The sequence below is a fragment of the Solenopsis invicta genome, chromosome 12 (genome assembly GCF_016802725.1).
Source record: "Solenopsis invicta isolate M01_SB chromosome 12, UNIL_Sinv_3.0, whole genome shotgun sequence".
NCBI lineage: Eukaryota > Metazoa > Arthropoda > Insecta > Hymenoptera > Formicidae > Solenopsis > Solenopsis invicta.
This window is the reverse complement of record NC_052675.1, coordinates 6,939,183-7,083,361: the sequence shown is the minus strand read 5'-3', so window position 1 is coordinate 7,083,361 and position 144,179 is coordinate 6,939,183. Positions and strand designations below refer to the sequence as shown.

The 144,179-nt window shown below is 38.9% G+C and overlaps 6 protein-coding genes and 1 long non-coding RNA gene across 8 annotated transcripts; 5 read left to right on the top strand and 2 right to left on the bottom strand.

Annotated features, from left to right (window-relative positions):
- Positions 1-11,435: 11,435 nt before the first annotated feature.
- LOC105203882 lies at positions 11,436-12,263 on the top strand. Its single transcript, XM_011172805.1, has one exon. The coding sequence runs from the start codon at positions 11,436-11,438 to the stop codon at positions 12,261-12,263; it is 828 nt and encodes a 275-aa protein (XP_011171107.1).
- A 39,412-nt stretch (positions 12,264-51,675) lies between these two features.
- Positions 51,676-53,114, top strand: LOC120359287. 2 transcript variants are annotated; one of them, XM_039456258.1, is made up of 2 exons: positions 51,676-52,299; positions 52,396-53,114. In XM_039456258.1, exon 2 carries the CDS (start codon positions 52,636-52,638, stop codon positions 53,062-53,064), a length of 429 nt encoding a protein of 142 aa, XP_039312192.1. In that variant the 5' UTR covers positions 51,676-52,299; positions 52,396-52,635; the 3' UTR covers positions 53,065-53,114. Both variants share the same exon structure in this region, with proteins under 2 accessions (XP_039312192.1, XP_039312193.1).
- A 1,725-nt stretch (positions 53,115-54,839) lies between these two features.
- Positions 54,840-63,328, bottom strand: LOC113003460. Its single transcript, XR_005576055.1, has 8 exons — positions 61,902-63,328; positions 60,768-60,942; positions 60,319-60,422; positions 60,120-60,244; positions 59,917-60,014; positions 56,636-59,504; positions 55,775-56,111; positions 54,840-55,679 (listed from the first exon to the last, which is right to left on the bottom strand). It is a non-coding gene; the product is annotated as an uncharacterized LOC113003460 (long non-coding RNA).
- A 10,855-nt stretch (positions 63,329-74,183) lies between these two features.
- On the top strand, positions 74,184-76,910 carry LOC120359095. The gene has a single exon (XM_039455406.1). The coding sequence runs from the start codon at positions 74,184-74,186 to the stop codon at positions 76,908-76,910; it is 2,727 nt and encodes a 908-aa protein (XP_039311340.1).
- A 4-nt stretch (positions 76,911-76,914) lies between these two features.
- LOC120359094 lies at positions 76,915-79,792 on the top strand. Its single transcript, XM_039455405.1, has 2 exons — positions 76,915-79,354; positions 79,470-79,792. The coding sequence occupies exons 1-2, from the start codon at positions 76,915-76,917 to the stop codon at positions 79,790-79,792; spliced, it is 2,763 nt and encodes a 920-aa protein (XP_039311339.1).
- An 11,774-nt stretch (positions 79,793-91,566) lies between these two features.
- LOC120359093 (uncharacterized protein K02A2.6-like) lies at positions 91,567-94,044 on the top strand. The gene is given in 4 exon segments (XM_039455404.1): positions 91,567-91,837; positions 91,840-92,606; positions 93,080-93,739; positions 93,787-94,044. Coding segments are annotated over 4 exon segments (1,809 nt in total). The 5' UTR covers positions 91,567-91,713.
- An 11,989-nt stretch (positions 94,045-106,033) lies between these two features.
- Positions 106,034-106,597, bottom strand: LOC120359092. The gene has a single exon (XM_039455403.1). The coding sequence runs from the start codon at positions 106,595-106,597 to the stop codon at positions 106,034-106,036; it is 564 nt and encodes a 187-aa protein (XP_039311337.1).
- Between the last annotated feature and the right edge of the window lie 37,582 nt (positions 106,598-144,179).

Genomic DNA, 144,179 nt, shown 5'->3' with positions numbered 1-144,179 from the left:
ACTCGGGCTGTTATGCACATTTACCCTACTTGGTTATAGAAAGCAGTAACATACCCACGAAATATTAGATTGTGACAAACACAATTACGAAAATTCTATTTTTGATCTCACTGTCAACAACGGGATATACAAATCAAGCAGTGAACTATTGTAAACAAGTCACATTGATTCAATTTACTAGCGCTTTGTTCAATTTATTTTGTAACTACAGACAAACAATAAATAGCTCATGTTGGATACAGTTATAGATTATACTGGATACAGTTATTTTATAATAGTTATTTAATAGTGTTGAAAAATTGTAATTCTCGAAAATATTGTTTATTTAAAAATGTCTTTTTTTTACCAGATAACCATTTTTTCTTTTAATTCATAAAAATTATAATAAAGTTTACGATCCGAGTTCGATTTTGACAGTTCGGGTGAACCAATTGCCAATTTTATGAGAGCGTCAGATGACCTTGCGGATGAAAGCGAATGACAAGCGAAATGAATTCTTCGCGTGCGGTAATGCGACCGAGCGCGTGCGCGTGCGTGCGAAAGAGAAAGAGAGAAACTTGCGTAAACTACAAGCCGATGAGTCCGGGATGCAGAAGATAAAGAATGAGAAATCGGTCAGTATTCATGGTTATGTACTTAATAAAGTTCACTGTCGTTTTAAGGATGAAACACAGTCTTAACTTTTATTTTAACAGTTTGTCAAATAGTGATTAAGAAGATCAAAGCGGGCGTTACAGTTCCAGATGATACTTTCTTCTCGCATTTCAGAGTCTCGCACTCACACAAATAGAAATGGTGAGTGAAGCGCGACACACGAGCTTCGCACGTGCAACCGGCTGAGCGCAAACAGCTGATTTCAGCGGGTTGTCGTGTGACGCGATGAATTATACTGCACTGCGCGACGATATTTAAAGTTCTTTGAATAGATAATCGCTTGATCAATTATAATTAGCGCGTCAGCAGTTAAGTGCACAATTTCTCGCATTCCTGAACCGGACTTATCTTTACGTTAAAATTAAATAAAACGACTGTTGCTTCTCATTCGGGAGTTCTCAGCGGAATCCAACGCGAAAGGAAATGAATCCGCAATCGTTCCCCGAATTTGCCGTTAAAGAGAGGGAAACCGTTAAGTTCGATATGTCTTTCGAGAATCATCTCAAAGCTTGCAAGCTTATGAGAAACAGAGTTGAAATTGTAATCAAAAACAGAAACCAACAACTTTGTCATGCTTTCAGGTGAAATTTAAAAAGAAAACGGTCTGAACGAGAAGTTTTTAGTGAAATTTAAATTTAAATGTATACGTAATAACGCGAACAATTTAGATTTCATGACCGCAAATATGTAAAACATATAAAATTACATAAATTGATAAAGTATCATGCCATTTGAAGCTACAATAAAATTCTGTAAATAGCAATTGAATTAATTTAATAAATGAAATAACTCCAATACAATTTTATATTTAATAAGTATGACTCAAATATAGAATATTCATGAACGTTTCTTGATAAATAAGAATATATTTATTTTTATAAAACTGTACAAAATTCTTTATATAAATAAACTATGTCCGTTTAATGTTAGATAATCTCATTTCAATGTTTAACATTTCAAAAATAAACAAGAGTGTTCCATTTTTCGAAATAACTGAATCTTTCAAATTCAGATTAAGTTTTAAAATCAACTAAATTTTTATGTGTTTTTCTTTTTTTTGTGCAGTCGAGCGTGGCCGTATAAACGTGGCCGTATTTAAAAATTGAAAAAGTGAGAAAAAGAAAAAATTTTCATAGTTGCCGAATTTAACATAAATATTTAATAAATATTTGATATTATTTTTACAAAAGAATTGTACAATGTATAATTAATAAAAGATAAATATTTAAAAGAAGTTTTAAATATATTATATTATCGCTCTGCTGATTGGACAGATGCATGATGAAATAATTAATTAAAGTTTAAAGATTATTATTTTCTCTTGCTTTATATTTGAATGTATGAAGAAATAAAGTATGGAGAAATAAATTTATGTAATTTATTTTAATTAATTTATGTAAAATTATTTATTTAAAGTATATGCATATAGGTAGAGATATACATTTTATTGTTGTAGAAGTTAGAAAATGAACGATTTTTGTCTGCAGTATGTCTTCAGATGCAACGCACATATAATAATGTGTTGTACAATTAACTTTAAATTATGTAATTAAATGAGAATAAGGTTGGTGAACAAACGCGATAGCAATCTCTCTCTTACAAATTTTATGTAATAAAGATAAATGAGGCGCTGAGATGTGACAATCATTGCAATCTGTATATTCGAAAGATAGACAGCGACGTGGCCGTTTGGAAAAAGGTCTTCGAAGGTAAAGGAAGGGACTATTTCCTATTTGGTGGCCATAATTCAATTTAAAGAGAGGCTTTTTTTGTGCACATGCTTTCAATTTCTTTCGCTCTGTCCATCTCTTCTAACTCGTTTTTTTCTTTATTGTATTATTGTAATATAAATAAATACGGCGGATACATTATTTCGATGCGCAATCCTGAGTGGATGCCTTGATCCGTCAGTTTTACTTGCTCATCTCGTGCGATTATCAATCCTAAATCCTGAAGTCAAATTGGATTGCGAGATTTAATCGTCTTCTTTTAAAGCTCGAAATTACAAATAATTATCCGTTTTTGATGTGCAAATATTTCTTTTTATAGGAGAAATATGGTTACTCTGAGTAATTGCTGAACAATACCAGTAAATGATTATTTAACAAAATATTAAAATAAATTTTAAAATAATAAATTGTAAATTAATTGACATTTGCAAAATCAGATTTTTAAACAGATTTGATCAAAATAAAATTTTTTACTCGAAAATGTAATTATATAATGATTTTCTATTTGTCCATCGACTGGTTAAATTTCTTATTTGTTAATTGATTGGTACAGCGACTCTAGATTAAATCAAGCGCCATTCGTAGCAATACGTGTTTTCTTGTTCAACAAACCTTTCAATTCACAATTAATTAAGTCAAGCCGAATTCCATTATGGCCTTAATTATTTTCTTCTTGTTTGTTTTGGGTGTTTTTTTTTATTAAAAAGATTTACTATAATTTTTTAAATTAGAGGTATTACTTTAATTGTACTAATCACTGTATTCGATTGTTTCCTCATACTCCATCGATTGTTGTTTTCTGCTGGATGAGGAAGTGACGGATTTAACTGAGGTCGACGACTCTACGACTGACTTTGTCTGGACGCTCTCCACAGATTTCGTTGTCGAGACGGATTTTGTTGCTGACGTTACGTTCATCGATTGCTCGACGAGGTTGCTGCTCGAGTCATTTACTAAAAGAACATCGTATTATACTTTTGTATATCAAATTGTGCAAAGATTTTGGAATGACTTGCATTGAAAGCCAATTAAGTATTGTTCTTGTACATTTATATATAGTAAATTGCAATTAACGCATTTAATTAATGATATTAATTAAAGTTAATAATTTATTTAATATTACATAAAATAAAGATAAAACATTACAAATTTTAATTAATATTAGAAATTCCCAGAAATAGACAAGTAAACATTAGTTGAATAATCATATCAGATAACTAATAAACTAATGGATAATTGTATTGCATTAGGTTCCAATAATTTAGGATCAATAAATTGAAAAATTTTTAATAGATATTATTAACATTATAAAATTTCTTAGCAAAAATAAAATAAATAATATTACCGTGCTGGAGATATTTATATGATAAAATTTATATGTCACATTAATCTCTCTTTATCTCTCATTTTATTTTAATTTAAAATTGCATACATGAAAAAAACATGATTAATAAGATTAACATTACGCTGATATTAAACATTAGCTAATAGCAGTATAATTGAGAATAAATTTAAATTACTGTTAAATAACAGTATTAATGCAATACGGCATACTTTTATTTTAATAAGACATTTGTTTTATTATGTCTTATTAAATTAATAAAAATTATTTTTGATTTTTGTTAGTTAATACTTTTAAGGGGGTTTCCTATATTACCGCGATAATTTTTTAGGTTTTTTTTTTGGAATTCTTTTAAAAAAGTGGATAAATGTTTTCTAAAATTACTTTTTATTGTTAATTATTATTTAAAGATTAATTTCCTATTTTTTAAAAAATACGAATAAAGATTTATTATAGATCTATTTGATCTCTGCACAGTTTAACGGTCATAATATTGATTATATCTTCCAGTTGATTGAAATTAAAAATTTAAATGTTATTTTATCATTTGTGGCTTTCGTCAAAATTAGAATTTCTTATTTCGTCCAATAAATAAACATTAGTTTTACAAAAGTACAATTTTTCATTCATTTTATGTTTTTAAACTCTGAAAAAATATAAATATTAAGTTATTAAGATAATTGTGATTCTGACGATAGTCGCAAGTGTTCGGATTAAAAATAAGTTTTTATTATATTAAGTTAATTGAGAAATCCAGAATTATAGTTTTATCGATAAACTGTACATCTATTGTTAGAAAATTGTTATATATACATATTTTTATTTAAAAAATCAAAAATTAAACGATAATAAATAAAAGACAAAAGTAATTTTGAAAAATTTTTACCCATATTCTTAAAAAAATTCTAAAGACTTAAATATTAACTAAATATTAACATTAAGCAATGTAGTAATCATACTTAAGCATTTTTCTCTATGTATTGTATCAGATGGACAAGGAATTCATCTGATTATTTAATAAAAAATTATTAATTTTAATTTATTGAAAGTTAAACTATTCACCATTTACCAAATATGAGGCGTAAGATATATTTTAAATTGATAATGAATAAAAATACAAAGTATATGAGAAGTAATTAAACGTAGCTCTGTAACAATTTCAATAGAATACTTCGAGTCTTAGCTAACACAAATGCAAACTCCAGTTCATCAAAATTACCTTTGGCAACTTCCATGACAGTGCTTTTGGTGCTTTCAAATTCACGAGATATAATGATACAACAATGATGCGCATCATTCGAGATCGAACTCGCGAATGGTAGGAATGTCGGAGCTTCGGGCTATTCTAAATTGGTAGCACGATGGAGGAGAGGGAAACTACGCTTACGTGGCAAAAGCTAACTCAGCGGGGAGAAATGTAAAAAGTTAGAATACGAAATATTCATGGAATCTTGGCTGGTGGTGGTACTGATGATGTGCAATGTAGGTGCAATGTAGATGTAATGTAGGAGCTGAGTTAATGCTCTTTATGACGACGTGCCGCGGATAGTCGCTTACACAACAATTCACTTTCATCCATTAAGTTTTGGAAAAAAAAATATTTGAAATGGAATTTTTCGTACAAAATGATAACATATGATAAGAATATGTAATTAAAGAAAAATAAAAGGACGCCTTACTTAACATGTTAAACTTTTTAATCGTATTTTGCATAATCATTATTTTGTATAATCAATTTCACATCTAAAAATATTTCTTTACGTTTGTTTATTGATCTTTCTTTAATATTAATTTGTGATTTGCTACATTCAAGCGTGAAAAATTTTAGTATTATTTAATATTTTTAAAGTCATTATTATAAACTAATAATTAATAAAACATAAATATTAAATTATTATTAAATAAATGTTAAATAAATATTTTCTCTAAAATATATCAAATGAATAATTAATAAATATTTTTATAAAAAACTACATAATTAATAAAAAATAAATACTTACAAATATTTAAAAATTTTGCTGATTGGGAATTGTTATACTTAACTCAACTAACACACTGGGTCTGGTACACCCGAGCTATTTACAAAAATGCTTGGCATTTATAAACCGTAAGGGTTGGGGAAACAGGAGTCGGGGAATATTTCTATCAATATCTCTACCACTAATTCCCCATGATAGTAGTTTCCGAGAACAGACTGCAAATTTTATACAGTCGTGTTTTCTCAAGTTACGGTTACACTACACCCAGTGTGTCAGAAACGTACGCATTGCAAAAAAAATTAAATTTATTTTTAACAAACAAAAATAAATTGATTAATAACATTTTTTATAAGTTGATTAACAACATTTTTCATAATTTTTGACTTTATTTTTATACTCTGACCAACAAAAAACTGATTTTTTTCTGCGTTTTAATAAAATATGTCACAATTTTACCATAGCTAGAAAAATGCTTAGATGGCCTATGCGATATTTTTATGGAATGTTAGACCAAGTTAGCATTAATTCATTTATAATTTATAATTTATTAAAAGATAATTCAGAAAAATGTCGTAAAGAAAATATACAAGAGCTAACTATAGCTCTCATTAAGCCATTTTTGACGCATCGTCTCGCTTTTTCAATGTTGCAAACTGTATTGCGTACACAAATTAAAAGTTTTATAGACTACACAGACATTCCTGAAGATCAAGATCCTCGCAATTTGTTGGCAGACAATAAAATAGTCAAGCCAAAAAGATGTTTATTATGTCCGTCTGCTCTTGATTGAAAAACAATGCAACGAAAATAAATGTTTAAAATATTATAAATCGATGTGAAAGCATCATACAGCAAAAATTTGTTGCGAATGTTTCATGTAATAAATAATAATAAAATATATTGTATATATTTTACGTTTTTTTAAGTTTTATAATAGAAAACGAATGATTCATTCTATTAACTTATCTTTTTTTAAGCTAAAAAATCACAATAATTTCACCTTGCAGATTAAATGATAATACTTTTTGAAAAAAATTGAAATAACAATAACAATAACAATAACACAAAATATATAAAATCACATAAACAATATAAGCACGAAGACCTAGCTGTGACCGTAGAAGGCATTCTGGTTCAATTTGTATTGATACAGCAACGGTCAAAATATCTCTCTCTACTTTGAAATAACAATATTTTTTTCTTAAAGTACGTTCTATTACCTTTCAAAATCTATTGGAAAAATCTCTCTAATGGTTTTCTTTTCGAAACTACGAATTTAAAAAGAAAAATCGTTTTTTTTTTGCGAGTACGTTTTTATCTCTCCTGAATATTTCAAATATATTCAATTTCTCGATTCTTGCACCTATTCATTCTTCTTTTTAATCTGGCGTATTTATAAAAAAAAAATGTTTAAATTCTATGCATTAGATACCGAGATATATGCAATTGAAAATGGTGCGATGAAGTACACCGATCTGTGGTAAAATATCGAATCCAATATAGTATATCAGCTGAGAGTTAAAACATATTTAGTACATCTTATAAATGATTCATTGATTAGAAAAATGACTGATAAAGGCTGGTACTTATAATCAATTCAAGATTGTCTTAAGTAATGTCTTAAGATGTCATGAACCAATCAGAGAGACAATAAGAGCATTTTAAGATATTACTTAATCCTATTGGCACTTTTTTTCTAGTTAATATAATTTAGTGAAACTTGTTATCCGGAAGTTTTTGGGATTGCTGAGTATAAATCCGGTGTAAAATATATAAAATTAAAAATAGCGGATCCAATATGGCAGACGACATTTTCAGAATTAATCGAATTCCCTTGAAACTTTAAAATTACATTTGAAATATTGATTCGCCGTATTACATCTAGCATTTCAAATTTTACATTTGACACATTGGATTTGTAAAGACTTCGAAAACACCTGAATAATAAGTTTCAAGCGAATTCGATTTTAATAATTTTGTCCGCTATATTAGAGCCACTATTTTGAATTTTTGACAATGGATTCGTAATTAGAGACTTCGAAAACTCTTAGATAGTAATTTTGAAGTATATATAAGTATTATAAGTTATTATGTAAAATTTTATGCAAACAAATTTAATCTTTAAAAACAATAATTTTTTAGTATATGTATGTGTGTGTGTGTGTGTGTGTGTGTGTGTGTGTGTGTGTGTGTGTGTGTGTGTGTGTGTGTGTGTGTGTGTATATATATATATATATATATGTATGTATAGCTAATACAAAAATTATTTTTTTTTGGATATATATATATATATATATATATATATATATATATATATATATATTGTGATGTGACATCCCGTTTGGCTGTCCGTCACAAGGATCGTAAGATCCGAACGAGGAGCGCACGCTGCGGCTTTACGTCCTCTCGGCTCGGAGACGGACGTGTCGGCGAGTGCGCTCATAATTCCGCGTCTTTGTTTTGCGTGCGTGTGTCCGTCCGTTGATTTTAGCGACGTTTTGCGGATCGGCGGCTAGCGAATATTCCTTTTTTTTTGTATCGACAAAATCTCACCCGGCGAGCAGACTGGAAGAAGGAGGAGGCTGCCGCCACTGGAGACCTTCCGGACCGTGCGCAGGATCGCAGTAGCGCACGACAGGTGATCTCTCTTCATTTAATTACGTTGTCTCTTACCGTCGCGCCTGTACGCAACAGTAAAGCCGCTGAAATTGCAGGACGCAAAGAGGGAAGGTCCGGCGTAGGAGATGTCGACATTCCACGCAGATCATCGCGTAGGAGACTCCGAACAAGGAGCTGCGAGGGAAAGTTCCGGACGTGGTCCCGAGCGCGGGGGCACCGGACGTCGAAGAGTCCGTAGGGATAGCCATCCGGCCTCGGGAAAACCACGGGAAGAGTCGCAAGCTGCCCGAAGACACCGACCTACCTCGAATTGCGCGCCGCGGCGCGACAGCCTGATTAGAGGGTCGCGAGGACCGCGTTATAAGGCGGAACCAATAGCGCGGCGCGACGAACCCCCGTGCGTGGGGGCGAGAGATCTTGCGTGCCGCCTGCCGAATTTCCTCGCGCTATCGATCACTTCGCTGTGGATCGTCACGGGTGCGATACCAAGAGCCGAGACGACGGGAGCCGCTTTCGAGGCCGAGTCACATCCCCGCACGAGGACGAGTTCGGGCCCAGCCTGCGTCGTGGTGAGACGAACGAACTAGTGTAAAGCCACCGATTTCGCCGGCCGGATGAGTCGCGCGTGCGAGAGTCGTCTTTAGAGTTAACGTTCGCCGTACAATCCTCCGCCGGAATGGGAACACGCTAGTGCTCGCGTGCCGTCCGCGTGCTCAACCGCCGTACGCCTCATCCGACCAAGTCGCGTCTTGATTCTTTCGGTTCCGTTTATTGAGAGCGTCGCCGACGCCACAGCCAAGTCGCGATAATTGTATCATACTTTCGTGTGTCGTCTGTAGTAGCGTATGTATGCGTTTCTGTTTGGTGATTCCCGTCTGTTCCGCGAATTTCCGAACGCTTGCTACCGAATTGCCATATAATTTCGCGTGAAATGAGAGTGTGTGTGCCGAGTTGCGAGTGTGCACGGCGTGGTTTGTCCGCCGCTAAGTAGAACGGAATTTTGTCTCTCTCCGTTCGGTGAGCTCGTACCGACGACCGCGGGAAATTTTCCGACCGCGCCCGAGTCGCGAGACATCGTCGCGAGGCCAGGCGAGTAGTGTTAGATCTCGGAAATACATTGTCCAATTCTCTATGAAATCGAAGTGTTTTCTTTAAGTTCCCTCGCTCTCCTCTACCTCCCCGCCCGCCGCGAACCACCCCCTCTGCCAATTCCGTGGCTGAGCTACCGGTTAAAAGAGCCCGTTATTGCCCGTGATGAAGTAGAGTATTTTCGCGTTTCCTTTTCCGGCATGAATCGAGAGATCGGTCACGTTCCGATCTAAGAGTGGCACGCTCGCTCGTGCCTGGCGCCCAATCGTACCGACTAACTTCGCGCTTTTGATGTGAGCGACTTCACGATTACCGTGGCTGCCTAACTAGCGTCACGAGCAATTAACGTAGTTGCACCACGCTCGTGAGTGCGGTCGCAATATATATATATATACACTAAAAAAAAAATAATTTTTGTATTAGCTAAATCCGCTAAATCTTAAAGAATTTTATTCTTCTATACGGCCTCAAGAAGAATTCTTTAGAATTAACAAGAAAATTGTCTAAGCACAATGTTTTTACAGTTAGAGTAATTTTATTTTGTTTTCACTATCAATTTCCTCTTGTATACAGATTATATTGTTATAATCTAATTCTATATTAGAATATATCCAACAGCAATAACAATATTGTTGAATATTGTTATTGCTATTGGATATATTCTAATATAGAATTCTGATAAGCAGGTTAACATGGAGATCCAAGCACATAATGTTTGCAAGAACAAAAATTTTTTTTTTATAGACTTTATTATTTTCATAGCTTTATATCTGTATTCACTGTTTCATATATAAAATTTCACTAATTATATTAGGTGCGCTAAGTTTCCGCTGTTTGTCAATAGATGACTCCAGCAGTAAGTGCTGTGTAGAGTCCCTAGAAGTAGAGAGTCTGGACATCTGCCCCTAAAATGTCGGTGATGAATATGTCAATGTATGTACGTGAGCTTTATGTGTGTGAATGTTTATTATTGTGTGCACTTGAACGTGTTGTATGCTGTTATCGCATTGGCTAAAGAAGATTAAATAAGGATCCGTATTGGTGCTGCCATTTTAGGTGCACAATCACGTGCATCCAATCACGTGGAACCCCGAGATGTCCAGACTCTCTACTTCTAGGGACTCTAGTGCTCTGTAGGCTATGCCAATAACGGCGCCGTATTACTTTACCAACCGACAAGACGGTCAGGCGAGTGAATTACGCCGAGCAACACACGTACACCCAAGGACTTTGATTCTGTCCATGGTGAAATTTTTCCAAACTAAGAAGTTGCTATCTTTCTACATACTTACAGTTTATGATTAACGTAACGACCAATAAGCCCTAGTCGTTTCATTAATCATGAACTGCGAGTATGTAGAAAGTGGTGACTTCTCAGTTTGAAAAATTTCCCCATGGACAGAATCAAAGTCCTTGGGTGTACAAGAGGCATGCATTAGAGACCCTTAGAAACGGCTCAACCATTGTAGAGTTCAGACACGAAATATAATAATCTTTAGTTATTATCTTCTCGATGCTCATTACATCCCCTCCGATTAGCTGATGTTGTGGGGCATCACAACGGAGCGGTCAAGTTATATCAACTTCCCACAACTGGTGACCCCGACTGTCGCAAAGCATCACCGAGAGAAGTCTGAAAACATTTAAGCCTTCGGTAAGAAGCGCAAGAGCTGGTGCGTTCTCGCACACATCTGAAGTAATATCCAAAAACTTCCGTTCCTGAAACGCACCAAGAGGGCAGCAATTCGACCTGAACCTCGCTCAGAAGAACGGCCATTGAAACGAACCCGCGAATCTTCGCAAGTTCGACGCCATTTTGGATCTCATCACCCTTCGATTGAGATCATTCCTAAACAACGGCTACCGTTCGCCCATTGGACGAGCTGATTTTCCCAGCAACGAAGAACAGCACCCAACAGACCGGACAGCCAGCCGGACACGTTCTACAAGGCATCAACACTCACCAGTGTGTAGCTAAGTCATTCGTAGTCAATTCATACTCAGTCTAAAGCGCCGTATATAATGTCGGTTCCCACCCAACCAGACGATGACACCCAGATTAGCTCATACCGCGTGCCTAAAATCCCACCGTTTTGGCGCGATGACCCGGAAACTTGGTTCCTACAAGTTGAAGCGACATTCCGAGTCGCAAATTGTAAAACAGACCGCACCAAAGTCGATTTTCTTATTAGCGCTCTAGAGAGCGAGGTTGTTAAGCATGTCAGAGACCTCGTTACAGCAGACCCCCCTCCCGAAGACTTTTATCAAACGCTAAAAAAGCGAATTTTGTCAACTTTTTCAACCTCATCAGAAGCGCGGTTACGTCAATTATTGAAAGGTCAACCCCTAGGCGATCAAAAACTTTCACATCTTTTAAGTCACATGCATCAATTGAATAACGGTCAGTGCACTACAGCTATTTTAAAATCCCTTTTCCTAGAACAGTTGCCAGAATCTCAACGAGCAATTCTAGTAGCAATAAATGAACCCGGCCTACAGAAAATGGCTGAAATCGCGGATAAAATCGCGGACATAAGCAGCCCCGACTTAGCGATAGCCCCCATACGGGCGCATCCAAATATAGCTAAATCACGTTCACATGAAAACACAAATGATTTATCTGACATAAAAAAACAAATTTCAGAACTCTCTAAACCCATGGATGCACTCGAAAACAAGGTTACCAAACCTAAACGAGATCGGCCTACACCGTGTTCACGCGACAATTCAAAACAACGCGACGAGCAAAAAACCGGCTTATGTTTTGCACACCAGAAATACGGTAAAGATGCGACTGCATGCCGAAAAGCGTGCAAGCATTGGCCCAATTCAGAATCAGCGGAAAACTAAATCCATCTTCTCGAATTGAGGCGGTCGAGAAAGGTGGACCTCAAAGTAACCGCCTTCATGTTCGCGATCGCACTTCTGGTCGTCGTTTTCTTGTAGATACCCTAGTAGCACAAAATATTGGTTCAATATTGGGAAATAATGTAAACCCAATATTCTATATTGGGTGTGAATTGATTTTCAGTATTGGTCCAATATTACAGAGTATGATATCGACTCTTATTTAACCAATCTTGAAGTTGCAATATTGGTCCAATATTGAAAAATCATGTCAACCCAATATTATCTATTGGATGTGAATTGATTTTCAATATTGGTCCAATATTGCAAAGTATGATATCGACCCTTATTTAACCAATATTAAAAAAAAAAAAAAATACAATATTATATATTGGTTGTGCATTGGGTTTTCAACATTGGTCCAATATTAGAAGGTTGACACTTTAACCAATATTAGTCCAATTTTTTTTTTAACCCAAGCGGTCACCCATCCAAGTCGCGACTCCGGTGAACGTTGTTTGACCTGTGTGATCGCTGCGAACATCCTTCGTGATGACCTGTGAAAGCTTTGTGCTGATACTTGTATATAACTGGTAGATCAGGTCAATATACGTTATCAAAAAAATGGAATATATATAATTAAAGCACATTATTTACATAAACAAATATAAAATTATAGTTTTTTTACTAATTTCACAAATGCGGAATAGTATCTGGAATAACTTTTCTGTTATTTGTTTGAGTAAGAATGCAATTAGAAAATATATGTCAATATAATACAAATTAAATATAAAAAATTTTTATAAAAAATTAAAAAAAAAATTTTTTTTAAACAATTGAAAAATATTGTTTGCTTATTAGAATGTAGATTGAGGTTTCTTCATTTATGGACCTATTTCGTTTATTGATAATATTTACAATACAATTATTGACTCGTAACTGTTACGTCCTGCGGAGTAACGATTCTTCTCCTTCGCAACCAGCGGATATTCCAATTAACGGGGGCCGAGCGACGGTGATCTCACCCTGATTCCAAGAATATGGTGACTCTCACGGCAATAATTAGATGTCGTGAATTAAGTAGAGATAAATTCACCAATCATGGAGATTTGAGATGACACTGTCGCTTGACGCCCAAGACATCAAAGGTAATGAAATCAAGGAGCTGGAAGACGCATGTGTGCACCCCTTTGAACTCTGAACGTCCGGCACCCACATAGCAATAAATCGAAAATTTTTGACATTTAATGCCTTCAGGAGTTCAATTGTCAAACTTGCCGCTTTCTCGGATAACAATTACCGAGAAATATAAAAAAGTCATAAAAACAAATATTGTACGTGGGCGCATTAATGAATAAAGTGGTGCACACGGCCCTCGATGGGACAAAGGGAATCATAGACGAAAATTTGTATAAATAGGCGCGTTTTCCAGCGGAGCGAGCAGTCTAGTCTTGATCATTCCGAGTCGCAGTTCCGTGGCATCTTGTATGCTCGAGTTCTCTGACTCTCGGATCGCGGCCTTTAAACTCGTGCGGAGCGTACGTCTCGGTCGAAAGAAAAAGTGCCATTCGAAACGTGCCTGGTTGGGGTCTGCAGACCATTGCCCATCGCACGCGGAATCCCTCCGACCGGACCATCTCCCGCTAGTTACGGCCCAGTTTGGAGGCCTGCGACTCCGAGAGTATTCCATTCACTATTATCAACACTCACACATTCAGCAAGTAGTAAGTCCAGAATTAATCACCTAGTTTAACTTCCGCTTTTGTTCTTTTTCTCGAACACCTTTTCTCTCTTTGCGAAGGATTTTTTTTTGTATAAACATAATATAGTCACTAAATTTATTACTCTCCCCTCCCATACTCTCTCTCTCTCCCTCTCTCTCTAATTTTCCTCTTTCTTAGGATTTACTCACAAGAGTCAATTCGGAGGAATCTTTTTATTATTAATTTTCCTCTTTCTTAGGATTTACTCACAAGAGTCAATCCGGAGGAATCTTTTTATTACTAATTTTCCATTCTTCTTGGGATTTACTCACAAGAGTCAATCCGGAAGAATCTCTTTATTATTAATTTTCCTCTTTCTTAGGATTTACTCACAAGAGTCAATCCGGAGGAATCTTTTTATTATTAATTTTCCTCTTTCTTAGGATTTACTCACAAGAGTCAATCCGGAGGAATCCTTTTATTATTAATTTTCCTCTTTCTTAGGATTTACTCACAAGAGTCAATCCGGAGGAATCTCTTTATTACTAATTTTCCATTCTTCTTGGGATTTACTCACAAGAGTCAATCCGGAAGAATCTCTTTATTATTAATTTTCCTCTTTCTTAGGATTTACTCACAAGAGTCAATCCGGAGGAATCCTTTTATTATTAATTTTCCTCTTTCTTAGGATTTACTCACAAGAGTCAATCCGGAGGAATCTTTTTATTACTAATTTTCCATTCTTCTTGGGATTTACTCACAAGAGTCAATCCGGAAGAATCTCTTTATTATTAATTTTCCTCTTTCTTAGGATTTACTCACAAGAGTCAATCCGGAGGAATCTCTTTATTACTAATTTTCCATTCTTCTTGGGATTTACTCACAAGAGTCAATCCGGAAGAATCTCTTTATTATTAATTTTCCTCTTTCTTAGGATTTACTCACAAGAGTCAATCCGGAGGAATCTCTTTATTATTAATTTTCCTCTTCCTTAGGATTTACTCACAAGAGTCAATCCGGAGGAATCTTTTATTTACTAATTTTCCATTCTTCTTGGGATTTACTCACAAGAGTCAATCCGGAAGAATCTCTTTATTTCTTCTCTTCAATCGTAAAAATTTCTTTCCTCCTCTTCCTCTCTTTAGATTTAGCCGAACCCTTTTTACCTTCAATCTCCTCTGGTTTCACTCGAACCCTGTTCGGGTTAACCCGAAGGAGTGTTTAAACTACAACCTTTCGATAAACATAGAGAGAAACGGAGTTTCGTTTTTTTTTTAGTGAATAATGATAATATTCCCCGAATCCACTAATATAAGTCCCGAGTAGCCGTGAAGCATATTTGATTTTAGCCTTCTCTTAGTTTAACATTATAATTATATCACAAGTCCAGTTGTATTCGACATTGTAATTGTTAACTTAAAAATTATAGAGCCTTTAGTTTAAACCGTTGTTTTTTTTTTATGAATATAAATTATTTTTCAAAATAAACAAATTTGTATTCTCATTTACTACTGATTAAAATAAACCAGGTACAATAATTAATTGGTGCTAATTTCATAACCACTACCACCATCCCTCGCTCTTACAAGATAAGCACTAGGTCCAATCCCGAGGTAAAGCAATTAAGTTTGTTGCCTCAAAATAGGACCAAGGGACGCGGAGCATCCCGGATATTTTGTCATTGGGGCCTCCCGCTGCGGGCCCTACTGACCTATATCCCGGGTTGTCGACGCGGTCTCCCGTGCCGCACGTGCACACTCTCGAATTGTCCCTCCCTTCTCCCTCTATATCTTGTCTACCCTTCTTTAACCCTGGACGTAACATAACATTGGCAGCACATTAATATTTCTTTTATAACCAATATTCGCTTTAGATTTGGAAATCTTGACCAATAATGCGCTTCCAATATAAGTGCAATATTGTACCATTGTTAACTTGTAACATTGGCAGCACATTACCGTTTCTTTAAAAAACAATATTCGCTTTTGATTAGCAAATATTGGCCAATGCACTTCTAATGTAAGTGCAATATTGTACAATTGCTGACTCGTAATATTGGCAGTACATTACCGTTTCTTCAATAAACAATATTCGCTTTACATTGGCAAATCTTGGCCAATGCACCTCCAATGTAAGTGCAATATTATACAATTGTTGACTCGTAATATTGGCAGTACATTACCGTTTCTTCAATAAACAATATTCTCTTTACATTGGCAAATCTTGGCCAATGCACCTCCAATGTAAGAGCAATATTATAAAATTGTTGACTTGTAATATTGGCAGTACATTACTATTTCTTTAATAAACAATATTCGCTTTACATTGGCAAATCTTGGCCAATGCACCTCCAATGTAAGAGCAATATTGTAAAATTGTTGACTCGTAATATTGGCAAAACATTGTCATTTCTTTAATAAACAATATTCGCTTTACGTTGGCAAATCTTGGCCAATGCATCTCCAATGTAAATGCAATATTGTTTATTAATTGGCGAGCAATATTACAAGTACATGTGCAAGTGATTCTATGACCAATATTGGCTCTTTATTGGGAAATATTGGCCAATGTACTTCCAATATAACCAATGTTTCACCAATGTTAACCAATGTAAAGCCAATGTACTGTGCTACTAGGGTATGGGCGCAGAAATATCGGTTCTAGCCGCTTCCCCGGAACAGAGAAAAGCTCCCTCAGAGCTCAAATTGTTTGCTGCAAATAATACTCGCATAGATACGTTCGGTGAACGTCGTCTTGCGCTTAACCTCGGCCTTCGCCGAGATATTACATGAAACTTCCGTTTAGCAGCCGTCCCATTTTCCATAATCGGCGCAGACCTTTTAAAACATTATGGTTTAGATGTTAGTCTGAGTAAGCGTTGTCTTACTGATAGCACAACCAAGTTGTTCACCACGGGCAGCATTAGTATGGTTCCGAATTTATGTTTATCAACAGTCGATCGTTCAAATCAGTTCTCTAATATCCTGGCTGAGTTTCCAAAAATTACAGGCGCACCCCAACAAAGTTCTCATAGATCCAATGATGTTGAACACCACATATTAACAAACGGCCCTTCGACCGCGGAACGGCCTCGACGTTTAACATCAGATAAATTAAAAGCGGCTAAGGCTGAATTTAAACGCCTCATGGAACTAGGAATCTGCCGCCCCTCGAGCAGTCCGTGGGCCAGCCCTATTCATTTAGTTAAAAAAAGTCTGGCGAATGGCGTGTATGCGGCGATTACCGTCGATTAAACGCCGTAACGATTTCGGACAAATACCTTGTACCACATTTACATAATTTTTCCGCAAACTTACAAGATAAAAAAATTTTCTCATCGCTCGATCTTTTCAGAGCATACCACCAGTTGCCAGTAGCAAAAGAAGATATACAAAAAACCGCGGTAATTACCCCGTTTGGTTTATTTGAATACGTCTCAATGACATTCGGTCTTCGCAACGCTGCTCAAACCTTTCAGCGGTATATTCACCGCGCACTCAGAGATTTCGACTTCGTGTTTGCATACATAGATGACATTCTTATCGCTTCCTCATCAATAGAAGAGCATAAGAAACATCTGCGCATAGTCTGCCACAGACTCGAAAAGTTCGGATTAATTGTAAACCCAGCCAAGTGTGTTTTAGGCGTCGAAGAAATAATTTTCCTAGGCCACCTCATTAACTCCCATGGTTTCAAACCTACCATGGAAAAGGTTACGGCCATCCAAAATTATCCCAAACCGCGCACGATTGTCGAATTACGACGTTTTCTAGGCGCGTTAAATTTTTACAGACGTAGTCTGCCACATGCCGCGAGCATACAAGCCCCCCTCCACGCGTTCTTAACGAATTCGCGTAAGAACGATAAACGCGAAATCACATGGACTCCGGAGGCCGAAACTGCATTCGTCAGGTCCAAACAGGACCTAGCAAATGCAGCATTATTAATTCACCCATCCGACACCGCCGAAACGCGCATTGTTACAGACGCATTAGACACCGCGATGGGAGCCGTCCTTGAGCAAAAGCTATCCAATTCATGGAAGCCTCTCGCGTTTTTCTCACGCAAGTTCACCTCAGCTCAACGGAAATACAGCGCTTATGACCGCGAACTAACTGCAGTCTACGAGGCGATCAAATTTTTCAGACACTTTCTGGAAGGCCGGTCATTCAAAATTTTAACAGACCATAAACCTTTAATTTATGTATTCAATCAACGAGCGGACAAGGCCTCGCCTAAACAAATTAGGCAACTATCCTTCATCGCTCAATTTACTACAAATATAGAATATCTACCCGGCGTTGACAACTCGGTAGCAGATAGTTTGTCACGCGTAGAAGTTTTACAACTTCCCGTTGACGTTGAACTAGTCGAGTTAGCCAAACAACAATCGCAAGATGACGAACTGAAACATTTGCTAAATTCTAAAAACTGTTCTCTTAAGTTTAAGAAGTTTGTTTGGGAACCACCTCACACGGAATTGTACTGCGAAATGTCGGGTGAAACCATCCGTCCGTACATCCCGATTTCGCTCAGAAAACGAGTTTTTGACATGTTTCACGACCCTGCACATCCAAATGTGAAAGTCACTGACCGCGTAATTCGCCAGCGTTATATTTGGCCCAATTTACATCGCGACGTTGCGGAGTGGGCTCGAGCGTGTATTCACTGCCAACAATGTAAAACTACACGGCATGTTAAACAAATCCCTGCGCATTTTACCATTCCTGACTCGCGTTTTGATCACGTGCACATGGATATTATAGGCCCTCTACCTATTTGTCAAAACTATAAATATTGTTTAACTATTATAGATCGTTTTTCGCGCTGGCCGGAAGCCATTCCCCTCCGCGAAATTTCCGCAAAAACAGTGGCACAAGCATTCTTTGATAACTGGATCGCGCGATTCGGTGCACCACGAATTCTCACGAAGGATCAGGACGCTCAATTCGAGTCGCAACTCTTTTCCGCACTATTATCTCTCGCAGGTTGTAAACGAATCCGTACCACGGCATACCACCCCGCCGCGAATGGCTTAATCGAAAGGTGGCACCGCACGTTAAAAGCAGCCATAATGTGCCACGACAATCCAAACTGGGTTAGCGTACTTTCGACAGTTTTACTCGGGTTACGCACCCATGTATGCCTAGACACCGGCGCGTCGCCAGCGGAATTCATTTACGGTACAACCTTGCGCGTGCCAGGCGAATTTTTCTTACACGACGATTTCACTCCTGACCCGCAAATCTTCGTCGAAGATTTCCGTCAATACATGCCTCAATTAAAACCCGTCCCGGCGACACACCACAATAAAAAACGCCCATTTCATTTTAAAGATTTATATTCATGTTCCCATGTGTTCTTGCGTTGCGAGGCAGTAAAAAAACCCCTCGAACAACCGTATACCGGTCCATTTAAAGTCCTCAAAAGAGACTCCGACCAAGTCTTTACACTCGAAATCCATGGCAAACCTCAAGCTGTTTCCGTCGAAAGATTCAAGCCTGCACACTTCTTACGTGATAGTATCAACGTACCTATTTTGGACGACACTTCGCAGCCTACCCTTTTGAGTGAAACGTCGCCGAAAACTTACTCGGGTCCACAGAAACAAGTAACTTTTAAATTAACATAAGCGTTATGCACCGCAAATTTTATTTTTGTTCTCAAATATTTTTAGTTCACGCGACTAAAGTATTGTAAGCACTCAGCCTCTTTAGCGCGTCTAATATAATCATATCAAATATTACAAGCGTACAATTATCGTAAGCGCGTCTAATGTAAGCTTAGTTATAAGTATATTGTAAACACTGCACCTCATCCACCTTGGTAAATAGAGTAAATCGCACACATTTTTTTTACGTTCATAGCGTTGTCACTCAGGGAGGAGTACTGTAGGCTATGCCGATAACGGCGCCATATTACCAACCGACAAAACGGTCAGGCGAGTGAATTACGCTGAGCAACACACGTACAAGAGGCGTGCATTAGAGACCGTTAGAAACGGCTTAACCATTGTAGAGTTCAGACACGAAATATAATAATCTTTAGTTATTATCCTCTCGGTGCTCATTACATCTCCTCCGATTAGCTGATGTTGTGGGGCATCACAACGGAGCGGTCAAGTTATATTAACTTCCCACAGCTGGTCGATTTAGACATATCCAAAACGTCATGAACCAAACTTAGACATATGGTAAACAAACCGCGTTGACACGTTAACGATTTTGTCTTGGCGTCATATACTTTTGATTGTGTGAAAATGTCTGATTTTGAGCAAAATAATCGTCATTTGCGGGAAGTGTTGGTTTTCTTATTTTATTCGAAGAAAACGGAGACTAAAGCGCATCGAGAGCTCCAAAAAGTTTACGGAGATGCTGCTCTAAGTGAAACTCTGCCGTGATTAGTTCCGTCGCTTCAAAGACAGTGATTTTGATGTTATAGACCGTCCGCGTGAAGAAAGGCTAAAAACATTCAAAGACGTTGAATTAGAGGCATTGCTTGATGAGGATTTCTGCCAAACGCAAGAACAGCTTGCTTCAGCATTAAGAGTTACCCGCCAACCCATTTCCAAGCAATTGCATGCGTTGGGAATGATTCAAAAGCAAGGAACTTGGGTTCCTTATAATTTGAAGCCAAGGGACGTTGAGCGTCGTTTTTTCACCTGTGAACAACTGCTCCAGCGGCAAAAAAAGAAGGGTTTTCTTTATCGCATCGTGACGGGTGATGAAAAATGGATTTATTACAGCAACCCAAAGAAAAGAAAGTCATGGGGACTACCCGGTCATGCTTCTACGTCGTTGGCTCGAATATCCACGCTGCAAAGGTTATGCTGTGTATTTGGTGGGACCAGGTCGGTGTTATTTATTACGAGCTGTTGAAACCGAACGAAACCATCACTGGGGAACGGTATCGACTTCAATTGATGCGACTGAGCCGAGCACTGTGCGAAAAAGCCACAATACGAACAGAGGCACGACAAAGTGATTCTACTGCATGACAACGCTCGGCCTCATGTTGCCAAACCTGTTAAAACCTACGTGGAAACGCTCAAATAGGAAGTCCTACCCCACCCGCCATATTCCCCAGATATTGCGCAGTCGCATTATTACTTGTTTTGTTCGATGGCACATGATCTGATCAGCAGTTCCGCTCATATGAAGACATCAAAAAATGGCTTGATTCGTGGATAGCCTCAAAAGACAAATACTTTTATCGTAACGGTATTCGAGCTCTGCCAGAAAGATGGGCAAAAGTTGTGGCTAGCAATGGGCAATACTTTGAATAATTCATTTGTAACCATTTTTTCACAATAAAGTTGCATTTTCATTAAAAAAAAAAAAAACCAGCGAGAACTTAGTTGCGCACCTAATAATTACGCATTTACAAATTTTTGAAAACGCATTGGCACCGACGGGATTCGAATCTAAGATCTTCGGAACAATAACCTAATATGCTAACACTGAACTAATTATATACTTGTAATATCGTTAATAAAAAGTTATATTTTAGAAATAAAGCTGATTTGAACGGGATAAAACTTGCGTACCGCGCGAACATTTTCACTAACCCTTTGATTATTTTTTCTTCACCCTTCTATGATCCTTTCACAAAGATTTTATAGGTTAATGCGTCTTCTTGCGCGGCAGTCACGGTAGTACCACGTAGCGATACACATTGTTTTTCGTATCGCATGCAAGATAATATCCATTTGGAATAAATATAGTCCTCTTAATACAAGAGAAAACCTTATAATATGTATTAGATAATATTAAAATATTATCTAATACATTTTTCATGGACAGTTCACATTTTTTGAAGAGGAATACTCTTCCTAGAGATTGTTGCTTAGAATATGGGATTACAGGAAATTTCACTTTATAAATAGAATACTTTTTTGGGTGCATATGTATACACAATATACGAGGTGTGTTCAAAAAGTATCGCGAATTTTGTGTTTTTTCAAAAATTATTTATTTATTCATGAATATCTATTTTGTCCCCTTCAAAGTAATCCCCATGAGATATTATACACTTGTGCCAACGGTTTTTCCAATCTTCGAAGCACTTCAAAAAATCATTTTTTTTTATCTTGTTCAGCTCCTCCTTCGATGCCGTCTTTATCTCGTCAAGCGTAGCGTAACGTCGTCCTTTCATGGGCCTCTTCAGTTTAGGGAACAAGAAAAAGTCACAGGGGGCCAGATCTGGGGAATACGGTGGCTGCGGCATCATTAGTGTGTTGTCTTTGGCCAAAAAGTCGCGCACAAGCAACGATGTGTGAGCAGGGGCGTTATCGTGGTGCAAAAGCCAATTTTTGTTCTTCCACAAATCCGGGCGTTTCTGGCGGATTGCTTCGCGCAAATTGCGCATAACTTGCAGGTAATATTCCTTATTGACCGTTCTACCCTGTGGCAAGAACTCATGATGCACCACGCCCCTGCAATCGAAGAAAACTGTCAGCAAAACTTTCACATTCGACCGAACTTGGCGCGCTTTTTTCGGTCTTGGTTCGTGCGGCAGCTTCCATTGAGATGATTGAGCTTTGGTTTCCACGTCATAACCATAAACCCACGATTCGTCACCAGTTATGACCCTCTGGAGCAAATTTGGGTCGTCGCGGACAGAGTCCAACATCTCATTAGCAATGTTCATGCGATGCTGTTTTTGGTCGCAATTGAGCAATTTTGGTACGAATTTCGCGGCGACCCGTCTCATGCCCAAATCATTGATAAAAATCGAATGGCACGAGCCAATCGATATGTTTAGGTCCTCAGCAAATTCTCTAACGGTGATTCGACGATTGGCCAATACCATTTTCTCCACTTCATTAATTTTTTCGTCTGTTGTTGAAGTGCTCGGGCGTCCGGCACGCTCTTCGTCGTTCACATCTTCTCGGCCTTCTGAGAACATTTTGTACCACCGATAAACGTTGCTTCGGTCCAAGGTAGCTTCTCCGTATGCCACAGTCAACATTCGGAATGCATCCGCGCACTTAATTTCGTTTTTCACACAAAATTTGATACAGGTTCTTTGATCCATTTTTTTGAATAGATAAAAATCGAAGACGATCCAAAACACGTGCAAGCAAAGCAGCTGTCAACAATTAAGTGAACATTCAAAATGGCCGAGCTTGTCGGCATAAGTGAGAGACATGAGTACCAACATAACGCCACAAAAAGATCGAAATTCGAATATACGTAACCCGCAAAAATTCAAAATTCGCGATACTTTTTGAACACACCTCGTATACGTATGCATATATATATATATATATATATATATATATATATATACAGGGTGTAACAAAACAAAGGAACCTGGAGTATACCATGAGTTAGAGGACACGAATCCAAGTCGAAAAGTCCTAAGTCATTTTTTGATCTGAGCCTTTTGTTCCATGCTATATGATGTTAAAGTTAGCGAATGAGCACCCGTCTATAGAAAGAAAGCTGTAACAGACAATAGACGGGCGGAGCGGAGGTGACAAACTACGCGGCGGGAGAACAACGATGAGCAGCGAAACGGCTGTAATCAAAAACACACACACACACACACACACACACACACACACGCTATTTTATTATTTGAGCTCTTTGTCATTTTCTTATTAGTCGGGTCATCTTTAGAATGTAATGAACATAGGAGTAGGGAACAATGGAGGGAGTGGGGTACAATGGGGATATTTTTTTTCTAGGTGCCTTAAAAAATAAAAAATAAACAAAAAGAAATAAAAAAATAATTTTTATTTTAATATAAAATGTAATCATTAATCTTCTATAAAAAAACTGAAATAAAGAAACTAAATGTATGTACATATGATAACAAAATAAAAACTCCTTTTTTCACAAAAAACAAAAAATTTTAATGCTGATTGAGACGATTAATCTCGTACTGACGAACTCTCGTATAGCAACAGTAATAAACACTGTTTTGTTTACTAGGACTGCTCACATTCGTCAAGGCTTACGCAATGTCGTTTGACTTGTAGTATCTATTGCAAATGTAGATATCAGGAGACATTCTAAAGATGACACGACTAATAAGAAAATGACAAAGAGCTCGAATAACAAAATAGCTTGTATCTTTCAAGATATTAGTTTTAGGATCCATGTTAATTAGACCTTTTCTTTTTGTTTTGATCAATACTACTTGCTATCAAAATATGTGACCCTTTTTTTCTGACACCCTATATATATATACAGGGTGTTTCAGACCACCCGTACACCCCTTTTCTCTTCGCAGGATTAGGACCAATCAAAAATATGTTCAGACGAAAGTTGTAGGGTTTCAAAAGATCTATTCAATGATCTTATCAGTTTGACCTTGGATGGCGTCGCCAAGGTCAGATCGAAATCACATTAAGTTTTTTAAATGAAACACCCTATTTTTGATTCCAGAATCTAATAGCTGATGTCAAGACCTTTCCAAAACACTACAAGAAAGTTTATTTTCGTTGACTACTTTCCGAGTTGTGCGGCTTGAAAGTTACACTACCGCCAACACCATGTAAATAACAATATAAAATCACGCGTTACGCAGAAAGCCGTGCAGCCGACACAAAGAAAGTAAACACGCGAGCCGGGCCAACAAAAACAGATCATGAAAAATCGTGAAAGTTAGCTGTCGCGACCGTAGATAGTCACATACATATGTATGTCATAATATTATGTAATTACATTATTACTTTAACGGTAGCACACGAGCAATAACGAGCGCGGCTTTCTGCGAAACGATGTCTAACTCGTGATTTTATACATATTGTTATTTGCATAGGATGTAGTAGAGATGTATTCACCACAACGCTATTGTGACTCAACTCAACACGAGTGACAATAACTCTCTCAAACTTGTCACCTACGTCTTCAATAACCGTCATATCAGTATTAATCGCGCAACAAAAATCCGACCCTCTTTATTAGTCTAGGTTTATTTAGCCATGTCCTATTCCAATGAAGAAGCATATGATATGCTGCTAATTTTAGGTGAGTGTCGAGGTACATTCATTGCAGCGGAAAGATTGTGGCGGGAACGTTATCCTGATCGGACTCCTCACTCGCGAAATGTTTTTTCACGTTTGGCTAAACGAATCAAAATTAAAGGTGTCGTTCAGCCTCAACATAACAAAGGTACACAAATTTGTCGTCTGATTATGGATGAAAGAACAGTGGAAATTCTTGCATCGACAGAATTGAACCCTTATGATTCTTTAAGACGACGAGAACAAGATTCTGGTGTTAGTAAAATCAGTGTTTGGCGCATTCTAAAAAATAACAAATTTCACCCTTACAGAATGTCTGTTCATCAAGCGTTGAATTATAACGATATTAGACAGAGACGGGATGCGCACGATTGGACACCGCACGATTGGACACCACTACTCACAGCGGCCGATGCCTAGAGTTTTTCCGTTGGTTTGGTTAGATAAGTCAAGATGATTGGTTGGTGTCCAATAGTGCTGTGTCCAAAAGAGTGTCACCCGACAGAGATTGTATTTTGCAACTTTATAAGACAGCAACCACTTGATTTCCACTTGAAAATTTTATTTTCTGACGAATGTACACTTAAAAGTGATGGATCTGTTAATACTTGGAACTCTCGTTATTGGGCACAAAATAATCCTCACTGGTTGAGAGAAGTAGATCATCAAACCATTTGGAAAGTCAATGTTTGGTGTGGAATTATTGGAAGTCAAATCATAGGTCCTGTTTTCTTTGACGAAAATCTAAACGGTGATAGATATTCCGCCTTGATAATGACAGATCTTCCTGTCTTACTAGAAAATATTCCTCTGCAATTGCGCCTGAACATGTGGTTCCAACAAGATGCATGTCCGTCTCATACATCGAGAGTTGCTCGTGCGGCATTAAATACTATGTTCCCCGACAAGTGGATAGGCAAATACGGTCCAATCAATTATCCACCCCGATCACCAGATCTCACCGTCCTTGATTATTATTTCTGGGGAAGGATAAAAAACTTGGTCTATCATGAACGTCCGACTACGAGGGATAATATGATTCGTAGAATAAGTGAAGCAATTCGATTCTTACGTGCCGAGGAAATTCTTCGAGCAACCAATGATTTTCAAAATAGAGTTGATGCTTGCATCGCAGAGAATGGTGCTCACTTTGAACATTTAGTCGCTTAACAAAACATACACTCATTCATTCCCGAACGTGAGAGGCAAGGGGACTCACGTGAATCAAGCACCCCAAACGTGAGAGGCAAGGGGACTCACGTGAATCAAGCACCCCAAACGTGAGAGGCAAGGGGACTCACGTGAATCAAGCACCCCAAACGTGAGAGGCAAGGGGACTCACGTGAATCAAGCACCCCAAACGTGAGAGGCAAGGGGACTCATGTGAATCAAGCACCCCAAACGTGAGAGGCAAGGGGACTCACGTGAATCAAGCACCCCAAACGTGAGAGGCAAGGGGACTCACGTGAATCAAGCACCCCAAGCGTGAGAGGCAAGGGGACTCACGTGAATCAAGCACCCCAAACGTGAGAGGCAAGGGGACTCACGTGAATCAAGCACCACAAACGTGAGAGGCAAGGGGACTCACGTGAATCAAGCACCCCAATGGGATGAAATTCTCGTCACGTCCACGTCGTTCATTCTGGATAATGCTAAGCACGGGAAAATGCATACAGTCAATCTGGACATGATTGATCATCAAACATAATCAATCCAGTTAATAAACAAAAGCAGAGTACATAAAACTTTGACTCCCCTTTTCCTCCCCCATACACATACGCATGCACGTATGCACACACCCACACACAAGATTAAATCCGACTAAGTAACCACCACATGGTACATCTCGAGTAATGCTGATGCTGGCGGAAGTGTAACTTTCAAGCTGCACAACTCGGAAAGTAGTCAACGAAAATAAACATTCTTATAGTGTTTCGGAAAGGTCTTGACACCAGCTATTAGATTCTGGAATCAAAAATAGGGTGTTCCATTTAAAAAACTTAATGTGATTTCGATCTGACCTTGGCGACGCCATCCAAGGTCAAACTGATAAGATCATTGAATAGATCTTTTGAAACCCTACAACTTTCGTCTGAACATATTTTTGATTGGTCCTAATCCTGCGAAGAGAAAAGGGGTGTACGGGTGGTCTGAAACACCCTTATACAGGGTGTCCCAGAAAGTTCGCATCTCATTTTGAGAGCGAATTCTTTGGAAAATTCTAAGAAAAAAATTTTAATACAAAAATGTCGAGGGTATAATGGTTTTCAAATTATTCACGATTAAAGTTTACGAATCACTGAGCTGACATTTCGCGCGCTCAGGCATGGTGACATGACAAAGGTACCACAAGGGTACCTCTTGACCCGGTCAGGAAAGTGCCCCCAAAGCGGATCGCCTCGCCGAGAGGCTGACCGCTGCTCTGGGGGAAAGCGGTGTCAAGGTCTCCAGGCCGGTGCCCAGAGCCGAGCTCAGGGTCACCGGTCTGGATGACTCTATAACCGCAGAGGAAGTCGCTGCGGCGATCTCGGTGGCGGGGGGTTGCTCCGCTGCCGAGGTACAAGTTAGCGGGCTTAGACCCGGGGCGGGTGGGCTCCGCGGGGCCTGGACCCGGGTCCCACGGGCCGCTGCCGCGAAAATAGCAAAGGCGGTGAGGATACGCGTCGGGTGGGTGATGGCTCGCGTTGAGCTACTCGAAGCCCGCCCGATGCAGTGTCACCGCTGCCTGGAGGTGAGGCACACAAGAAACAAGTGCCCCGCTGAGGTGGACCGCAGCGGTCTGTGCTACCGCTGCGGTCTAGAGGGCCATATCGCTGGGTCATGCACGGCCCCGCCAAAATGCCCTAGATGTGAAGCACGCGGCCGCCCCTCCAACCATCGGATGGGGAGAAAGGGTCGCCACCCCCCCTCCCAAAAAGAGGGGTGGCCAGGCAAAAACGGCGGCCTCAGCCCCTGGCACCGCAGCAGCGGTGGCCGCCACAAGGAAGGACATGGGTGGCACGGCGACCAGCACCGTCCCGCCTACCATAGTGGAGGGAGCTCCCGCCCCCTCCTCAGCTATGGAAGTAGTCAGCCTGGAGGTGGCCATGGAGACAGGTAAATAATGCCAGACACCGGTCTCCGCCTCCTCCAGGCAAATTTGAATCACTTCGCGAGGGCGCAGGATCTCATGTGCCAGCATCTCGCGGAGTGGTCCATAGATCTGGCGATCGCCGCCGAGCCATACCTGGTTCACGATCGGGCCGAGTGGCTCGGTGACCAGGATGGCTCGGTGGTGATAATTGGTGGTGGTGGTCCGCGAGCTCTCCCCCTCTCACTCATTGAGAGGGGGGAGGGCTACGTGGCCGCAAGATGGGGCGGGACGGTGGTTGTGGGGGTTTACGCCCCACCGAGCCGCCGTCTCGCCCAATTTGAGGAACTTCTCGAGAGGGTGGGACTGGTCGTCGACCGTCCCGCCCCTCACCAACAATCGTCGCCGGGGACTTCAATGCCAAGCTGGAGGATTGCGGGTCCCCGGCGACTTGTCTACGTGGGGACACCCTGGGAAATTGGGCTCTGGAATTAGGGCTCAATTTTCTAAACAGGGAGTCCGTGGACACCTGCGTGAGGCACAACGGGGGCTCCATTGTGGACCATACCCTTGGATGCCCCCGTGCCTCGCGCAAGGTGTCCGGGTGGTGGGTCTTGGAGGGGGAGGAGACTCTATCGGATCACCGATACATTCGATTCGAGGTCTCCGACCCATCCGACGGCCGCCAGCGACAAGCTCAAGAGCAAACCGCTGATGGCGACGGGGAGGGCCGAACGCCGTGCCGCTGGGCCGTCAGGAAGCTCAATGTTGACTTCTTGATGGCCGCGGCTGAGTCAGTGGCCTGGTCAGGCATTTTGACCACGCCCATGGGCGACGCGGATGAGGGAGCGGCACGGCTGCGGGGTGCGCTCACAGACATCTGTGATGTCGCAATGCCCCGCATCCGTAAGCCCCCCCCCTGCAAGAAGTGGGTGTACTGGTGGACGCCCGAGATCGCGCAGCTCAGGCGCGAGTGCAATCGGGCGATCCACTGGTGCACCCATTATGCGCGCAAGCGCGTAAAGGACCCGGAGGTGATGGCCTCGCTGAGGGACCAGCGGCGCGATGCCAAAAGGTCCCTCCAGCGAGCCATCGGAGAATCCAAGGCCAGGGCCTGGGAAGAGCTGGTCGAGACGGTCGACCATGACCCGTGGGGGCGCCCATATAAACTTGTTCGTAACAAATTCAGGGCGGCGGGCGCACCCCTAACGGAGAGTCTCGACCAGCAGTTCCTTGAGACCGTGGTCACCACCCTGTTCCCTGAGGGGCCAGGGGAGGTGGCTCATCTTGGCGTGCCCCCTCCGCCGGTGCCTGACCGGTGGGGGGAAGCGCGCGAGGTCTCGAGGGACGAGATAATGGGGGTTGCCAAACGGCTCAGGGCAAAGAAGACAGCCCCGGGCCCGGACGGCATCCCCGCTAAGGTCCTGGCCTTGGTGTCAGGAAAGTTGATGGACGGCCTCCAGCACTTGTTCGGGAAGTGTCTGGAGGCTGGGCGGTTCCCCACCGCGTGGAAGGAGGCGAAATTGGTGCTCCTCCGGAAGGAGGGCAAGCCCGAGGGATCGCCCTCGGCTTACCGCCCCATTTGCCTGCTCGACGAGGCGAGCAAGATGCTGGAACGCGTTCTGACTGCTCGCCTCCGAGAGCACCTGTCCCGGGAGGGCCCCGATCTGGCCGACTGCCAGTTCGGATTCCGAGAGGGCAGATCAACCGTCGATGCTGTTCGGCGGGTCCGTGCCCTTTCGGATGAGGCTGTCTCTCGCGGGAAGAAGGTGTTGGCGGTCTCATTAGACATAGCCAACGCCTTCATTACTCTCCCGTGGGAGTGTATACGCCAGGCACTCCGATTCCATCGGGTGCCGGCGTATATGCAGAAGGTAATCGGGGATTACCTTCGGGACAGGGGCATATGCTACGTGGGGCGGTACGGGCGACGTTACAAAAGGGGGATCCACCGGGGTGTCCCGCAGGGATCGGTCCTTGGACCACTCCTGTGGGCCCTCGGATACAACTGGGTCCTCCGGGGCGCCCTCCTTCGTGGGCTGGGGGTGGTGTGTTACGCCGATGACACACTACTCCTGGTCTGGGGGAAAGATCTCCCTAGTGGGAGAGGGAAGGGGCTCGGAGGGGGGGGGGCGCCCGTTGGAGTATGCCTCAGCTATCCCGGGGCGCCCCCCCATGTCCCATGTGAAGGTGGACCACCATGGGGTTTTAGCCGGTAAGAGTCCAGCATAACCGCCTCCCTTCCCCCCGGAAGGGAGGGGTATCCATGAGGATTTCCCCATGTTAATAAAAAAAAAAAAAAAAGGGTACTTCTTGACATTGAGGTTGTCATATAAATACGCAATGACATTTGCATTAAGAAATTACTACTATAGGAAATACATTTGTACATTACATATGCACAATTAATGTTTTCAACAAAATATCAATTCAATAACAAGATGTTACGATAGCCGTTGGATAAGCTGTCAAAATAAATTCATTACCATGTTCATATGATAAGAACTTTTATGATAACAAATCGATAATATCGATAATTTATGCGATGATATAAAAAAGATTGAATATGTTGATAAAGTAGAATTCAGACATATCAAATTACGTCTGTTTGACATTATCGCGTTTATATCAATTAAATTACCGAATTACATTTTTATAGTTATTTTAATAATATTGAATAAGTAATATTTTAATAAAATATTGAAGAAACAGAAATATAAAAATTAATATAAATTATATTAAGACGTATGTGTACATCGTTAAAATTTATATCAATACATAACTCTTAATAATAATTAAAATAACAAACATAAGTTTGTAAGCGAAAACTTATTTAAATATTTTTAATCTTCAAACTCTTTTCAAAGTTTAAGTTAAATTTTACGCAGTGTATGATTTAAAAAGTAAAAAGAGAAGAGATATCTTTTTTGTATCATCGCATAAATTATCGATATTATCGATATGTTACCATAAAAGTTTTTATCATATGAACATGGTAATGAATTTATTTTGACAGCTGATCCAACGGCTATCGTAACATCTTGTTATTGAATTGGTTTTTTTGTTGAAAACATTAATTGTGCATATGTAATGTACAAATATGTTTCCTATAGTAGTAATTTCTTAATGCAAATGTCATCGCGTATTTATATGACAACCTCAATGTCAAGAGGTACCCTTGTGGTACCTTTGTCATGTCACCATGCCTGAGCGCGCGAAATGTCAGCTCAGTGATTCGTAAACTTTAATCGCGAATAATTTAAAAACCATTGTACCCTCGACATTTTTGTATTAGGATTTTTTTCTTAGAATTTTCCAAAGAATTCGCTCTTAAAATGGGATGCGAGCTTTCTGGGACACCCTGTATATAATTACGTATTTTCTATATGTCAGAGAGCTACGGCAAAATACGTGAATAAACAAGGACGGAAAAATGTACGCAAAACGCGCGCGACAGCGACAAAAGACATCGACACCGAATTTACGCTAAATCGTAAAAGTTGGGCGTCAGTCGCGTCACCAGATCCGATATCCCACGGTAAACAAAAATCTACACCAATACGTGATAAACCATAAACGATCTCCGAGTGAAAATGCAAAATCGTCGCTCGCATGCGGCCAGCTAGCTTTTCTAACCGGTAGAGAGACGGAGAAACGGAGACAGGGGCAAAGCAGCTCTTACAAGGAAGGATACGAGTAGGCGAGACACACAAATAAAATAAAAATTAAAACCGATTTGCAAGCAGCAAGCAGCAACAAGCAAGTATATTTGAACAGTAGCAAAGAAAAGTAAATGACATAAACAAGCAACACGCGCAATAATTGAGAGGCACAAGAAACCGATAGCCAGAGCTTAAAATATAAACTTAGGGAACTAATACGCGCGACAGGGAATAAGACTAACACTAAACGCGCTATACAAAGATGCGCCGTTATACACGGTGGCCGTGTATAACGGCCGACACTCGCGCACGTGCACGAGAGCTTTGCGGCTTCCCGGTGTAGCTGATCGTCTATGCGTTTTTCACGGTGAGACAGATACATAGAGCCGACAGCTGGATGGTCAGGCAAATTCCCGTACTTGAGATCAACTCCCCGAATCACTAAAGTTCGTGCGTTCAACCATTGTGTTCACCGCCCCGCGGTGGACGCAATGCCGATATTAACACTAGGAAAATGGAGTCAATCGCAGAATACAAGGCTACCGTCTCGGTCAGCTCATGGCTTACAACGCCATTAAAGGGTCATCTCACCAACACCGTCGCAATGATTCTGGTCTTCTCCAGTCCTTGGGCTCTCGGAGGAGGTCACGTCCGGGCCAGGCACCTGCTTGTTAATATCTAAAATGTCGGAAGGTTGCGCTTGCTTGCTTGCTCGTTACGTTTCGCTAACCAGGTCGTACGCAAAAGCCGAGAGAATCGTGCTTGATGCAGGATTGATGGGCGTGATCTCTCCCATAGGGTGCGCGATGTCCTTGGGCATAGCGACGCGGCCTATCAATGACCACCCTTATTTAGCCATGACATCACGGCCGTATAGTGAGGGCGGATTCCGATAGCACACGGGACCGATAGCCCACCACCACTCACAGCGGCCGACGCCTAGAGTTTTTTCGTTGGTTGAGTTAGATAAGTCAAGATGATTAGTTGGTGGGCTATCGCACCGTGCGCTATCGAAATCCGCCCTCACTAAACATGCTAAAGAAATACATGAAACAATTGATTCATTGATAAAATAAGTTTAGATGTATCTTTTATCTCTCACGCGTATCTTTCACTATTAAACAAATTGTAATAGAATTAACATAATTTTGATTCATGTTATTTGTATTAATTTATTTGCCGTTAATTTATTTTTTATTTAGTTATATTTTTATTTTACTTGAGATTTTTGACAATAGTTGACTTGCTCTAATTTATTATTTTTCTATTTATTTATTTATACTTTTATTTAATATCTTAATTTTTATAGCTGAATTGCCAATAATTCAGTTTTATTTTTATTTATTTATACTTTTAGGTAACGACTCCTTTAATTTTATATTATTTCTCCGTTCGTATTTATGTATTTATTTTACTTGTATACTCTCGACTGCTTGACTTTGTGTGTGGTGTTGAAGTAAGATGTTAGAACCCGAATGACTTGATTTACACAGTCAGTATATTTTCTTACTTGAGACAGTGAGCACGTGTAATTGTGAGTATATACTTTGACAAGAAAAACGACTCCGCACAAACGTTATGGAAAATGAGTCACGGTGGATTTGGTTGAAACTTTGGAAATTTGTAGTTTTTATGGTCCCGATAAAAAGCTCTCATTGTCCTAAATTGATGCATTGAGCCGTTTGGGCTTTAGGGACAGTTGAAAGTAGGAAATAGGGGACTGCGTGTAGGAAATTACTAATAATGCCTCCCTCTTCTATCCTCTTTCTATTCCTTTTTGTTTCTTTTTCTTTCCCCTTTCCTTCTCTGTGCACGCGTGCGTGCGTTACAGCAGAAATGAGGACCCTATAATTTGTCACTTCCGCAGTATTTTATGACTCTAAACTCTCTGCTGTATGCGTGTGAATGTGTGTGTGTGTGGGGGGGGGGGTAGCACAATAAACTACTGTTTGAACATCAATAACATTTGGTGTATTATCAGGATCTTCTTGCGGTGACCTATTCGCTGCATCGCGAATAGTATAAAAGAGTCTCGATGAAGGGTATCGAACATGTTTGTATCGTCCGTATCTAATAAACCATAAAACACTCGCTATGTGTGCACATGTACCTAGAGTTGGATTCGCGTAATGGCCACCAAGAAGTGAGGACGTACTACCTCTGCGTGTGAGAAAGTGTCTCGGTTTCTGATCACGGAAAATTCATTCAGTCATTTAGCTTGCGTACTAAGAAGTAGCATTCCGATTTATTTTATCAGGCATAATAGCTTAACATCGAGTCGCAATAGACTATGAGTGATAAGCGGCCTTCCGCCACTCAGTCCCAGAGCGGGGGGAGAGACCGATCAGTAGCCTCAATCCCATTAGATGACTTCGAGCGATATTTGTCTGCCATTCTTGAGAAGCCGAATACCTCGGCTCAAAGTACGGACTCAAATCATTCCAAATCCTCTTTGAATAATGAACAAAGGAAAAGTCGTCGTAACGAGTTTTTTAAAAGTAAATCGCCCACTGAAATATCGAAGAAAGGTAAGAAAGATAGAAAGAAATCTGATAAACAAAGGAGGACCTCGTCAATTGATTCAGAGTCTCTTATACACGATAGTTCTAGTAAAGGTGAGACAATCAGATCTAGCACTCCCTAACCGTTGAACGAGGCCCTTCCTGAAAATTCTTGTTCCGAGGTAGGCTTGAATATTTCGGGAATATCCGTAGGCAAGGATACGGGGGGGGGGGGGGGAATCCGGCGACATCTCCTTACCTCCCCCCCTCGGAGGGAAAACTAATCCGTGCAATTACCGCCGGGTCCGTAGTAAGACCAAACGAAAAGGAAAAAAAACAAAGAGCAACGTATGGACATAAGTATTAACCGTAGAGGCGCTAAAAGAACAGCGAACGCGATATCAGGTTTGGACAACGGCATAAAAAATAAATCTGCCCAAACAAAACAAAGCAAGGTTATGTCAGAGAAAAACCCCTCTCAAAGAAAAATAGAACTGAGGACAATCATTATCGTGCAAACGACCTTCCGCCATACATAGTCTACGTGCAACTCGTCGATGAACATCAAAGAATTAGACTTGATCCATTAATGATAGGTAAATTAGTAAATATCAACTTTCAGAAAAACATTAAAGATGTTATAGCATCGGATATAACAAGGTCAAAGTAGAGTTTGACAAACCCGAAATTGCAAACAACTTTACGAAATTTGAACTTCTCAAAATTAAGAATCTTAAAGCTTTTATACTCTCCTTTAGAATATCTAGAATAGGCAAAATAAGAGCGGTGCCCGTCAATATAGATACAAACAAAATTATCCAAAATATAGAATCTCTAGTAAAAGTTTTAGACGCTATTCGGATTTAAAAAAAAGTAGTTGACTCAAACGAACCCGATGATAAATATACTCTTACTAAAACTCTCCTCCTAAAATTCCAGGGGCAATATCTACCAAAAGAAATTCGCCTATACAAAAACCGATTCATAGTTGAATACTATATTTCCAGAATAAAAATTTGTTATGTGTGCTTTAGATTTGGGTACATTAGCGCCCAATGCAAAAGTCAGCCCCGGTGTTTAAAATGTAGAGAGAAAAAGCATTCGATTTCGGAAGAATGCCTGAGACTAAACTTACCCCCCCAGCTGTGTGAACTGTAAGGGGGAGCATCTCCCTACGTTTATCAGCTGTCTACTTTTTGTTAAACATAGAGAAATCGACATTATAGCTGCGCAGGAAAATATTTCGCTAGCCGAAGCAAGAGCTAGGGTTGAGAGTTTTCACTGAGCACCGATAGGGCTCAACGATGTAGCGTCCTCGAAGGACTTCCCTCCCCTCTCCACCCAAAACCCAGTAACATCTCACACAAGAATACTTCCAAGAAACCCTCCTGCATCCCTTCACGCCTTGCGTACGCCGCCAAACTATAACCCTTTCGAGATTATTGAAGAAATATCTGAAGACGACAATCAAAATGTCTATGTTAATAGCTTATATGCGGACGTCGCACGCAGATCTAAAACTGCACCGTACAATCTTGGAAGAGAACACCTTCAGAGAGGTTCACAGCTCCACAACTCGAATAAAACTGTACCAACAGAAACACAAGGTTCTCGTGGTTATTCATCATCCCGCTGTAAATGTCAGTGCTCGCGTGACTACCATCACTGCCACAAACACAGAAACAAAATGCGCTGAACGGTTACTATAGCCAATTGCAGAATAGATACGCCTACGGTTTCGAATCAGAAAATTATAGGAGAGTTCTAATCCCTCTCAGCCTTTAAGAAAAAGAAGCGGAAAATGAAATGAACAACGACGACTACCAGCCACCGAACCTTATCCGCTCATATCAACAGCAATAGTAACACAAAGAACGACAATAATGCAGGGAAACTCATATGGAAACAAAGCTTTATATACAAAGGGACAAGAGTTACCACATGAACTCAAAGAGGTAAATAACAACAATGATAACATCAGGAATGAAAACGCGTTTTTAGATACCCTGAAAACGTTGATTATTCTGATCACTCAACTGTCAGGCAGTATCCCTCCTTTCTTACGCAACTCGAAAGTCAAAAATAAATTAGAGGAAATTTGCAAAGCATTGAAGACATTAAGCAACATTAATTAGAGAAAAAGAATAGTAAAAAGAAGAGAAAAAGGGAGAGAAAAGATGAATTGCCTATAGCGTCAATCTAGAGAAAACAAACCATTGAATATCATATTTTGGAACTGCAGAGAGGCCTACGCAAGATAAGAGGAAATAGAAAAAATATGCAAGACTCCTGATGTCATATTTATATTTGACCCTTCTAAATCCACAAGCGAACTACGGCATTTGAGGCTTCTCGATTGTAAGGAAAGATGTAGACAGACCAGGCAGGAATGGCCGTTTTGATTAGGGACAATATTGCCTTCCTAGAGACTACAATCGACCTGCATGACCCATTATTGGAAATCATAGCTTTAAAACTCAAATTTAAGCACAAAGATATGTTATTAATTGGAATATATAGTCTAATATAGACTAATCGTCATCAGTCCGTTACCGGGAATTAATGGTGACTCATTTAATTCCCGGTAACGGACTGATGACGATTAGAATAGCTTCCACTTGTAATTGCGTTGAAGATGACGATTAAAATAATTTTTTTCTTTTTGTAATTTCGCTGAATAGGGCTCCAAAGAGAGCCGAAACGTTCGTTACTTATAATTCATTAAGAATAAATAACTATTTGAACACTAATTGTGTTTTGCGCTCTTATACCCGCGCTGACTCTCACTAGCCTGTTTTAGCTGTTTATTTTGTGTTAAATCATAAATATCATTTACAACATCTCTCCCTCTACAAAAGAAAAAATAAGATCTCACTCTAGCACATGCGCCCCGCCGGCTCCGTGGTGGACAGACAAATACCAAGAGGCCCTGAATAAAAGAAAAACGGCAGGCAAGATATATAAAAATCAACCCACCATTGAGAACTTTAGGTTATATAAAGATGAATCTTCAAAAACCAAGAAGATACTGAGAAAGGAGAAAAAAAAACGGTTGGAAAAATTTTTGTGCAACTTTAGACTCACACACTCCATTCCCTCAAGTATAGCAAATGATTAAAAGATTTAAGAACCGCAAATTGTCCTCCCCTAATGTAAGCAAGAAGTCCACAGGCAGCTACGTGCTTCAAGATTCGCAGACTTGCAATGCAATTGAAAAGATGCGCCCTCCGGTTTGTTCTCCCCTGGAAGAAATTATTCTGAACGGGAGTTGTCAAGAAATAAACGCAAACGCTAAAATAAATAAATGGTTGGACTCGCCGTTTCTGCAAAGAGAAGTAGCCTTACAAACAGCGAAGGTCAGATCCAGCCCGAGGCTAAACAGAATCGGGTACAAGATATTACAAATACTGCCGGAGAGTTTTGAAGTGTTACTCCTAGCAATTATAAACAATTTATTCAATAACGGAGTCTTCCCAAAAGATTGGACACACTCCCTGGTATATCTGATCCCAAAGCCGCAGGGCGGAGAGATGAGACTAATAGCATTGACCTCGTGCGTTTTGAAGATAGCAGAAAAAATGGTATTAAATAGGCTACAGTGGGTGATAGAGTCGGGTGTTGTCCTGCCGGAGCATCAATTTGGCTTTCGCAAGACTAGATTATTTAGACATTCTCACGGCGGACATTCACGCCGCCTTTACGAAAAGGAAAATAGTGGCCGCAGTATTCATCGACATCAAGAGCGCTTTCGATAACTTCCCCCCTCATCTGTTAATTAAAAAGTTGAAAAATATAGGTATTTCGGTGAGAACCTGTAAATTTGTAAATAACCTTGTAAGGGAAAGAAAAATCCAGTTTGTCATCCAGGGTCGTCTGACAGAACAAAAGACATTAAGAAAAGATACTCCTCAGGGCTCCATCTTTAGTCCAAACCTATTCAATTTATATTTAAGAAAACTCAAGACTATATTTGACGAACAAATTAAATTTTTACAATTTGCTGACGACATTGTTATACTACTGTGTCCAAAAAGTAAGGTGACATTGCATTTTAAATCTCCCGCGCGCACGGATTTGGAGGAATAACATTTTTTTTAGGTTGGTAGGACTGTCTTTGACATCCAAGAGAAGTAACACGTCAAAATATCCATTAGTGTTTGAGATACGCATTGTTTTGTGAGCTGCTAAAAGTGAATTTCTCGTTTTTTGCCGTCACACACTGCGCTGATTATTCGTGATTTTTTAACCAAAAACTCGACTAATATCGTTCCACAACCACCGTATTCACCTGATTTGGCTCCATGCGACTTCTGGCTATTCAGCAAACTCAAGCGGCCGCTCCGGGGACACCGGAGTCGATAGAAGAGATTCAAGCCGCTGCGAAGAAGGAGCTAAAGGCCATTCCTGAAATCGATTATTACAACTGTTTCGAAGATTGGAAAATCCGTTGGAATAAGTGTATTATATCAGAGGGGGATTACTTTGAAGGGGACGAAATTGATTTGCAAGAATAAATAAAGAATTTTCGAAATAAATGCAATGTCACCTTACTTTTTGGACACAGTAGTATACGCTACATCCCGCTCTCAGGAACAGGCCGTTCATGACATAGAAATTTCTTTAAATAATTGCAACAAATTCTTACATAATCTTGGACTAGAAATTTCCCCACAGAAATCGAAATTAGTCATCTTCCGTAACAAATGTTTTAATTTCAAACAGATAAATGGCATACCCCACGTTAAAATCAACAATCATACTATACAGGCCGAGGAATTTGCCAGATTCCTGGGAGTCATCCTGGACTCCTCCCTTACAGGGGATAAATATACTGAATATGTAGTCAACAGAGCAAAAAAAATAATTCAAGTCGTTACAGCACTGAGAGAAACTTGGTGGGTCTCTCACCCTCGGATGTTACTTACAATTTATCGAGCTCTCCTTAGAGGTTTTCACGAATATGATTCACACATCTTCGGGTTAAGCAATTTAAAATACTCGAGCAAACTCAGAATTGTACAAAACAGAGCTATTAGAGCAGCATTAGGTTATTGAATCTCCATACCGATCCCCGTAATATTTGCAGAGGTCAGAGAACCGCAAATAAAATCTCGTTTCAGATTTCTGGCCTCCAAATACATAATTAAGTGTTTATCAATCAATCTTCACCCAGTTATTCAGAAACTCTATACTCTCCTAGATATAGTTAACAAATCAACACAAACCATGAAATATATGATTCCCACTACTTTTCATTTTTAATCACTACTTAGAATACAAGAAGATTGTCTTCAGATCTACACTAATACCTAAATACATATATGATTATCATACATCTTTAAAAATACCCCACGTTATTGGAACCGCTTGTAACTTCTTGAATGAATTAAATGCAAACCCGAAAAGTAAGACAGACATAATATTCGAGAAACATCACGCAGAGTATATCCAAGATTCGTTGGTAATTTACACAGACGGTTTTAAAATAGAGGAGGAATCATACGTAGGAGCATCCTACTATTCCCCTCATATACCAATGGAATTCAAATTTAAATTATTTTCCTATGCGTCGATTTTTTCGGCGAAGGCATGGGCTCTATATAATGCAATCATCACTGCATCAAAATTAGATTTTAAAGTGATCACAATAGTAACTGATTCCAAAAGCGTACTAGAAGCCGTAGAGGATAGGAGAGACCAAGGATTAAATCACCTCATAATTATGATCAAAGCGGCGTTGAAGGAGGCATGTGATAGGGGCTACCAGATTCGATTCTTTTGGGTACCCTCTCATAAGAGAATATCCGGGAATGAGAAAGCTGATGCGTTAGCTAGACAAGCCGTTAGCACGGGGAGCGAATCCTCATTCAAGGTACCTTGCTCTGACCTCTTCTGTCTTCCCCGCAACAAGCTAGAAAACGAAATTAAGAAATATTTTCGCGAGTCTAAAACAGGAATCAAATTTTTTCAAAAAATATATAGAAAAGAAAAAAAACCCTGGTTTCACAATATGCAATGTGCTAAGGAAACTATAGTTAAAATATCCAGATTAAGGGCAAATCACTACAACCTGAACCATAGTCTGTATCGCAAAAATTTACTCAAAAACCCTCACGTCAATGCGGACACCCTACTCAGGATATTGTGCACGTCGTTTATGAATGTACCGACTTTTCAGGAAAAGCAGACAAGTTTCGCAGGGCTATACACTTGAGAACTGAACGGGAATTTAATCCCTTGCAAAAAATCCACTCAGCTCTTGCTAATCCAACAGAAAAAATTTGTCGACTCTTTAATGCTTTCTCTAAAGCCTGTAAATTATATTTTTGAATGCAAACTGACGTATAAAGAGAAAACGAGGAAGAGGATACCCTCCAAACGCTGGTCCCTCTCCGGCTTTATTTCAGTTTCCCGCTTTATGAACTGTGACTACTTATGCGTCGTCTGCAGTGCGGTCGTTGCGGTGTTGCGGCGGGCCGGTCGGGGAGGAGAATATATTGTTCTTTCTTCTGTGATTGGTCGGTCGCAGCGTCTTGGCGATTGCATTGTAGACCCCGCACACTTGAAACGGGTAACACTCTTTTGGACACAGCACGATTGGACACCAACCAATCATCTTGACTTATCTAACCAAACCAATGGAAAAACTCTAGGCATCGGCCGCTGTGAGTGGTGGTGTCCAATCATGCGCACCCCCTTGAAACGAACAAACTCTGAGTAAGATTCTGGCTGTGTTGGAGCTCCGTGTGGAGCCTGAAGCCACTTAATATAAAACGAACAAAGGAATGAACGTACTTAGAGTTCCACCACCGGATTTACAAGCAGTGTTGCCAATTTGATGATTTTGTCGCTAGATTTGCAGATTTCGAATAGCCCATAGAGACTTTTATTGCAACTTTGCGACATGTCAAAACTCTAGTGATTTTTGAAAAATATTTGAAGAATTCTAGAGATTTTCAAGCTTGCTTTTGGTAATGTTCCAAAATTTACTCCCAGCGCCGCCAGCGCTAAAAATCTATAGTTTATGTTACATACACTATAGATTTTCAGTGTTGGCATCTTGACAATGAATTTTGGAACACAGCCTTTGTTGCCTCTTGCCTCGACTGCTTTCGTGGGATGCGTTCCGTTTCTTGCATAATGTGCATAGACTGCATAGACAACCGTTTCTTCTAATGCGCGCATTGGTAGCGCATGAAATTCTCTAGATTTTCCCCACCATTAGTGTATGAGGAACGCATCAGCTAGTCGAAGTAAAACTTGTCGCAAACTATGCGCGCCTGCGCATATGCTGTGAATTCAAGTTTGTACATACACCATCGTAGACAATAATAGTGCACAATATTTAACCACGTTGTGAAAAATTATTCAGTTAATAAAAAAGTGGAAAATCTCATAAAATTTCCTGTGCTGATGAATGACGAGATAGTAACACTATAGTATCAAGCATTAAAATAAGATACAATATTTGTAATTCTTTGTTTATAGAGAACTCTTCATTTTCATTATCACTATTAGAATCATCACTGCTATTAATGCTTTCAACCTCTTCATCATTATTTAAAACCGGCGGGTCCCGATAGCGCACATCCCGATAGCACACAAACTACTCACAATGGCAGATGCCTAGAGATTTTCCGTAGGTTGGGTTAGATAAGTCAAGATGATTGGTTGGTGGGCTATCGGGATGTGCGCTATCGGAACCCTCCCATTTAAAACGATTGAAAGTATTATACTCCACATTTTGTTATTCATTATTTTGCCGCGTATCACCAAACTGCATCAAACGCATTCAATGTTCTGTTTCTAAACACGCATATGCGCATTAACGGAACGGAACGCTATCCATGCGCACAGCGCATTGTCTGCTGTCTATGCACTCGATGCGAGAAACGGAACGTACCCATGATTGCGCGCGTTTCATTTAATACTCGCAAATGTTATTTGTCCTTACTTAATAAGGTGCATTTTCACAAGCCGCTCGACAGGCCGTTCGAACGACAAAAATGGTCAGGTGATGCTTTTTGTCGCTGAACTGTTACAGCGATAACTGTTGTACATGAAAAAGGATAAGAAGCGACAAATATGACGATTGAGCGACAGATTCGTATTGCCTGTGTCTTTCATGTGTCACTGTAGTATTAACGTTTTGTTAAACACATTGTGCTTTTCATTAAACAGTTATTAATAATGGCTTCAAGAAAAAAGAAATATTATAAGTGGTTATTAGATTGTAATAAAATGATTTGGGAACGTGAAATGGAATATCAAAATAATGATGTGCTTGCTATTATTGCGCTTCTAGAGAATCAAGAGATGAAAAAACATTATTCCAAAAAAAAGTTCTGGGTGGCACCATTGTTTCAAAATCATGATAATCACGGATTTTATAAAGCTATATAATTTACCGTCTTTAAAATTAGAAAGTGCAAGATTTTTTTAATTATTTTCGCATGTCATCAACACAATTTGAAGAATTATTACAAATAGTTGCTTCAAAACTTCATAAACAGACATTTTTAAGAAAGCCTGTTAATGCTGAAGAACGTTTATGTTTAACTCTAAGGTACATTTTATTAATTAATTGTTTAAGCTTACAGAAATATGAAACTGGCACACAAAACAATGCAAAATGATAGATATATAGAAATATATACAAATATATTTGAAAAAAAAAGAAAAAAAACAAAAGAAACGAACCGAAATGAAGGTTATGTATCGCGATATCGACTTCGCGGTAGCACTGTTCACGCAGAGCGTTTCAGCGTCAAACGCTTGTAGTTGGAACTGTTCCATCTACAAAATTTTATTTGCTAAAGTAAGAGCGACAAATTTGTCGCTCGAAACGGCTGATTCGATCGACTCGTGAAATCGCACCTATAAACAACAAGACTGAAATTCCAAGAGCGTTGAGATCACAACGTGAAACACGTCCTTTGTCAAGGCTCGGTAGAATTTTTAGTGTTACTTAGATGTGCTTTGATTTTTGCTTCTCGCTAAACAAATCGTATTCATTGATCGAAGGCTGATTAAAAGTAAGTAATTCTTAATGCCACTTATGTAGTGAACAATAAATATATTTTCAAAGAAATGCATATTTTAATATTAAACATGCATTAGTATATGCAAAGAAGTACCTTACATATAAAATTTTAATATTTTAATTTCTTAGTGCCTCCACGCAAAAATATCTAAAGGAATAAGAGAAATTGGAGGCAACAAAAGACTGGCTCAATCCGTGCACTTCCGACTCATCAAAGGCATACTGCAGATATTGCAAAGTGTTGCTCAACGCTAAGCTAGGAGATCTTTTAAAACACGGACTTTAAGCACGTTGCAGCATCAAAGCCATTTTCAAGCAAGAGACAACAGATAATACCGTTTCAACCCATTGATACATGTACTAAAGAACAGCGTAAGAAAGCTCAACTTTCTCTTTACGTTGCCGCACATACATCAATCGCAAGTGTCGATCATTTAAGTGATCTCCATAAAGCTGCTTTATGGAGATCGCTTAAATGATCGACACTTGCGATTGCCTTTTAATATAAGCTTACACAGAACCAAATGTACAAACATAATCAATAATGTGATAGGACCTTATTTTACGAGGTACTAGTCAAAGATATTGGTGATGGGTATTATAGTTTGTTAATAGATAAATCTACTAATATTACAGTGAATAAAATGCTTGGTATCGCTATTAGATATTACAGCGTCAAACAAAAAAGAAATTGTATCGACTTTTTTAAGCTTGATTCATATTGAAGATGGCACCGCAGAGTCCATTGTAAATGCAATAAAAAAATTATTGATTGACGCAAAATTGCAGTTAATTAAAATGCAAGGAATTGGCACTGACAATGCATCGACGATGATAGGACTGAATTCAGGCGTTTACGCGCAATTGAAGAAAGATGTACCTCATCTAATATTAATTCGATGCGTGTGTCATTCACTCCAACTTGCCATCTCAAAGGCGACTGAAAATACATTGCCTCAAAATATGGAGTTTTTAATTAAAGAAACTTATAATTAGTTTGCAAATTCGTCTATACGATAATTAAATTATGCGCAGGTCTATCAGACGTTAAACAATGGTCAATAACTCTTGAAAATTTTGCGAGTCGCGGAGACACGATGGTTATCAATCGAGCCTGCAGTCAAACAAATTTTAGATCAATGGACAGAATTGAAAACGTACTTCAAAATTTCACGAGTCAATGACAACTGTTACACAGCAGAACTATTATATTTTATGTATTGCGATAAGGAAAACTTCACCTATCTTAATTTTTTGTATCCGATTTTAAATATGGTGCAGAAAACAAACAAGAACTTTGAATCAAAAGTGGCTGATCCAAGAAAGCTACTTTCGGACATTAAAAGGCTTTATTAAACGGTTGCCAATAAAATTTTACTCCCAACAACGAGAATAGATATTTACGAGCAAGACATTGAAAAGTATTTGGATCCCTCACCTGCCTTGGGTTACGCGTTTAATTCTTCTTGTACAGAAAACGAAATTGTGGGTCAAGAAAAAGAAAATTTGAAATCCTTATGTATCTCCTTTCTAATTGCCCTGGCAAAACAATTAAAAAATCGTTTACCTGACAATATTAAGATATTAGAGCGCATAAGTGCTTTTTCTGTAACCGAATGTTTAAAAGCAAATAAATTTCCGATTCGAGATGTAGCTTTGTATTACGGTAAGAAGGTGATAACTATTGCTCAAATCGAATTAGAGTAGGAGAATATTCATCACGTTAGATGGGAAGAAAGATAAGACACGAAAAAATTTTGGATAGAAGTAATAAATTATCGAGATGCTAGTGGACAAAATCCTTTTGAAAATTTAGTCAATTCAGCCTTTAAAATTCTATGTCTTCCTCACTTTAATGCCGATATTGAGCGAGTATTTAGTCAAATGAATTTGATTAAAACTAAATTGCGAAATAAAATCAAGCTTTAGTTATTAAATAATATTTTGCATATTAGATTCGGACTCAAAAGGCTCAATGTTTGCTGTAATAATTATACATTACCTGATAAAGTTTTGAAAAGCATCGGTAATATGAAAACGTACGAGTCAGTGCCCGAATCGGATGCTCATGAAGCAGAGAAGATAAATCAGTTGTTATTATAATGTATAGTACAACATTCAAGTTTATATAAATAAGTAACGTAAAACGTACGTTAATTTTCATTAATATGTCATTTTAATTATAATTTTATTGTATTTTATTCTAATTTACCAAAGACGTTAAAACTATTTTGATGTTCCTATGTTCCTTATAAATGTATAAGCGACAAATTTAAATTTTATTTACAAATTATATTTAATTATAAAATTTATATTAAATTTAATACTTTTATTAAAAAATTTATTCTGATATTTACTCCCTGTACTAAAAGTTTATAGTATCCGTAACATAAGCTGTAGATTTTCGATATTGACTACGTTTACACGTCACTCTTATGTTCCTTATAAATGTATAAGCAACAAATTTAAATTTTATTTACAAATTATATTTAATTATAAAATTTATATTAAATTTAATACTTTTATTAAAAAATTTATTCTGATATTTACTCCCTGTATTAAAAGTTTATAGTATCCGTAACGTAAGCTGTAGATTTTTGATATTGACTACGTTTACACGTCACTCTTATACCCATTTCTACCAATGTAGATTAACTTTGATCTCAGTTTAACTTACTCCTTATCTTTTTCCAATTATTAGAACTAAAGAAAGATAAAAAGTTAATCTGCGTTGGTGGAAATAGGCATTAGGACCTCTTTCTCTAATCTAATCGATCGGTGTGAAATAACAAATGCGATTGGTCAATTCCACCGTTGGAATTGACCAATCGCATTTGTTATTTCACACAACAAGTAATGCAATTGGACAATTCCAATGGTTTAACTTTTCGGTTAGTCTTAACCAAGATTAGTAAAAGAGACCCTTAATGTCCATCTACAATGGAGAGTTTTAGGCCGTAACAGTAGGTTGTAAGTGACGTAATTCGGTTTTTAAGCTCGTAGCAGTAGGCGTAAGCGAAATGAATCATTTTCATTTCGATACTGTTTACAGCCTACGGCAAGCGTCTTGCGTTGCCTTGCTTCACTTTTGTTTGAGATTATTGTGCATATTTATTTAATCATTTTTTAATTGAGTCGTTTTTTAATAAATAATGCAATGTCTGAAGAACCATTTGAAGAAAATACGATTGACGAGATAGAGAACGACGATGATAATGAACAAGATACATTACTAGATTCTCTCGAGAGCTGTCGCCGAAGACGGACGTGTTTTCGTGCGCTCCGCATACTCGATCACGCTGTGCTCACGTGCCTATGCTTTCGCTCTATATCCGTGACTTTAACTGGCAACTAATTATTTGAGCATATTTATGGTGCACTGATTGGTGATTCGGTGCGGGTCTCGTGCGTGCGTGTAACCTACTGCATTAAGAACTGCAGCCTCGCGTATTCTAAATGGTGTCTTGCTGTTTTGTCTGTTCGCGTCGTCTTCACGAGGACACAGTCGTCTCATACATTCGCGACTTTAATTGTTACTAGCCATTTGAGTACATTGATGGTGGCGTACAGCACGCGATCTGGTGTTTACTGTGCGACATGTGTGTGTGTGCAACCCGTTGCACCGTGAAGTGCGTAGCAGCAGGCTGGTCGATTTTTGGCGGCGTCGCGCTACCACACGTCGCCCACGCCACTTTCACGTGAACACAGTCGCTTTGTATGTTCGCGACTTTATTTGTTCATAGCCTTCTAAATACATTGATTGTGTGCTGATTAATGTTTGTCGCGTGACTTGTGTGCGTGTGCAGCCCACTGCACCGGGAGCTGCATAATAGCAATTTGCTATACTTTTGGCGGCATCGCGCTACCTCGCGTCATCACGCTACGCTCACGTGGACAAGTTCGCGTCGCATACCCGCAACTTATAGTAAAAACATCTTTACTGTCTAAATTTACTGATTGCATGCGGGTCGGTTTTTCGCGAGACCTGTGCGTATACTCAGCCGGCTTCACCGTAAATTGCAGTTCTTATATCGCACTACCTTTGCCCGGTCACGCTGTGCTCATATGGACGCGTTTGTCTCATTCACTCGCGACTTTAATTGTCGTTCATTTTCACTCGTGTACGGACCGACGTTTCTTGACTTGCGTCTCCAAGTGCATTGGTGGCTGCTTGAGCGATCCATTGCTGCATGACGATCTCGGTTTACCGAGGCTTTCGACGCGCTGCATTTTAACTGCGACTTTCACGTCATGGTTCAGCAGTGCTTGAAGTGCAAGCGTTTTCTACCAGCATCGCTTTTATGTACTGCGTGCGGTACCGACAACAATTTAACACAACCAAACAGCACCCTTCCCGCAAGCTCAAAGGCATTTTTGTGCCCGTCTGCCTCCGCCCCCCCCCCGGTGCCCCCGGTGCATCCACTGTTATAGATATATCTCCCCATCATCCATCGCGCTATGCGCTTGGGTCCCAGCCTGCTACTGCGGATCCTGCGATGTCGGCCGACTTACTTAGCACTCTAACCGCCATCAACTCTAATATTTCGGCACTGGTGGCGAATATTGATGGCCTGGAATCGAAGATCGGGCTCATCGACTCGATTAATATTAAGCTCGATTCCCTGGACTCAAGGACGCGTTACGATTGAGGGGATGATGTCGGGGATCAATGGGATGCGCTCGTCGGTTGACCAGTTGTCTGCCACTGGGGGCCGGTTCGTTGCCTGCCAGGACTCTCTTGCAAATAAGTGCGAGGAGGTTGATCGGCGATGCTCGAGGCTGGAGCGCTTTGGCGGAAGCATCCTCTTCATCTGCAGGGAACCGTGGCCTTGAGGACGTAATGGCTTGGCTCGATCAGTGTGAACGCGACCAGAGAGACCGGGAGCTTATTATTTTTGGCATCCCGGACATTCAACAAGGGGATAAAGTGAACACGCTCAGACTTGTGTCCACATGTTTGGGTTCAGCTTTCTCGCTTGGAGATATTGAGTTCTCGCGTAGGATTGCGGCCCGCTCCTCGTCGTCATCGCCAGTTATCGTCAAGTTCACGACTGTTGCTAAGAGGAATGAGTGGATTGCCCGTGGCCGCTGCCGTAGCGATCTTGTTGCCTCGGATATTCTGGACTCCTGGCCTCCAAATAAAGTTAACATTCTTGAGCGCGCCACGTCGTCTGAGCGGAAACTTCTTCCCGAAGCGAGGAGCGTTGCGGCGCGCACTGGGATCAAATATGTCTGGATGCGTCGCGGCTTGGTTTACTTTCGATGGCCAATCTTCCCATCGTTATGTGTCACCGGAGTTGATGCATCGTACTGCTTCTGTCGGGGGACTCGGCTGTGGTTTTGCTAGCCTACCCTTGGCCCTCGTCGCCTCCGCGGGCCGCGTCCTGACTTTCCCCGTCCGCATCCCTGTCTCACGCGTCTCTTTCCCAGAGCCCTGCGTCTCTCCTAAATCTTGTCTCTGACCCTTTGTCCTCTTGTTTATTGTCCCCTCCCCCTATTCTATCTGTCTCCTCATCGTCGTCAAATGCGCTTGGAGACAGCGGTCACTCATCGGCTCAGTTGCCGTTACAGTTGTCATCTCGCAACGATTCGTTCTGCATCGCATATGTAAATGCCCGCTCTCTGACGCCACATTTCTTTATTATTAAGGACCTGCTGTTATTAAATCGTCTTGATGTTCTCGCTATTAGCGAGACATGGCTGAGCGAGAGGGACGACTCCAATCCTTTGTCTGTCGACGGCTACCGCTTCGTTCGTTCTGACAGATCGTCTAGTGCGCGTGGTGGTGGCGCGGCAATGTATATCTGCGATCTTTATTTTTTTACAACTCTTGATGCGGTCCTCCCTCTCGCGCAATCAACTATAGATATGGTTGGTGCCATCGTCTACCTGCGTAATGAACGCTTAGCCGTCGTTTCTGTATATCGACCTCCACGTTTTCCGCTTTCGGACTTGCATATTATCGAATCCTACCTGGCGCGCGTTGCGTCTATAACTGATGCAATTATCTGCACTGGCGACTTCAATAATATGTTTGATCATTCAAACGTAGGTGTGCGTCGCCTAACTGATATTATGTCGTACTTTTCTCTCGAGCAAATTATAACTTCTTCCACTCGCGTTACACGTGACACGGCTACGCTGATTGATTTACTTTTTATTTCCTTTAACTTGGTTCTACTCAACGCTGGAGTATATGACATTGTAGCTATTAGCGACCATCTCACAATTTATTCCTCTTTAAATATAGCGAAGCCGCGTCGCGCGCGGCGCACGGTTCTCAGACGACATATTGGCGGGGAGTCAGAAATACTTATCGCTCAAGACCTGGAAGCCATTGATTGGTCGCCTGTTTATAATATACATGATATTGATGCTAAAGTAAACATTTTTTCCAACTCTATTATGTCCATCTTTGATTGGCACGCTCCCCCCATCGTTAAACGTATGCGTCATCCCCTTGCGCCTTGGCTTACGCTAGCCATTCGCGAATTTATCAAACGCAAAAACCGCTCATTTGCTAGATATAAACGTACGCATTCGGAAACTCAGTGGCAATGCTATAAACATTTAAGAAACACTGTTACCGCTGCTATCAGAAGGGAGAAGCAGGCGTTTCTGTCCCTTGGTCTTAAGCAGAGCTCTCCTCGTCAGTTCTGGCGTAACCTTTCTTCCATTGGAAGTCACAAGTCATCGTCAGCTAACATTCCTTCTCATCTTCTTAATCCCACAATACTCAATGACTACTTTATCTCTTCTCTTCCTACTAATACGTGCTTTTCTTCTATCCTTGATCATTTTCTCTCCTCCGAGCCTGCGGTAGACGTCTCCTTCTATTTTTGTCCTATCTCTATGTCAGATCTGTACGGAGTGTTAAAAAAGGTTAAGCTCACCTCAGCTGGTCCTTTTGATCTCTCCGGGGTTATTCTCTTTCACTCCATACCACACTGTCTTCAACCTCTTCTTCATATTCTGAACTTCTGTCTCTCCGAAAATGTGTTCCCTTCGTCCTGGAAGCTATCTACTGTCTTTCCTCTTTCCAAATCTCGTGATCCAGATTTCTTGTCTTCTCTCCGTCCTATTTCTTTTCCTCCCTTCCTTTCTAAACTTCTCGAATCCATTTGCTTCCAACAATTAAACTCTTTCTTAGTAAGAACAGACGTTATTCCCAAATTTTAGTCCGGATTTCGCCGTCTACACAGTACTGCCTTACTACACCTATCTGACACAGTCTTTTCTAACCTTGATAAAAGTTTACTGTCATCTCTAATTACGCTTGATTTCTCGAAAACCTTTGACACCGTAAATCACGAACTACTCCTTGCAAAGCTGCGTCATTACGGGTTATCTAATTCTGCTCTCTCCTTCTTTCCTACTTAATTAATCATTTTCAACGTGTAATAACCTATAATCCGTTACCCACCTTCTCCTCGTTTTGAAAGGTTCCCTCCGGCATCCCACAGGGTTCCATTCTTGGTCCACTCCTCTTCAGTATTTTTATAGCTGACGCTACACTGCTACCACTCTCGTCTCACATGTACTTATATGCCAATGATGTGTTGTTTGTCAACTCGTTTCATAGCACTGACTCGCATACAGTCCCTCCTAAACGCTGATCTCCAGATAATTTTTGACTGATCGCAGGCAAATGGTCTTCATTTAAATCTTTTTAAATCCTTTCTCATGGTCGTCGGCTCCTTTCAATCCCGCACTCCTCCCCTCACCGTTCACTTAAATTTGACTCCCATTACCTCCCCTTCCTCTATCAAAATCCTGGGCCTGCACGTGGATCCTCTATGATCTTTTGAAACCCATGTAAAGATCAAATGCAGAGCTGCGTACCTTCGTCTTCGTCTACTATATCCTCTACAAAATGTCTTGTCTATTTCGCAGAAACTCCTCGTCTCCCAACTTTTTGTTCTGTCTCTATTCGATTACGTAGATGTTGTGTACATTTCCGCATTAACCAAAAACCTCTTACGCAGAATCCAACTTATACAAAACTCCTGTTTGCGTTTTGCGCATGGCTCCAGGAAATTCGATCACATTGTGCCTCTTTTTGCAGCCTCCGGATAGTTAAATACCTACCAGAAATACGTACTCCACTTGTGCTGCCTCGTTTTTAATGTACTACATAACAACACACCTCAATATCTTCGTGAGCGATTGCATTTTTGGAGTGAATTTCATTCTGGCTCGTCCTCTAGTACAAGATTTTAATCCCTCCTGTCCTACCCTGTTCACAGATCGTCCAGGTTCCAATCTGCGTTTTCATATGCTGCTGTCAAGCACTACAATTCGCTGCCATCACATATACATTCTTCCTCTTCTCTCCAAGCATTTAAAACTGCCGCTTCTAAGCATATCTTACTGCACTATTAGCAAGTCACTATTCTGTATAGCATTATTAATATTTCTGCATTCTTTGATTTGCGTTTTGTACTTTTATTACTTTGTATATCGCTACTATTATTATTTTTGCGTTCTTCGACTTATGCCTCGTACCAACATTACATTACTTTATACTTTTCGTTGTAACAATTATTTCTCGCGTCTAGGCTTATCTCGTGTGCCACTATCACTATTCTGCATGCCTTTAATATCGCTTCAGCGCTTGAATTGAGCTTTATACTGTTACTTGCTTGCTTTCTATTTAGCTACTTTGTACTATTTTGTACACCATTACTACTATTACTTTTGTGCTCTTTGTTTTGCGCTTTATACTCTTATACTCATCTTATATTACATTACATTTCTTGAATTGCGTCTCATACTTGTACAGTACTTTTAGTGTCATTAGTATCTTGAAGGCTCAGGTTTTTATACAGCAGTTTTGCTGATACCTCGCCTTTTGATGTGCCTGTAATTTTTTCCAAATTTGTCATGCCTCTGCTATTGTACTTATTTGCACTTCAAAGATAATAATAATAATAATAATAATAATTACTAAAGCAGGAATTGATCGCTTTTGTCAAGGCAAATCCCGCTTTATAGACAAAAAATTGGAAAGAATATGCTGGCAAAGATTTTTGTAAAGATCTAGTTTGGGAGAATATTGGTTTTAACTTGTCGAAACAAATGTCAGGTGAGATGTATATAATTAAATCATTCAATATGTTTACCTGTCATGGTAAGGTTAAGTTAAATTATTACTACAAGTTTTTATTTCTGTTATCAATAGGGAAAAATGCCGCCAAAATGTGGTACAGTATTCGCCAGCGATTTGGTAAGGAAAGACGAAAAGTTGTAGCATTTCTGAAAGGAAGATCTGGGCAAGAAACAAAGCCTTTATACGTACCAAAATGGCAAGTTTACAATCTTTGTTTATTCTTAGTGGATCACATCACGCCTCAAAGGTATATAATTGTTATATACAAATTAAATTAGCCTAATAATTGATATTGTGATAATTGGTAATGGTATGTATTACGGTGTTTTAGGACTACCAGTAATTACAGCTCAAATGAAAAAGACCATTAAAGAAACTTCCTCTTCTCCAATATTTATTTTACTTTCGTTATTACCATCACCTTCATTATCAGCAAGATCAACACCGTCTCCACAAGCAGTATCTCATCAAATATTGTCTGCACAAGTACTATCTCCACGAGCACTTTTTCCACAAGTAATCTCTCCACGATTACTATCTTCACAAATAGTGTTTCCACAAGTACTGTCTCCACGAGCACCGTCTTCGCAAGTACTGTCTCCACAAGCAAGGACTGTCTCCACGAGCAACGTCTCCTCAAATACTGTCTGTTCAAACACCATATTCACGAACACCATCTCCACAAGTACCATCTTCACAAGCATCATCTCCACAAGCATCAGTGCTTTTATCTCCATCTAGTACGAGGTGTGTTCAGAAAGTAACGGGAATTTTTAAATTTCGCGGGTTTGGAGAGTCCGACAGTCAAATTTTTTTTGTTTATGTTGGTATACATGCCCCTGAAGTATGCTGAAATGTTGAGCTGTATTCATTGTTTACTTTGTCTGTGGCAGCCGCTAAGGTTACACGTGTTTTTATGAGCTCGGCGATTTTCGTTTCTGAAAAAAATGGATCAAAGAATTTGTATCAAATTTTGCGTAAAAAATAACATAAAGTGTAACAAAGTGTGTGAAATGTTAACAAAGGCCTATGGTGAGTCTGCTATGAGTAAAACAAGAGTTTACGAGTGGTATAATCGTTTCCAAGATGGCCGTGAAGACGTTGAAGATGACGAACGCCAAGGACGCTCCAGCACATCAAGAACCGATGAAAACGTCGAAAAAGTGAAAGAAATGGTTATGAACAATCGCCGAATCACAATCAGAGAAGTCGCTGATGATGTTGGCATATCAATTGGCATATCAATGGAAAAACAATTCATGGCTTTTGCACCACGATAATGCACCTGCTCACACTTCATTGCTTGTTCGTGAATTTTTGGCCAAAAACAATACTGTAATGATGCCCCAGCCTCCATATTCGCCAGACATGGCTCCGTGTGACTTTTTCCTATTTCCAAAAATAAAGAGAACCTTAAAGGGCCGTCGTTTTACAAGCATAGATGACATTAAAAGCGTATCGCTGAAAGAGCTAAAGGCTATCCCAAAGATCGAGTTTGAGAAGTGTTTCGGGGATTGGAAGAAGCGCTGGCATAAGTGCATAATATCTAATGGTGACTATTTTGAAGGCGACAACATTAATGTAGACGAATAAATAAATATTTTTTTCAAAAAACGAAAATTCCCTGTATTTTTTGAACACACCTCGTATATGGTCTACGAGTGATTTAGAATCAGTAATTAACGGTAAGTGATTTATTAATTATATACAAATGTTGTATGTAAAGTAGAGTGAATTGAGAAATGCATAGCTTTTATTAATCTTCTTTTTTATTTACAGATAACAATGCATCAGCATCCTTGACTGAGGAAAATAAAGAAAATGAAGCTTTACATGCGCCCAAATCTTCATCCAGTAGTCTTAATGTGGAAGAATGTTCTGCATCAGCATCCAAGGACGTTTTAAAAACGATGCGAAGGATCCTCTTCAATGAAAAGAATTATTCCCGAGCTTGATAACTTTGCTAAACGCAAAAAGAAAGACGATGATCTGTTTATGCAAGCTATCAACAAGCAGTCAACAGCTCTGACTTCTTTCACTACAAAATTTGGAAACTCTTTAATGACATCAAACAAATGTTCTACTCCTTCCTCAGCTTCATCTGTTAATGATCCAGTCTTGGCTGCCATTGGATATGCTCTTAATTTCATAGTCGAAGAAAAACGTCTTGAATGCATGATGGAAGTACTTCAACTTATAAAATCAAAATACATTCAGAAATAATTTTCAAGTTTATTATATTTAATTCAGCGATAATATACATATATCTTACTTTCACATGATTTATACTTTTATCATTACTGTAATAATACATGTTAATATACTTATGTACATTATACTAAAATGTTTATATATTTATATTTCTTACACAAGTACACAGGAATAGAACAATTTTGTTAAAATGAAAGTTTAGGTATAGATACAGATCTGAAAATAATTTTGTTGGACCATCAAAACAATTATGTAGGAACATTAAAGCTGCTAGAGTATAAAAATATTTTGTTGCATTGCCCATTATTTATTGCTTAAAATTTATCATAACTATTTTGAAGATCCAATAAAATTATTTTCAGATCTGTATCCAGCTAATTTTTAGATACTCAGCAAAATCTTAATTCTGTAAACGAAAAAAACTGTTTTGAATATATAATCAAGTTATAAAATCAAAATAAATTCAGCAATAACAAATTTTTTTTGTATATCATATGTTTAAGAAATTATGTTACAGAAGGATTAATAATAGCTCCTCTGAACGTGTATTCGTATTGCCATGGAACTTGAGCTTCACCAACTGGAGAAACAAAGTAACCTTTAAGGATATTTCTCATTTCTTTCGCTATAGAATTTGCACGGTTAGCACCTAATCGACCGAGTTCAGCAAAATGTGGGGAAAAGTGCCGTCTCCACTGTCCTTCCCTAATGCTGCCATCACGCTCCTTGGTATCAATTAAATCTGTTCTACAATATTAACGATTGTTCATATTCTCTTGTTCTTCTCCATACATAATAAAATTATGTAGACAGACGAGAGCCTTCAAAACATTTTCACAGTTGATTGTTGATATGCAAAGAGGTTTGTGCAACATACGCCAACGTGCAGTCAAAATTCCAAAGACATTCTCTATCGTACACCGTGCACGTGATAAACAATAATTAAAAATCCTTAAAAAGATTTTTACGAGGATAGGGCCGCATCATATATGTTGAAAGTGGGACAGTTTTGTCACCAATAAACACAAAGGAAAAAGAAATATTTGTTTCTGGAAGTGGTGTAGAATCTGGCAAGGGTAAATTGTCTGCAGCGATATCATTTGCAAAGTCAGTATTAGCCCACACTCCACCATCACTTATAGAACCTAGAAATAAATCATAGAATAACAATTTTAGATAAGATGTATTATAAACTTGTGTAATAAAAAAAATTGATAAGGGTAAATTAATATATACTCACCATATTGCCCGATGTCAACCCAAGTAAACTTATATGATGCATCGCAGATGGCAAGCAGTATCATGCTGAAAAATTGTTTATAGTTGTAGAATGTCGATCCAGAATTGAGTGGTGCCTGAATTCTCATACGACGCCCATCTATTGCTCCCAAACAATTTGGAAATTGCCACTTTCTCATAAATTCCTCGCTGAAGGATTTCCAATCTTCTTTACTAGGAGGTTTCAAAACTATTGGTTGTAGCGCTATCCAAATCGCCTGACAAGTCTCATTTACTATTTTGTGAACAGTTGACTTGCCTATTCTAAATTCTGCATGTTTTAATTTAGCGCTATCACCCTGAGATAAATAAATAATCATTGTGATATTTCAAAGGAAATAATAAAATGTGTGTGTGTGTGTGTGTGTGTGTGTGTGTGTGTGTGTGTGTGTGTGTGTGTGTGTGTGTGTGTGTGTTAGAATTGTTTGTAACTTATATAAACTTATATAACGTAAGACATGATTACAATGTTGCTAATAACTAAGTTATGATTACTATTATTAATATTAATATTAAATTCACAACAAAATATAACTTTATAAATGACATTTATATTGTTACGGTCGTGCGATATTTGTAATGTGTCACCGTATAGTTTATGTAATCGATAGTAATGAGTTGACGGTCGCTCGTTGACGACGGTTGTTGTTATGTTGCTGACGTCTGGAGCCTCGTTTCGGTGACAGACGTGTTCTAATAAACGTCTCAGTTTCTTTTAAAGAATCTGCTCAATTATTTATTGTGCGTGAGTGCGCGTGAGTGCCTTGTGCCACCGTCGGACGTAACAATATGTATGTATTTAAATTGCAACAATTTTACTTACAACAAAGTGACAGCTAAGCGCAGTTCTGAAGGAAGAGATGTCCGAATGCTGTTCTTCTTAATATGAAAATGAAACAAATTTACTAATAAATTGAACTGTTCAGGCCACATTCTATATAATCCAAAGAATTCCTCGTGGTCACTCTGAACCAATTCTTGAACAAGATTATGATAAAATCCTTGAGCATTTCGTAATCTGTTTACAGGCTAAATCCACCAGCGCCGTTGCTTCGTTCTTCTTCTTCTTATAGCTTGCCATTGTAATAACAATAAATTTTGCCAAGATAGGTAAAATAAAAGAAACAATCCAATTTTTCTCTAATCCATAATTACACTAACCACAAAAATAAACTACTCAAAATACATCACTGTTTTGCATGTGATTTCAAACAATTTGTTTTTATTGGCCGGCTTTATCAGAGTTGTCAGGTTTCTGAAATACCAATTCGCCAAATTTTCATGCCTAAAGCGCCACCATGCGCCAAAATGTAACTCTCCAGCGCCATCTAAAGCGCCAAATTTAAAAAAATTGTAATTGTTATATTATTTTTTATTTTTTATACTCCAGGAAAATAAAACATTATTATTTTGTAAAGTAAGAAAAAAAATTATTATTTTGACATTTCTTTCCTCTTTGGATAGCATATACAAGATATTTTTCCACAAATTTAAAAAGCTTAAAATAGAAACTAACTTATATAAATATAAAGATATAGAATTAAATTAGGATAAGGTAAGACATTTGCATAGAAAAAAATTGTAACTAAAGGGAAGAAAAAAAATTCATTCAAGATTATATCCATTTTATTATTTCCATATATAATTTTCATATATATATATATATATTTGTATAACTAATTTCAACAATTATAATGACCTTACATTAATCAGGTACAATTATCATTATAATCATTACTATCATTCACAGTCTCTAAAATAAGCAAATCATTATTTTCGTGTTCATTTTCAATTTTATTGTTGTACATAGAATTATTAAATTTTTCGAACATATTTTGAGTACAAACAAAATTTTTACAACAGTAATTATTCAAAGCATGAGATTTTATGATAAGGATAGAATTCAACATTTCTGTTGCCATTCTATTTCTTAGTTTATCTTTTGTCGCATTTATGATGCTGAAGATTCTTTCAACTGTTGCATTTGACATTGGTAAACTCAATATTTTTAAAGCGAACTCTGCAATTATATTAAAAGCAAAAGAATCTCTAGAATCTTTATGCTGCGCTACAACAGGCCAAAATCGATAACTGTCTGTAAGTATGTCTTTTCCATATAAAACATCCCAATCAACATCATTTAATGAATTATATTCTGATTCAGCTTTAAACAAGTCTTTCTTATTAATAAATGTATTAATTAAAGGAAGATCTGAAAATTTTAGTTTAATAGTTTTTGAAAGACATACTTTCGGACTTAATGCCTGTGTACCTTTGAAATGATTAATAAAAAGAGGCAATTTTTGAACCAATTCTTGTAACAATTTTTTTAAATATTCGCCAGCACGTTGTTCCAAATTATCTATATCATTTTTTGATAAAGACGTTTTTACGTTACGATAGTAATTGAAATATTCAATTCCAAAATCTATTTTACTAGCTTCCACATAAGCAAGTTCATTATTAACATTGTTTAAAATGTCATCAATATCTTCAAGAAATACAGGTTTTAAAATTTTTTTAGCTATAAAAAGAACGAGTCTTTTTACATCTTCAAAGGCGTTTCCAATTTCAACATAATTAGATTAGAAAATACGATTAACTTTATATAATTCATAAAGAATTGGTTTGAGAATAATAAGATATAGATAATTTTTTTCATCGTGTAACATTTCGTTAAGCATTCTTGCTGTGTAACATTTTTCTTTATTTATGACAACTTTAAAATGAGTTTGTAGTTCCTCATAATGTTCTAATAATACATTTATTACGTTATATCTGCACAACCAACGTGTTGAACATAACTGTACAAAGTTATGAAAAGATTTTTCACCATTATTTAAAAAATTGTATAATCTTTTCTATTCTATTTTTCTAGCAGAACTGTGGTTGAACCATGTATAAATTTCTCTACAAAGAAAATCTAAATTTGATGGCAATGTTCCTGCTGCTTTAGATGACGCGTTATCAAGTGAGTGGCAAATGCATCGAATAAGTTGAATTTTAGGATTGTCTTGTTTTAATCTCGAATATAAAGAATTGTGGCGCCCGCAAAGATTATTTGCACCATCTGTCCCTAGTCCAATTATATTTGTAACTTTTAATTTCAAATCTATTAAAAAATCTGTTAATTTCGTATATAAACATTTTGCTGTTGCTTGTTCTATTTCAATTAGCCCTAAAAAATAGATTACAACTTTTTATTCCTTTCTACTAAAATAACGCACACAAATACATAAATACTTAACAGTAGCAACATCTGTGCTTTCATCAACTATTAAAGAATAAGGAGAATCATTTAAATCATTTAACAGATTTTCTAATAAAGATGGAGCAATTACTTTTTTTATTAAAAATGAACATTTGGTTCTATAAAGTTTAATAGAATTATCTTTGGATATACGACAAGTTTGAAAGATGATCAATATTTCGTACCGACGAATGAAGTGTAATGTAGACAGCTAGCAGCAACTTGTTTCTTCTTCCTTCATTTGAATGAACAACAACATGCCCTCTCGTTATTAATTTCTGTTGAGTTTTGTCCGGATGAAGACTCTTCATATTATTTTTATGCATTACGCTTTCAGTGTGTCTCATAAGATCACTTTTATGTGCTCTCATGTATAACTTACACACTTTGCAGTAGGCATCGTGAAAACTATTATTATCTTGAGTGGCGTCAACCAACCAACCTAAAATAAAAAATAATAATTTATTAGTAATAAACAAAATATAATAAAACTCTGAAGACTAAAGCCATGAAACTAAAAAAGCTACACACAGACGTGTTCACTTAACGCTCGCGAGCATCATTTGTCCTTGTTTAATATATGGCAAATAACAAGAATGAAATAATTCCATGAGCGTTGCGAACATTCAGTGAAACGCGCTTTAAGAGCTAGCACTAGTTAGACGGATGTATACATTAATTTATGTATACATTTATTTATTTTATTAAATGTGGCACCAAAATGTTTAAATTTTGCGAATAAATAAATTAATGTATACACACGTCCAATTGATATTGTCAATGGCTTCTTTAATTTCAAGGATTTATAAAATTGTGAAAATTATTAAAACAAAAAATTATTAAAACAAATTCACATTGTTAATATTAAAAGAAATGCTTATCCTGTCACCAGGCTTCCTTTTCCCATTTAGGATTGAATTTTCTTATATTTGAAAGTTTTTTTGGCATGTTGCTACAATATAAAACACAAAAAATTAAACTATTTCCACTAATATAATCTTCCCAGTTTTATTCAAATCTATTCTTAATATAATCTTAATTCAAGTATTATATTTACCTTTCTTTGTTAAATCCGTATTCTATAAAATTAGCTGAAGAAAATTGTTGAACTGTTTCGAATAATTAGAGCACATTTGCTAATATCTTGATATCATGATGCAAATATACGGCCAATAATTTTCTCTGCAATAATAAATTATATATTTATCAAGTTGAGATATCTACAACTTTTTATAATTATAAAATATAACACAAACTTGTTTCGCTGGTTTCAAACATGTTCCCAAAGCATCTATAAATGTGCAGAATTCCAGATCCGTTACCGATTTCTGTCGTCTTTGGTCGTTAACATTTTTTAAAACTGTAAATAAAAAAATATAAAATTAAAATGCTTGATGTGTTATATTTAAAATAATAAACTATTATTTGTATTTACATTGTAATAAAACAACAAAGCTAAGATGGTATAATGAACTTCTAGTATGGGACGTAGATTTATCAATATTTCATTAACAATAATTAAAATGAAATGTTTCGTCCTCATGCTTGGTCTTCATTAATTAAGCGTCAATGAAATAGTAAACTTACATCTTGTATTAGCATTATTTATTGTTTGAGTATGTTGTTTTATTAAATGTATTATATATTATTATATGTTTTATTATATGTATTTATTTTAATAAAATAGATTTTGTAAAATACTCACTGTAACTATTTATTTGAGTTGCTTTAACATCTCTAACAATTGGGCTAAGAAAACACTCTTCAGAAATATTGATTATCTCTTTCGATCTATCATCTCTAATAATTGGGTTAAGAAAATACTTTTCAAAAATATTGATTATCTCCTTTGATCTATCGTCGTCAATTAGATGTACCTCCTGAAATAATAGAAATATTATAATTCTTTATTGGTATTAAATAATTATCAAGAGATTGTTACAGGTCTGAAATCATAGTCGTTTCCCGTTACTCAGATCGCAAGTCAGTCTTTGGCTACGTTCTGTTTCACGCACGATGCGCATGATGTATCAATTCGTCCTTGTTTGACATTCGGTGAATCACAAGGATAAAATAATACATCATACACATCACGCTTGAAATGGAATGTAGTCTTTATCTCGCGTATAATAAAACGTAGTACACAAGACAAAGACAGACCAATCTTGAAATCTGAAAAGCGACTGTGAATTCAGTGGTTGCTTTCCTTTTAGGGAACACAATCGATACAAGCATAGTTCTATCTTTGTTACTCGTTGAATATCAAAAAGGGATAGAATAATACTTGTATTATCGAGTATCGACTGTGTTCACTAAAAGGAAAGTCAACATTATGTATACTATGGGCAAATTTTCTAATTCATTGATTGAACAATTGCTCTATGTGCAAATGCAGCTTTTACAGGACATATGTTGCATTTGCGCATAATGCGATTGATCAATCGATGAACTAAAAAACTTGCCTTATAGATTTTTAGTTTTACTGACAATGAATATTGGGACACGACCATGATAGTGTCTTATGCCAAGCGAATTCAAAATGCAAGACTTCACGTGGCACGTGTCTTTTTACACAAACCGGTATTGAGTAATACATTCTTTTTCTTTCGCGACAAACACATCCTTTAGACTAGACAAACTTAGTAATATTAATAATATTAATATTTTTATCATTATTTATCACTATTGATAGCATTGACACTCTCCGCAAGTCCCGCAACACAAAAAAGCCGAAAGCAGCCGAGAGCAACCATAGCGTCATGCTTGGTTATAGTGGTTATATCGGCCTTCCGCCTTTCCGTGAATTCCGTGTGATGTAGAATTAAAACTGTAAGGATACCGTGAGGGAATTACTTCTTCAGGAATCGGTTGAACTACAGTAGGGAAGGCGTAACGAGATGGAAGGATAAATGACACTGTTATTGAGTCTATTCTTCACTCTTCACTTTCACAATTTTTACAAAATACGTATGTCTCATGTCTGTCTCCGCCGTTACTTCACAATTGAGCTTCTCTGTTCTTGTGCGCGTGCGCAACCCGCCGGTCGCGCGTAGTGATATATAGTTTGTACCAATGGATCGAGATTATTCGAGATCGGATCTCAAGCGACCAATGATTGACGTAGTAGCCGCGACGCGCGCATTACCGATACCACATACAGTCACAACTAGCATCTCTATCTCTTGCATTACCAATACCTCATACAGTCATAACCAAAAATTTCTTACATCTAGATATTTTTATCGGTTAAATAGAGATAAAATAATACATAGAGGACATTCGAGTAAAATTTCCGAAATATAACATATGATAGAAAAGCGCCATTTTTGCGCCAAATATTTTTTTACAGTGCCACCATTGCGCCAAGCGCCAAGAATTTATTTTTGTGCGCCATTTGACCATTACAAAGCGCCACTTTGGCGGAATTGCGCCGCACCTGGCAACCCTGGGCCTTATATCGTTACAACGTCGCATTGTGAACACACGTGGTCGTAGAAATTACGCTACTGCTTACGTCCTACTACTTTACTTCCTACAACCAATCCTATTGTAGATTGACCTTTAATCAGATTTAATAACATCTATAGTTATTAAACTGGCCAATCATAGCTATTTATCTGAAGAATAGAATAACTATGATTGTTACATAACTACAGATGTTATTAAACTCGATTAAGAGTGGCATGTAAACGTAGCCATTGATAGTGAATATTGGAAGGCCCTTCATCCAAGTGCTATTAAATTTTTCGTCATAATTTAATTACTATATATATATATATATATATAAGCAATTTTTCAATTTTTTAAAACACTAGAAATTTTTTAGTATTCTGGCAAATAACTGAAGATTTCTAGAGATTTTTGAACTCTAATTCAAAGATTTGTTCTATCTGCGAGTTGACAACGCTGTTTACAAGTGCAGTAGTAACTTTGGATGTGAGGAGTCCTGAGTTGCCATTGAGGCGCCGATTTGCAGCCACACCGACAGCCAGAGGAAACAGACCCACTTGCACCGGCTGGCACTTTATCCCCACTTATCGGCGTACGTCGAGCAGCCAAGGCGACGAGTGGGGAGCTCAACTGTCTTTTTCTTTCTCAAGCGGTCTATCTCCTTCTCAACCTATCCTCTTCTGTCTCGAGCGTTCTCTTTCTTTCTTGTTACAGGCGCAGCTTTGCTTTCGACCATCAGCGATTTGAGATTTTCGTATCGCGGAACCGAGTCACGACGCGCGCGCGCGCGCTATGTATTAATATATATACACGTTTTCTACTTATACATATATAAAAAATACATGACGATATATCGATTTTTTTATCTTAATGGTATATTTATAAAATAAAAAAGAAATTGAAAAAAAATATTGCTGTATTAAGCATGAAACATTTATAAATATAATTAATCCATATACATGTTTATAAAAAATGCTTAATTATTTCTAAATTACAATGTAGAAATATTGCAGCATGAAATATATTACACATATTCAGCATGGTGACACTTTAAATAAAAAACAAACGGTATTGAAATAATTAAAAAAATCGTTTGACTTTTTATTTAAAATGTTATCATGCTGAATGTGTAATATTTCATACAGCAATATTTCTACATTATAATTTAGAAATTTAATTGTGCATTTTTGTTAACATTTACTTGGATTAATTCTTTTAAATGTTTTACGTATAGCACAGCTAAAAGTATCTTTCCTAATTATTGAACAATTTCTTTCTAAATTTAATTTTATATCATTAAGATGATTCGCCTATCACATATCGTTATATTTTTACCGAAATACTATTTCAAAATTAATTGAACAATTATCAACATTTTCTAAAAGGTCAATACTTTTACATATATTTTTTAAAATATACCTACACAATTGTCGCTTACAAGATTTGGTCATATAATTTAATATCGGGAAATGTCACGCGTCTCATCGCCAATTTGACAACTCTAGATCTGAAGTCACATACGGCTGTTACTGTAGCTGTAACATGATTTCAAATCTCGAGATTCTTCAGTCGAATTCTGGCGATTACAATATTCAGTATTTTAATACAGCAATTCAAATGTGTTAATATTTAAGTCTACTCTAGGCCACCATGCGCGTTTTTTATTTAAAATGTATCACGTAACAAAAAATTATGCTCATTTTTTATATGAAATAAATACAACTATTACCGAAATTATTTTTTTCGATAATCTGTTTTCTTACATTTACTTTATTTTACATAAATGTTAATTTACACAAACGTACATAGTGTTGCTCAACGGAAACCGCAAGAAAGTGATGGTCTCTTCCGTCAGGAGAAAAATGTAAAAAATTCTCATCTATACTTAAAAATAATAAGAATTGAAAGTAATATTTAATCAGCTACATTGTTTTACAATATTAACTAGTCACATAAAAAATGGAATTAGTTAACATTGCAAAATAATGTACCTGATTAAATATCACTTTCAAAATAAATTTTTTACATTTCCCTCAATGTGTATGTGAGTGTGTGCTTAATTTTATATTGTTTTTACACGTTCATTCTTTTCGAACGATGTCCTTACGGAGAAAATATTTTGCACATCCACTCTTCACATCACATCTCCTGTTTTTGTTGACGATTAGAACTGTTCATTCTGTATATTGTTGAAGATGACTCAAAAACAAGTAGAAACTTTTGTTTAACTGTAATTTGATGATAAATAAACATTTCATATAATATTAATATGATTGTGCACTTTTACCCGCATTGACTCTCATTAGCCTAATTTCCAAGTACTAATTGTATAATTACGTATAATTAAATATAATTAAGTATTACTTTCTCTTTTCTCTTCTAGTAAATATCATAAGTTATTTCGATAATATTCAATGGATAAAAAAAGCAATAAAGTATCGAAAGAAAGAGTGTACAATAAGAAAAGAAAAAGGTGCTGCAATTTTTGAGGAATTAAGGGAAATTGTATTTTTGACACACAAAAACTGTTTATTAAGAAAATAACACAGGTCTACAAAATTGGGGGTAAGAGGGGGGGGGATTGTTTTTTGAATTTTGAATGATGTTTCTGTAGGATTTTGATACGCTAAAAACGACTACGTTGTCAGTTTTTTCCATCACCCTCCATTTTTTAAATAATCGCAAAAACAGCGATTTTTTTCGAACTTGACTTCTTTATGAATATTTTTTGGTTAAAAAAAAAATGATAGCGAGGTTAGCTTTATGGCATTTTATGCAGAAATGTTCCCACAATACAGAAAAAATTTTTTTGGATTTTATAAAAATATTTTATGCAAACCGTAAACAAAAAACTTTGAAAAAATTGTTAAAAATCGTAAAAAAATGATAAATTTCAAAATATAAAACCAAATAATTAAAAAATAAAAAATCTTACAAATTATTTGACTGTTTAAGCACATTAGCTCTAGTTTCATTCGTTTTTTAAAAAATTAATTTCCGACTATTTGTTAAAAAGTTATTGAATTTAAACCATAAATGCATCTCGCGAGCGTTACCTACGGTGCGTGACATTTTCTCACGTCTGACGGACTGCCATCGAATAAAGTTCAAGAAGTTATAAAATTATATGAGATGATGTTGTGCATAGTTTTCTTGGTCACTGATTTTAAAAACAAACAAATCAAAATGGCGGATTCGATACGGAAGACAAAAATTTAAAAAATGCGTATAAATAGCATGAACATCTAATAGTTTTGTAAGTCTTTAATTAATGTTGTATAATTACAATTGTTTAATTGAAAATGACGTATATACATAATATGGCGACACATAAATTTCAAAAATTGTCGCAATAACTTAAAATTTTATTTTTTATACTGTATGACAAAATAAAGAAAAGTATATTATGCTTCCTTTAATAATTTTAATGTAGTTTCTTCTAATGCAGTTTTTTTGCTGTTTCAAAATCTTTACTTATTTTTTGTGACAATAGAAAATGTACATACAGAAAGGTAATTTTGCGTTACTCATCTTGTACCGCGTGGAGGTATCACCTTATTACAGGACATGGCCCTTTACGTCAGGAACATATTTACACTATGTGCAATCCTTTTTCTTCACTATTTACAACATTACTACTTACATTATTATAATATTTACATTATTATAATATTTATGTAGAATAATGGTAACGCAAAATTATCTTTCTGTATGTACATTTTCTATTGTCACAAAAAGTAAGTAAATATTTTAAAACAGCAAAAAACTACATTAAAATCATTAAAGAAAACATAATATACTTTTTTTTTGTTTTGTCATACAGTATAAAAAATTTAATACAATTTTAAGTTATTGTGATAAATTTTTGAAACTTATGTGTCGCCATATTAAATCCGCCATTTTCAGTTAAGCAATTGTAATTATACAGCAGTAATTAAAGACTTACAAAACTATCAGATATCAATGTTATTTATACGCATTTTTAAAATTTTTGTCTTCCATATTGAATCTGTTTCATTTTGATTTGTTTATTTTTGAAATTAGTGACCAAGAAAACTATACACAACATGATCTTATATAATTTTATAACTTCTTGAACTTTATTCGATGGCAGTCCGTCAAACGCGAGAGGATGTCGCGTACCGTAGGCTCGCGGGATGCATTTATGGTTTAAATTTAATAACTTTTTAACAAATGGTCAGAAATTAATTTTTCAAAAAAATAATTAAACTAGAAACATAGAGCTAATTTGCTTAAACAGTCAAATAATTTGTATGATTTTTTATTTTTTAATTATTTGGTTTTATATTTCAAAATTTATCATTTTTTTTACTATTTTTCACAATTTTTTCAAAGTTTTTTGTTTACGGTTTGCATAAAACATTTTTATAAGATACAAAAAAATATTTTTTGTATTGTGAAAACATTTTTGCGTAAAATGCCGTAAAGCTGACCTTACTATCATTTTTTCTTTAACCAGAAAAAATTCATAAAGAAGTCAAATTCGAAAAGAACTGTTTTTGCGATTATTTAAAAAACAAAAGGTGATGAAAGTAAACGGACAACGTAGTCATTTTCAGCGCATCAAAATCCTATGCAAACGTCATTCAAAGTTCAAAGTACAAGACTCCTCCTCCTCCTCCAATTTTGTAGACCTATGTAATCAAACCAATCGGATTAACATTGAGAAATTTTGTTTTATTTATTTATATACAAAAGTTATTCATTTAATTACTAGATACTCCGATCTTTAGGGTGGTAAATAAACAAATCATATTATCATCATCATACGTATATATTGTAGATCGGTTTGTTCATAGGAAACTATACTATAGTATCCTATACTTTCCTTCTATAAAATCAATTGTAAATATATGACTCACTTTATAATTCACTTTCTAATACAAAATGGAATTGTTAGTTTAAGTACAACACTACTTAAGTTTCTTTTTGGTTGCAATCTTAATAAAATAATTAGCAATTAAATCGTTTGAATTAGTATACAACACAGTAATACTTTTATTCTTAATTTCATATATAATATATAACACATAAAATTTTAGATTAACATAATGCGTTTTAGTATATAATCTAACATTCTTTAACCATTAATACAGGACTTACTCAAACAGAAACATCCAGAATACGTAATGTTAATGTATGATAAATTATATTAATATTTAGGGTTGAATAATAACTAGTTAAATAGTTACAAGTTCAATAACTAAAGTAAAAAGTTTAATAACTAAATAAAAGTTATTAAATTTTGCACTTAAATAAGTTAATTTTATATATGATGGCTTACAATGCAACATAACGGGCGCCTGCCAAACGCCAGCCCGTTAAATAACTTAAGGCGCCGCGCCGGAATAACGGCAGCTCGACTTACGCGCCGTAGTCCGCAGCAAGCGCGCGCTCGCGAACAGGCACGTGGTGCGTGGATCTAATTTCTAATCTACGCACAACAGCAGGTAGCCACGACAACGAGGAGATTTTTGTGCTTCAAAATCCTGCACTGAGAGAATAAAAAGCGCGAGGTAGCAAGCAGCCGTTACTTCTTCCTGCACTGTGTAAAGCAGTAACTACATCTACACAGCGCATTTTGGAAATATTTACCTTGCAACCGCCGGCACCCTTGATCATTAATGCAATTAACACCACCCCTGTGGCGCTAAAATGATACTTAAGTTTGAGGATTTATTGTGGGTAAATAAATTTAGTGTTTGTGCAGTCATCAATTTACTTAAAACCTTGATGATCTTAATTGATTCCAATTAGGTTTTTTAGTAAGGAGGTCCTGACAAGGAACGTTTGGTTTTTTTAAGTTCCGGTTAGGCAGGTCCAGTGTTCATAGATTGTCTAGGGATGTTACCGCGTTTCTTTGTTCGTTGTTTTTTCCCACGGTGGATGGTTTTCTTGAGTACAGCGTTTGCACGTCCGTAGTCTCAGAGGGAGTTTGGCAACTCCGGGTGACGTGCTGGGCGTACGTCTGAGTGACGCGCTCGGTCCTGGGCTCGTTGATCAAAGCCGCGGGCGCAAGGCAGGAGGTGAGTTGGCCAGTGTTGATAGGGGCCAACTTGGGAAATCCACACATCAGGAAGATGAAACCGGCTAAAAACGTCTCTCAGAAAGAGTGACAGCGGTCTGGTTTGTTTAGGAGGTGGCAGTTGTATTGGAACCAACCTCCACTGAGTTCCCAAAGTTGATTTGTTGGTAAAACCAAACTCGACACCAATGGTTTTAACTTTTGCCTTGTCAACGGAGACAAGCTCGACGTCGGTTCCAAAAGTCTGTTCTGTACTTATAGAACTGGGCTCAATGCACGGAGAACGAGTTAAACCCAGTAGTGCCAGAGATACCCCGCACTCGCACATGTGCAGACTTTGTAGCGCCTGTAAAGTATCTAAACTGTTTGTGAAACTGGCGTCTTTAGTCACCCCAAAAAAAAAACAGAATTATGGACATAATGTATAGAGACATAATTCTTAGTAATATAATCTAATTAAATTAAAATAATTAATTGTGTGACTAAATTATAACAAAAGGATATTCTAACTAATGACTCATGCGCGCAAACCTCATATCCCTCACAGCGTTATCTATAGCTACAGTACTGCTCTTTCAGCTGTAAACCAATGCGCATATGCAAGTGCAGGGCATCTCTGGCACCACTGGTTAAACCCCAAGAGCTGCGCTCGATCTGTGCGCGCATAGAGCGCTTGATGCGAGGAGGAGAGGTTATTTCCCGAGAGCTGTGCTCGATCGGAACTTCTTCGATTTCGGGATCCTTGTTTGGCCGGTGGTACTTGGAAGACGTGCTGAGCAAGAAAGTATTTGCTAAAAGACTTCGTCAAAGTGCAACGGAATGTTATCTCAATAGAAGTACTCGCTGGAATTTGACGAGCAAAAGCTGATTTATAAATCAATAAATTTCTCAAGGCTTACGGAGCTCCTTATATCCTGACTTTGTCTGTGCTTGACTCCTGAATTAAGGCGCCGCGGAACTAGACGGGGGCGCGCGCGTGCGTTCAGTGACGGTCAGATAGGCACACCGGCATTTCTTGACTTTGGGCACCGCGTAGCGGTGGCACCGTGAAACTAGCCAAAGCGCATGAGTGCATTATAGTGACGCTTGGCCGGGCGCTACATAAATAACTTTATATAAAAAAAACTTAGAGGGTTTATTGTACGTAGGGGAAACCGGGGCAATTCGACAAACGAGGTAATTCAAAAAATGGAAATATCTTTTTATAGGTACATATTAAAAATTTACTTTAAATACTGTAAACACGTCCTAATATAACGATATACCAAAATTTTATTGGTAACGGCGTCATAGTGAAGGCATAGTAGTGAAAAATGTGCTTTGTGACAGTCAAAGTAATTTCTGATAATCAACATTTCTTCAAAATTTAAATAAGATAAATAAGATTCTTTTTGAAAACTTTGAATATATCGTGTTCAGTTGAATGCATTTGAAACACTTCGTGTTTACTTTTTGCTCTGTGATGTCTATTTTTGTAGATCATAATGCGCACAGTTCACATCAAAACTATTCGAAAAACCAAGCGTCGAATTGTCGTTCGGACGATTTTTTTCTTTCATATTCGCGTTTTATGTACCAAAATATACAATTTAATACTTAACAGATGTAATTACACAAAATATAAATAGTCTCTGACTTGTTTTGAAAACATTAAAGCAATAAATTTCTTTATTGTTTGTTTGTATTCTTTTTTGTTGTATGTAATATTTTTTTATATTATATATCCTTTTTATAATAAAAGAAAGTCTTTATAACTGCTTTTTACATTTTTTTATTTTAAAACACAAATTTCAAAATATTTCCGGACTATTTTCGAATTACCCCGAGCTTGAAGCTATTCGAAATACTTAGCATGGGTCGACATTTTTATATGTACTTCATAACAAGTACATTTCCATGTTCTAACTATATCGGCATTGTGAAGGTGAAGATTCAACCTTTCAAACCGTCTCATGTTTTTTTTTTAATGAATATAGAATTCAGAAGACACAAAAGAAAAAAAGGTCTTACGAATAGTCCCTGTCTCCCGAGACAAGTATATTGACAAGTAAAAAAATATTTTTTAATTTTCCTTTATGCACAAAGTAGCGACGTATTGGCGAAATCCTCTTTTCTTAAAGATGAGTTTTTGCGTGTAAGTTTTCTGCGACATGATTCATGCTGGAACAAAAAGACAAAAATTTACATTATCTATATATTCAAAACTAAGAAAGTAAGTAGAGATTTTTAAAAATATTAATTTTTGTCAAAATGGCAGCTATTTATAGAAAAAATTGCATTTTTTCACTTATAAATGTGCTTAAAAAAATGTTGATTGCAAAAAGAACTTCCAACATTTCGCAAAAAGCCTACGTACTTCCCTGTAGAATAGCTACAAGAAGATTGTGATACAATTTTAAGTTAATCGGATAAAAATTGTAAGAATAATAACATTGCACGCAGATTTGAAAAACTGTGTTTTGAGAAAAACGCGTTAAAGTTTGTGTAATTGATTTTTTGTGTATAAAGTTGAAAATTTTTATTTTGCTTCTAATCTGCGATGCCGGCTCCATAAAACTGTAAATGAAGGAGCAGCCTCATCATATTCTTTTCTTGTTGCTAATAATGATATTCTGGCCTTTTTTGCTTTGTGGGTAAGACTGCGCTCGACAAACGCGCCGCGCAAAATAATAGCGATATTTCTTGGCAAAAATAATAACAAGTAGACTTGCATAATTTTTATTAGACCGTTATAATCATCATTATAATAGCAAATATTTAAGTTTGTTGCTACATCTAAAACATTTTCGCCATTTAAATTGGAGCTATCGATCATATTGTGAAACTCTTGAAACTCTTATTACAATTTTGTGTAAAGCCTCCTATACATCTTGTGAAGAACTCATCACTACTCAATTCTTCACAAATCGGCTGTACAGCTTTGAATATATCTGCAGCATGGCTGGCTTGTGTTTATAGTTAGAGAATTTATTAGTGGCCTTTGCCTTTTTATATTAACATCATGAATTTTCGTTGGTAGGATAGAATTCATGCTGCGGCTTACTATCGATGGAAAATTTGTGATAAAGTGTCGCCCATATTTCTTTCCTCATGTGTTCAATAAAATCCTTATTACGTCTTATTGCTAAAATAAATAGACAGTTCATCAATAAGTTTTCCAGTTAATTTGCTCTTGCCACTTAGGCCTTCCATATTCTTTTTAAGTTTTACAGACGGGTCTCCATGCGTTTTTAAACATGGCTTACGCATTTTTTTTTTGGACACAGAAACATTTTTGTAAGGTTCATTAATAATAAGATGCCCTTAAATGTCTTACTATCTCCGTCATCTACATAATAGCGATATTTCTGGCCTTGTAACTCTTCGGAACAAGAAAATATTTTGATGACTGACATGGAAACCTTAGGAAGAATCGGTCAGATATAGACAAGCTTTTAATATGTTGTAATACAACATATTAAAATAAAGGACACGTATTTTTTTATACATGTCTAATTTCACTTTTAGGTGGTGAAATACCCCTTTGAAGAAAATTGATTTTTTTCTTTCAAAGCGTATATCGTCGAAACTATAACAGATAGAGAAAAATGTTTTAAATAAAAGTTGAATGGCTTGAAGAGTACTTTATAACAACAACAAAATTTTTAAAAAATTTTGTTATACTAATTCCTACCGGACGGGATTCGATAGCGGACGGTTTGATAGCCCACCAACCAATCATTTTGACTTATCTAACCCAATCAACGGAAAAACTCTAGACTTCGGCCGCTGTGAGTGTGCTATTGGTCCCGTGTATTATCGGGATCCGCCCTTCCCCACCACTTACCTACATTTTTCAAAAATTTTTATTTTTTTTTTATAAGCAAAATAAAGCTTTGTTACAAATTCAGTGGTATATGAAAAAGTTATGATGCAACCTTTCCATTTTTTTACTTTTAGGGGATAAAACACTCTTTAAAAAAAATCGGTTTTCTTCTTTTGAAATATATATCGTCGAAACTAAGAGATAAGTGAGTAAGAAAAAAAAATGTTTTAATTGAAAGTTAAATGGCTTAAAGAATACTTTATAACAATGATAAAAAATTTTGTTTTGATTTTTTTTGTATATTTTTCCCCACCACTTACCTATTTTTTTTAAATAATATTTATATTTTTTTATAAGCAAAATAAAGCTTGTTTTATTACAAATTCAATGATATATGACAAAGTTATGTTGCGACGTTTCCATTTTCCGAAAATAATTAAAAACTTCTCCATAAGCATATGGTATGTACAGCGCGTTGCATTGATGTCTGGAGTACCGATTTTAAGGACCACGTTTCTTTCTTAGTTATTTTTACGTTTATGACCGAATGCTGCCGTCAACGATCACCGCAGCATTCAGTCATAAATATAAAAATAACTAAGAAAAAAACGTGGTCCCTAAAATCGGTACCCCAGGCATCAATGCAACGCACTGTATGTACAACGTTTATCAAGTTGACACAGCCAATGCAGCACAATCGAATAAAACACAAATATAAATTTGTTGCTTTTTTGTTGCTGTTTGGGAACAGCGTAATACGCGAACGCGAGTCACCCGCTACATGCGAGCGATCGATATCGATCCTTTATCACGCGAGGGCACCACCTTACGACGGTGTCCTGCGCAAGCCCCCTCTGGGCGTCCGGGAGTGCTCGAGCGGAAGCAGGCGTTTTTGCCTCTCAGATAGAGATTCGCAAGACTCCTAATCGTACGGCCATGACTGCCGGTTAATTAAATCTCTAATCTCATTTTTTAACTCACACGACCGTGTCTGTCGGTGTACCAAGTATCTCAGAGTACTTCCTTTAAAACTGTGCCTGTAGTGTCTAAGTGGCATTAAAGCAATTTGTGAACTTTAACGGTTTGTGTATTTCATTGCTCCGATTCTCACAGTCCAAAATCCTTCAATTACGCGACGATTAAGTGCGCACTCCTAACAAAAGAATTTGGTCCTTCGAGCCGGATTTGTTGAGAATCGGATAGACTGTGGACCGCAATCCGATCACACTTGTGAATTATCGGCCCGTTTCACTGCGGCATAGAAAAGTTGGTGATCACGTGATCGCCGAGATTCGGCAACGTGATCGGCAGCCGTTCCGCTCACGCGTGCTCTGTGCATATGACTCTTGTGCATTGACCTTTGATAATTTACGCGTGCTAGAGGTGCAGTGTATCATATCCCGTGCGTACAAGCGACAAAGCAGTACACAGGCGTGATCTAATGCTCTGTGAATCACGTGACTCCCTAGAACGGCGCGTGAACCGCGCTGCGTGCTACACACGTGATTAACGATTTCTATCGTCTACGCGTGTAGACAGTGCACCGCACGCAGACTTTGGGTCGGTGCGTTGCACCTGACTTTGTGCATATTGGCAATCAACGCTTTATGCAAGCTCGATCAAGCGCTCTGCTTATCACGTGACTTTCAAATTTCGGAGCGTGAGCAGTGCCGCGCGTCGGAAAACGCCGCGTGGCGCGCACGTGATCAGCGAGTTCGGCAGGCGTGCTACAGCGTTTACTCCAGGAGTACCAGGGCCGAGTGGATCGACACGGGTCCCCGTGTCAGCCATATTGTCTTGCTCGTATTTGCGCAAGCATTATGGAGCGGCTATTAGCAGAACAAGAAGACGTTCTCTATCAGATTGCGAGGACGGTCGACAACTTCAAGAAGTTGGGGCAAGGCAATTTTACTACATCCGTCACGCGGAACCGGATGTCCATTTTGGAGAAGCAGTGGACTCAGTGCCAAAAGCTACATGCGGATCTCAAGGCGGCAGTCAAGCCAGCGGAGCGAGATGAATGGCCGTATTTCAGTGAGGAGCAATTTCGGAAGGCGACAGAGGACTACTACGAAGCGTCTGACTATCTGAGCGAAGTATTAGAGAGGTTGACGAGACCTACCGCTCATGTAACCGCAAGTAGTACTTTAGATTTAAGCTCGGGTCCGCCAAGCTCAATCCCGCTGCCGCGAATAGAGCTTCCTAAGTTTTCCGGTCAGTATACGGAGTGGGTAAATTTTCGGGATATTTTTGAGTCGATTGTGATAAAAAATGAAGGCCTCACAAACGTGCAGCGTCTGCATTATTTAAAGTCGAGTCTGACTGGCGAGGCTCGCATTGTTATTAAAAATATTTCCGTTACCGACGCCAATTATGAGCTAGCATGGGGAGCCGTGAAAGAACGGTACGAAAATATCCGCGCGATTGTTTCTTCTTATCTGAATACTATCCTAGAAGCTACTCCGATGAAGGCTGATTCCGTTTCCGAATTGAAACGCGTGCATGATAGTATTAATGATGCGGTCCTTGCGTTACGTAGTCTCGAGAGAAATTGCGTCGATGATTTCGTGGTTGCCATCCTGTCCAGGAAACTTGATGTGAATACCCGCACTGAGTGGGAAATCAGCTTGGGCAATAAACGAGAGCCAGCTTCCTTTAACGAACTGAGCACATTTCTTGTTGGCAGAATGCTGGCTCTGAATGCAGCGGGAGATACTCGCAGTTCAAATAATAGTAAAACAAATCGCTCAGCAGCCACCAAGTCGTTGACGGCTGCCATCTCTAATGTTAAATGTTTATACTGTGCGGGCTCGCACCTTTTGTTTCAATGCGCTCAGTTTAAATCCTTATCCACGGAGCAGAGAAAGAATGTTGCGCGGCAGCACCGTTGCTGCTATAATTGTTTGACCAAAGGCCATTATCCGCGCGACTGTAAATCGCGGGGCCGCTGTGCACGTTGCCAACGCAAACATCATACGCTTCTGCATGACGACGATATCAGCGGGGGACAAACGACAATGGGTGCTCCTGCTATAGCGAGCACATCCAGTGTAAACACAGTAAATGACGCCCCCTCTAAATCAAGTCTTTCAGCAAGGGTAACAACTCCTTCACGTTCCCTCCTGGTCAAGGGTACTGTACTACTCGCAACTGCACGAATCTTTGTACGTACTGATGGAGCTCGTTGTATAAACCTTCGAGGCATGATTGATACGGGCGCTGAGGCTACATTTATCACTGAAAGGGCTGTTCAAGCCTTAAAAGCAAAGCGTATTAAAGTATATTACACTGTCACTGGCATGGGTGATCTACAGGCTGGGGTCGTTACTCATGCAGTTAAGCTCCATTTAAGTGCGGGTATACAGTCGAGTACTACAGTTACAGTGATCGCGTTTATCCTCCCTGTACTTACTTCTTATGCTCCAAGAAGTCCTGTTGATTTACTTGCGCATCCTCATTTGCAGAATTTAAAATTTGCGGATTCTGATCCATTCAGTGATGACCCTATCGATTTACTGATAGGACTTGACTATTATAAGGCCGTAACAATGGATGGATCCCGCCGAGGACCGAGCTCTGATCTCATGGCGAAACCTACTATCTTTGGCTGGGTTGTCTTCGGCCCGTGCAACGACACTTCTGAAGGAAACCCTCAGTCGGTGTCCTCGTTACGATGCTCTATTTCTCCTGGAACGGATGCGCTGATGAGGCAGTTTTGGGAGATAGAGGAAGTCTCGGTTTCTATTCCCCTCACTGAAGAGGAAGTCGAGTGCGAAAGGCACTTCGCATCTACACATTCTCGTTTGCCAAGCGGACGCTATCAGGTTCGCTTACCTTTTCGGACCGATTACTTGAATAAGGTCGGTCGCTCCTTTCACGTCGCTTCTGGTGCCTTTGATAGGTTAGAGCGACGTCTAGCTCGCGATAGTGCATTGTCTGCCAGCTATCGTGGCTTTCTTTCTGAGTATGAGCAAATGGGTCACATGACCCGTGTAAACCCGAACGAGGTCATTAATAATAATTCGTTATATCTGCCTCACCATCCAGTGGTGAAGGCGAGTAGCAGTACTTCCCCTGTACGGGTTGTATTCAACGCCTCGAGTCCCATGGACAACGGGCATTCATTAAATGATCTGTTGCTTACTGGACCTAAGTTGCAGTCAGATCTTTGCTCTATCATTATGCGCTGGCGAACTCATCGCTTCGTTTTCGTCGCTGACGTCGCAAAGATGTTTAGACAAATTATGATTCATCCGTTAGATACTGACTTTCAGAGGATATTGTGGCGTCCTAGTTCAGGCCAGCCGATCCATCATTACCGTTTAATCACCGTCACGTACGGTACCGCCTCGGCGCCTTATTTATCCATGCGCGTCCTGCGACAATTATGCGAGGACGAGGGATCTGCATTCCCGCTGGCTGTGTCTATACTCAATAATTCCATCTATGTAGATGACGTGTTGTTTGGGGCAGACAGTGTGTCCGCCATACAATCCACACGTCAGCAGTTGAATGCCTTGTTATTGAAAGGATTTTCACCTTCGTAAATGGATGTCAAACTATGACGAATTGTTGTCGGAGATACCAGTGTCGGATCGACTGGAGGACAATAGTGTCGAATTTGACGAGGACTCCTCCTTCAAGGTTTTAGGAATTTCGTGGAGTCCTATACTTGATCGATTCCATTTCAGGATACAAATTCCGGAGTTTCCGGTGATCTCGAAACGTAGCGTGCTATCCGCCATTTCGCGATTCTTTGATCCACTGGGTTGGATTGCCCCTGTGGTAATCACCGCTAAAATTTTCATGCAGGAACTATGGCTGCGTAAGGTTGATTGGGATAGCCCGCTCTCGAGTGATCTAGAGGAACGATGGACTGAGTATTCTCACAGTCTGACAGATCTCAAAGAGATTTCAATCCCAAGGTGGACGAATCAAAGCAACTCCGATCTGGGTATCGAATTGCATGGATTTGCGGATGCTTCAACACGCGCCTATGCGGCCGTTGTATACATTCGCATTATTCACACTCGAAGCAGCTTTGGAGTAACACTCTTAGCCTGTAAATCTAAGGTCGCTCCTATTAAAACAATTAGCGTTCCCAGGTTAGAGCTGTGTGCAGCTACCTTACTAGCTCGTTTTCTTAAAAATATTGTTAGTACTTTAAGGTTAAGTTCAGTACCAGTATACTGCTGGTCAGATTCCATGATCACACTTGCTTGGATTAAGCAGCACCCCAATACCTGGAAGACTTTCATATCCAATAGGGTATCAGAAATCCAGACAAGCTTGCCGCAAGCTCAGTGGCTATTTGTCGGGTCTAAAGAAAATCCCGCAGACTGTGCGTCGCGCGGCATCAGCGTTCAGGAGTTGAAGTCGCACTCGTTGTGGTGGAGTGGGCCTCAATGGCTGCAGTCACCCTCGACTGTGTGGTCGGAACAGCCCTCCTCCCTTCGATCGGACGGAAACATGGAACGACGTAGCGTTCCAGTTTATTTAGCTCAGCGGGGCGCGGCAGGGTGGGATCTTTCCGAGCAAGTTTCCAGTTGGCCTAAGTTGTTGCGGATCAGGGCCTATTGCCTATTGTTCGTTCATAAGGTTCGACAGCGCCTTAGAAGGGCGGATAGTGATCAATTAGGTACGTTATATGTGTTGAGTGACGCTATCAGACAGGCTCGTAGTTTTTGGATTGCGTACGTACAAAAGATTAACTTTTCGAATGAGATCCAGGCAATTAAACGTGGTGAGGGCCCGTCTAAATCTAGTCCCTTGAAAAATCTAAACCCGTTTTTGGACACGAAGGATAACCTTCGTGTCGGGGGACGTCTCTGCCGGGCGTCCCTCTCTTACGATGAGAGACATCCCATCATACTACCGAGGCATCGCATATCGGAGCTGATTGTTGCGCAGGCACACGATCGAACGCTTCACGGTGGGACACAGTTGACGTTAGGAGTTTTACGCCAACAGTACTGGATTCTAAATGCTAGAAACCTTGTAAAACATCACATTCACAGGTGTGTTGTTTGTGTCCGCCACAGAGCTATTCCGATATTGCAGCAAATGGGTGATCTGCCGGACGTTCGAATAAACCCTTCTCGTCCGTTTCAACATACCGGCGTAGACTATGCCGGTCCTTTTCATGTCCTTCCGATAGTAGGACGTGGCCAGCGGACACACAAGGCTTATGTGGTTGTGTTCGTTTGTTTGGCCACTAGGGCCATACACTTGGAACTGGCCAATGATTATACCAGCGATGGGTTTTTGGCCGCATTTAGAAGATTCACCTCTCGTAGGGGTCTTCCGGTCTCATTATTCAGTGATAATGGGACCAATTTTCAGGGTTCCGAAAAGGAATTGCGCAATGCGTTCAGAGCTCTGTCGCGTGATCCTGATCTCGTCGCGTATTTAGCCTCCAACGGCATCACTTGGAGATTTATACCGCCCTCCGCCCCACATTTTGGAGGAATGTGGGAAGTGGGCGTAAAGTCCGTTAAGCACCATTTACGGCGTGTAATTGGTGCTCACACGCTTTCAAATGAGGAGTTCACTACATTACTAACTCAAGTGGAGTCATGTCTAAATTCTAGACCTATAGCTCCCTTGTCCGATGATCCCTCCGATCTCTCACCTTTGACTCCTGCCCATTTCTTAATAGGTACCTCGCTGATTGCGACGCCTGAGGAGTCCGTATTGGATTTGAGGGAAACGCGACTCAATCGTTGGCAGCGTGTACAGCGGATGCACGAGCAGTTTTGGCGAATATGGTCGCGAGATTATCTCTACACGTTACAGCAGCGCTATAAGTGGCGTCAGAATTCGACTAGTTTGAAAGTCGATGATCTAGTATTAGTTCAAAACCCGTTGCTACCGCCGACGAAATGGGAGCTTGGGAGAGTAGTAAAAATCTATCCTGACCCTCAAGATCTCGTTAGGGTAGTGGATGTAAGGACGCTTTCGAACACAAGAAGGCGTGCCGTAAACCGGCTATGCAAGCTTCCTATCGAAATTAATGCGGGGTTGCGGCAGTAGAGCTCCCATGGCGGGCGGCGATAGCATCTCAATTTGTTTATCTCATGCGTTGTAACTAATCTTTATATTCACAGTTCATTGCGTCGTTATTAATTTGTATTATTGTTTAGCTTTATCAACTAATATTACTACACTAAGTTCTATTAGGCGTGATGCTTGGTCTCCCGGGTACATCATCGTTTCGTACTATCAGTACGAGGCGAGCGGCATGTTTGGGAACAGCGTAATACGCGAACGCGAGTCACCCGCTACATGCGAGCGATCGATATCGATCCTTTATCACGCGAGGGCACCACCTTACGACGGTGTCCTGCGCAAGCCCCCTCTGGGCGTCCGGGAGCGCTCGAGCGGAAGCAGGCGTTTTTACCTCTCAGATAGAGATTCGCAAGACTCCTAATCGTACGGCCATGACTGCCGGTTAATTAAATCTCTAATCTCATTTTTAAACTCACACGACCGTGTCTGTCGGTGTACCAAGTATCTCAGAGTACTTCCTTTAAAACTGTGCCTGTAATGTCTAAGTGGCATTAAAGCAATTTGTGAACTTTAACGGTTTGTGTATTTCATTGCTCCGATTCTCACAGTCCAAAATCCTTCAATTACGCGACGATTAAGTGCGCACTCCTAACAGTTGCTAACTAGTAATTCAATTTTGGATTTTATTGCTCCAGCCAATTCGGAGAAAATAGTGGCTGTGCTGACTTAAGATTAAAGCTAACACAGCCATTTAAAAAAAATAAAAAAACAATACAGATCAAAACAATTCTTCTTTTATTAATTTGTTGCTAATTAGTTACCTATCAATGAGATATCTCGACTGACTACAATTCCCCAAATTTGTTGCTTGAGATTTTCAACAAATCCGATTTTGTTGCTCCATCCTCGATCCTCCAAAAGCTAACTCTAGTTGCCGTATGTCAGTACAACACTCGAAAAATGCAATTAGTTGAGACTATCAATGAGACATCTCGACTGATTACATCTTTTCAATTTTGTTGCTTGTGATTTTCAACAATTCCGATGTTGTTGTTTATTTGAAAGATCGAGGGTGGAGCAGAAAAGTTGGATCGTATCATGCGTTATAGAGTGATTTTTAATTATTTTTGGAAGATAGGAATGTTGCAACATAGCTTTGTCATATATTATTGAATTCGTAATAAAAGAAACTTTATTTTGCTTATAAAATAATAAAAGATGTGAAGAAAATAGGTAAGTGGTGGGGAAAAGTATAAAAAAAATAAAATAATTTTTTTATCACTATTATAAAGTACTCTCTAAGCCATTTAACTTTCAATTAGAACATTTTTTTTTCTATTTTTTACAATTTTGACGATACACGCTTTGAAAGAATAAAACCCATTTTTTTCAAAAGGGTATCCCCTAAAAGTGATATTGGCATCGTATAAAAATATATGTGTCTCTTATTTTGATTTGTACTACAACGTATTAAATGCTCGTCAAAATCGAAGGGGGAGTTCTATAGTACACGGACGGATGCGCGTACCATACGTTTTAGGATGATTTTTAATTATTTTTGGAAAATGGAAATGTCGCAACATAACTTGGTCATATACCATTGAATTCGTAATAAAATAAGCTTTATTTTGCTTATCAAAAAATAAAAATAAAAAAAAAGGTAAGTGGTGGGAAAAAGTATAAAAAAATTAAAAAAGATTTTCTTTTAGCTGTTATTAGGAGTACAAATTGAAAACCGCCGTTTTCCAGTAGATGGCGCCAGCGGTGAATGCTGGCGCCAAACGTTAGATCAAAAATTTTAAATGTAAGGTTGGGCATCTGGCAACAATTCCTTATCATTGCAGTTGTGAATTTTTATCGGCGTTATATATTTTCTTGTGATCAAAGAGTCGAAATTTGTGCCCAATAAGCGTCATTTGCGGGAAGTTTTGCTTTTTGCCTTCAATTCGAAAAAATCTGCGGCTGAGGCGCGTCGAATGATTGTAAAAACTTATGGTGAGGCTTCCATTAGTGAAAGAACGTGTCGAGAATGGTTTCAACGCTACAAAAGTGATTTTGGCATAAAGGACAAGGAGCGTCCCGGATCGGTGAAAAAGTTTGAAGGCGCAAAGTTAGAGGTATTATTGGGGTGAAACCATCACAGAACGTCGCTATCAAGCACAACTAATGCGTTTGAGCCAAGCATTGCAGGAAAAACGGAAACAATACGAGCAAATACACGAAAAAGTGATTTTGCTGCACGACAACGCTCGGCCACATGTTGCTCAGGTCGTTAAAACCTATCTGGAAACATTGAAATGGGACGTCTTACCTCATCCGCCGTATTCTCCTGACATCGCCCCTTCAGATTACCACTTGTTCCGATCAATGGCGCATAGCCTGGCTGAGCAGTACTTCCATTATTACGAAGAGGCCAAAAACTGGGTCGATTCGTGGATCGCCGCAAAAGACGAGCAGTTTTTTCGACGCGGGATTCGTATGCTGCCCGAAAGGTGGGAGAAAGTGGCCAGCGATGGACAATACTTTCAAGAATAAGTATGTAACCATTTTTCAACAATCAATCCTCAAATTTTGACAAAAAACGGCGGTTTTCAATTTGTACTCCTAATATAAAGTACTTTTTAAGCCATTCAACTATCATTCAACTATCATTTAAAGCATTTTTCTTTATCTCTTATAGTTTCAACGATATACACTTCAAAAGAAAAAAACCGATTTTCTTCAAAGGGGTGTTTTACTCCCTAAAAGTGAGATTGGGCACGTATAAAAAAATACGTGTGGGGGAATTAGAGGGAAAATCACAAGATCAGTTGTGAACGTGGTAAGGGTGGTTAAGACGGGAAGGGAGGAATAGGGGGAATGTGAGCCTGAAATCAGAAGAAGACGAAAAGGAGGTTATGAATAAGAAAGGAGGGTTAAAAAAGAAAAAATTTGGATTGAAGAGAATTTAACATGAAGGGAGAGATAAATTAGATGGAAGTTAAAGGAGGTGGTTAGGGCATAAAAGAGAAAAGGTACAATGATAACTATAGAAAATAATAGAGAGATGATTGACGAGGAATGGTGGCTCTGGGATGAGGAAGGAGAGATGTTGGGGGATAGACTGGGCAAAAAGGATAAACTGTCAAGAGAATTTAGATGAAAGGTGCAAGTAGCTAAAAGAAGAAACAAGAAAGGAAGAGCAATTGGGGGAATGCTTAAGAATAAAGAAGGGGATAGATACGGTAGAGGAGGGGAGGCAAAAAGAAATGGAAGGGATAATGACAAAAGTGATTAGAATAAAGGAGAAGTGATAAGTTATAGGGCTACATGTTAATGGAGATATAGAGGGAAAATGGGAAAAAATCAAAGACTAGTTGGAGGATAAGGGATGTGGAGTCAAGATAATACTGGGCTATTTTTCTACATACTTACAGTTCATGATTAACGTAATAACCAATAAGCTCTAATCGTTACTTTAATCATAAACTGCGAGTATGTAGAAAGTGGTGACTTCTCAGTTTGGAAAATTTCTCCATGGACAGAATCAAACACACTGGGTATACATCTTTAACGGCTGTGATAAGGGGGATGAAGAAGGATTGTGGACGTATGCAGGAGCAAGAGGGAAGTTTGTGTTAGACTAAGTGATAGGAGATGGGAAAGTGTGGGATAGAGTGATAAGGATAGAAGTGGAGGATAAAATAGAATTAGACTACTTTTTGATTGTAGTATTGATAAAGGCCGGGGAAAAAGATGGTGGTTCAAGAGTTGAAAAAGTACAGAAAAGATGGAAGTGGACAATAGAGGGAAAGAAGGAATTTAAGGATAAGATGGAGAGAGTAGGAGGAGAAAGGAATTGAATGGGGAGGAATGGAATGGGAGGTAAGAAGAAAATTGGGAGATAAAGAGGAAGAAAAAAGAAAAAGAGGATGGTGGGACGCAAAGTGTAGAGAGGGCAAGAAGAGGGTAAAAAAAGAATTGAGAAAGTGAAGGAAGGGCAAAGAAGGGGGGATAGATACAGGGCAGTTAAAAGAGGATACAAAGAGTTACGTGAAAGGAAAAGAAGGGAAAAAAGTGAGAGATGGACAAAACTAGCAAAAAATGCAAGGACAGAGGGGCAAGTATGGATGATAATAAATAGGGAAAAGAAAAAAAGAAGAAACATTAATGGTATTAAAATAAAGGAAAGGGTGGAGTTTTAAGGGGATACTAGGGGGAATAAAAGAGAAAGTGGTGAGAGGCATTAAAGAAGAAAGAAGAAAAGATACTGAGACGGAAATTACACGAAGCGAAATTGTAAAGGCACTGGAAAGATTAAAAGATGGTAAAGCGGTGGGAGGAGATGGGGTACCGGGGAAGGTATGGAAATACGGGGGAAAAAGATTAGAGAAATGTTTATGGAAAATGTGCAATAGGATATGGAGAGAGTTATTCTGAATCACTGTATAAAGTTTATACCACGGTACTAAGACGGAGATTAGAGGAAGAGTTGGAAGAGAAGAAAGTGATACCGCAAAATCAGACGGGGTTTAAGAAAGGAATAGAAACAATAGACAACATCTTTGTACTGAATTATCTGGCCAATACGCAACTAAGCAAGAAAAAGGAAAAGATGATAGCATTTTTTGTAGACTTAAAGGTCGCATTTAACTCAATGGACAGGAAAGTATTAAAAAAGGTTTTAAGAGAAAGAGGGGTTGGAGAGGGGTTAGTAATGCATGGATTTGATGAGAGAGATGAGGAATAGGATGAGGATAGGAGACGAAACAAGCGAAGTCTTTTGGACAAGGAGGGGAGTAAGACAAGGATATCCACTGAGTCCGAGATTTAATGTTTTAACAGACTTGGAGGATTATATAAGAAAGGGATGATGGGGGAGGGGTAAAATTAAGGGAGGAGAAGGTAAATTTGTTAGCATATGCGGACAATATGGTGTTAGCGGAGGAAGAAAAAAAAATAAGAGCAATGGTGGCAAGGTTGGAAAGATATGTAAAAGTGAAAGGGCTAGTGGTAAATTTGGGAAAATTGAAAATAATAAGATTTGAGAAGAGAGGAAGAAGAAGCAAGAAGGTCAGTTGGAAATGGAAAGAAATGGTGATAGAAAAAGTAAGTAAATTTAATTATTTAAGTTATATGCTTCAAAGAAATGGTAGACAAGAAGAGTAAACAAGTGATAGGGCAAAGAGGGGAATGGCGATGTTGAGTCAAGTGTGGAAAATTAGGAAAAGAAAATTTGGAGGAGACTAGAATAAAAAAGTATGGTTGTTTGACGCGTTAGTATGGGTAGTGATGGCTTATGGCGTAAAAATTTAGAGAAAAAGGATAGAGAAAGTACAGGAACAATATTTAAAATGGGTGATGGGGATAAGTTGAAAAACGCCAGGATATTTATTGAGGGATTGTTAAGAAACAAGCTAAGGACGTAAGCAGGAAGAAGAACGTTTGAGGAAAAGTTGTTAGAAAAGAGAGGGAGTGAATTGCCAAGAAGATGTTGGGAGAAGATAAGGAAGAAAGCAAAAAAGAAGGGAAGTTGTCAGATTGAGTGATGGAAAGAAAGGACTTTTTTGAGAATAGGGAGGTAGAACTAGGGGGAATGGAGAAAAAGAGGAAAGAGAGGGTGTTCAATTTTTTCAAAGGAGAGAAGAGGGATAGAGTTAGACAAGGAGAGGAGAGATGGCAAAAGATTAAAGACTCGAGGAGTAATAAGTGGTATCAAAGGGCGAAGAAGGGAAGAATTCCGGGGTATTAAAGAAAGGGTGTAAGGAAAATAGATAGAGAAGGATAGCAAGGTACAGATTAAGAGAGAGAGTAAGAGAAAGAAATTACTGGGAGAGAAAGGAGGATAGGAAATGTAGAATGTACGGAATAGAGGAGGAGACATGAAAACATGTATGGAAGGATTGTGGAAGATAGGGTACGGAGGAGAGTTGAAAAGAGATAATGGAGGAGGTATTGGGAGAGGATGGGGAAGGAGAGGATTGGTTAAGGAAATTGGAGGTATTCAGAGAGGATAATAAGATGGAGAGAGGGGAGTAAAGGGGAGAAGAAAGAGGAGAGGGTGGAGGGTGAGAGTGAGACAATGGTTGGGAGGGAGAATGAAGGAGAGAGAGTGTGAGAGAGAATAATAATGAAAGCAGGAAGAAGAATGAATGTAACGTAGAGAGGGAAAGGGAGAGGAGGAGAGAGAGAGAGAGAGAGAGAGAGAGAGAAAGAGAGAGAGAGAAAGAGAAATTAACATTTATTGAGTACTTTAGGTATTTAGCCTCTCAAGCGCTAAAAATTAAAAGTAGAAGTAAGGTTCGCAAGTGAAATCATAGGGTGCTGAAATTGCAATTACAATTAAAATACCAAAAAAAAAATAAAAAAAGTATACAAAGTAGCAAAAAGTAAAAGAAATATAAATAAGAATAAAGTAGAGAAAGTTGAAAATAATAAATATAGCAAAAATAAATAAAGTGTAAAGGTAACGCAAGATCAGAGGAAACTGGTCGAAACTAGCCGAGACTAGCCGCGACGCATCACGCAGGAGATAAGAGACATTCAACGATTACATTCAACATTACATAAGATGCTCAAACTATTTACGTTTAAAATCTGCTAATGATGCAGTCTCACGGATATCAGTGGGAATATCGTTCCAGAAAAAAATCGCGGGCCAACAAAATGACCGTTTATAGAAGTCCGTGCGACATATTGGTGGAACTAAGACATCTCCTTAAGCTCTCGTTGTGCGTACGGAGATATCTCTTGTAAATCTAAATTTGTTGTACAGTGCTGTGGGAGTGATTGCAAGATTTGATAAATGAGGCAGCCAACAAAGTACATCTGCCGCTCATGGACCTTGAGCCATTGCAACCTATCGTAGAACTTCGTGACATGTGTATCTTGTCTAATTTCAAAAATGTACCTGATGCATGCATTGAGGGCCCTTTAAAGAAGATCTTGCTCTCCTTTCGTGTTTGTTAATACACAGCAGCAGTAATTCAGCATTAATTGAACAAGCAATGACACCAATCTGATCCTAAGAGACCTGGGTATCAGTTGCCCAAACAGCTTTAGCTGATATAGAGCCGAGTCCACCTTGGAGGACATCCTAGTAACCTGACTGCTCCACAAAAAAGTATTGGAGATATAGAGGCCTAGACACACTACAGATTCACAGTACGGAATAGGTGTTTTGTCAACCATGATGGAATCTCCTCTAACGCAAGCCCATTTATAATTCTTGCAGTGCCCATAAGCATTGCGGACGTCTTTTTTGGGTTGATCGTCAAGTCGTTGTCGATAGCTCAGTCCATGATGCCCCTGATGTCCTCATTGACTAATCGCACGTCCTCGCACAGATTATCTAGATCGACGTGAGTATAAATAAGATCATCGGCATAGAAATTATATTTGCAGTTCCTTAGTGCGTGCCCAAAGTCGCTTTGGTACATGATGAAGAGAAGTGGTCCCAACAAAAATCCCTGGGGCACACCTCTGTTAACCTGGATCTTCTTAAAGACAGTGCCTGAAATCGGGTCCCAAACAGATTGACTTCTATGGTCGAGATAGGAGCATATCCAACGCAGGACGGTACGTGAGAATTTGAGGTCTCTTAATTTGCCTATGAGAGTGTGATGATTTACGCAGTCAAAAGCCTTGGTGAAGTCAAGAAACACCATGGTCACTTTGCGTTTGTCCGCTGCACTCCTGACGTTGTCCAACAACCTGAGAAGAGTCGTCTGCGTGGAACACCCGGTTTGTACGAGAAGACCGCGTCATTGATATAATTAAAGATTTGAGTCGTGACTACGCGTTCCAGTGCCTTTAAAATAGTACAAAGCAGTGAGATGGGACGGTAGTGACCAAGCTGTGATGGGCATTTAACTTTTGGGATAGGGCAGACAATAGCCGATTTCCAGAGCTGCGGAAACACGTTATTAACAAGGCTGAAATTGAACATGTAAGAGTTGGCGGGCAACACGCACGGTAAGGCCTTAACAATGAGTTTGGCGGAAAGACCATCATGTCCAACAGCCGCAAATTTATCTTTGCAAAAAGTCCTAGTAATATCCCGCGGCAATACATCCTTCTAATAAAATTTAAGGTCGCTGTAAACGTCATCCCCCAAATATATGGCACCCAGCCGCTCTGGTCCAGCTACCGATCCCGTAGTGAAGAATTCGTTTAGTTCTTCCACAGAGAAGAGCAAGTTGCTGACTGAGGACTTCCGCTTGACATGTCTCAGTTCTCTCCAGATTGAGCTTGGTTCTCTTGGATTATCGAAGGTCGCCTTGTAGAAATTAGATTTGGCAGTCTGCACCATGCCGTGAACCTTTCTTCTGAGCGTCTTAAATATCTCATAATTAGCGTCAGTTCGGCACCTCCTTCAGACCCTTCTGGGCTTGTTCCTGTTTTTCATTTCCGCTTTGATGCCCTCCGTTAATCAGGAAACAGGCGCATGTTTCGGCCGGATCACCTTGAACGGGGCATGCTTATTGTAGGAATCTAATAAAAATTTGTTGAAAATTTCCACCTTGGCGTCCATATCATTGGCGAAGTACAGGGAATTCCAGTTCAGAGTCTCAAGCTCGTGGAGGAATTTGTCCTCGTCAAAAGAATTGAAGTCTCTGACTCTCTTGGTTTCTCTCAAAAGCCGACCAATCCTAACGTTGTATTTAATTTCAATAAAGTTGTGCGCAGAAATAAAAGAGGCGTTCCTTTGCTAGAACGAGACAAGCTTCTCCTCGTCGTCAATGATACACAGGTTTATCGTAGTGAAGGACGTCCGGGTGTGATGGGTAGGATCATATGGCCGGTATAAATCAGAGGAAGCGATAAATGACTTTATCTGCTCAGAGTTAAAGGTGTTGGAACCCAGATCTGCATTAAAGTCGCCAAAGATAACAAAGTGTTTATAGGAGGCCGAGAGCTCAAGAAAAATTTCAAAAACCTGAGAGGAGAACCCAATGAGGTGGCTTGTAGACCACTGCAATTAGGAGTCTGAAAGATTTAGTGAATACCTCGACCATGAGATGTTCAGGCCTACCGCAATACAATTCCTCCGACTGATGCACAACTCTGATCAGAAGAAAACTCGGGACACATATCGCCACCCCCCTCACTCTCTCTGCCAATCCTATTCCGCCCGACTGGCAATTCCCGTGGTATATTCGTAGATCCTCAGCCACCGTCTTAGACATAGAGAGGTCTCGTTTACGGTCCGTAGTTTATGTTTTTAACACGATCGGAGACCTTCCTACGCAAGATCGAACAGCTACTGCTATTCAGCGCAGAGTGAGATTGCCCCTCATTTAGCTGCCATCGCTTACAATTTTCGCCGACCAGATCCCTTCTCCTCCAGACGCAGTCTCTGGTTTTGTGTCCGTCCGCACAATGTCCATAGAGAGGCGAAAGCCTGCAGTGCTTGGCGAAATGACCAAAAGCCAAGCATCTGTAACACTGCAAGACTTTTACATAATCAGCAATCCTGCAGAGAGAATAATTCATGAATATAAGTTCGTCTTTTAATAAATGGACGCAAATACTAGGAAACACTTCAATGATGCAGCTAATGAATTTACCGTCCGTTTGGGAAAATATAAATCACCCTGATGTCCAGAAATTGGAAATTTTTCAAATTCAACGAAATAATTTCCTTCTTAAGGTCTTCACTTTTCATGCCGCAAAGAATTCTGTGTACAATAAGGTTGATTTTGGTCTCCTGCTCCAGCTTTAGGTCTGCCTTGTCCAGAACTTGTGATTCTCTTAACTTTGTTAAATTCACAAAGTGAACCTCAATATAAACGTCGTTTCTCTTTACCGACGAGATCCTGTAAAGCTTCAAGTCGTACTCGGAGGGCCTGAGAGTTCTTTTCAAGGCGTCTCTAATTTCCCGAGAGGTAGCGAAACCAGATCCGCGGGAGTGACAATCAAATTAGTAGTTTTTGGGATGTCGAGGACCGGACGGCGGAACACGCGAATCGTCAGTTGTGCAGAGCAAACAGACGCATAAGTCGCGATTTCAACCCGCATTGGACAGGATAATTGCTTCTTGATGGCACGCGGCTCCGCGTCTTCAAAGCCGCAACGCCGCGGCGTCGTGTCAGATGTCCCAAAGGCAACCGCGGTCCACTTCAAATTCGGCGAGTTCGGAAATTTTAATAATTATGTATAGATGTATGGATGTGTCGGTACGCTTTGTCGTGCACAACGATATGTGTGTGTGTGTGTGTGTGTGTGTGTGTATGTATGCGTGTGTACTGTATGTGTACGCTACTTAACAGTGTAAATGTAGTAAATGGTTGCATTCAGCGAAAAAAGTAGCTTTGCAACTGTTGTAAAATTCTTTAATATTGTTACGCCCTGTATAGGCGTGTATTATGTTATAAACGTCTTTTGTCTATTTGTGGCGATGTTCGTGTTGTTGAGGTCTGAAGCCTTGTTTTGGTGACAGACGTGTAGAATAAACGTTGGAGTTTGTCAAAGATTCTGCTTTATTATTTATCGCACGCGAGTGCCTTTTGTGTGAGAGCGCGCGAGAGTGTTTGTGTAACCGACGGACGTAACATTTTTGGGAGCTCGTCCGGGATTCGACGAGCAAGACGAGCTTTAAACGATTTTTGAACTATGGCTTTCGTGCATACTCCGAGGAAGGGGATGTGCACGCGCTCCTCAGGAACAATTTCACAATCTCCGGGAGTCGACGAACGATCGAGTGTGCGTTCTACGGGAGATTTCGTCGAGAGGACGACGGAAGATAACATCGAGCGTACAACAGGAGATGCTGAGACTCCGGGCTCCGCGGAGTTGTTGCGAGTTGCGTTGGAGGAGCTTCGTACGATGAAGGAGGAGCGTCTTCGCTTTCAGCAGCGTGAGAACGAACTTAATGAACAACTACGTCGAATACAAGGCCAGTCGTTTACCAATTTAAATTCTGCTTCAGAGAATAATATCGGTTTAAAATTAAAGCCGGATACTTATGATGGAAATTCTTCATTGCGCGAATTTCTTTCTCAATTCCGTTTACTCGCTCAAGTGAATAATTGGACTGAAACCGTTAAAGTAGTGGTTTTAGCTTCATGTCTTAGAGGGAAAGCGCGTTCAATTTTAGACGGGATTTCGGAATTGGAGAATTTACAATTTTCTGAATTAGAGTCACGCTTAGAATTGCGTTTCGGAGAAAGTCACTTGTTTCAGTCTTTTTATACACAATTTACTAATAGAAAGCAACGTATAGGGGAAGATATTCCCACTCTTGGAGCAGATCTTGAACGTCTGTCTCGTCTAATCTATCCGGAATGCTCTACGGAAGTACGAGATAAAATCGCATGCTCACAATTTCTTGCTGCGCTGGCGGACGGTTTTGTTAAACAAACCCTTCAATTGGAGGGAGTGATTTCTCTGCGTGCAGCGGTAGAAAGGGCTATGGCCATTAAAGCTATAAGGGAAAATAGTTTTTCTAAATTTTCGGAAAAATCAAAATTTTTGCGGAAAAACACAGGGAGAAAAGATTTTAAAAATAGATACTCGGAAAATGGAAATTTCAAGGAAAAAGTGGGATTTTCACGGAAGGATGTTGAATGTTGGCAATGTGGTTCTAAGGGACATTTTCGTTCAGAATGTCCTTCACTCTCACTTACTGGGAAAGAGGGAAACTTGGAATAGTGTTTTGCAAACGAGTTTTGCAGAGAAATTTTGCAAAGCTCGGCGAAGAAATTAGAGGTCAAAAAAAAGAATTTTCCTGTAAAGCCTTTTTGCGTGCAAAACAATAATTTTTGTTTTCGCGGCTTCGTGGATGATCAGCCTTGTATTTTTAAGATAGATACAGGTTCTGATGTTTCCATTCTTAGTAGAAAGTTTGTTAAGAAAAATAAGCAACAGATTTTCGTTAGAGATAGCGATTTAAAGTATCCTACTGGGGAGGAAGTTCCCGTAGATTTTAAACTTGAAGTAAAAGTTGTTTTAGGAAAGCATTCTTTGGAATTTCCAATGTTTGTAGCAGAGATCAAGGATGATTGTATTTTGGGAGCTGATTTCTTAATTAAAACTGGTTACGGGGAAATTTTTGTCTCAAGTTTCGGACAAACTTTACCAGAATTAAAAAATTCTTTTTGTGCTCGAATCAGTAATTTTAACGTTCCAGCTTTTCTTCTAGATTGTTTCGAAAGAAATTCTTCTGAATTAGATTCTTCTAAAAAAAAACATTTTGCGGAATTTCTGAGAGAATTTCAGGATGTCTTTTCGGAAGAGGTAATTGCAGGAAATTGTTCAATCGTTGAACATTCTATTAACTTAGAAAAGAGTGATCCCATTAAACAGACACCTAGACGAATCCCATTCCATTTGCGTGATGAAGTAGAAAAAAATTTAGAAGAGATGAAACGCGAGGGAATTATTGAGGAGTCTTATAGTCCTTGGGTTTCTCCTGCTGTTTTAGTTAAGAAAAAGGACGGAACTCTTAGATTTTGTGTGGATTATAGGAAATTAAATGCTATTACAAAAGAGATTTTTTTCCTTTGCCTAGGATTGATAGTCTTTTCGATCGTTTATCCGGAAGTTCTTGGTTTTCGACCCTGGACTTGAAGAGTGGTTATTGGCAAGTAAAATTGCGTTCTCAAGATAGAGAAAAGACAGCTTTTTCAGTTGGAAATGGGCTGTGGCAATTTACTGTTATGCCTTTTGGTTTATGCAATGCTCCGGCGACTTTTGAGCGTTTAATGGAAAAGGTTCTTCATCAAATCATAAATAAAATGTGTTTAGTTTATCTTGATGACGTGATTATTTTCAGTAACACTTTTGAAGGTTCATTAGCTAATCTAAAGGAAGTCTTTCTTCGTTTTCGAAAAGCGAATTTAAAATTAAATCCTAAGAAATGTTCTTTCTTCGGAAGAAAGGTTAAGTACTTGGGTCATGTTATTACGGAGAATGGAATTTCTACTGATTCTGAGAAGGTTGAATGTATTCAGAATTGGCCTGTACCTCGTAATAAAAAACAGTTACGCAGTTTTCTTGGTTTTTGTTCTTATTACAGGAAGTTTGTTAAAGGATTCTCCATTGTTGCTAAACCTTTATTTGTTTTGACCGAAAATCAAAATAAATTTATTTCGAATGAGGAATGTCAATCGGCTTTTCTTAAACTTAAACAGTTCTTAATGTCTTCGCCAATCTTATCTTTTCCCTCTGAAACAGGAGAATTTATTCTTGACACAAATGCTTCCAATCATGGCATTGGTGCAGTTTTATCTCAGAAACAAGAGGATGGGGAAAAGGTAATCGCTTTTTATAGTCGAGTATTGAGTAAGTCGGAAAGGAATTATTGTGTTACTCGTCGTGAACTTTTAGCAATCATCGATTCTTTTAAAAATTTTCATCATTACCTTTATGGACAAAAGTTTTTAGTTAGAACAGATCATATTTCTTTACGGTGGTTATTATCGTTTAAAGAGCTTGACGGTCAGCGCGTTGGCTGGAACGTCTTCAACAGTATGATTTTGAAGTAATTCATCGTGCAGGGAGGTTACATGGTAATGCTGATGCGTTGTCCAGGCGTCCTTGTGCTGAATTTTCTTGCAAATATTGTGAAAGAATAGAGTTGAGAGGAAACGAGGTAAAGAATAATTCTTTAGGGAGAATTGCTTTTGAGAAAGGGGAGTCTATAGATTGGAAGGAGGCTCAATTGGAAGACCACTCTATCGTCAATATTCATCATGGCAAGGAAATTGGTATTCGTCCTTCTTGACAGGAAATAGCTGCTAATGATTCATCTTCAAAAGTTTATTGGACTCAGTGGGATTCTTTGATTCTCAAAGATGGAGTGTTATTTAGAAGATGGATTTCTCCGGATTTACATACAGAAATTCTTCAAACAATAGTCCCAAGAAAATTTATTCAACGAGTGTTAGAGGAAGCTCATGATTCTCCTTCTGGAGGTCATTTTGGGGTGAATAAGACCTTGGCAAAGATCCGAAAACGATTTTATTGGGCTATTTGTAAGCAAGATGTCGAACATTGGTGTAAAACTTGTAAGGTTTGTTTTGCTAAGAAGGGGCCTTCTGAAAAAGGAAAATCTCCTTTTCAAATTTATAATGTCGGTATTCCTTTTGAAAGAGTTCAGATGGATATTCTAGGTCCTTTTCCGATCTCTTCATCTGGAAAAAAGTATTTATTAGTCATAACTGACTGTTTTTCTAAATGGGTTGAAGCCTTTCCTACTGGAAATATTAAGGCGAGTACCATTGCAGAAATTTTTGTTAACCAAGTGGTTTCTAGATTTGGCGTTCCTTTGGAAATTCATACAGATCAAGGCAGAAATTTTGAATCTCGATTATTTCAAGAATTATCTAGTTTATTGGGAATCAGAAAGACTCGTACTACTCCACTTCATCCTCAATCTAATGGTCAGGTAGAACACTTTTAAATTTCTTAGCCAAATTTGTTTCTGAAAATCAGAGAGATTGGGATCGTTGGATTTTTCTTGGATTGTTAGCTTATAGATCGTCGAAACATGAAGTTACTGGTTTCACTCCTTCTGAGTTATGTCAGGGTAGAGAATTAAGATTATCCTTAGATCTTCTTCGTGGACTTCCTTCAGGAGAGGATTCGGAGTTAGAAAGAGGATATCTCTCTAGACTAAGGAAAAAATTGGTTTCAATTCATGACGTTGTTAGGCAACGGTTGGAATTGAAATCTCAAAAGTTGAAGTGGTGATATGATCAAAGGGATAGGCGGTTAAATTTCGATCCTGGTCAGAAAGTTTGGTTATATAATCCTCGAAGAATTCTTGGCAGAGCCCCTAATTGCAAAATAATTGGGAAGGACCTTATGAGGTCATTAAGAAAATCAATGAGGTAATTTATTGTGTACGAAAATCGAATAGGCATAAGAATAAAATCGTTCACTTGGATAGGCTAGCTTTGTTCGTAGATAGGAGATCTTTGTAAAAGGAGAGAGAGAGAGAGGGAGAGAGAGAGAGAGAGAGGGAGAGAGAGAGAGAGAGTTGTGCTTCCCTGGAAGTCCACGCCTGGGAGGACGGGTTCGGGGAATCGTTCTTTCTTTGGAAATTGGGAAAAAAGTTTCGATTTTTAGGGCAAAAAGTTGTCGAACTTGTGTCTTCGTGGGAATTTTATTGTTAACTCGTGACTAAAAAAAGTTTTTCTTTTGCAGGTTTATTTTTATTTTAAGTGAGATACTCGTTGGAGTTTGTTTAATTTCAGTTTTGGGATTCGTGCGAAGTGAAGTTTTTCTTGTGAAGAATCGTCGAAACTTTGTGTTAAGAAGACCGCCATGCCCCGGTTTTTTTGAATCGAGGTTTTTCCGAGGGCCTGAGGGCAAATGCCGAGGCGGGGACATAGGGAGCCCTTAAGGCGTTGGGTCCTCGAGAGTTAATTCCCCCCCCTTGTCCGAAGAATGAAGGAAGAAGTGCTCAAAACTCAAGCTGAAGAGTAAGAACGAGCTACAGCTAAAGCAGGAAGATGACGTCTTGTGGGCGAAGTCACGCAGCTCCGAATCCCTTTGCAGCAGCTAGGGGAAGAGCAAGAAGTGAAGATTTTAGAAGTCCTTAGTTGGTTGTCGGGACGACAACCTAAAGAAAGGGGGCAGTGTTACGCCCGGTATAGGCGTGTATTATGTTATAAACGTCTTTTGTCTATTTGTGGCGATGTTCGTGTTGTTGAGGTCTGAAGCCTTGTTTTGGTGACAGACGTGTAGAATAAACGTTGGAGTTTTTCAAAGATTCTGCTTTATTATTTATCGCACGCGAGTGCCCTTTTGTGTGAGAGCGCGCGAGAGTGTTTGTGTAACCGACGGACGTAACAATATGATTGATTTATACTCATATTCAGCAGGAACTAAGGGCAAAAACTAATCATATTAAAAACTCTTACAACAGTTGCAAAGCTGTTTTTTTCCACTAAACGCAACCCATCAAACGCTGTCAGCCCACTAAGCTGTCTAATTGTTTCCTACACTACCTACACTCATAAAAAGATTCAATTAAAGTTTTGTGTTTACGATATAGAAATCGGTCCAAGATCTCGAATGAAGAGAGAATGGACCAATCGCATTTGAACAATTCGGCCAACTGATTAATGCGATTGGTCAATTCTTTCTCTATCCGAAATCTTGGGCCGATTTTGTAGTATCGTGGACACAAGGCTTTAAGGTGTTTTATAATTGCCGCAATCATAAGAAATTGGCCAATTATAGTAGATTTACAGAAGAATAATCGACTATGATTGGCCAATTGCTTGCGGTTACGGTTATTATAAGCCAACCTTATTCTTTAAGTTTTTAGTAGAGTCCTGTATAAGAAAAGAAGCAACCTTGATGTCCGAAGCACTGATTGGTAAAACTATTATTTAAAATACAAATTTACAAATAATTATTTAATTTCATTTTTCAAGAACTTTCTTGCTATAATATTTTGATTACAAAAATTTGGGACCTTTGCATTTTACAATTAGAGACTTGTTCCAAGCGCACACTATCAGCGCTATTGCAATGTTGCGTCCACTTTATCGTGTATAAGGAGATGAAATATGTCTATGTGCGTGCGTACGTGCAATCTTTAGGGCCGAATATCTGTTTTCAATTATTTTTGAATCACAAAAATAGCTCCACTACTAAATTTTGTTTTTATATTGCTTTTTCCTTATAATTTATTCCTGTCTATAATTCTGTATTGGTTCATTCCTATAGAAAATAACCAATATACACAAAAAATAACATTTTATTTTAATGTACTTTGCTATAACATACTTGCTTCTGACGTTAATTCATTATTTTTTATTTGTACACAATAAGGCTTATATAGGCAATCGATCTGTAGGCAATATTACTTGTGTGCAGTACGCCTTGTGAGCAATATTGCATGTGTGCAATCATGCATTCGGCCTTTAATTTTTTACTTGTGCCCAATTGAGACTGTAGGCAATCGATCTGTAGGCAATATTACTTGTGTGCAATTCGCCTTGCGCGCAATATTGTCGTGTGTGGAATTCACCTTGTGCGCAATATTGCATGTGTGCAATCGTGCATTCGTCCTTTAATTTTCTACTTGTGCGCAATCGAAACTGTAAGCAATCGATCTGTAGGCAGAATTTTTTGTGCGCAGTCGATTTGTAGGCAATTGGGATGTTGGCAATCGACACTGTAGGCAATCGATTTGTAGGTAATTGGGACCCTCTCCATATAAGCGTCGTTTCTCTTCTATTTTCATATGAGCTTTGTTAGACAAATACTTTATTTCTTTTTGTTACATAATAAAAAGAGAAGAAAAGAAGTACAATAAAGTACAGCGTTTTAAAAAATTATATGCGTATTACAAACACTTATAGTATTGTGTCATAATTAGCTAGTTTAAACGCCTCCGATATTTGGTTATAACTATCTACAACACAATTTACAGCTGCAGCATTTTGTTATAATAAGCCAGTACACGATAAATGGTCCTGGAAAAAATTAGAAAGTCAGCACACAATAAATGCATCTGACATTTGGTTATAACTATCCACATCACAATTTATAGCTATAGCATTTTGTTATAACAAGCCAGTATACGATGAATGCCCCTGGCAAAAAATTAAAAAGCGTACAATAAATGTCTTTGACATTTTACAACTGTGGCATTTTGTTATAACTAGCCAGCCCACAAAACGCCTCTGGTAGTAATTACAACTGTGATTATAATTAGAAAATCGTTTACCGGTCTATGGCAAAAGAAACCTTTTGACTTTATGTCTCATTATAGATTTCTTACACCACGTAGTTTGTCTTTGCAGACGATACGGCGGTCCGGTTGTCCTCCGCTGCTGTCGTCACCGCCACCGGGAGAGTCCAATAGCGCATATCCCGATAGCCCAGCAACTAATCATCTTGACTTATCTAATCCAACTTACGGAAAATCTCTAGGCATCTGCCATTGTGAGTGATTTGTGTGCTATTGAGATGTGCGCTATCGGGACCCGCCGACTGCCACCACCTTTCTTTCTCCTCCTTCCTTATCATCGCAAAAACAGACAACGTTGCTCTCCGTCTGCCCTCGCGATCCCCGCGGTCGTTCACTTCCTTGCACTGTCCTTGACGCCGAGCATGTGGCGGCGATGGCTGTGGTTGAGATGACGATGTCGTCGTCGTGTCATCGGCGTTCTCGATACCGACACGCGTCGCTGCGTTATTACTAGCACCAATCATGATTCCCGCGACACCACCACTATTACCACTATCGCAGTCACTATCGATGTCGCCGTCACCGCTGCCGCCGTCGCCGTCGACGACGTTGCCGCTACCGTTGTCGTAGTCATTCACTATTATCACCAGCACTAATAACGACGACGTCGACAACGACGACAACGACGACAACGACAACGACGACGACGACGACGACGACGACGACGATGACGACGACGACGACGACGCTACCGCTACCGTTATCGTGGTCATCCACTATTATCACCATCACTGACGAGGACGGCGACAGCGACGACGACGGCAACGGCGACGACAACGGCGACAACGATGACGACGTCGCCATTGTCGCTGCCGTCGCCGTAGACAACGACGCTGCCGCTATCGTTGTCGTGGTCGCCTACTATTGTTGTACGAACAGACTACTGCCTCTACATTATAACTTCAAACTTTTGGACACTATTGCGTGGGGACAATACGGTGAATGCGAGTGACAACCCGTCACGATAAAGACGCAAAAGAAAGAAAAAAGACAGGAGAAAGACAGAGACAGACAGACAGAGAGAGAGAGAGAGAGAGAGAGAGAGACGATGCGCAGGAGTACGCGCGGAGTAAATTATCTTGACCCACAAGTCGTACCTCGTAACGATAACAACTGTATTGTCCAAACGTTTATTTCATTGCGGGTTACTCATGAAGACTCGGACGCACGTGTAAAGAGAACTCTACCCGTGACAAACGGCATGAAGCACGCCGCGAAGATGTCATATTACTAGAGTGGCAGTACACGCTGGCTGCGGCAGTAGGATTGTAATTTTCATACAAACTGTAATACAATTCAGACATTCTTGAGAAAATAGTAAAATACTTTTATCACTTATAGTACCGTTACAAAAGAAGACGTGTCAAGTTTGACATGTAGCTCTGTGGTAAAATGAGTGGCTGGTATGCTGAAGGTTTCCAGGTTTGATTTACAAAAAGAATTGTCCTGAGGGACAATTCTTTTTGTAAATCTAGTATTGAAAAAATAAAGAAATTAAAAAATGCTGTTCAATTATTAATTAAATTAAAATTGAACATAAAACATATGTAAAAACTGTAACACTTATTTTGACGTTCAAACACTCATTGTTAATTTTCATAGTAAATACATCTTTCGTGTTCTTGAGAAATTTTAATTTGATTGATAATAGAAGAGAATTTTTAAATTTCTTAATATTTTTTTATAATGACAAATTTAATGTTAAATAATTAAAAATAGTTTAAAAAATATACGTAACAATTTAAAAAAATCCTACTAACTTTTATATAATTCTACGTATATTATAAATAATTGTATGTACGAATCTATGAAGAATAATTTTTTTTACAATTATTCATATATATAAATTTGTGAGGAATGTGACAAATAAAATCACGGATATTATAAAAATTGTAAAAAAAAATTATTCTTTATACATACATACATATAATTATTTATAATGTACGTAGAATTATATAAAAGTTAGTGGAATTTTTTAAAATTGTTACATATATTTTTTAAACTATTTTTAATTATTTAACACTAAATACGTCATTATGAAAAAATATTAGAAAATTTAAAAATGTTCTTTTTTTATCAATCGAATTAAAATTTAGAGAGCACGAAAGATGTATTTGCCATAAAAATTTACAATGAGTGTTTGAACGTCAAAATAAGTGTTACAATTTTTACATATGTTCTGTGTCCAATTTCAATTTAATTTAATAATAAAAGAGCATTTTTTAATTTCTTTATTTTTTTCAATACTAGATTTACAAAAAAAAAATTGTTCTGAAGGATCGAACCTGAAACCTTCAACATACTAACCACTTATTTTACCACAGAGCTACATAGCCAACTTGACAAGTCTTCTTCCATAACGATACTATATGTGCTAAAAGTATTTTATCATTTTCTCAAAAATGCCTGAATTTTACTGTAGTAATGTATGAATGAAAATTACAATCCTATTACATTTTATTAAATCGGTGACCAGGAATTACTGATTGTGAGTTCCCCTCGTTAGAGCAAATTGCAAAATTTTCGTCGCATGGCCAACGCGCTACGTGGCAACGTCGCGATAACTTCGTCGCACAGTGGGAGAAATCCGGAAAAAGCGGTCAAAAATTTATAACTCTGTGAATTATTAAGTAAATATTTTGAAAATTGGTATCCTTAGGTTTTTTGGATCACTGAACACGAATACGAGGTCAAAATTGCAAAATTCAAAATGGCCGATCCAATATGCCGTCACAAAAGGACGAACCGCAGATATGAGGACATAATTGAATAATAGTTTTGCAAAATATAGCTCATATTCAACTCTCTTAAATTAATTTGACACGTATTCTATAAAAACTCAAGGAGAACTCAAGACACAAAGAGCTCGTTGTCATAGTCGAGTACATTTTTAATGATTTTGTATCAGAGAAATAAAGTAATAAATGTACACAAAATATAATGTGTAATCTATTTATGTAGAATTTAATAACATATCGTTATTGTAATATGATTAGTTTATGTTTACAATTTTATAAAAATTATAGTTTGGCTCCCCAGTTAATTGTTAAAATCTGTATTATTCAAGTAATATTATTAAGCAATATAAAAAGATGAAATTTCTATTTTATGAACGTACTATTTTGTTGACTGATTTTGGTTACCTATTTATAAAATAAGCTTAAGTCCCTTCACTGCATGAAGGTATCAATCAAAAAACGTTAATTTTAATTATTTTTTTTTACATTTTTAATTTTTAACTTTTTTTATATTTTTTTAACAGTTTTTTATATTTTTTTAACAGTTTTTCAACTTACTTATTTCTCCGATTCCAAAACTTTCTCATCGTAAATACTACTTTTTAGTAATGCTTTTGCTTCTTGGGTTAATTCTTTTACTTTTTCTTTTTTTTTAATCGTATTGCACTTATAACTGGATCTGAAGAAATCAACAAAAAGTGCATTGTATCTTCATTGTTGGCTACACGCGAACAAAAGCGACTGTTGTGAGCTCTTACGTTTTTAAAAATTTTGTTACTAGTTTCTTGATCTTCCTCAGATAGATGACCAATGGGTATAGAAAGTTCATCCATTATTTTTCTTCTATGTATCATTACTTTGCGAACTGAAGGGGGCATTTTGTACCAGTTATACAACTTAACATAGGTATAATTCTGCAGTTTCGATTGCATATTTTTCAAACTTTTGCAGGTCAACTTCCAAACTTCTATTGATCGTATGATCGAGTAGCGATTGCAATTTTACGCTTGCGCCACGTTCCGTTATTTCAATATTTGCGGGATAGCAATCGCGCTTTGGGTTTTTCAATTTTTCATAAGGAGGATACTGCTTATCGTTAAATAGCGTTAAATTGTACGATCAAAGAACTTCGTATTTGGCTTTTGACATTCTTAAATCCATAAACATGGCTAGCACAGTATTTAAAAACGTATGATCTTCGTTCACTGTACGTTTTTCCACTGGTTTGTGAATTTTAGGTGAAACTGCTTTTGCTAATGCTTCTTTAGAGTAATTATGTCTCAGCTCTTGCACGCGTCTTCTCTTTGTTCGCTCAGAACAATTTTCGAATGACGATCTTGATCGACCTCGACTCACAGAACCATTGATGGTAATGGATCAAAAGGACGCTAACGGTTAGGAGACACAGTTAAGAATTCAACAATGAACATTTGTTGTATGAAATGTTCATATTTGTTTCTAAAGACGCGTTGAAACCTTCGAATTTTTCCAGCATCTAGTGTACGTAGCCAAAAAGGAACAATTTAATTTATGCTTGACTTCTGCCAATTGATTTTCTGATAAATTAAATTCCTGTTTGATTTTATTCATCAAAATACTAATTTTTGATTTATGTTTGTGTGTGTCGCTCCAAATCCAAACACATAATTGTTCGTGCTTTATTTGAAACGCATTCATACTGCTTTTTAATGAACACGTCTACACGTAGAAGAAAAATAAAATCAGATCGTATAACTGTAAACCTAAAACTTAAGCGGAACTGAACTGAAACAAAAGAACAAAGGCGAAAAATGTAATCTGTATTCAGAATTGATCTTACCTATACTACTGTGTCCAAAAAGTAAGGTGACATTGCATTTTAAATCTCCCGCGCGCACGGATTTGGAGGAATAAAATTTTTTTTAGGTTGGTAGGACTGTCTTTGACATCCAAGAGAAGTAACACGTCAAAATATCCATTAGTGTTTGAGATACGCATTGTTTTGTGAGCTGCTAAAAGTGAATTTCTCGTTTTTTACCGTCACACACTGCGCTGATTATTCGTGATTTTTTAACCAAAAACTCGACTAATATCGTTCCACAACCACCGTATTCACCTGATTTGGCTCCATGCGACTTCTGGCTATTCAGCAAACTCAAGCAGCCGCTCCGGGGACACTGGAGTCGATAGAAGAGATTCAAGCCGCTGCGAAGAAGGAGCTAAAGGCCATTCCTGAAATCGATTATTACAACTGTTTTGAAGATTGGAAAATCCGTTGGAATAAGTGTATTATATCAGGGGGGGATTACTTTGAAGGGGACGAAATTGATTTGCAAGAATAAATAAAGAATTTTCGAAATAAATGCAATGTCACCTTACTTTTTGGACACAGTAGTATTTTACCGAAAAAACAATTATTACAAAACACTAGACAGATTAGACTATTAGACAATATAGTCGTTAAGCATAAAGCCACAAAGGACTAATGTATTATCAACATACAATTCGTTTTTTTTTAAATTCAGTAAACGACCACGACAATAACAGCACCTTGCATAAACGCAGATACTTTTTTTAAAGATTGTATGCTTATTGTACCAAACAAAGTCTTATTTCAACAACGAGAATCTTGTTGAAATAATAAAACTGATTTATTTCTCTCAGAAGAATAATGTACCAGTTTTCGAAATTTTCTAATCTCGACCGTTATCGAGCACCCGCATATGTACCGCGCGTTCGGTGGCCCTAATGGCCTTATTGGTCCGAGCCCCGTGGGAGGGGCGCGCTGGACGCACGACTCCGCGGTTCGCGCGCTTACGTAACGGCTTGATTCTGCACGGACGTGTTAGGACATGTTTTAAAAAATATTTTCTACATATATTATTCATAAAATTTACATCTACAGATATCTGCAAACAGGGTTTTCACTAACTCTTAAAGAAGATCTTAAGGAAAATTTTTATATAAACTACAAGTTGCCTATCTTTTGTATAATGATATACAAAGATAGGCAACTTGTGTTTTATATCCTTATGGAAATGAACTATTGGAAAGCCAATAATCACTATTGACTTACAATAGTGATTATTCATTCTCTAATAGTGATTATGTAGCATCTAATAATTGGGTTATTCGCAATAATCATTTCCTAATAGTTTTTGAATGAGTGATTATTGATTTCATAATGAGATTATTTGCAATAATCATTCCCCAATAGTTCTTTTATGAAATGATTATTGATTTTATAATCAGGTTATTTGCAATAATCACCAGCACACTACTTTTAATAGTTAATATATAAATGATTATTAGTCGACTATTCACAATAAACCCAATAAGAACTGGATTATTTTATACGTTTATTAAACGCAAGTATGGTATAAAACGGGTATAGATATGTGGCAGATATGTATATAGGTAAAACGGTTTTTATACGTTAGTGCAATATACGTTTATAATAATCGTTCTTATATATAATACGGAACGTATTTTATACGTTAAAAAATGGTTTATAAAATGCCAGAAATGTATTTACGTTTATAACACGTATAAAAATACTATAAAATACTATCATATATTAATTAAACATTTCTTAAATACGTTTATGATTTGTAAAAGTTGTCCCTTTAAATAACATATCAAAAATAAGATTTAATATCCAGGTGTGATATACTTTTTAAATATGTTAATAAAAGTTTAAGCGTAAATTATATTTATACGTTTTTATTGCAACAATATTTAAACAAATAATAAACGTATTTTATACACATTCGGTATAGCTAATTAAAGGTTTATTGAAAACGTTTATAAATCATTTCAAAAATACCGAATACGGTTAAAATCCAAAACATTCAATTATTAATATTTATTTTACACGTAAAAACATATTACGATGCTCTCAAAAATCGAGCGATTTGCTTTGGTTTTGAGTCTCAAACATAGACTTTGTACTATGTCTATGGTCTCAAATTTTTTTCGCGACGCCAGTCTTTGCGCCTTCGCGGCTTGCGCGGCTTTCACTAGGTGGCCATGCCGCGGGGGATTTTCTTGTGAGTCGAGTGAGGCCACAGGCATTATATCTAGGTGCCACTGTGACCGTCTTTCTAAATCGCACTTCAGTGAAACTTTCGTGAACTAATTGTTGTAATCTCGAGACAAATTTCGCTCTCGTTTTTTTTCAAATGTGATGTGTATGTGGTTCGCTGTTCCATATAAAATTTTATATTTTTACATGTAAAAATAACAATTTGTACTGTTATTAAATCTTGTGCATAAATGTTTAATTCAAATTTAATTTTTATTTAATCCTTTTGAACAAAAAAAAAAGAAATATTTTTTTGAAAACTATAATTTATTACGTTTAATTATTGATTTATCAATACATATTTTATATGACTATATAAATCGTAGTAACTATTGGGCTCAAATAATTTTTCAATAGTTCTGTGTAATAGTTCGTCCCAATAATCCGCGAAAAAACTATGACGAATAACCCAATAGTTTTATTAATAGCTTTACTGATAGTTACAATAGTCCATTTCCGTAAGGATATAACACTCTTCCTTAAGATTTTCTGTAAAAGTTAGTGAAAACCCCGTTTGTAGATATTTGCAGATGTAAATTTTACGAATAATAAGAAGCAACCATTTCGTAACCTGTGGATGACGTGGCAACATCATAGAATACATGTCAAATTAATTTAAGAGGGTCGAATTACACATATGAACTATATTTTGCAAAACTATTATTCAATTATGTCTTCATATCTGCGGTTCGTTTTTTTGTGACGCCATATTAGATCGGCCATTTTGAATTTTGCAATTTTGACCTCGGGTTCGTGTTCAGTGACCCCCAAAAACCTAAGGATACCAATTTTCAAAATATTTACTTAATAATTCACAGAGTTATAAATTTTTGACCGCTTTTTCCAGATTTCCCCCACTGTGCGTCGAAGCGGGCGCCGGTTCGCACGCCGCATCTCGAATCGTAAAGTATTCACAAGCATTCAAACTGTTCAAATAAGTCGTGCTTAGTGATTCGCAATTAGTCACAAAATTTTATTTATCGTCGAATTTACAGTAACAGTTTGAATGCTCGTGAGAACTAGACAGAGACACGACGTGTATGCTCGTTTTCTGTAAGTGCGACACGGCGCGACAGCGTGGCGACGGGTGCGTGCGAGCGCGTATGTTCGAGTCTTTTGTACATTCTCCGGCGGAGAGCAGCCAAGGTGACGAGTGGAAACTGGGGAGCTCTTCCTGTCTCCTTCTTTCTCGAGAAGTCTCTCTTTCTCGCTCTATCTTCTTCTGTCTCGAGCGTCCTCTTTCTTTCTTATAACAGGCTTAGCTTCGTTTTCAGCTACAAATTACGATTTTCGTGTTGGAGAGCCGAGTTGCGAGGTGCACGCGCGCGACGTATTACTATACAGGGTGATTCAAAATAACCTATTGGTCCCGAAGCTTGCATATTCGTAATCGAATTCTGAGACGATTTTTCCTTTTGCAAAAATTTGTCCGAAGCTTAGTTTTCAAGTTACAATAAGAATTAGTTAGCATATGACGGGTCAGGTACAAGTGGTAGACAGGGGCGGCACGACTCACTGTTACACGCGGGTGTTTCCGTGGGGCACCTCCTGTGCTCAAATGACTGACAAAAGTACATGGACAGCACATTTCTATTTAAACTGTCTTTCTCTCTCTCTTTCTCTCTCTCTCTCTCTCTCTCTCTCTCTGTCACTTTAATTATGTTACATTTAACTTGTCAAATTTCGATCTGTCATCCGGTCGTCAAATATCGGGATGACCGTAAAATCTTCAAGTAAGTTTACATTATTATAATAAATGTACGCTCGAAAATAATAAAATTTAATGCAAATTAGATTACTTAAATGTACACTTGCAAGTTAAAAGTAGCACTTTTAAAACGCACAAAAAGGAAAGGAGAAAGAGAGAGAGAGAGAGAGAGAGAGAGAGACGGGGGAGAAGGGGGGCTTTAAACAAGTTTAAGCACGGTCATTCACGCACACGGCAATCAGCTTATTGTTTCCACGATGTGACAGTTCAATTTAAATTTGTCCTTTATCCATATCTATCCCTCGAAGTTGTTTCATATTTTACCACATTTACACTATTTACTCTGCACTTGATTGATAAACGCGGAACTACGCGACGAACCGATCGATCAACTTTATTAATTACTACTCTAATCACTACAATCATTTGATTGCGTTAAAATTACTCGAAGAAACACGTGTTTACGTTACGATGTGTTGTGCGCCGGCCGATAACACGTGGTACCTCTTGAGCACCTGTTCGCCTACGTTAAATGTGACTTCGCGCCTGTGCCGATTATAATACTTAGATTGCCGCTCTTGCGCGGCTTCCAAGTTTTCCGCGACCCACTCCCGTAACGCGCCCATCTTCCCCATATGTTCGCGCCACTCGACGGGGTTCGCTTCCTCTATCTCGACACCGACGTCGTCCTGTTCGCGATGCAAGCCGACCGGTAGCGGTTCTCGGCCGTAATTAAGAAAGGCGGGGGTAGCTTGTAGAGACGTATGGTGTGCGGAATTGTACGCGAATCGAAACTCATTAATGTGGACGTCCCACTCGCGGTGATCTCGCTCCACAAACGCAGTGATCATAGTCTTTAGGACGCGATTTACTCGCTCCACCGGGTTTGCCTGCGGGTGATAAGGTGGCACCGTCGTATGATATATCCTATACTGCTCCGACATCGCGCGCAAGTCTCTATTCAGGAACTCCGTTCCGTTGTCCGTCAGCAATACACGCGGCGCGCCCCAACGGAAAATCACCATCTCCTCAATCGCCTCTCTAATCCGTCAACCGGTAGCCTTACGAAGTGGACAGCACTCTATCCACTTCGTAAATAAGTCCTGCATTACGAGTAAGTAGGCGTGACCGGATTTACTTGTCGGCAACGGTCCCATGATATCCGCGGCAACCACCGTCCACGGCGACTCTATCACGCGCTGCCCCATCAATCCGGCCGGTACGTCTTGCTCCACCTTTACTCTCTGACATACGCCGCAATGTTTAACGTAATTCGCGATATCCCTTAGCATGCGCGGCCAGTGATATCTCGTCGCGATACGCTGATAGGTCTTCTCGACCCCCAAATGACCGGCATGCGGTGGATCGTGATTCTCCCTAATCACCGCACGGCGCGCCTCTCTCGGCAACACGCGTTTCCACCGATCGCGATCTTCCACGACCTCCGCCATCAAGCGCGACTTTCTAAAATACATCTCGCCGTTGAACATTCGCCATTCTGGGTAACGTCGCGGGTGACGTGCTATCTCCTCGACCTTCGAGTTGTACCACGCGTCATTCGTCACGACCGCAGCGCAAAAATCCGTTTCTTCGTCCTCGTATAATCTCGAAAGTGCATCCGGCACGTGGTGCATCGCACCCTTTCTATGTTCGATCACGCAATCATATTCGAGGAGCTCGAGTGCCCACCGCGCCAGACGACCAGTCGGGTTTTTTAAATTATGTAGCCACCGGAGACTACTATGGTCCGTTATAATTATAAACCGATATCCTTCTAAATAGGGACGAAACTTTTTGACAGCCCACACGATAGCCAGACATTCCAATTCCGTGGTGGAATATTTTCTTTCCGCGTCCGATAATGCGCGGCTTGCGTAGGCAATTACATGTTCCGCGTCCCCGTTTTTCTGTGCTAACACCGCGCCTAATCCTACTGAACTTGCATCTGTTTGCAGCAAAAATGGTAAATCGAAATCCGGACACGATAGCGTGGGTGGGGTGGTCAAACAGAATTTAATTGACTCAAAAGCTTGCTTTTGAGTCTCCCCCCACACCCAAGAGCGATTCTTCTTCAAAAGACTCGTAAGCGGTTCCATCCGCGTCGCGCACTGCGGTATAAAGCGCCTATACCAGGACGCCATTCCTATGAAACGACGTAATTGTTTAACGTTTCGCGGCGGAGGATACTGAACAATAGCGGCGGTCTTCTCTGGATCGACCGTTAACTCTTCGCTTTGCACGAAAAAACCCAGATACTTTACTTGAGATCGACAGAATTTACTTTTCTCCGGGTTAATCGTGAGCCCCGCATCTCTAATACGCGCAAATACTTTGCCCAATCACGTAAGATGTCCTTCAAAAGTCCGCGTCACGACAACGATATCGTCGAGATACGCAAAAGCGTGCGGTTCCATCTCCGGACCTATTAAACGATCTAAAAGCCTCTGAAACGTTGCGGGCGCTCCCGTTAGGCCATACGGCATCCGCGTAAATTGAAAAAGTCCCTTACCCGGTACCGTAAACGCGGTGTACTCTTTACTATCTTTCTCTAACGGAATCTGTAAGTAAGCTTGGCTAAGGTCGATGGTCGAAATGTAACCGGCTGGCCGAATACCCTGGCCTTATCCAAAATCGCGTTCATATATGGTAAGAGGTACGCGTCTTTCTTCGATACTTCGTTAAACCGGCGAAAATCTAAACAAAAGCGATACGTGTTGTTCGGTTTCTTAATCATGACGATGGGCGTCGACCATGGGCTATTCGAGGGCTCGATAATACCGGACTCAAGCATCGAATCGACCTCCGCATAGATCGCTTCTTGTACCCTAGGCGACACGGGATAATAACGCTGTTTAATGGGCGCGTGCCCGCCGACATCTATACGGTGTTCCGTCAGCGACGTCGCTCCGAGTTTCGCGGGAACGTCCGATATCTCCGACGCTAAAAATTCCGATAACCGCGCGCTCTCCTCAGCCGACAGCTCCCTTAATCCGCCCTGCGGCGTTGCGCGTTTGCGAGCAGTAGACGTCCCCTCCTCTCTTGGTGGGGGCACCACGATATCGGCCGCTTCGTTAGGCGTCGAATCTCGTAAGCTGCCCCTCCGCTTGGTGGGGTCTTCCCCCGTCCCCTGCTCGGGCCCAGTACCTCCTTGCGCGAGCGCTGCCGACAGCGAGCTTGTGGTCTCGATTTCCAGGGGATATTGTCGCGTGATATCATCCGCGAATCCCCAGGTACTTCCCGCAAAATCAACCATAACACCGAAGGCTGTCAGAAAGTCCATACCCAATATACACGGTAACGCTAACGTCTGCAACGCGTACACGCTCAAGGTACGCGTGCGATTTTCAATTTCGAGCGGTACCTCGACCTCCCCCCTCACTCGCGTCGTCTGGCTGGTCGCAGTCGTCACGCGGCGGTCCCTAGCCCGACGAAACCGATATCCCAACGATTGCACTAATTCAATAGCGGCCGGACCTAAAAACGTACGACTCGACCCGGAATCCAATAGAGCGCAAATCTCATTACCCGATATTTTAACACGAACAAAGGAGAGGCATGATTCCCTCGCCCCGAACGAATTACAAACAAAATCGGCGCGTACCGGTATCACGGCATTATCGGGGGATGCATTGCCAGGAGTCGTGTTTTCCCTCTTCTCCGACTCCCTTAGGCGTTTCCCGCACAATCTGGGCACGTACGCAACGTCACTCCCGCCTTGCCGCACCGATAGCAGTGCGTACGCAGAGCGGATTTACAGTCCCGCACAAAGTGGCCGGTCCGATCGCAATTCCAGCATTTGCCGGGATTGCTACGGGGCACGCTTGTAGACGGGGTGGCGGTCGAGGAACCAGCCACGGCGGTGGCTGACGGCGCGGTTGTCGCAGCGTCGCCGCGAGTCTTCGCCTTTTTCCCCCTCCCCGCGCGCGACGATCCACTACTTTCATCTAGGCCCGATATCTCTAATGCCGCCAGAGTATCACTTGATTTTCCTCCGCGTCCCCCCTCTTTTGAAGGATGATAAGCTAGATCGGGAAATAATGATCGCTCCGGCGGTGGAGGTGCTCGATAACTTAAGGCTGCCCGACAACAACTTTCCGCTCGCGCCGCCAATAATTCGAGTGAATCTAAATCGGTGACCGAATCGCGCGGCACCATGGTCTGCAAGCGCGGCAACATGTGGCGGTGCGTAACCGATCTTCTCCTCCTCACTCCAGGGGGGTGAGAGACGGTCAAAAAGCGCATTTAGACACGTTAAGTAGTCCACGACCGTTTCGCGCTCGCCCTGGGTACGCCGCATAATTTCATCCCGCAAGGCAAACTGGAAGTCAGGATCCCCGAATCGCGCACGCCACGCCGCCTTGAACGTAACCCACGTCGTCAACTTCGTGCGCTTAGCACGGAACCAGTGAAGCGCGACACCCGATAGGAAGAACGGTAGGCATCGCAAGATGTCGGTATCCTCGACCGGTATCAACTCGCGACCCTCCTCAATTCGTAACAAAAAAGTTTCCGCGTCCTCCCCTCGCGCGCCGGAAAACTTTAGATTCCAACGCCGCATGATGTTGTAGGCGGCGGCCGCGTCGCTCGATCCCGGTGGTCGACGTCCCCCGCCTCCCCCGGATGCGTGCACGCTCGCCAACGGCCTCATCGCGGCCTCGAAGGGACTGTCCGGTCGCGGTACCTCCCCCTCGGGGAGATTTAAGTGTCCGAAATCCGGTAGCCCCGGTGCGACCCCCGCGCCGACGAACGATTCGCCGACGCGCGTAGTCCGCATGTGGCGCAATAATCTTAACGCGAGCGCGGATTGAGAACCCTCGATTGAGAGCCCCTGTTCCTCAAGCGCGGCAATTAATTGTTCGAGGGTGGCGGTAAAAATCCACTCGTCGTCGTACTTAGTTGAACTCATTTTCCAGCGATGTTATCCCCCCTCGCAATTGACGGATTTCCATGCGCGCAATTGTACGGCGATATCTCACGAAACGATAACGATAGCCAAAGCGAAAATAAACGGTCACTCAAAGCGTATTCTAAAATTCCAAAATATTTGCGACACTCGAACGCGCAAACACGGCACGACACTTCGACCGTACGCCCTCCCTCTAAATTCCTCGGCGTGTTTACTTCCACGCCAAGCACTATAATCGGCACTGAGCAGCAAATTCCACCGTCGCGAAATAATATTCGCAAATATTCACCGATCAAACAAGACGGACTGTTTATGGCCTTGCTCGCCGATATCAAGTCACAAGATCGTAAATAATAATGTCAATCGTGAATTCTCAAAATCGCAACTCACAGCTTGAGAAGCAACATTCACACGCAAGAATCAAGACGATACCAAAAGCGAACAAAAATTAGTTACAAAAGACGGTTAATATGGTCTCGAGAAATTTTGATATTGTTTGTCAATGGTTAGCGGTGTCAAACAATTGAAAGTTGAAATTGGCTTGCAATAAGTTATCAAAATTCTAGCGAGAACAGGAAAGTACAAAAAAAACTCAGACAGGAAGCACACAACACTTACTCAGGAAAAACAAAAAAAGTTACTCACTCTCAACATAGAATCCCTCGCCGGCCCGAAATTCCTCCGATAACACGCAGAAAAAGAAATGTTTAGTTGCTACGCCCGTGTCTCCCGAAGACCGTAGAAAGAAATTTGTACTGGCGCGCCCCACGTTGGGCGCCAATTTTTGTCACGTATTTTTATCCCACGCCGGAGAGCAGCGGCGGAATACGCGATCAAACACCGGAATTACGCGCGAGACACGCGTGAGCGACGATATAACCAATAGATACCACCAATCGCGAATTTGGGCGCCAGACGCGATTATACCGGTCGCGTCGCCGGGTACACTATTTAACGCTAGACGCGAAGGCACACCACGCGATAGCTTCTCAGAACGAAACACGAAATCGTCGCTCGCACGCGGCCAGCTAGCTCCTCTAACCGGTAGAGGGGCGGGGTAGCGGAGACAGGGACGAAGCGGCTCTCTTACTGGAGGAGACGGGTAGGCGAGAAATCAAGCAAGATCAGGCCGATATAACAGACAGAAATAACATGTATTGTAGCATATGACAGAGACAGAGTAGAGCCAAACGCGAAGGAATTATCAGTCGAAGCAAGCAAAGAACGGAAAAGATGAAGAGAGTTGACGAAAACGAATAAGCGGAACGCGAAAATTTTCTTAAATACTACAATGCTTACGCTAGCGGCGCGAACAACGGCGGTTGGTCCCGCGCGGAACGAGACAGCCAATCACGCGCGCTCGGAACAGCGCGGCGAGAACACACTCGTCGAACTTTCGCTAACGGACAGTAATTAACTCAAAAGCAATACAACCAAAGATACCCGGTGACGGCAATGCCGTCGTCGCGGTCACGATGCACAATTCTCTCGAAGACGCGCGACACGACAACGCACCGATAACGCGGGCGGTCGTGTGATCACGGCCGTAACACGACTCGCGCACGTGCGCGAGGGCTTTGCGGCTTTCCGGGAAGCCGGTCGTCCGCGAGCTTCTACGGCGGGACAGCCAACGTACACGCGGCAGCCGACAGCTTGGTGCCTCGACAAGGTCTCACGCTTGAGGTGGAGAGTCGACCAAACACTAAAAAGGTGCGTTCTATCGCCACGCGGCGGACGCACCTGCACACTAACCCAATGGCTCCAGCTCAGAGCGCGAGTCAGCCGGCACCGGCAGCTCGTGGCTTTACACCGTCTCTAGAGGGTCACCTCGACGACGATCCTGTCCTCCGTTGGTCCCGTGGACGTCTCCGCAGGAATCGCCAGGCCGGGCACAGTTCCGATAGCCAAAATCCGGTAGCTCGCTCGCCGATAACTCTCGCTCGATTCGTCCCGCACGCGCTCAGTTCGCCGGGTCGCACGCAAAAGCCGAGAGGATCGCGCTCGATACGCGATCGATGAGCGCTACTCCTCCTACAGGGTGCGCGATATCCTTGCGCCTAGCGGCGCGGCCTATCTGCGGCCGCCCTTATCTAGCCGTGACGTCACGGCAGCGCAGTGTCGGGTCTCCGCAGGTGTCGTGCGGTCCCCGTCGGCATCCGATATCCTCGTCGCTCTCGTCGTCCTCGCGGACGACAGCAGCAGAGATTTCCCGCGACGATTCTTCGCCGCTACCCTTCTCGACGGACAGCCGGCATTCGACGGCCCTTGTCCTGGCCGTTCGTCCGCCCTGGCCTGTCCCTCGGCTGCGCCAATTGCGAGCCTCTTTTGCGTGGCGCATATCTGTCACCACGTCGAGTCTCGTCCTTCTCTCCGCCGTCGGTTTTCCGTGCGCCGGCCCTGGACGATCGCCTTCTCCTTGTCCTGCTGCTGCCCATCCTCCTCGCTGCTGCTGGTCCTTAGGCGACGTTTGTCGAGGTGCCCGCGGATACATGAAATAAGCCGCGAATAAATAAATGAAATCAATACGCGCCGCAGTCCCGCCGGAGATTTCGCTCTCTCGCTGAGTGCCCGACCCGGTTTTACGCCTCCTTGCGCTATGCTCAGGCGGAGGACGAAGTGGCGAGGCAGATAAAACTGCCACGTCACAATATATATATGTATATATATATATATATATATATATATATGTATATATATACAGGGTGACCCATTTTAACTTAGGCAGCCAAATAACTCAAAAAATAAGCACACTACAAAAAACAGATCCAAAGTTTTCTAATCATTCTCCGCGCAAAAAATTTTTAAAAAGTCGAATTGTAGCACTATACCAAGAAGTCCAAGAAAATTAAAACAACAATTACAACGGCAAAAGAATAACGTAACTTCTGCGAAAAAAATCTCTTTGGAAGAATATTACGAAGCGACAGACACATTTCTACCTCCAGAAATTGCAAATTTTGTAAAAATTTAAGTACGACTTAATAGTTATAAGTCAGCCAAAGATCAAAAATTATATCCGCTTCCATTTAAAAAGTTTTGTCTAAATTTGTTGTTTTGCGGGGGAAGTAGGGCTTACAATGCTTTTTCAAAAAAATTTATCGTTTCCAACGTCAGAACCTTGCAACGCATGATTGAACATTGGGAATTTGCTCCAGGTTTGCATGATTTCATTTTTGATGCTTTGAAGAAAAAATTAGAATCTTCTTCGTCACCTCTGGACAAATATTGCATTCTATGCATTGATGAAGCATCTATAAAAGCAAATCTGTATTACAATATAAGCCGGGAAGAAGTCATTGGATTTAAAGACTTGGGTGATGGCAATAAATTATATCTTCTAGCATGTAATACTGCAGTTTTAATGATCAGAGGGGTTTGCAATAATTGGAAACAACATTTGGCTTATTTCTTTCTCAATTCCACATTTCCTGCTAGGAAATTAACAATCATTATTCCTCAAACAATTGCAAAACTGCAAAAAGCGAGGTTTAAAGTACTCGCGTTTGTCTCAGATATGGGAGGAAATTTTAAACAAACCGCTGAATATCTAGGGGCAATAGACAATAATCCATGGTTTTTTGTTAATAATGAGCTAATTGCACATTTTTTTGATTTACCTCATATAATTAAAGTTGTCAGGAATAATTTCCATGATAATTTTATTGAATATGATTCTAAAACGATTTCTTGGGAGTGCATTAATTATTTATTTCAACAAGATCAAACTAGAGCATTTCAACTTGCACCTAAACTCACTGATAAACATTTAAAATTTTCAAACTTTAAAAAAATGAAAGTATACTTGGCTACGCAAATATTGAGTTCTACAGTGAGTAGTAGCTTGAGGAAAATAGTAATTTCTGGAGCTTTCAAATCTGAGAATATGAAAATTGCACTTACAACAGCAGATTTTATCCAAAATATGAACAATTTCTTTGATCTATTTAATTCATCTTCAGTTCAACATCCATATCAATTTAAACAAGCTTTTCGAGGAATATCAATTAGAATTTCTTTTAAAAATAAAGGACTATTTATCTAAATTAATAATATTTAATAAAGCTGGTGTTAATGTTTTGTTACGTCCTGCGTAGTAACAATTCTTTTCTTTCGAGCGGATATACCGTTGTTCGACAGAAAGATACGCATAAACTCCCCCACCAAACGCTAGAGCTAGGAAGTCGATAAATACAATTACGTAGCCCTTTCGGCTCCCAGAAACTCAACACTCACACCACAATAAATCGCTTTAAAAATTGTCATTTCCCGCAGTTCGCTAATGAGTCATCTGCGTTTTTATCGAGAAGCCTACTTTAAGTAGACGGCGTTCTTTGACACTTGACACATATCCGGTTGGCAAAGCGTTAAAGACAAAGAGCCTTATTAAACGGAAACTTGTAGAAAAGCGCATAGGCGTTACAATAAATAAAATCGGTGCGCACGACCCTAAGAATCATTGGCCAAAACTAGTATAAATAAGCAGCCTTCCTAAGCAGGAGGTCATTCTTTCATTTCATTTCATCCGTCGCACAGTCCGTAGCATCTCACATGCTCGAGTCGGTGCGATCGGATCTTCATTAACACTCATTGTCAGTTATTTGGTTGGCAACAAGTTCTGCCAGTGCTAAGTGCCAAGACATTTAGTAGAAATTTTTACAAGTGCCCTCTTCTTGCAAGTATCATGGGACTAGACATTCTCCACACGATGGGCAACCAACAACTTGTTGATCACTACCATCAAACAGTAAGTCCACATTCCGCTTCTTCCCTTTCATTTACCCTTTTATATAAGCACCTACCTTTTCTCTCTCGCAAAGGTTTTTCTTCCATATATTAGTACATTTATAAGTATTAAGAATTAGTACTCTCTTCCCTAAGTCCACTTCCTTTACTATTTTCTTTCTTTATTCTTCCTCTTACAAGGAGAATACCCCAATTGCCAACCGAGTTTTTTAATGATGCTTTGGTGTGGTGGTAGATTAGGAAAATATAAGATTACGCCTCCAATATTAGCCGTAGATACGCAGCCGTTTTCGAGAATGTGAAATTGGCGAGCACGTTATCTACCTTAAATTTAAAAGTTCAATCGTAGCATTTCGTTAGCCGCGCGACGAACGCACTGGACTCACAACCCAAAGATCATGCGTTCGAGCCTCGGCACTGTTCTTTTTTTTTTAAATTACTTTTTATTCTAAACGTCAATTATTTTACTTATTAATAATTAATTATTAACATTGTTTATTATCTAAAATAAAAGAAATAATTAAATTTGTTTAAAAATATATTAAAAATTTAGGAAACATAATATATGATTTTACAATATTATAATTGAGGTCACAATATAAAATGTTTGAAATTTTATTTTTAAACATGAATTATTTCTCCAAATAGTTTTCTAAATTTTTAATATATTTTTAAACGAATTTAATTATTTCTTTTATTTTAGGTAATAAACAATGTTAATAATTAATTATTAATAAGTGAAATAATTGACGTTTAGAATAAAAAATAATTAAAAAAAAAAAAAACAGTGCCGAGGCTCGAACGCATGATCTTTGGGTTGTGAGTCCAGTGCGTTCGTCGCGCGGCTAACGAAATGCTACAATTGAACCTTTAAATTTAAGGTATATAACGTGCTCGCCAATTTCACATTCTCGAAAACGGCTGCGTATCTACGGCTAATATTGGAGGCGTAATCTTATACTTTCCTAATCTACCACCACACCAAAGCTCATTAAAAAACTCGGTTGGCAGTTGGGGTATTCTCCTTGTTAGCCAGATTGAATTAAATTTATTCAATTCAATTCTAAAGAGTTCCTTTTTTACCTCTTCTCTTTTTTTTGGATTAGATCAAATTATTTCGATTCGATTCAAACGAATTTTTCCCACTTCTTTCCCTTCTCGAGTAAACCTTAAAATTTTAATTATACTGTTTCATCCAAATAACCAGAGAGAAACGGTTCCTCATTGCTGTTACGTCCAGAATTCTCGAAATAAGTCTCTTGGGTCGGTTGGCAAGTAGAGACTTAGGGAAATAATTCGAGCGAGGTAGGAAGGACGGAACAGGCCTAATCTCTCGCACACATGTCTCCGGGCGAGTGCGACGAGTCGAATGCGTCAGGTGAGTCAGAATGTAGGTCAGGTCTCGAGAATGACGACCTATGACTCCTATTCAGACTCTTGTATTCGTGTAGTCCTTATTTTGCGTAAACGAATTGAATCGCTTTTACACGGGATCGGACTAAGTGCAATTTTATCGGAGCGGGAATTAGAGGTGATTGAAATAAAGAAAAATGACTGAAATTAAGAATTACAATTTATTTTAACATAATAAAAGAAATAACCAATTACAATGATAGGTGATGACTAAAATAATAATTATTAATTTACAAATAACATTTTTGTTAGTAGAAAACATGTATAATAAAAAGAAGAAAAATCTTATGATCTTAATAAAAAATGTAATTATAACTTAAATTTTAATTGGTTACATTTGTGCTTAACGAGATATAAATGTGCATGTGTGGGTGTACATTGTGATCAGGTGATTCTTAGCTATACAGGTAGGCTTTGAAGCGAGTCGAAGATTTCTTCCAATTCATTGACTACTCTTCGATTCGTTTCGAAATTTTTGTTTACTATATTCTCTATTTGTTCGGGAGTAAATAATGAGTAGGAATGCGGGTTTTCTTGAGGAGACTCTAACGCGAGGGAGTATGGATCTTCCGGGGGTCTTCGAACAGGTGAATCGAGATTACGATGAAAAAAATCGGGGGAAGGTGTAGGAGGAAAGTCGGTGGCAGAAAAGGTTGAATCCCGAGGAGATGCTAAGGGCTCTGCAAAGGGATCGAAGGTAGAAGAAGGTGACCCTGGTGATTGTTTAGAATCTGTTTCTACAGTAGATCCAGGGGAGTAAGAGGGGGAGGGATAACGACAGGGGGAAAGAGACAATGATTCGGGGGACGGATTTGAGACTGGTGGAGATGAATCGGTCGGTTCGCCGGAAGTTCTTAAATTAATTAGAGCGTTAGGCAAAACAGAATTTTCTGCTCGCAGATGGTTCAATTTTCCGTAGAGCGATAACGATGCGCCAAGCTTCCGGAGCTTCTTATTTCGACGACTCCGACAGTTCTTAATAGCTTTTTGCGTTTTCCACTCAGGGACACGATTACGCACTAGAATGAATTTAAAAATTAAGGCTACGTTCTCTCTTTCTGGTAAAAGGAAATAAAATCTAGATCGTATCTACTCAAAAGAAAGGAAAAGAAAGAGTTTTAATTATGAAAAGAAGAGAATTCTTTGTTCCTGATGGAGGTGAAGAGAGTTGAGGATTCAATCGAAAGAAAATTCGATTGTATCCTGCGGAAGGAAAAGAGAGTTGCGGATTCAATCGAAAGAGCATTCAATTGTATCCTGCAGGAAGTAAAAGAATTGCGGATTCAATCGAAAGAGAATTCGATTGTATCCTGCGGAAGTAAAGAATTGCGGATTCAATCGAAAAAGAATTCGATTGTATCCTGCAGGAAGTAAAAGAATTGCGGATTCAATCGAAGGAGAATTCGATTGTATCCTGCAGGAAGTAAAAGGATTGCGGATTCAATCGAAAGAGAATTCGATTGTATCCTGCAGGAAGTAAAAGAATTGCGGATTCAATCGAAAGAGAATTCGATTGTATCCTGCAGGAAGTGAAAAAATTGCGGATTCAATCGAAAGAGAATTCGATTGTATCCTGCGGAAAGTAAAGAATTGCGGATTCAATCGAAAAAGAATTCGATTGTATCCTGCAGGAAGTAAAAGAATTGCGGATTCAATCGAAGGAGAATTCGATTGTATCCTGCAGGAAGTAAAAGAATTGCGGATTCAATCGAAAGAGAATTTGATTGTATCCTGCGGAGAAAAAAAAGAGAGTTGCGGATTCAATCGAAAGAGCATTCGATTGTATCCTGCAGGCAGTAAAAGGATTGCGGATTCAATCGAAAGAGAATTCGATTGTATCCTGCAAAAAGTAAAAGAATTGCGGATTCAATCGAAAGAGAATTCGATTGTATCCTGCAGGAAGTGAAAGAATTGCAGATTCAATCGAAAGAGAATTTGATTGTATACTGCGGAAAGTAAAGAGAGTGAGAGTAATAGAGGGAGGAAAGGAAGGGTGGTGCAATAATACTGAGTATATAAGTGTTTTGAAAAATATAATAAATATCTTATTAGAGAGAGAAGGTAGTCTTATGAAGAGTAAAAATAAAAATATAATAATAATGGACGGCTGAGACTTACTGTTGAGTGAAGTTTTGAAGGTGCGAACGATTTGGTGGTTGGCGGAGCGGATTCAGCTTACAACGGCGGACGGTTGGTCGACGGTTGGCACTCAGAGTGTTCGGATCTCACAATGCCGCGTCAAATTTAAGTACGATAAATACGAATCCGAACGTCACAAACTCGGACATATAATGTCACGGAATGTGCACCGGATCGAACTAGAGTGAATCGCGAACGAAAAATGAGCGATTGATCAGAATGAAAAAGGTGCGGTATGTGCTCGTAAGTGACTGTAAATGACTGTAAGTAAGTAAGTGCTCGCGAGCTCCGAAGCTCCTTCCTTTTATACCTGATTCTGCCTATGGTTTCTATGGGATTTTAATCCGCAGGTGTACCGTCTCTTATTATTGCCCACGCCCTACCTATTAATTGCGCGACAAGTGTTTCGAGTCAGTGGGGTCAATCATCCGCGTTTCAACGACAGCAAACTGCTGTCAGAAATAGGACAGAAACTGTTGGCATTTAATTCCAACAGAAATCGAGCACCGTGTGCTAACAAGACCTAACGGCACACTGGCGGCAAGAAATGAGCAGAATCTATGCGACAATCTGACAGCAGATTGGCAGCAATACGCGAACACGCCGTGCTGCCAGCATTTAATGTCAGATAGGCAATAAAATTGAAGCAAGACCTGCACAACAATCTGACGGCAGATTGTTAGCACAAATTGAGCACCCCGTGCTAACAGGATTTGACGTCATGCTGGCAGCAAAAATCAAGCAAACTGTGCTGTTTTCGTATTTATCCGCATTGTATTGAGATTTCTATTTGCATCTGCCTGCATATATAAATAATTAAAACTCGTTTCTGGCTATGGTCTGACTAACAAAAATTGTAACGACCTGACTTTTCCACGCACGGGGCAGCGTGACTTCGGCGGACGAGGACGCGAAGAGGTCGCCAAGAGAACTAGACGTTCGTTGATGGTGAACAAAGCGTAGTTTATTTCGAGTTCAGTATAATACAAAACAGTAGCGTTCTGGACGCGATGCGCGGACGGACAAATGGCGGTGACGCTCAGACGGATGCAACGAAAACTTATTTCTACGCGCGGACGGACAACGAAATTATAACACGCGAACGGACGGACGGAAAATAGAACGCGGATGCCGAAAACGAAAATTATTGAACGCGTATTATTTACAGGTTGCGGTGTTATGTACACGCACCGGCATAAATGGTGTCTCTCCGCGCTGACGTTCGGCTGCCGACACACGCGAGCTACGCGAGGCGCGCACGTATGTGTTTCGTTAAAGTTACTAGATTTATAAAGTACCGCAATTATTCCGCCATTTTAGCTCCAATATGCGGCACATTTAAAACGTGCATATGTGTATAAATGTATTTAAATAAGAAAGAAAATCATAAATTATATAAATTAATTCTATTTACAATGGTTCTTATTCACATATGATTTTATTGCAACGCTTTTACTACTATATGTGTTCAATATGCGTTATATATGCGTATTCTATATGCGTTAATATTAATATATTTCTTTTTCAGGTAAAATGGATGCGTGCTATAATAAATGTTTTGATAAGTTTAAAAACATTATTGTGGCATGATGGCACAAAGTCTGTACAACAATTATTTAAAAACATTTCAATAAAGTCTAAAGGTTTTAATTTATTCGAAATTAGGCATGTTTTTAAACGTTTAATATTGTTTTATTTCTCAGAGTACAACAATAACACAACAGATCTAACGCATCTCACAGTGTCTCACGATAAATAATTGCACTTAATGTATAGATACATACATTATGAAAGTGTGCACTCTTTACACTTTCCGACGCCATTTGGCTCCAAATCCTTATACATTGAGTCTTATGAATTGCGGTACTTTATTAATCTAGTGACTTTACGGACGAAGCAATCGATTTGTTTATCGACCAATTGGATTGAATAAGCTAAGCGATAATAGGTTAGGTTTCCTGTCAAATTCAACTCTACAAACAGATTATCTGCTTTGACTGGCTTGAACTTCTTGGCAATCTGCATTATGAAATTTACTACTAGTATTACTTAAATCTATAGTTCCGTATGTTGCACAGATATACTATGAGAAATAAAAGTTCTCTACTTAACATGAAAAACAAAAAGCAAGACACTGCCATCTGATGGTGAAGTGAGAAATTAAATGAACTGTACAAGGGAGTAAGGGGGTCTTCAGGAGAGAGAACATAGAATCTTATTTATGCAGCCAATAACCATTAACTTATGCTGAAACCGATAAAGTTCATTATTAGGATTTCAATACTTCTGTTTACCGAGGTCTCGATAAACAGTAGCCTTGAAATTCTAGTATTGAACTTCACCGGATTCTGCATAAATTAATTGTTATTACCTGCATAAACCGTTGCTCTGCATTGTTGGAGAGATCAGTTCATCAATGCTACCACATGAAAATCGAGTGATCAGATGCTCACTCTTACCAACTTACATCAAGGCAGTTTTCTGATTGGGCATTTTAACTCCCACTTTCAAGTGGGCCCCACTTTTTCCGTGTTACTGGAAACCGCTATATTAGTTTCACCCCCGTGGTATGCTGTAGACGTCATGTACATACACTATAGATTTTCAGTAAGTGAATTTTGAAACGCAGCCCTTTGCATTATCTACTCTCTAAAACTGAATCAGTGAAATTTTACTAATTTACAGTGCTATACTTATAATTGTGTCATCAATGAATATTCACTATTTTTCAGTGATACATTACTGACAATGAATAAAATGCTTATAAGTATATAGTAATACCCCGTCAGCCAAACGTGAACGAACAGATCATTCGGAGAGTCTGCTATCAATTTCTGTTGCTAGAAAGGTAACAGATTTTACACAGACTCTGCAATATCTGCGGTGTCAGCAAACTGCTGTCAGAAATAGGACAGAAACTGTTGGCATTTAATTCCAGCAGAAATCGAGCAAATAGTGTTGACAGTACTGTTGTCAGATTGGCGGTAGAAATCAAGGACAACCTGCGCAACACAATCTGGCGGCAGACTGGCAGCAGAAATAGAGCACCGCGTGCTGACAAGACCTGGCGTCAGATTGGCGGTAACAAACGAGCAGGATCGACGCAACAGACTGGCAGCACCACGTGAACACGCCGTGCTGCCAGCACCTAATGTCAGATAGGCGACAGAATTAGAGCAAGACCTGTACAATACAATCTGATGGCAGATTGTTAGCACAAATCGAGACCCCGTGCTAACAGGATCTGATGTCACACTGGCAGCAGAAATCAAGCAAACCGAGCTGTTTTGCATATTTTTAAAATGTGACGTCACTCTTCATGAATTTATAATGGCCTATTTAAATAAACTTGCATGCATAAATAACATATCCATAAAGAAAGTGATTGATCCATTTTCTTATGCATTTGCTTAATTATTGGACCAATCAATTTCTTTATGTTTCTATTTGCATTCTATACGCTGCAATTTCTATCTGCACCTGTCCGCGATTACGTACAGGAATCCGTATCTATCCGCATGTATTGTGTCCAGATTTCTATCCGCATCTGCCCGCATATAATTATTAATTAAAAGCCATTCCTGGCCATGGTCTGACTGACAAAAAAATTGGAATTGGAAATAGGACCAAAGCATAAAATAATATTATTGACGTAAAAAGAACTTTTCAAAACTCAATTTTGCAATCAATTGGTATAAATAAATTATTAAAAATTTACTGTAAAAGAGAACTGATTGCGCCAATCGATTCTAAAGGAAAAATTACTAAAGAAACGTTGCAAAAATAAATTTTGCAACTAATTTATTAGGAGTACAAATTGAAAACCGCCGTTTTTTGTCAAAATTTGAGGATTGATTGTTGAAAAATGGTTACATACTTATTCTTGAAAGTATTGTCCATCGCTGGCCACTACTTTCTCCCACCTTTCGGGCAGCATACGAATCCCGCGTCAAAAAAACTGCTCGTCTTTTGCGGCGATCCACGAATCGACCCAGTTTTTGACCTCTTCGTAATAATGGAAGTGCCGCTCAGCCAGGCCATTGATCGGAACAAGTGGTAATCTGAAGGGGCGATGTCAGGAGAATACGGCGGATGAGGTAAGACGTCCCATTTCAATGTTTCCAGATAGGTTTTAACGACCTGAGCAACATGTGGCCGAGCGTTGTCGTGCAGCAACATCACTTTTTCGTGTCTTTGCTCGTATTGTGGCCGTTTTTCCTGCAATGCTCGGCTCAAACGCATTAATTGTGTTCGGTAGCGAGCTCCTGTGATGGTTTCACCCGGTTGCAACAGCTCATAATAAATCACGCCGAGCTGGTCCCACCAAATACACAGCATGAGCTTCGAGCCATGGATGTTTGGCTTGGCCGTCGATGTTGATGCATGGCTGCGGTAGCTCCACGATTTTTTTCGCTTTGGATTATCATAATGGATCCACTTTTCATCGCCGGTTACAATACGATGCAGAAAACCCTTCCGTTTTTGCCGTTGGAGCTGTTCGCACGCGAAAAAACGCCGTTCGACGTCTCTCGGCTTTAATTCGTATGGCACCCAGTGTCCATGCTTTTGAATCATTCCCATGGTTTTCAAACGATGTGAAATAGCTTGTTGAGTCACGCCCAATGAATATGCAAGCTCCTGTTGCGTTTGAGATGAATCTTCATTCAGTAATGTTTTCAATTGTGCGTCTTCAAACTTTTTCACCTGTCCGGGACGCTCCTTGTCTTCTACGCCGAAATTACCACTTTTGAAGCGTTGGAACCATTCTCGACACGTTCTTTCACTAATGGAAGCCTCATCATAAGTTTTTACAATTATTCGACGCGCCTCAGCCGCAGATTTTTTCGAATTGAAGGCAAAAAGTAAAACTTCCCGCAAATGACGCTTATTGGGCACAAATTTCGACATTTTCGATCACAAAAAAATATATAACGCCGATAAAAATTCACAACTGCAATGATAAGGAATTGTTGCCAGATGCCCAACCTTACATTTAAAATTTTTGATCTAATGTTTGGCGCCAGCTGTGGGAATTGACTCGCGTCTGACTTCCCAGACGGATCCACGGTCCGTTGTAGACGTGAGAGGATATAATCGATCACACACGATTAGAATATACGTAAAGTATGGTTTATTGGAAACTGTACGAAGGGTTGTCGCTCGGGCTGAAGACCGAATGCAAGTGCGTGCTCTCTTGCTTGCAGGCAGGCGCACGAGAAAAGTTACTAGTTGGCGCTAGGGATGTATCGCAGTGGCTAGTCCCTACACACTCCCCCCCGAGTGACAACGTTCATTTACAAGACTTGCTTGAATTAGTTGTTACATAAAATATTATGCTAGGCTTAAACCTAATTATACATTATATTGCACTGGCTGCGTGAGGAACAAATACTTAGGAAACTTATTCTAAGGAGCGAAGGTGACTTTTTTACGTCGTGAGTATGTTTTTAGTGCTGATTGTCCGTCGCTGGGCGGATTACATACTTGACTATTCGCTGATGACGAGTTTACAGAGTCGTCGAGCATGAAATACGCTGGTTTTAAATTTTCTACGGACACGCTGCGCTCACTACCGTTGACCTCGATATCGAAAACGCGGTCGGAGACTCTCTTGATAATACGATATGGGCCTGTGTACGGACGTTCGAGAGCTTTTTTAGTACCTCCTACGCGGAGGAAGACGTGTGTACAAGATTGTAAATCCTTAAAGTAGAATGCGCGTTTTTTATATTTGTGCTCAACGGGCACTGGTTTAACTTGACGCATGTGTTCGCGAAATTCTTCGATAAACGCGTGCGGGTTAGGCGTGAAATCGTCAGGAAGAACGAATTCGCCCGGAATGCGCAGAGTTGTCCCGTAGACAAATTCCGCGGGCGACGCGCCTGTGTCGAGACGGACGTGAGTGCGTAGGCCCAATAATACGGTTGACAGTACTCGTGTCCAGTTTTGGTTCGCGTGGCACATAATTGCGGCTTTTAGGCTTCTGTGCCACCGCTCAATCATGCCGTTCGAGGCAGGGTGGTACGCTGTGGTGCGGATTCGCTGACAGCCGATAAGCTGCAGGAGCGCTGTGAATAATTGAGATTCAAATTGACTACCCTGGTCAGTCGTCAATGTTTTGGGTGCACCAAAATTCGCAATCCAGTTGTCGTAAAACGCTCGCGCGACAATTGTAGCTTCGATATCTTTTAGAGGAATCGCTACTGGCCAACGCGAGAATCGATCTATAAGCGTAAGGCAGTACTTAAATCCGTCCGACTCGTACATGGGGCCTATTAAGTCCATGTGTACGTGTTCAAATCGGCCGTCCGGCGCGATAAATTTATCTGGAATTGTTTTGACGTGTCGAGAGACTTTTGACTGTTGGCAGTCTATACAGTTTTTACACCATTTCACGATGTCGCGATGCATGTTAGGCCATACGTAGCGTTGGCGGATAACACGATCGGTGACTTTGGGACCTGGGTGTGCCGCATCGTGAAATAGATGAAATACGCGATTGCGTAGGGATGCCGGTATGTACGGTCGAATGGCCTCTCCGGTCATCTCACAATATAGCGTTGTATGGGATGGACCCCATTGAATTCGTTTAAGTGTTAACGGAAAATCCGGTGATTCGCGGATGGCTTTAAGTTCCTCGTCGCGTTCCTGCTGCTCAGCGAGCTCGTTTAGTTCGATTTCGGTGGGCAAGCGGATGGTTTCAACGCGAGAGAGGAAATCGGCGACGACGTTGTTACTGCCTGACACGTGCTCGATTCGCGTGGTAATCTGAGATATAAATGAAAGTTGTCTTTGTTGACGCGGAGATGCTTTGTCGGTACGTTGCATGAAAGCGTAAATGAGCGGTTTGTGGTCAGTCAGTATTCTGAAATCGCGGCCCTCTAAAAAGTATCGAAAATACTTGATGGCTTCGTGAATGGTCGTGAGCTCGCGATCGTAGGCGCTATATTTTAGCTGCGCGGGAGTGAATTTACACGAGAAGAAACCGAGAGGTTTCCACTCTTCGTCGAGGCACTGTTCACCCAGTGAGAAATGACAAGTTGAAAAGACGTTTATTCGACGTCAATGTCGTTGATGGTTGATATTAAGGCGATGCTAGACGTTTAGCATCGCCTTAATATCAACCATCAATGACATTGGCGTCGAATAGACGTTTTTTCAACTTATCATCTCTATTGTCGTCCAAATCATATTTCTTGCAAGACTTATTCATAAAATGCCCAAAACTTTTTAATTGCGATTTTCTCGAAAATGCTTGAAAGCAATGTTATTTGTATTTTTGTACATAATACTCAAAATAAGTAAAATTAATTACTGACTAATTTAATACTGCCAAAATTAAATTTCTGTAAAAGCATTCTTATAGAAATTCCATTATTGATCTTACTATTTCTGGTTAACTTAATTAATCGATCGATTAAATTCAAGAATTGTCAACTGTAAAACATAAAACTCATTAACTATTATATTTTATTTTTCTTGTTCACTTTCGATACATTATAAATTATTTATGTAAATACATATAATATTTTTATTTAATAATGAAGTTATACATTTAATTATAATTATATTAAGAAATTAAATAAGGGATCGATGATCAGTTTTCAATTTTGTAGTTTACAATTATTAAATTGGTGCAGCTATTCCATCAAATATATTTTTTAAAATGTGAGCGCGTTACATAACATCTCGAGGTCTGTTCTTTTCAATTGAACCTTTTACATGTGCAAAGCTAAAAGAACGGACTTCGAGACCGTTGAGCAAGCGCGCTGAGCCGGCCTACACGCGCGCTATCTCCCTATCATTTGTTTTCCGATGTTAGCGGAATTTTAGTGCAGATTGTTTTACGATACGTAAAGGTGTTGTTGGTGTTGCGTGTGTTGTGTTGCTTCCCATTGTTCCCATTTAGCAAGAACGGTTGTGGCGAAGATAAAGTTGGACAGTCATATAAGTATTATATTTTTGGCTTTATTTATATGTATATACAATAAAGAAGTTTTTTATATTAACACTCTGTAAACACGACAAAAATGCCCAGTATATTTTTTCCTTTGAAATACTATGAACATCGTGATATACAACAGTTTTTATAACCTTTTTTTTAAAAAGTTAGACTTTCGGTGATATCCTTAAAACGTTGAATTTAGATCGCGCTTGTTCTTTATCACTTTATCAAGCATGCATGCGTGCGTGTACAATACATGCGTACGTGTGCACGCATGCATGCTGCGTATGCGTACGTGTGCATGCGTATGCGTGCGTATGCATGAGTGCGTGAATGTCTGACTATATTCCGTTTCACGTATATGATGTGCATGATGTTCATTTTATTCTTGCAATGTCAAACAAGGATGAAATGATACATCATGCGCATCATACGTGAAACGGAACGTAATCTTATGTCTTGTAATGTATGTATGTGTGCGCGCGCGTGAATACATGTGTGAGTGTATGTGATAAAGGTCCCATGTAGGAATTGACAAACGGCCCAGTATTGGGTCAATATCGGCAAACAAGACTCGATATTGGCATGACACTTGTAGCCAATACTGGGCGAATATTCTGAGTGATCAGATCGGATCTGGCTCTAAAGCCTGGCACGATACTAACTATCGAGATTGGCCCGATATTGAATCGATGACCGTGGGTGTACCTTTTTTGTATTATTTATTCTATTTATGATTATGATCGTAGCTCTTTCTGTATTCTGTTTTTTTCTAAATTATATCCTTAGACCTTTATTCTTATATTTTTATAGATTAAATATATTAGTTTTTATGGAAGTGATCCAGATGAAACAAAAGCAACGATGAATGTGATGAAAAAATTAATGTACAACTGTTTGGCAAAAAACATAAATTTTAAAGGTCTTGATCCCAATTCATCAAAAATTCCTCTTGAACAATGTCATATGTGGAACCTAATTCAAGGTAAATTTTTATATTCTTCTGCACGTTGATTACAGATATTTTTAGAAATAATTCCACGATAATATAAATTTTCATTTCAGGTGCTGTGATGTGTAATAAAAAAGAAAATTGTGACATTAATAAACTGAAGAGAGCATGTCAAAATTGGTTGAAGCAAGCTCCACATCGGAAGCAAGAAATTGCATATATTCCTGTTAAGACTCCTGACGCCTCACCGAGAACTCCGTATTGACGGTAGTAACGTTTCGTCGCGGACAAAATTAGAGCTATAGTAGAAACGTGACAGATTGACGACGAAATGTTGTGTATGTCATTCCATTATTATATATTCCATTGTGAAAATTTGACTTATCTCATATTTACCAAATTTGTAAGAATGGACCGCAAGTAAAGTTTCTTTGAAGTAATACATAAAAACATATTTCACTCCTTTCAATATCCATGTGTTTTCCTGTTTGAATAGGCATCACTTTACGTACTTTTAACGATTATTTACTGACAGGCGGAAAAAGGATAGTCAAGACCCATTTTTACAAGTGTTTTAAAGCGATTTTGTTATTCTATTTTATTCAAATTTTATTTATAAATGCCACGTCGGAAATTTTAGTTCAACTGTGTGTTTTCTTGTCTGAACGGTTTCATTTTATGTGCTTTTTACGACTATTTACTGACTATTGGGCGGAAAAAGATTAGTCAAGATTCATTTTTACAAGTTTTTTAAAGCTGTATATTAATAGAAACGAATGTAAATAAACGTTATTAAAACTACGTTTATACGTCACCATTAATCGAGTTTAATAACATCGGTAGTTATAAAACTGGTTAATTACAAGTATTCATCTGAAGAATGGAATGACTGTAATTGGTCAGTTTCATAACTACGAGTGTTGCTAAACCCAATTAATGATGACGTGTAAACGTAGTAGACGTTTAAATACGCTTATAAGACGTTTCTAAGGCGTCTACATAAATGTCTAATAGTCGTTTAATAAACGTTTATTGAACGTCTTTAAGACGTCTACATAAATGTCAAATAGTTGTTTAATAAACGTTTATTGAACGTCTTTAAGACGTCTAATAGTGGTCTAATTTAGAAGACACAAAAACGTCTAATAGACCAAATTTTAGACGTCTATATCAACTGGTTTTTTAGACGTTGATTTGACGTTTTTTCAACCTGTCATTTCTCACTGGGCAAGAACGGCCCCAATGGCGTAGTCGGAAGCATCGCAAACAAGACGCGTTTCTGCCGTTACCGCAGGGTGTGCGAGTATAGTCGCGTTGGCTAGACTTTTTTTACATTTGGTGAACGCTTTTTCTGCGACAGGAGTCCACGCGATCGCTCGTTTGTCGTTCTTGCGCGAGTCGCAAAGATACTCGTTTAAAGGCGCTTGCATGCTAGCTGAGTCACGCAGAAGCCGATGATAGAAATTAATACTACCGAGAAAACGGCGCAATTGTATGACAGTACGAGGTTTGGGAGTGTCGAGTATGGCTTGAACTAGGGGACGGTACGGACCCTTCGCTATTAATAATGTAGCCGAGGAATTCTATTTCCGATTCTCCAAACTGACATTTTTCGACATTAAGTCGTAATTGATATTTTTGCAATCGCTGCAATACGGTTCGCAGATGCTCCTCATGCTCTTCGGGAGTCGGAGAAACTATGAGGATGTCATCGATAAAAGCAAACACAAATTCCAAGTCACCGAGTGCGTGGAAGATTTGACGTTGAAAAGTTTGACCGGCGTTTCTTAGGCCGTATGTCATGTACTTATATTCAAAGAGTCCGAACGGCGTTATGACTGCCGTCTTAGGAACGTCGTCTGGCGCGACTGGAATTTGGTTATACGCTTGGAGGAGGTCGAGCTTGGAGAATATAGTTTTACCTCGAAGGTTGGAGGAACAGTCGTGCAAATTCGGAACGGGGAATCTATCCGGAATGGTAACTGCGTTAAGGCGACGATAGTCTCCACAGATTCTCCAAGAACCGTTTTTCTTTTTTACCATATGGATGGGACTTGCCCAGGGGCTGCTGGACGGAGTACAAATACCGATCTCGACCAATCGTTTGAATTCGGCTTTCGCGACTTTTAGTTTATCCGGGCTTAGCCTTCTCGGACGCTCAGCCACGGGAGGACCCGTCGTAACGATGTGATGCTGCACGTCAGTTATATTGTTTTGAATCGCTTGCTTGAGACCGATCACCTCAGGAAATTCAACTAGAATGCGCGCGAATTTCGTAATGGGGTTGATCGTGCTGATAGCTGAGAGGGGTACAGTTTTAACGATACCTGCGGTATACGCGTAATTTTTTGGGTCGATAAGCCGGTGACCTTTAAGATCTGGCAGGAGACCGTAATGTTTGATCAGGTCGGCCCCGATAATTGGGTACGGTACTGACGCAACGCAAAAATTCCACGTGAGTGGGCGTATACCGAGATGCAGGGTACGAAAAATTCCTCCGTATGTATTAATAACGGTGTCATTTGCCGCGTATAATTTGAAGTTACTCGGTGTTTTTTTGGCGGCGTTGCTTACTGGAAGCAGTGAAATTTCGGCGCCCGTGTCAATAAGAAATAACTCCCCAGTGACGCGGTCGCGAATATGGAGGCGTATGGAAGAATCAGGGTCGACTGCGCACGCCTCCATGGCGGCAGACCCGATTATTCCCCCTTTTTGTACTCGATAGCCTTGTTTTTTGGCCACGAACACGGGGATCTTTCGGTGCCTTTGTACGTTCGCGCCCGGTCTCCGAAGGTTTTGTGCGGCCAACAGACTTGGGAACGATTACGGCTTTTGGAACGCTCGCGATTTTTATTCGAACGACTAGTGGATCGCGACCTGTTTGATCGTTTGACGAGTGTCGCGAGAGCTGCGAGTTCCGTAGCAAGGCGGTCGACCTTGCTTTCCAAATCGGACGATGCTGACGCTTGAACGGACGTGGCAGCGCATTGTACGGCCTCGTTGGAAGTTTCCGCGATTTTGTCGGCTATTTTGGCTAACTTGTCTAATTCAGTGCACTCAGAAGTTGCCAGAATGCCTCGCGTATAGGGAGAGAGATATTCGAAAAATATGGTTTTTAGGACGGCGTCGTCGCAGCGTTTGTCTGCGTTTAGATTGCGTAATCTGCTGAGAATCTGAGAAGGTTTACCGGAGGTTAAAACTTGTCCTTTAATTAATTGGCGTAGTTGGCTTTCTGCTGACGCCGAAAAGGTCTCGATTATGAGCGTCTTTAATTTTACGTACTGTTCATTTTCGTCGGGTTCCGCGATGAGATCACGACAGCACGCGATCGCGTCGGCATCTAACGCCGTGATTAAATGGTGCGCTTTAGTTTTTTGGTCAGTGATGCGGGCGGTTGCAAAAGTAGCCTCGACCTGGATGAACCAGATTACGGGGTCTTTGACTAAAAACGGTGGAATTTTGGGGGTTCGGTAGGAGTCGATGCGCAGAATATTTGCACCGGCTTGACCTTGAACGTTTTCGAGCGCGGCCCGCATTTGCACTAACTGTTCCTGTAATTCTTCGATCGTGGGAGGAGGCATCGTGAGTACGCGTTACGCAGTTCACTTGTCGTAGCGATATACGCGTTGCGCGGTGCGCTATTGTTCGTGACGACGATCGTGTCGCGTCGCGTTGCTTTTGTCTCTGCTGCGTTGTGCGCGCGAACGGGCGCGAGAGCGTTACATGAGCATGCGCAGGCGGTTGACGGCACGCGCGAACATGCACCGAGTCACAATGGCGGTAAGGTATTTTTGAAACGGTCGCGAATCGAGTCGCCCGGTTGTACCTCGACCGTTGAAGATGATGTGTCCTTGCGAATCGGGGTGGAATGTACCCTCGGCAGCTGGCGGTGACGATGTCCTCGGGCTGCTGGCGACGATGATGCTCTAGCACGACGTCGCTGACGCAGGAGCTGTCGATGCGACGTTCTCAGCGAATGACGTGCGTACGCGCGCTGTCCAAATGGCCACGCACGTGCGAGGCGACGTTGAGATGGATGAATGCCGATAGCCTGCCGCGCTGACCTGGGCGGCGATGCCGCGGCGTTCGCCGGTGCCCGCCTGGTGCTGTCCTTGGCGATGATGCAATAGCGTTTGTCGGTGGCCGCCACGTGCTGGCCTGAGCGCCGTGCACGTAATTAAAGGCGACGGTGGTGGCTCGAGGTCTCACTCGTTCTCCGTCGAGGCCTGTTTTGCGTGGCCTCGATGCCCTTGATGGACGACAGGTTCCCCTTGTTTGCTGTGCGTGATCGGTCGCCGGCAGAAACACGGCGACTTCCTTTCTTGTATCACGTCGGGGTCACCAATGTGGGAATTGACTCGCGTCTGACTTCCCAGACGGATCCACGGTCCGTTGTAGACGTGAGAGGATATAATCGATCACACACGATTAGAATATACGTAAAGTATGGTTTATTGGAAACTGTACGAAGGGTTGTCGCTCGGGCTGAAGACCGAATGCAAGTGCGTGCTCTCTTGCTTGCAGGCAGGCGCACGAGAAAAGTTACTAGTTGGCGCTAGGGAGGTATCGCAGTGGTTAGTCCCTACACAGCATTTACCGCTGGCGCCATCTACTGGAAAACGGCGGTTTTCAATTTGTACTCCTAATATTTATAACAATTAAGAAAGCGTAATGCATGTTTCTTGATTCATTTTTTCCGTAAAATTGGTTGGAGTAATCAGTTTTCTTCTACAATCAATTTTTAGTAATTTGTTTATAACAATTAGTTGCACAATTGATTTTTGTAAGCGTACTTTTTACGCTAATGTTTTTTTTATGCTCTAGTACTATTTCCAATGGTTGTTTTTTTGACTATATTACTTTCATAGACATAGGATCTATAGACCGAGCATTCGAGGAGTGGGGACGTGAAAAACTAGAAAGAGATAGCAAGCTTTGGACCACTATTCTGTCTTTGTCTAATGACGCGCGTGGGGAATCTTCACTTGTTTTTTTTTTATATTTTGACGTCTACAAACGTAATAAAGAAACTGATAAATTTAACATTAATAAAACTAAGAATAAATGATTTATTTACTGAAAAGAAACATGCTTTTAATCAAGCTCCATTGATGGATCATAGAAATCAATTGATTTGTATTCTCTTAGAAAATTTTTTCACTTTTTGTATACATCATTATGCTGCTTCTAAGAATAACAAAATTAGACAAATAAAATCTAAATTCACAAAACTCATTTTATTTAAAAATCAATAACATATATTATATATATAGATATATATAAAGATCAGCAGAGTTAATTTTTTTATTATGCCAGGTGCTTTAAATGTTTATTCAATACTTTATTGTTTAAATTTTAATACACAATTTTACATTATATATAATTCTATATTTTGGTACTTTTTCCAATGCTTTTCAATTCCCCTTCATTCTTTTTTCACATTCACTTACATTTCCCTTTTCTTTTTCCCCAACCTTATCGAGAGTTTCATTACCTTTACTGTACCCCCACGCGCGTCATTAGACAAAGACAAAATAGTGGTCCAAAACAGGCTATCTCTTTCTAGTTTTTCACGCGAGAACTTTACCCCCACTCGAATGCTCAGTCTATAGATCCTATGTCTATGATTACTTTGGGCAGAAACAGGTTTTAATTATTTATATAATTTATACAGTTTATACAGTTTATATCGTTTATTTTAAAAATATTTAAAGCTAAATAATTAAAGGGCTACTGAAAATGTTCGCGCGATACTCAATACGATAAATTTCTTCCTGTTAAATCAGCTTTACTTCAAATATAACTTTTTATTAACGATATCACAAGTGTATGATTAGCTCAGTGTTAACGTATCAGATTATTGTCCCGAAATCTTAGGTTCGAATCCCGCCAGCTTCCAATGCGTTTTCAAAAATTGTAAAATAATACGTAATCGTAATTACTAAAATAGAATGTATGCAAGTTAGATTAACTCATAATAAAAATAAGAATAAAATCTGCAAGAAAACTGAAAAAAATTTTTTTATAATAAAAATTTTTGAATAAAAATGCTTGATTTCTGCTGCCAGCGTGACAGCAGATCTTGTCAGCACAGGGTGCTCGATTTATGCTAGCAATCTGCCGTCAGATTGTGTTGCGCATGTCATGTTCGAATTCTGCCACCTATCTGCCGTCATGTGCTGGCAGCACGGCGTGCTCGCTTGGTGCTGTCATTTCACTTACATAAAATATCAACAGATTCTGACAACAGAACGTAAGCAGAATTTGAAATCAGTTGAGTTCAGTCTGCTAACACGTCTTGATCGAATCTGCCGCCAGCCTGCAGACACAGTACTAACATTTCATTGACTGGGTATATTCAGTGAAATAAAATAGTTATAAGTATATCACTGAAAACAGCTAGACTATTCACTGTCTATCAGTGAATAATACACTGATTCCAATTTAGAGAGAATATGAATGTTTAATTATATACAGGCGAACAATACTTAATAAAGATGTTACATTTTATAAAATAATTATTGGATTTATATCTCTTCCTAATTTTTGTATAATTGAAAATAGATTGAATTACGTTTAGAGTTGCATTTACAATCAGGTTACATCAGGTTTTCAATTTAACACATTTTTATTTATATTATTATGTTAGCATACAAGACTTCAACATAAATAAAATCAAAAATAAACAATACATAAAATTTTTCATGTAAATAAGACTCTTGCTATACCAGGTGTATGCATAAGTTTTTTCCAGTTTTTTGGTAAAAAAAAACACGTAATTTTCAAGGAAAATTAATTTTTTTTTATTCAAAATATTGGCCATCGGCTCCTACACATTTCGCCCATCTTTCAGGTAATTTATGAATACCATGCCAGAAAAACTGCTTGTCTTTTGCGGCAAATTATTTGTCGAGCCATTTTCCAACTTCCTCGAAATTGCTAAAGTGCTGCTCTGCGAGCGCGTGCCCCATTGATGCGAAGAGGTGATAGTCAGATGAGGTCTGGGGAGTACGGCGGGTGCGGAAGGATGTCCCATCCAAGAGATTTTAAGGTGTCTTTCACTGGTTTTGCTGTATGAGACGGCGCATTGTCGTGTAACAAAATCACTTTGCCATGTCTTCTGGCCCATTCCAGTCGTCTTTCGATTAATGCGTGGTTTAAATTAATCATTTGTTGGCGATAGCGTTGTGTCTTAACGGTTTCGCTGGGCTTCAAGAGTTCATAATACACAATACCGCTCTGGTCCCATCAGACACAGAGCATGGTCTTCTTGCCGAAGCGATTTGGCCTTAGTGTTGATGGACCGGCTTCACCAGGTGAAAGCCACGATTTTTTCCGCTTCGGGTTTTCAAAATACATCTATTTTTCGTCACCCGTCACAATTCGATACAAAAATGATTTCCTTTCGTGGCGTTGAAGCAGCATTTCACAAGTGACTTTGCGATTTTCCATTTGACGTTCATTCAAATTGTGTGGGACCCATTTACCGAGTTTATTGATCTTTCCCATTGCTCGTAAACGTCTGCTAATTGTTTCTTGTGATACATGTAATGCTTCTGCTAATTGCCGTTGAGTTTGAGTTGGGTCATCATCCAATAATTCCTGCAATTGCTCGTCTTCGCATTTTTGTGGTCTACCAGAGCGCTCACTGTCTTTCACATTGAAATCACCACTTTTAAATTGTCGAAACTATGTCTCACATGTTCTAATCAATGGAGCGTGTTCACCATATGTTTCTACCAGCAAACGATGACAACAGCCTTTTTCTTTTGATTAAATAAAAAAAGCAATGCATGCCGCAAATGTTGTTTTTCAGGCACAAAACTCGACATGATCACTGAACAATAAAACAAAGACGCTAGTTTTTGACGGACTCAACTTGTGTGTGTTTGTAGTTCTATGTCAGACGAACAAAATGACGTATGTGTCAAATTAATACGCTGCGTACTTTTCGCTGGCGCCATCTCTTAGTGAAACCGGAAAAAACTTATGCATACACCTGGTATAAGTAATATATTTCTAATTGATATTAATTTAAAATATTCTTACTTTGAAGTAATATGTGATTTATGCAGTTTTAAATATAATTACATAATAAAAAAGTAAATAAGAAATTCAAATATATTTAGCAGTAAAAATAAATTTATATCAGTAAGTCAAAAACTGTTTCACTTTTATTTATGCTTTTATTAATATTAATTAGGAATGGGATTTTTCTATGAAAAGTTTGAGTGACGTGATAAAACATGAATGATAAATATATATAGAAATATGTTTTTGAGCTATATTATAATAACATGTATTTATAACTCATTTTTGTCACATTACATTCAAATTTTTCATAGATAAAAAATATATCTTAAACAGTTTTTTACTTACTGATCTAGATTTACTTTTACTGTCAAATATATTTGAACTTTTTATTCAGTTTCTTACTATAACGTAACTTTTTAAAACTGCATAAATCATATTACTTCAAATTGAGAATATCAATTACATAATATTCATTTCTCATAATATACTAGAATTTTTGCATTGCCTTTGAGAAGAACTTACATATTTCACGTTTTATTTTACTATGTAGAACTCTTGTATGGTAACATAATGACATAAATAAAAATATGTTGAATTGCAAACTTGATGTAACATTGTAAATGCGACTATGAACGTAGTTTATTTTCTAAAAATTATGAAAAAAAAAATGAGGAAAGAAGTAATTTAATCTATAGGAAACTCTCTAGAGGAAACTTGTTCTATAAAACTTTACATATTGTGCCTTCTACAGTCGCAGCTAGATCTTCGTGCTTGTTTTTATTTGCATGATTTTATATACCTTCTTCAACTAATTCCTCATTAATAAACAATAAGTTGGAATTCGTGCAGACATATTGCATATAAAATTATTTTTGTGGATTATGTATCAATAGATGCAAATGTGCACCTATATTCTAATACTTTCATCAAAATTATATGAAACCTAAGAGAAAAAGAGTACCTTGCTGCATTTATTTAAATATAATTTTTGTAATGCTTTTTTGAAATTTTTAGTGGATTACGTAAGCCAATAAGATTTCTTGGGATGCTGTCCATTCCAGTTTTGTTCATTATACATATAAAATTTTTAAATCGTTTTTAATTTTTTGATACAAAATTTTTCAAAAAATTAAGAAATTTAAAAATTCTCTTCTATTATTAAATTAAAATTTCTATGTTTATTTTTATGAACATAGAAAATGTTTTTATCATAAAATTTTACAATGATTGTCTTAAAAACGTCAAATTAAGTGTTTAAATTGTTATATATCTCTTGTGTTCAATTTTAATTTAATTAATAATAGAAGAATAGTTTTGAATTTCTTGATTTTTTTTAATACAAAATTTACAAAAAATAATTATTCTCATTCTCAGGATCGAATCTGGAAACTCGAGCATAGTAGTCAACGTTTTTCGACGCATGCTGTGCGGCTAACTAATAATTCTTCTTCCGTAATATTATTATAGGTGCTAGAAATATTTTATTATTTTCTCGAGAATGCCAAAATAGCCGGTTCTATGATTTTGCTGTATGTAGTAAATGTATGAGTAAATACTACATAATTATGAAATTTTTGATCAAGGATTGCCGAGTTTCCGCAATATTGCAAAATTTTCGTCCCATCATCAACAAAAACAAGAATATTTTTTAGTAAAAAAACCCTAATAGGATGTAACAAAGTGCCTAGAATAGCGTTCTGTGCACGCTAACTATCGTCGACCAATACACGTGTACGATCGACATCCGTAACGGCGAGGACACCGCAGTTGATCGTAAGTCTACGTCACATTATGTTTTCTCTCTCAACCCAGAGTCAAGTAAGAAAGATGCGTGGGGAGCTCTACTGTCTTTTTCTTTCTCAAGTGGTCTATTCTTCTCGACCTATCTTCTTCTGTCTCGAGCGTTCTCACTTTCTCTCATTACAAGCCGGCAACACTGCACAAGCTGGCAATACTGCACTTACAAGGGAACCTTTCGAAGTGTCACACCCCGATTTTAATGAAACTTTACACACATTTAGGTAACATAATTAGCTGATTTTAAAAACTCAGTTGCGGCGCATATTCGGTTTCAAGGGGTGAAATCATCCCTTATGTGTATAGCGGTTTTTAGCTTTTTTGATATATCTCGGAAACTATTCGTGATATCAAAAAATGTTTTATACAAAAGATTTACAATAAAATTACCTCTATTTATTCATGTTAATAACATTTTTAAAAAATAATTATTTAAACAAATTTTTTTAAATAATTGTTTAAAGAATTATTCTAAAAAAACATTATTGACAAAAATAAATGGAGGTAATTTTATCGTGAAACTTTTGTATGAAACATTTTTTTATACTTTGAATAGTTTTTGAGATATAACGGGAAAAGCTAAAAATCGCTTTACACATGAGGACTGATTTCACCCCTTAAAACCTATATTGGCAACAACTCATATTTTTTAAAATCATCTAATTATGTATGTAAAGTTTTATTAAAATCAAGGTGTGACACTTCGTTTCTTGGCAATAAAGCTTTTAGAACTTTTTAAGAAAAGTGTTAATTATTAAGAAAATGATAAAGTGCTATCATTTCCACACCACCTACCATGAAGTAGATTAGCATGGCGCGCTTTTTTTATAGTGGTTTCCCTCGTAGGCCTAATCCACTCTCTATGCCGTTCTCTATTTTTTAATGCACAAATTCCAAATACCATTCTCATTCTCTTGAAAGATATAATATTATCATTACATAAAAATTCACCCAACTTTTATATGACAAAATATCTTTTATGTTATAATGCTACAAAATAATAAAATTTTTATTATTTTAAATATGCACGAACTTTGATATTTCCATGGTATCAAGATGACTTACCGTGCCATATATTTCCTGCAATGTATTAGAACATTTTTTATTATAAACAGCGATGACTGTATTTATTATATTGATTATTTTATAACCAATTGTAGATCTTGCTGTTAATACGTGATGATTATATGACAAAGTGATGATTATATGACAAAGTGTTGGCAATTATGATATTCTTCAAAAAAATGCTTTATACAAAAATATTTCTTGCACCAGGAACATCGTATTATAGCAAGTACACCACATATGGAGTAGAGTGGTATTTCTTGAATATCCTTTCCAGAGAAACAAAAATCGACTGGATTTTCGAAATTTGACGGCCGTTCCTCGATATATCCACTTTTAAACCAGGCATATTTAAAAAGATTATGAAATCGCGGAGAAGATAGTTGTATATGCGTTAAAGATTGCAATTTGATATTATTTCTCAAATGTAAATTAATATCATAATTTAATAACATAACGCAATCACTGAATGTTCTCACAAAGTTTTTCCACATTCTAAATCCATAAACATCAATAAGAGGTTGAATCATTCCCGTAGTTTTCTTTGGTATAGTTAAAATCTGTATATCTTTATCTTTTTTTGGCATAAATTCTTGCAGATTGATAGGATAATGGCCGAGTATTCCCAGCCGTCAGGACCGACGAGTATGCCCGTCGTGAGATAGTTGGAACGAGAATGCCCGTTCCCGAAGAGGTGTTTGAGAATACCCAAGCTAGGGAGCGCCGAGAATACCCAGCGCAGAAGCCAAGTAGGTGCGAGATTGGTGACTCGGAGCGATCTGATGTCAGCTGCCCGCTGCCGTCTTATATAGCAGTCCGCGTGGTCGAATGTACCAATCAGCGCGCGCGGTTGGGCCGGCCGAAGTGGGAACGCTTGCTGAACGCGGCGCCTGGCACGCATAGTAGCGCGTGATCGCGGCAAGCTTAGCCGAGCGCGCGCACGTGCTCGGAGTTACGCATTGTGTTCGGCGTTTGGAGTGGCGGTGCGGCGGAAAGGGGTAACGTTACAACATGATTAAATAAGACGCTCTGAAAATAATGTGTTCCAAATGTAAACCCCAACTGAAACAAAATAATTAGAATAAAGATATACGTGTGCCATCATGATATTACCAAACACTACATTTACATAAAAATAGTAGAAATGTAAAAACGTAAATAGCAGAAATGTTAAAAATATATTTTAGCAAGTAACGTATATATAGATTTTTACATGCAAAATTTCAAAAAACACTTAATAATAAAATAAACTTTTAAATTAAATAATGACTTCATAACATAAACATAAATTTTTAATTTAACTGATGAAAACACTCGCTTTGATAAAAATATTAAATATATAAATTGCATTCACAGGAAGAGATATCTCTAATACATATGTAGTAGAGATATTAAATTCTAATTGTGACTTAAAATTATAGTTTTTCTATGTCCAGGTTGCGATTTGAAATTCTTATTAATGAATTTTAATGAGTAAAGTAATCGTACTCGCGCATATAATTTCAATAAGTAATTACCATATTGAGAAAATGTAGACATGGATGACTGAATTTAACATCTTCAGAAATGGTAATAAATTGACGAATTACATGCTTTTGCACCATTAATTTTTCAATTTTAGAAAAAAATAAATTTTCTAACTTTTTGATATATATTATGAAATCATTATGTGGCATACATAAATTTCCAAAAGGATTATCTTTGGTAGAATTGTAAGCTCTAAAAAAGCAATAATATGAAGTTTGATTTAAATCAATATATGAACGTGCATATTAAAAACAAATTTCACATGAATGTTTTGCAAGACATTTATGTATTAAATATCCACAAATATACCGGAACGCATCTGGTTCGTTTACGTCCATTTCACAATAATCGTGATCATCCAAAACTATTAGTTGAATAACATTTGTTTTGGATTCAACATCCATATCATTTTTCTGTCTATAATTTGTAATAGTTGTTAATATATCAGTATTGTTTTGTTTACAATTTCCAGTTTTAACAGTACAAAATTTAATAGAGAAAAGTTTTCTGAATGAATAGTAAAACTGAATTAGGGTTGGATTAAAAACAATGCCATTCAATCCTCGAACATCTGAAAAAAAATGTTCCAAACAGTCCTGAGTAAAACGGCGTAACAATAAAAATTCCATTTCTGGAAACATCTTTACCAAGTATTCCCGCATTTTAAGAAGAGAATTTATATTATGTCTCATGCATTTGAAAACTAACTTTATTAGAAACTGTTACGTCCAGCCTTTAAGGAAAGATGGTTAAGGAAAGGCCATCTGGAATTTAGGGAAAGCAGGGAAGAACGCAACAGAATCTTTAAATTCGTGGTCGTACTAGACTAGACGGACGTACGACACGAGGGCAAACACGAGGGCACGCACTTTTATGACTCTGGAAATTAGGTCACCGTGCCACGACACGTTTTGACGCCCTTCCAAGAGTTGTGCGATCGTCAGTTCTTATTTGAGTCAGAGAATCGAATCTCTTTAACTCGGGATCGGACCGCACGTGATCTTTTACTAGGAGAAGGCGTTCAACGAGACCGGTTAATTTGAGGAGAAAATAAAATAAATTTTAACAATTGAATTTTTTTATAAAAATTAACATAACATATATTTTAAAATTAATGTACATAATGGTATAATTATTATATCAATAAAAGAGAAAAGAAGATTTTACATTTGACAATTTGATTTGCCGCATTTATTTATTACTAAGAATGTATTGGTTTAACATTAATTTTTTCATTAAGTTGTTGTTTAATGATGCGTGATACGCGAGTTAAATTGCCGAAATTCACTCCAAATAGAGCGCGAGCGAGAGCGATTAATTTTATCGGCGCTCGGACTAGATACAGCCCTAAGCGCGCGATTACGAGAGCAAGTCCGATGCGAGAGCGCGAGCGACGACGATAGCGTAACTTCTGGTGTAATGAGAAAAATGAGAGGCGGGAAAAGCAGAGAAGGCGAACAGAGTGATCACTCAATATAATTAAAGTCTCAATTACTCGTCTTTAATCACAAAATGGTCTCTAATGTTTCTGTCTCGTTGATTGACAAGAGCGCAATTTTATCAAGAGGCGCGGTCGCGTCTCGTGCCAATTCAAAAAAAAAGCGAGAAAGACCGAAGCCTCTTTTACGCGAGTCAGTGAGTTCAAGCATAACGAGATTATCAGATCTCAGCAACGGCTAAACCGATCAAGTTCAAAGTCGTCTCATTCGATAGCTTGGGAAAAATTGCATATATAAAAGTGTTTTTATTTTTTCTCTCCGTGCCGTACGAGCGGAGATATCGCGATGCAAATTCTAATCTCTACATTTTTCTATAAGATACGTCTCCTTGGTCGTCGCCCTCAGGAATTCTCCCGTTCACATTTTCGACACAGTGTGGCGCTCGCTACTACACTATCAGTAGAGTCCCTAGAAGTAGAGAGTCTGGACATTTCGGGGTTCCATGTGATTGGATGCACGTGATTGTGCACCTAAAATGGCAGCACCAATACGGATCCCTGTTTAATCCTCTTTAGCCAATGCGATAACAATATACAATACGTTCAAGTGCACACAATGATAAACATACACACACATAAAGCTCACGTACATACACTGACATATTCATTACCGACATTTTAGGGGCACATGTCCAGACTCTCTACTTCTAGGGACTCTACACTATCAGCATCTATGCGGTCACGTGATGCACCATGTGATGTGCATCACGTGACCGCGATCATAATTGCGCGTATGACAGGTTTCCTAACCTGTAACCTGAATCGTCAATAATATTTCGGTTTGCGGGGCAAACGACACATTTTTCTGCCGAATTCTTTTGCGTGGTGCAAAAATGCGTTGAATAAGCTTATTATTAATAAATATGTGCAGTTAAAAATATATATTTTGCATTAACTAGAGTCAATATTATTATATATTATACTCCTACGAGTGCTACGTATAAAATTTTTCGAGTGTCATAAGAAGATATGATTTACAAAGTGCACATGAATATGGTAATGAAACGAGGTTAATTAGATCGGATGCACCTTATTAAATCTATTTTTATCTTCCTATCTTTTTCCAATGCATATTTACCTTTCTCAGCAAAAATGTAGTTTGCCTTCTCAGGTCTGCCTCTAAGTCATGCTTTTTTAATTCTAGCGTTAATGTAAATGTATATTTTTAATGAATTGACGTTTGAAACAAGCATCAAATAATTGAATAAAGATATAAAAATGATTCCAATGCCTGGTGTACGTGTAATTTTACAAGTTGAGTCTCAGAGGCCTCAACGCTGCGTGTACTTTCTGGTTTCAGAAATTTGTAATTGGATTAATTAATAAGTAACGTAAATACATTTTGAATCCTGTTTATTAAAAAAGTTAATAAAGTAAGTGTAACTTTTACAATGTAGAGTTTACTGAAAACTAGTTAAAATAATACATGATATTAAATATGCTCGCTGTGTTACAAAATGAATTATCTTTTATAAGAAAAAATATTTTTTATAAAACGCTCAGAAATATTATTAAATATTAAGTAACAGCGAGATTAACACATATTATTTATTTACAATTAACATTTATTTTGTAACACAGCGAGCATATTTAATATCATGTATTATTTTAACTAGTTTAGTGAACTCAATATATATTGTAAGAGCTACACTTAACTTTGTTAACTTTAATAAACAGGATTCAAAATATACTTACCATACTTATTAATTAATCTAGTTACAAATTTCTAAAACCAGAGAGAATACGCAGCGTTGAGACCTCTGAGACTCAACTTGTAAAATTACACATATTTTTATATCTTTATTCAATCATTTGACACTTAATTGTTTCAAACGTCAATTCATTCAAAATATACATTTACATTATGCTAGAGTTAAAAAAGTATGACTTAGAGGTAGACCTGAGAAAAAGCAAACCACATTTTTGCTGGGAAAAATATGCAGTGGAGAAAGATAGAAAGATAAAAATAAAGTTAATAAGGCTCATGCAATCTAATTAGCTATGTTTCATTATCATATTCATATGCACTTTGTCAATCATATCTTATGACACTTGAAAAATTTTATACGTAGCATTCGTAGGAGTATAATATAATATTGACTCTAGTTAATGCCAAATATATGTATATTTTTAACTGCATATATTTATTAATAATACACTTATTCAACACGTTTTTGTACGAGACAAATGAATTCGGCTGAAAAAAGTGCATAATATATAATCTTGTCTGTACAAGAGACATATTATTTATTGTGGATGGGAGTTGAGGTTAATTATATTCACGTAAGCAGTTTTTGATTTGCTTGATGTACGAGGTGTGTTCAAAAAATATCGCGAATTTTGTGTTTTTTCAAAAATTATTTATTTATTCATGAATATCTATTTTGTCCCCTTCAAAGTAATCCCCATGAGATATTATACACTTGTGCCAACGGTTTTTCCAATCTTCGAAGCACTTCAAAAAATCATTTTTTTTTATCTTGTTCAGCTCCTCCTTCGATGCCGTCTTTATCTCGTCAAGCGTAGCGTAACGTCGTCCTTTCATGGGCCTCTTCAGTTTAGGGAACAAGAAAAAGTCACAGGGGGCC

Coding starts and splice junctions, on each gene's coding strand:
- LOC105203882 (XM_011172805.1), top strand. CDS start 11,436: ATGTCGGTTCCCACCCAACCAGACGATGACACCCAGATTAGCTCATAC.
- LOC120359287 (XM_039456258.1), top strand. CDS start 52,636: ATGTATTACGGTGTTTTAGGACTACCAGTAATTACAGCTCAAATGAAA.
- LOC120359095 (XM_039455406.1), top strand. CDS start 74,184: ATGGAGCGGCTATTAGCAGAACAAGAAGACGTTCTCTATCAGATTGCG.
- LOC120359094 (XM_039455405.1), top strand. CDS start 76,915: ATGTCAAACTATGACGAATTGTTGTCGGAGATACCAGTGTCGGATCGA. Junction 79,355..79,469: donor GCGTGCCGTAAACCGGCTAT/GCAAGCTTCCTA, acceptor TTATATTCACAG/TTCATTGCGTCGTTATTAAT.
- LOC120359092 (XM_039455403.1), bottom strand. CDS start 106,597: ATGGTGATTTTCCGTTGGGGCGCGCCGCGTGTATTGCTGACGGACAAC.